This window comes from Hakea prostrata, chromosome 8, assembly GCF_041222555.1.
Source record: "Hakea prostrata isolate BN-2017 chromosome 8, UWA_Hpros_2, whole genome shotgun sequence".
NCBI classification, from domain to species: Eukaryota; Viridiplantae; Streptophyta; class Magnoliopsida; order Proteales; family Proteaceae; genus Hakea; species Hakea prostrata.
Genome location: NC_142607.1, coordinates 15369265 through 15491160, shown reverse-complemented (window position 1 = coordinate 15491160; position 121896 = coordinate 15369265). Strand labels below are relative to the sequence as shown.

At 37.8% G+C, this 121896-nt stretch overlaps 10 protein-coding genes across 14 annotated transcripts in view; 4 read left to right on the top strand and 6 right to left on the bottom strand.

Moving 5' to 3' along the window:
• Positions 1–430: 430 nt before the first annotated feature.
• On the bottom strand, positions 431–49333 carry LOC149007254 (lysine-specific demethylase REF6-like). Of its 2 annotated transcripts, XR_016174980.1 has the most exons (8): positions 48239–49333; positions 34246–34324; positions 34050–34117; positions 24475–24619; positions 21012–21709; positions 15304–16185; positions 1415–3301; positions 431–1312 (listed from the first exon to the last, which is right to left on the bottom strand). XR_016174980.1 is itself a non-coding variant. In XM_089164941.1 (7 exons), the coding sequence occupies exons 1-7, from the start codon at positions 49089–49091 to the stop codon at positions 1836–1838; spliced, it is 4191 nt and encodes a 1396-aa protein (XP_089021067.1). In that variant the 5' UTR covers positions 49092–49333; the 3' UTR covers positions 431–1835. The 2 variants fall into 2 exon arrangements, 1 of the variants encoding a protein (XP_089021067.1); XM_089164941.1 differs by having other exon boundaries at positions 431–3301.
• Positions 49334–53448: 4115 nt separating this feature from the next.
• LOC149007253 (DNAse I-like superfamily protein) lies at positions 53449–72347 on the bottom strand. Of its 2 annotated transcripts, none has more exons than XM_089166748.1 (9): positions 71999–72347; positions 70983–71075; positions 70658–70802; positions 68699–68900; positions 65094–65172; positions 64638–64699; positions 57804–57890; positions 56553–56656; positions 53449–55586 (listed from the first exon to the last, which is right to left on the bottom strand). In XM_089166748.1, the coding sequence occupies exons 1-9, from the start codon at positions 72236–72238 to the stop codon at positions 55519–55521; spliced, it is 1080 nt and encodes a 359-aa protein (XP_089022874.1). In that variant the 5' UTR covers positions 72239–72347; the 3' UTR covers positions 53449–55518. The 2 variants fall into 2 exon arrangements, with proteins under 2 accessions (XP_089022874.1, XP_089022875.1); XM_089166749.1 differs by having other exon boundaries at positions 70983–71071; positions 71999–72081.
• Positions 72348–73650: 1303 nt separating this feature from the next.
• LOC149007252 (early nodulin-like protein 6) lies at positions 73651–74255 on the bottom strand. Its single transcript, XM_089167030.1, has 2 exons — positions 74066–74255; positions 73651–73973 (listed from the first exon to the last, which is right to left on the bottom strand). Exons 1-2 carry the CDS (start codon positions 74253–74255, stop codon positions 73651–73653), a joined length of 513 nt encoding a protein of 170 aa, XP_089023156.1.
• Positions 74256–75712: 1457 nt separating this feature from the next.
• LOC149007251 (regulator of G protein signaling 1-like) lies at positions 75713–85199 on the top strand. 3 transcript variants are annotated; one of them, XM_089166631.1, is made up of 11 exons: positions 75713–76086; positions 78344–78464; positions 78563–78626; positions 78733–78817; positions 80167–80240; positions 81693–81884; positions 82721–82809; positions 83001–83239; positions 83366–83490; positions 84358–84479; positions 84801–85199. In XM_089166631.1, the coding sequence occupies exons 1-11, from the start codon at positions 76010–76012 to the stop codon at positions 84987–84989; spliced, it is 1377 nt and encodes a 458-aa protein (XP_089022757.1). In that variant the 5' UTR covers positions 75713–76009; the 3' UTR covers positions 84990–85199. The 3 variants fall into 3 exon arrangements, with proteins under 3 accessions (XP_089022757.1, XP_089022758.1, XP_089022760.1); XM_089166632.1 differs by having other exon boundaries at positions 84808–84875; XM_089166634.1 differs by lacking the exon at positions 75713–76086 and having other exon boundaries at positions 78378–78464; positions 78546–78626.
• Positions 85200–87076: 1877 nt separating this feature from the next.
• KCR1 (beta-ketoacyl reductase 1) lies at positions 87077–92075 on the top strand. Its single transcript, XM_089166222.1, has 3 exons — positions 87077–88106; positions 88402–88471; positions 91331–92075. The coding sequence occupies exons 1-3, from the start codon at positions 87466–87468 to the stop codon at positions 91586–91588; spliced, it is 969 nt and encodes a 322-aa protein (XP_089022348.1). The 5' UTR covers positions 87077–87465; the 3' UTR covers positions 91589–92075.
• A 3003-nt stretch (positions 92076–95078) lies between these two features.
• On the bottom strand, positions 95079–99910 carry LOC149007249 (putative membrane protein At3g27390). Its single transcript, XM_089166673.1, has 10 exons — positions 99421–99910; positions 98931–99039; positions 98650–98842; positions 98406–98542; positions 97672–97960; positions 97475–97581; positions 97258–97381; positions 96777–96975; positions 95922–96162; positions 95079–95828 (listed from the first exon to the last, which is right to left on the bottom strand). Exons 1-10 carry the CDS (start codon positions 99512–99514, stop codon positions 95606–95608), a joined length of 1716 nt encoding a protein of 571 aa, XP_089022799.1. The 5' UTR covers positions 99515–99910; the 3' UTR covers positions 95079–95605.
• A 2718-nt stretch (positions 99911–102628) lies between these two features.
• Positions 102629–106849, bottom strand: LOC149007248 (protein LOW PHOTOSYNTHETIC EFFICIENCY 1, chloroplastic-like). Its single transcript, XM_089166797.1, is given in 2 exon segments — positions 102629–104433; positions 104435–106849. Coding segments are annotated over 2 exon segments (2172 nt in total). The 5' UTR covers positions 106552–106849; the 3' UTR covers positions 102629–104378.
• Positions 106850–109355: 2506 nt separating this feature from the next.
• On the top strand, positions 109356–110691 carry LOC149007247 (BAG family molecular chaperone regulator 3-like). Its single transcript, XM_089166399.1, has 2 exons — positions 109356–109872; positions 109958–110691. The coding sequence occupies exons 1-2, from the start codon at positions 109623–109625 to the stop codon at positions 110209–110211; spliced, it is 504 nt and encodes a 167-aa protein (XP_089022525.1). The 5' UTR covers positions 109356–109622; the 3' UTR covers positions 110212–110691.
• Positions 110692–113860: 3169 nt separating this feature from the next.
• On the bottom strand, positions 113861–114778 carry PSBY (photosystem II BY). The gene has a single exon (XM_089167292.1). The coding sequence runs from the start codon at positions 114661–114663 to the stop codon at positions 114061–114063; it is 603 nt and encodes a 200-aa protein (XP_089023418.1). The 5' UTR covers positions 114664–114778; the 3' UTR covers positions 113861–114060.
• Positions 114779–120865: 6087 nt separating this feature from the next.
• The window catches only part of LOC149007245 (ALBINO3-like protein 1, chloroplastic), an 8805-nt gene continuing 7774 nt past the window's right edge, over positions 120866–121896 (top strand). Inside the window, exons 1-2 of the mRNA XM_089164853.1 lie at positions 120866–121526; positions 121759–121869. Of these exons, the coding sequence (XP_089020979.1) occupies positions 121182–121526; positions 121759–121869 (456 nt within the window). The 5' untranslated portion in view covers positions 120866–121181. The remainder of the gene's footprint in view (positions 121527–121758; positions 121870–121896) is intronic.

Sequence of the window (121896 nt, the reverse complement as noted above, 5' to 3'; positions counted from 1 at the left end):
GGAGATTTTTTGCATTCACAAGGTTTCGATAACGAAACCTTGCTTAAGCGGACCAAACTGCTTACCACTTGAACCAACCCCCGTTGATACTAACCTTATTATTTTACCAGTAGAGAATTACATGTTTATCATCATTATATGTCTCCTGATCTAATTTCTACAAGTTATGGAGATTTACTACCATTTTATTGTTCAAAAACATAAAAATAAAAAAGAAAAGAAGAAGAAAGAAAGAAAGCAAGAGAGAAAAAGAAATACCCCGTACATACAATGTATCACCACAAGATAAAATTTATATAATTTTTACCAAAAAAAGATAAATTTTATATACTCCTTATTTTTTTTCCCCTCTTTTTTCCGTGCTACAAATTAATGCAAAATCACTAAAAAAAAAAACCCACTTTACATCTTTGAAAAAAAAAAGAACTTTTCTAGAGAAGGATCTTAGAAAGAAGTTCATGATTAAATTAATGGTCGATCAACGTCCACGATCCCAATCATGTTCCTTTTGAAAGAAGCAATATTCCTCCTAACGACTCAAATGACACATCTGAGCCATTGAAAGCAGCAATATTGAAGGAAATAACTTTTTCAAAAGTGAAAAAATGAGTGAAGATCCCACGCCAAGCATTCACCATATGAAAGGTAAAGTAGTTCACACAAGAGGGCAAGAATCAAGAGGATGTTATTCTCATTATAGCTCATAGAACTGTGTTCACATGTAGCACAAAGACTCTTTACCAGTCACAGGAGGCTATAATTAGGCAAACAATATGACATGAATATAATTGTGTTTACTACAAAAAAAGAAAAAGAAAAAGAAAAAGAAAAGGGATATAACTGTGTTCACATTGAGCCCTCTTGACTCTTCACTCCAAGCAGTTACAGAGACTAAAATTAGGCAAACAATATGACAACTTGGATATAAAAATTTCCCATTTCTGTGTTTCAGAGGAGGTGATCCAGACTCTACACAAGAGGGCATGAATCAAGTGGATGCCATTGTAGTTAGTTTAAAGAGCTGTGTTCAAATGTACCACAAAGACACTTCCAGTCACAGGAGACTATTATGACATGGATATAATTCTGTTTACTACCCAAAAAAAGAGGATATAACTGTATTCACATTGAGCCTCTATACTGTTAGCAGTCACAGAGACTAAAATTAGGCAAACAATATGACAACCTGGATATAATAAACTCCCATTTATGCGCTTCTGCACGTCTCTGCCTTCGTGCTTTCCTCCTTCAAGCTCAGTACAACCAAATTACCAGGAACATGCACAAACTGAAGTTCACACTTTTGAGAAGACTGCATAAAGAACAGATTGGAATAACAGAAGTGAAAATTGAAAAGAGACTACAAAAATAATGAAGTTCCTCCAAAATGTATCTACGGTTATCCAGATATTACCATTGTGGTGTAGTCTACATCTCCATAACTTTTCTTTCAGTGCATAAAAATCTAATCCTGAGTGTCTTTGCGAGTAAGACTCCAAGGAATGAACCAAATGGGACTTGCAGCATCTTCTATTCACTTTACTGCCTCGACATAATACAGATCAGCCAATACTCACGATCCAATCCCAATACTTCAAATCATGGACATAAGAGATGATCCCAAATTTTGGATCTTTTGTAAGAATCCAACCAGTTAATTTAGTTAAGCTAAAATGAGGGGCCCAATGGAGACCCATAAATCAAATTCAGGTTATAATAATTCTGAAATAAATTACATGAGAATGCCTAAAACCTACCACTAGTCTTGGCCTACTTTGAATAGAATAGTTTGTTATCCGTGTTATTTTACAGCACTTCCTCAATCCACTTTTCTACTATCCCTTGCCTTTCTTCACCGAATGTCCAGTCTTCCTCTTGTGACGGCTGAAATCTGATACAAACCGGAAAGTCTGGCCACAACCTGCCTCAAGACACACATAAGGCCTAGCACCCGTGTGCACCCTGATGTGCTCCGTCCGTGCCCATGCCCACTTGAATGTCATCTTGCACCCTTTCCATGGGCACTTCAGTGGGCGGTCATCCATATGCACACGCCTATGCTGCACCAAGTACTTGTGAGAGAAGAATTTCTTCCCACATCCTTTGATGGAACATATGTTACGCTTGTGCAAAGACAGCTCTTGCTTTGAGCGGAAACCCATTGTGCAACCATCCATATCACATTGGTAATCTGCTTCCTCATCTTTTGTGGCTGCTACATCATTATTACTCCCTGGAGCTTTCTTCCCTGGAATCATCTTCATTTTCTTCTCGCCAACTGGTTGGGCATTGAATCTTGAGGACCCAGAAGGCCTTTTTCTGAGACGTGTGCTCGGTCCACCTTCAGTTTCATCTTTTGCATATGAATTGCATCTTCCAATATTCATCCCACCATCATTGCTTAGTTGTGGCCTCACATGTTTCATACTTCTGAGAACCCTCCCACGCTCAGGCATAGAACCATCCTCTGATGAATCATCTGCAACCTTAATGTGACCGTTAGTTGGAGGACACTTGAGTTTCTTGATTGCCCCCTTCTCCACCATCTTTTTCCGCTTCTGCCCTGGTTTTCTAGTTACAGTTGTGACAACTCCAGGTGAGGATTTCCATCTTAGAAGATCTGGTTGGTTACCCAGGTCCCTGTGTTGTTCCCTATCCAGCTTCTCTATGGGGGTAGCGTCTGCACATGGAATTTGCAAATGTTCTTGTTCTTCACGATCGCTTTTCCGCTTCTGCCCTGGTATTCTAGTTACCGTTGTGACAACTCCAGGTGAGGATTTCCATCTTGGAAGATCTGGTCGGATACCCAGGTCCCTGTCTTGTTCCCTATCCAGCTTCTCTACAGGGGTAGCGTCTGCACACATAATTTGCAAATGTTCTCGTTCTTCATGATATCTTTGCACTAGGAAAGAGTGAACCTGATTCGACATCCATACTTTCCCACACCATTTGCCTGCCACAGCTATTTTCTTCTGCTTTCCAGGCCTCCTCCCTGAATCGCTAGGTTTCACAAGAGAATCATCCGAAAAGCTCCGGCCAAATGCCTCATATATAACTGAATTATAGGGCATCTGTTTGCTATATAGAAGAGAGCGGCTAAGGTTGGCACTGTAATAGAGATTGATTCCCAACTTCACAGCCCAATCCTCATTACCGTGTATAGCTTCTTCATCATCCAGGGCAGCTTGGATTCTCAGTTCATCCTCTTTGGTGGCTTCCCCGAATGGAATATCCTTCCACTCATAATCAATTCCAAGCTCTTCTGCAAATGATTTTGCTTCTGCTTCTGCTTTTGGATATTCTGCCAGCAACGCCAAAAATCATGTCTAAAGGGAATATAGACATCAAATATTCTTAAAAATTCCAGCAATAAGAAACAGATAATTTTTTGTTAAGAGTTTTCTGTCCAGGAGTGTGATCCCTAAGCCAGCACAGGAGTCAACAGGAATGCATGGGGAAGCATCAACATGGACAGAATTCTGCCTTTCATTGGTGAGGGAGGTGCTAATTTGGTCCCTTCTGGTGAGTGAGCGCAGGATCCATGCTCCTGGACAGTCTGTTGTCCCTTAACTTTTTTGTGAAGAGTTCACTTCCAAATACAAGTTTTCAAATAAGAACAATCATAATACGAAAATTTGAGGTTTTACCATTCAAATCTTCTGATTTATGTCTACCGAAGTCTTTCTAGCATAATCTTTATCTAACATTTCACCTAAAAACTCAAATTTTTAGGAAAAAGAGCTTAAAGGTATACATCTACAATAATCATACGCTAACTCATTATCATTACATATGACGAAGGTTTGAAATCTTGTCTCCACTCACACTGAGATACCAAATTTCGAGCGACACCATGTTCCAGATGATGGCTTCAGTGGGATTTAGGTGTACAATCTAATTTAAGGCTAATAAACACAATGGCCATGTTTTTTTTTTCACTAAAACCTAAACAAACCGGTCTTCTTGATTCATGCATGCTCCGTCGTATGTGGACGAAACTAGATTATGTATTTTCACAAATCTAAACATGGATATACAAGAAAACATTAAAACTTTCATTAAAATGCAAGAACACATACTGAGAAGTAGTCAAATTTTTACAATTAACAAATTAAAAAATAAAATTTACAATTATAAGCCCCCTGAAATTCGAATTTCAGTGAAATTTCAAATTTTGTCCAAATTCAGTCAACAGACACAATTTCATTTCACACCAGGTTTTGTTTCGAAAAGGCTCAAGAAGATCGAAATTTAGTACAATGATTATCATATGACCATGCTGGGGCAAGCCAGTTACTGCAAATACTTGACTTACACTCATAAATGTCCAGCACGAGATGAAAAATTGTTGTTACAGACAGAATGTTGATTAACAGCTTGATGATGTATTCAACTTTATGGCAAAGGAAAAAGACAGTGAATAATAAAAAACCCGTAGCAACTTTCTGTTGGACCTTCTATTTGTTTTCTTTTTCCAGTTCTTCCTCTCTTTTTTTTTGGGGTGGGGGGTAATTGGTTGGTGGGGAAGGTTGTCAAGGCGGCAAGGAAGCCAAAGCGATTGAGGTTCCTCCTAGGCGATTAGGCGACAAAGCGGTGCCTAGGCGGAAATAAGGCGACCAAAGCGGTTGGGTCAAAAATTTTCAGTATAACTACTTTTAAACTGCTTTTTAATACAACTACTTTCTATAATAAGTTAAAAAAGCATTCAATAGTCACATTCATCCAAAAAAGAAAGCGTTCAAGAATCATAATTATGAAAAATTATCCAAAAAAAAAAACACAAACATAAGTTCATCTCATCAAGCATCATAATAATGACTATGTACTAATAGGGCGAACACGATAAATTAATAGATCTCATTATTCCGATTTCCACGTCATTGTCCATTAAATGATTCATTGATTCTCGATGTTGAGTATGGCTCATGCTTCACATTCTGTTGCCGACAGGCATGGGATCCAGGGAGGCTGCCCCGGCAGAGATGTGGGAGCAGCGCCCCCAGAGCTTGTAGAAATCCTATGTCACTTTGGGCCTTGGAATTCCTTTGCAATTTGGGAGTCGATTCTAAAATGACTAAGCTATTAAATTTATATATGGTTTTGTAGAATAAATTTTGATTTAAAAAAAATTACGAAAAAAATATTATGTACAAAATGTCAAAAAAGCCGCTGCTTTAGCGTTTAGGCGGCAATAAAGTGCACAAGGTGACAAAGGGGTAGCGCTTAGGTAAAAAAACAGCGCGTCAATTAAGCGGTTCAAAACAAAGCGGTTGAAAAACCGCTTGCTGCCTGGGTGGACGCTTTGACAACACTAGGGAGACTTTGGGTGAAGGGAGAAACCACAGATAAGGGATAAAGAGTGGTGCAGGAAGAGAGAGATTTGTTGAATGAAGAATTGAAGTAGGGGAGGAATAGAGAAATTCAAAGGGCTGGTGGGGGAACGAGATAGGCCAATACAGTAAAGCATTAGGAGGAGAGAAGCTAATATTTTAGGGTAATAGTCATTAAATATTTACATATGATTTTTTTTTTCAACTACTAAAATGACGGTATTTTTGTATGATAAGTGCTTAGACATAAGACTTTATGAAAATTGAACCTGTGACAAAGCACTCAGGAAGTTGCACCTGAAAAATGCACTAAGCTCAACCTTTGCATTATTACAATACTATAAACCATTACTGCTGTACTACCTGAAATAATGTGATCATTGCAATGATTCGTGATATTTAACATGCACAGTAACTCTTGAATCCTTATCATTCTCGAAATACAGGACGGATACTACATGAAGCCAAGACACAACTAAACTCGTGGAGACAATGTCTTTTTACTTACACTAACAACTAAGCCGTCTCTCCTCTCTAGGAATGGTTCTTGGATCCTTGATCCTCCGAGAATCAAAGCTGAGGTTGTTTCCTTCTTTTATGATCTTCTCTCTCCCCCCTCACTCTCTTCCACCGCGCCCCTCCCTCCCCTCAGATTTAATCAATAAATTTGTGAGCCCTCAATCCCTCCCCTCTCTCTCCTCCATCCCTTCCCATGACAAGATCATTCAGGCAATTCGCTCCCACAAGGCGAATCATGCTCCTGGCCTTGATGGTTTTAGTATGGGCTTCTTCTCTGGTGCCTAGGATATCATTGAGCACGATCTTATCAGAGCTGTCCGTAGTTTCTTTCTCAATCCTTCCAAGCTCTCATCAATCAACCAAACTTTTCTCTGTCTCATTCCCAAAAAGGCTGGTGCATCCTCCCTTTCTGATTTCGCCCCATCTCTCTTCTATAACCTCCTCTACAAATTCATCTCTAAAATCCTTGCGAATCGGCTCAAAAAGATCATGCCTAACCTAGTTAGTGCAAACCAATCTGCTTTCATATCGAGTCGCAGCATTGCGGATAATGTTCTCCTTTGTGCAGAGATGTTAAGGGGATTTGAGAGATCTTCTCATTCCCCTGCAGCTCTCCTCAAAGTTGATCTCCACAAAGCTTTCGATTCCATCCGCTGGGATTTTATTAGCGATGTCCTTTCTGCCATGAAATTCCCTCCCTCCTTTATCCATTGGATCGAAGTTTGCATCTCCACTCCTTTCTTTTCTATTATTACCAATGGTTCGCCGGCGGGATATTTTCCCTCTAGTGTTGGCATTCGCCAAGGTTGCCCTCTCTCCCCCTACCTTTTCTCCTTGGCTTTGGAAGTTCTTTCCTGGCTTCTCCAAGCCAAGACGGATCAGCTCTTGATTTCTCCCATCCCCAAATGTAAATCCATCAATCTCACCCATCTCGCCTTTGCTGATGATCTTATGATCTTCTCCAGAGAGACCATTCCTCCATCTCCTCTATCCTCTCTGCCCTCTCCTTCTTTGGGTCCATCTCTGGCCTCAAGGTTAACCTCGACAAATCCTCCATTTTCTTTTCTGGAGTGTCCGAGTCTCTTCAATCCAATCTCCTAAATCTTTCAGGGTTCAAGTTTGGCTCTTTCCCTGTTATCTATCTCGGTCTTCCTCTTATCCCAGGTAGACTCTCTCGCCATCATTGCTCCCCTATGTTGGATCACATCCGTAAGAGTCTTCATCTCTGGAAAAGTCGTCTCCTTTCCTTCGCTGGTAGGGTTGAACTCATCCGATCTGTACTCCAATCATCCTACCTTTATTGGAGTGGCATTTTCCCGACCCCCAAGGCCATCTCGTCTGCTATGTAATCTCTCTTCTGTGCCTTTCTTTGGAAGGGCCAGGAATCCAAGCATTTCCTTCGCCCCATCAGTTGGTCCAATGTCTGCCGGCCCAAATCTGAAGGGGGCTTAGGAATTCGCCGGATCTAAGAAGTTAAGTCCATTGCTCTACTCAAGCTCATCTGGAAAATTGTCACCAAACATGACTTTATCTGGGTTACTTGGGTGCACTCCTATCTTCTCAAGTCCAACTCGTTCTGGACTGTCTCAACCCCCTCTAATCCTTCATGGACCTAGAGGAAACTTCTGCTTCTCCATCCCAGAGCTCTCCCTGCCATTACCACCCATATCTCCACTGGTTCCACTACTTCGTTTTGGCTAGATCCATGGCATCCGATGGGAATTCTCCTCTCGCTTTTACCTCCCCGCACAACCTATGAAACTCGCATTCCCAAATCTACCCATCTCTCAGAGTTTATCTCTAGAGGTTCCTGGGTTCCATCCCCTCACCATAGTCTCACGCATGTTTGGAACTCCCTCCCCACCATTTTCCCCCATCCCTATGATATTGTTATTTGGACCCCCTCATCTACCAAATCGTTCACTCCCTCCTTTGCTTGGAACCTTTTCCGGATCCCCTCCCCTCCCCCTCCTTGGCCCACATTGGTCTGGTTTAAAGATCACATTCCCCGTCACTCCCTAACCCTCTGGAGAGCCTTGAACCTAGCCCTTCCTACCTAGACTTTCCTCCTTTCCCGCCGCATTCCTGTGAGCCAAAATTGTATCTTGTGCTGGAATGGTACTACGAACATTGATCATTTGTTCTTTTCTTGCCCTTTATCTAGCACTCTTTGGAGAAAAGCCCTTAGCTATATTTGGCCCTGGTCCCGCCGTTCATTTGGGTTTGTTCGTGACTAGTCTTGGATTTTGAGTAAATTTTCAGGTACCTCCATTTGTGATCGGATTGGTAAGCTTGTCTTTGGTGCAATAGTCCACCATTTGTGGTGGGAGCGAAATCTCAGGCGCTGGCCCTCCAAATCTCGCTTTATAGACTATTTGGAATGCTATTTATTTTGAGGTTTCTTCTAGGATCTCATTTACTCCCCACCCCCTGGTTGTTGATTCCCCAAGGAACAGGCTCATTGTTGTTGCCTGGGGCCTCAACTCCCAAATTCATACTGCTGTTTGATCCTGCTTTTGGATCCTTTGTTGTTTGCTTCTTCGTCTTTATTTAATTATTTATTCATAAATAAAAAAAAACAATCCTTTTTTCATGTTTAAGTCTCTGATGGAGCCCAAAATCTATAGATTCGATGCAAGACCAGCCCGAAATTTTGTGCTAATTCTTTCTGTGATAGTGCAAGAGACTCCTACTATTGCAAGGTCTTGCCGTCTTGGAGGTGCAAATATACCTGGGAGGGGTGAATCTATGCAACCTTGTCCCTGCTTTAGATGCGAGGGTCTCCAAGTTTTGGACCCACAATCAACAGTTTGCAATATCGCAACTTAATAAATAAATAAATATTTTAATTAGTATGGGCCATTAGAGATTAATTTAGGATTCATCTAATAAGAGTAGTTGTCATGGGGGCCTCGAGGGGAGAATTCCTAGCTGTTAGTGACTTGAAAGAGTTTTTACCCCGAGTAGTTTCAGTCAAATTCTGTCCATTCTTTGGAGTTTTATAAAGATGAGAATCCAAGTAGTATTTTCTGTTGGTTGAGTACTACTAGGAGTCCAACTTTATTAGAGTTTTTATTCATGTAATTTTCTATTTTCTTATTACCCAAGTAAGGGTATTTATGTAATAGTGTTCTTTCTATTTTATTATAAATAGAGGGCTTGAGATCACATTGATCAATACAAGCCATTCTACCAATATTGTGTTTCTCAACATGGCATAAGAGCCTAAGTTCGATTAGGGAAGAGAGGAAAAGAAAGAAGCAAAAATCTCTCTCTCGCTGACGAAGACCTACCTCCTTCTGATTTTTTTCAAACTCATCGCAGTTCTTCAAACCTATCACAATTCTCTGATTTTTTTTTTCAAAAACCCATCGCAAACCATCGCAATTCTCTGATTTTTTCAAACCCATCGCGATTCTTCAGTTCCACCTCGAGCCGATTCAGGAAGAACAAGAACAGGAAAAAGAAAAAAAAAGGAAAGCAGAAGAGAAGAAGCTGCTCCTGCCTTGTTGCACTACCGCTGTCTTTTCTAGCAGTTCTTCAGTTCCGCCTCGAGCCGATTCGGGAAGAACAAGAACAGAAAAAAAAGGAAAGCAGAAGAGAAGAAGCTGCTCCTGGCTCCTGCCTTGCTGCACTACCGCTGCTCCTGCAATACAGTGAGTTATTTCCTCCGCTTTCCTCTGTTTTTCCGCCGCTGCTCCTGCCTTTAATCAAACCATACTCTGGGTTTTATTTCCTCCACCCTACGATTTGATTAGCCCACAGAACAAACAAATACTGATGTTTTGAGGGGTTTAGTTTGTAAATTTACATTCTTTTAGGGATCTATTGGTAAATTTGCATATTTTCAGGGACCTATACATAAATGTGCATAGTTTTAGGGACTTATCTGTAAATTTGCATATTTTCAGGGACCTATTTATAATTTCAAATAGTTTTAGGGACTTATGTGTAAAGTAGCATATTTTTAGGGACCTAATTGCAAATTCAAAATTTCCAAGGGCTTACTTGTAATTTTCCATAGTTTCTAGATTACCCCTCCCCAAAAAAAAGAAGGTATTCTTTATAAGCATTTTTTGAATCCTATCATTTGTTTGGGTGGTTTGTATTTTGCGACATTTCAGTTACTTTGAAAGGGTGAAGACTGAAGAACTGCAGACAATTTTTTCAACATGGCAACAACCGATGGTACTACGGCTCCCACTGGATTCGAACATTACCCCACTCTTCATCCTCTTTTGGTAAGATTTGATGGAACAAATTATTTGATTTGGTCTTGATCTACTTACCAGACTATTGCTAGAAGAGGACTAGTTGGATATATTATGGGCACCACTATCAAACCTAATGCCACAGGTGTTTCACAGGATAAATGGATCTCAAATGACTCTCTTATTATGTCATTTGTTTTGAATTCCATGCATCCAAATATTGCCTGGGGATACTTATTACTTGATACTGCAACCCAAATCTAGAAGGTTACTATTGAAACATATGGACAGTTGGGGAATGATGCACAGGTTTATGAGCTACGAAAGAATCTTCATGAGACTACCCAAAAGAAACTGACTATGGCTCAATATTATGCAGAGTTGCGATCTCTTTGGCAGGAGTTGGATCATTATGGGGATTATCACCCCACTAACCCAGAAGATGTGACTACTTATAGGAAGCACGTTGATAAGATTCGGGTATATGACTTTTTGGTAGGTTTGAATATGAAGTACGATCAGATCAGAGTGCAAGTATTAAATCGTTCTCCCTTTCTTACACTAAGACAATCTTATGCCCATGTTCAGTGTGAGGAAAGCCGTCGATTAGCCATGTTTCATGCTCCCATTGTGGAGAAATCAGCCTTACAGTCTGTTAGCACTAAAACTGATTCGGCTAAAGAGATTATCAAGTGTGAGCACTGTCACAAACCATATTATACCAAGGCAAATTGTTGGAAGCTTCATGGGAAACCTGCTGATTTTGAGCAAAAAAGAGCACAAAGAAGGAAAAAACCGAAGGTTAATCTTTTTAAGACAGTTTCACAATACCCCCTATTGACATTGGTTTTTCACAGGAGGAATTGGTTACTCTGTGATGTATTTTGCAGTCTTTTATTGCTGGTACAACCTCTACTATTGCTTCCTCCACTACCCATACCAACTCCTACCTTGCTACTTCAGGTAAAACTCCTATTGGCTACCATGTTTCTTCAGTTTTTACTTCCTGGATCATTGATACAGGAGCCACAGATCATATGACAGGTTCATCCTCCTTTTTCTTACATTATGTTCCAACTTCCGGAAAAGATAAAGTTCACATTGCTGATGGCTCCTATTATTCCATTGCTAGAAAAGAGACCATTCAGCATTCTCCATCACTTTATTTGTCTAAAGTTTTACACGTTCCCTCTTTCTCTACTAACTTGCTCTCTATCAATAGTCATACACATAACTTGAATTGTTAAGTGATTTTTTCCCCATCTTACTGTGTCTTCCAAGATTTGGTAACGGGGAAGGAGATTAGACATGGTAAACTAGATGGATGGATTTTATCTGTTAGAGCCAATTAAAGGATCTACTTCTGCTCTGACTGCATCTCCTAATTAGGTCTATTCTATAATATCAGACTTTCAGTAGTGGCACCATAGGCTAGGTCACCCCCTCTTGGAACTCTTAAGATAATATTTCCTGATTTAGTTTCTTCTTGTAAAAAGGATGATTTTTTTTGTGAAGCTTGCATTTTTGCGAAGCAGACTCGTTTTATTTATTTACCTTCTCTTCATAATAGAAAATCTATTCCTTTTGAACTAATTCATACTGATGTGTGGAGTCCTTGCCGACATTAATCTATTGTTGGTCATAGGTACTTTGTTACTTTTATTGATTGTCACACTTGTTCTACTTGGGTTTATCTTTTAAAACAAAAAAATGAGGTTTTTCCGATGTTTTCGTGATTTCATAATATGATTAAAACTCAGTTCAATGCCATTGCAAAGATCCTTCACAGTGACAATGACACAAAGTATATTGATGGTGAATTTCAAATATATCTCTCTGACTTTGACATAATACACCAGACCAATTGTACTGATACAACTGCCCAGAATGGGGTTGCTGAAAGAAAAAATCGGCATCTTTAAGAGATAGCCCATTCACTTATGATTGCTATGAATGCCCTTGACCAATACTGGAGTGATGCTATACTCACTGCCTCTTACCTTATGAATAGGATGCCCAGTAGGATACTTGATATTAAATGTCCTAATGAGCTTCTCCAAGGAACCACTTCTTTTGTATTCCTGAAAGGTTTTTGGATGTGTATGTTATGCCAGAATCACAACCCATTAAAGCAAGCTGGCTAACCATGGCTTACACTGCATTTTTCTAGGGTATTCTACTACTCAAAAGGGTACAAATGTTATCATCCTCCTTCCAGGAAAACCATCGTCTCCATGGATGTAATTTTTAATGAGTCTTGCGCTTACTATACACCTCTCTAGGGGGAGCATCCTAGAGGAGAGATGCTTTTTCCAACTTTAGACCTTTCTATCACACCACCACAGCATTAGGAGTTCAAGAAATGTTTCCTGACTAGGGGAAAACTTCAGCCAGTATACTTGAGGACTCTAATTCTCCCCCTCCGTTTTCTGAACCATGTGAAGATCCTGGTCAGGGGGAGACCACTCCTGTGAGGCACACTATTGAGGTCTTTCAAAACAAGATTGACCAGAATAAGGAGGTGTAGACCTATCGAGGGAAGAATTACAACGGCTAGAAGCAGGTGGAGAAAGGTGACACGTTACCACTTCAGTCTCCTGCTCCAAAATCAGATTTTACTGTTCCCCTTGAGGTATCTTCTTCTGATCTTCCTATTGCTATTAGAAAAGGAGTTAGATCTTGTACTCAGCATCCCATAGCTAAATATGTTTCTTATGATTCTTTATCTGACTCTTACTGTGCTTTTATATCCTCTCTATCATCTATATCTATTCCTAAAAGTTGGCAGGAAGCCTATGCTAATAAGAAATGGAAGGCAGTTATGGTAGAGGAAATACAGGCAATGAAGAAAAATGATACTTAGGAGCTGGTTACACTTCCTCCAGGAAAAAACTAGTGGGCTCAAATGGGTGTTTGTGGTTAAACAAAATATGAATGGATCAATCAACAGGTTGAAGGCTAGACTGGTTGCAAATGGCTTTACCCAGACCTATGGGATTGATTATCAGGAGATTTTTTCCCCTCTTGCAAAATTGAACACTTGTCGAGTTTTGTTGTATATAGCTGTGAACAAAGACTGGAATTTGCACCAACTAGACATAAAGAATGCCTTCTTACATGGGGAGTTAGAGGAAGAAGTCTATATGAAAATCCCACATGGTTTCTCCGATTACCATACTGCAAGAAAAGTTTGTCGGTTGAAAAGGTCAATTTATGGGTTAAAACAATCTCCTAGATGTTGGTTTGGACGCCTCTTGAAGGCAATGACTTCTATTGGGTACAAGCAACGCAATGCTGATCATACACTATTTGTTAAGAAATCAGGTACCAACATCACACTTCGTTGTTTATATAGACGATATTGTCATCACAGGGAATGATGGTGAAGATATTCAAAGTTTAAAGAACTTTCTTGGCAGAGAGTTTGAGATTAAAAATCTAGGGAAGTTACAGTACTTCTTAGGGATTGAGGTGGCTCGATTCAAAGAAGGGAATGTTCCTATCCCAAAGAAAGTATGTCCTAGATTTATTATCAGAAGTGGGAATGTTGGGGTGTAAAGCAGTTGATACCCCTATTAAAGTCGGAGCTAAACTTAAGGAAAAAGAGGGAGAACCAGTGGACAAAGGAAGATACCAAAGGCTGGTAGGGAAGCTTATTTACTTGTCCCACATCAGGCCAAACATCACTTATGCCGTGGGAATAGTAAGCTAGTTCATGCATGATCCTTATTTAGCTCATATGAAGGTTGTTTCCAGAATACTACAATATTTGAAGGGAACTCCTGGAAAAGGAATACTTTTATCACTCAGTGATAATCTAAGAGTAGAAGCATACATTGATGCAAACTAGAAGTCAATTTCAGGTTATTGTACCTTTGTTGGAGGTAATCTAGTTACTTGGAGAAGTAAAAAACAGAATGTGATAGCTTTATCCAGTACTGAAGCTGAATATAGAGCTATGGTTTGTGGAGTTTGTGAGCTACTATGATTGAAAGGCTTGCTAAAAGATATTGGAGTCCAAGTTCCAAACCCTATGATGCTATATTGTGATAACAAGGTTGCCATTATTATTGCCAATAATCCTGTATAACATGATCAAACTAAGCACATTGAAATTGATAGGTTTTTTGTCAAAGGAAAGCTAGAATAAGGGCTCACATGCATGCCTTTTGTGAGGTATGGAAACCAAGTGGCAAATATTTTCACTAAGTGTTTGAAAGAAGGAGATTTCCTTCCTATTGTAAGCAAGTTGGGCATGACTAACATCTACGCCTCAACTTGAGGGGGAGTGTTGATTGAGTACTACTAGGAGTCCAACTCTATTAGCATTTTTATTCATGTAATTTTCTATTTTCTTGTTACCCAAGTAAGGGTATTTATGTAATAGTCTTTTTCTATTTTATTATAAATAGAGGGCTTGAGATCATAATGATCAGTACAAGCCATTTTACCAACATTGTGTTTCTCAACATTTTCAACTTGGAAGTTTTATATTAGGAACTATATAGATACAAGGACGGCTATTTTTCTTATTTTTTTCCAACAACCCCCCCCCCCCCAACGAATAAAATGAGATATTGACTTTTTATCTGAATTGTGTATCCAAAAGGGCATGTTCTTTTCTTTCCTTCACCATAACTCTTCTTTTCTCTTCTCTGTCTTCAGGCATTAGTCACCAGTACCGTTCACAATCCAAGAACATCCCTCATATCACTTATCTTTCTTGTCTTCTTCACCCTCTTCTCAACCCCTTTTCTATCAGGAAAATAGCATAAGACTCAGCTTGTCTAGAAGAAAATTGGAATTTTGGTTCCTACTTTAGGATTTGGATTGGCTGGCTGCATTATGAAATCTATCTAACCCTTACTGATCGACCTAATTTTAAGCCCTAATCTAACTTCTCCATTAAAACAATGTTTCAATAATTGTTTGAAGATTCGAGGGAGGAACAGGGAAAAAATGAAGATATAAATCCATATATGGTCGACCATATGGTAGAAAAAAACCACTAGATGTCTGGCTGGCATAAGAAACTCCCCCTCAATGCAGTGGCTAGTGGCTAGAAGGACCAAGTCATTTTTCCCTGTCATAAAAAAGGGACCACAAAAGAAATTTCCCACACTAGACAGGAAACTTTTCCACCAGAAATAGAAAAGAAAAAGAAGCTTAAAGAGGAGCACAGAATCAGTGTGAACATAGTTTATCACAGAAGTCGTTTGAACATAAACTTGATGCAAACTCACCTGGGTGTAATAAAAGCAATATGTGCACTCCTCCAATCGGATTAAGTTGCTTTTCCACCTCCACAGCATGCTCAAGACAGAATATATGCATTCTAGAACACTCATCATCAGGTTTATGTATGACTGACATGCTTTTGCTGTTGAAAGATATCTCAGCATTAGTAATCTCTGCTGATTCAGCAGAACGAACCACTGTAGAACAATTTCCAATGACAGTTGATGAATTAAGAGGTATACGCCAGAATGCAGGATCACTTTCTGACCTCTCCAATTTCTCATCACTAATATGGACTTCAGAAGATCTGGTTAGCAACCTACCAGACTGCACTCTTGCATCTGCAGATTTACCTTCAAAACTTCTTGATTCCATAGACAAAAAATTCTTTGTCTCCCTTGTCAGGGAAGAATGAGAAGGTTGTTGCAATCTTTTTCTGAAATATGTATTTGAAGGCCCAAGCATACTATCAGAGGCACTTACTCTGACAGAAACTTCATTCCCAATACCCAGTCTTGAATAAGAATAAAAACGAGCTCTATCATAATTGTTTGGCTTGACTGAAGATAATCCAGAAATATCACACAATCTACTTTTAGATGGGAAACTTCCATGTGAAAGCCTTGATCCTTTTATATTACATTGTAATGAACAGTCATCTGAGTCATTTTCATCACCACATGCCGACATTTCAGGTTCTGCCTGTTCTCCTTCAGAGTCTGATGAATTACCATAAGCAGAAGCCAATAGATCAAGAGAGGAAATGCTTTTACAGGCTTCCGTACCAGAAACCACTTTAGATGTTCTGTCTACAACCTGAACTTGGTATTCACCAGAGTGAACTGGAACATCAATCAAAGAACCCTGAATACTCCTTTCACTCCGTCCTGGTAAAAACAATATAAAAATCAATATCAGTATGAAGGATCAATAAAAGATTCATTGAAAAAGCGAATACAGTAAAAAACTGTGACACGATAGCAGATAACAAGTAGCCAGGTTATAGCTATAATTTGGCTGCTTGATAAAATGCTAATTTCTAATATATCCAGCAGACTTGAATGAAACAGGTATTTGGTAAATTGTCCGCAATGAAAATGAAGGATGTGGAAAGTGGTGACTAGATTATAGGTTGCCTACTCGCAATCTCACCAAAAGATTATAAGCAAACAGATATCCCATTAAGCACTTCACCCCTCTAGTTAGTGGTCACACCAAAATTTTATATAAATAAACTAATAGTCGGCTTTTAAAGGACTGAACTTTTGAGGTTTCAACTTTTTTCTTGGGAGGGGGCAAAAGAGGTTTTAACTCAGTTTTGCTACAAAAACAGTGCATATAGAAGCATTGTTTTGACCAACATGGGCCAAATTCATTTTGTGAGCCAAGTGGTTTCACCTTCTATTTTTAGGGGTTTTTTTCTTCCCTTCTTTTTTTTTTTTTTTGGGGGGGGGTCTCCAAAGAAGTCCAAAGGCTATGTTTTTGCCAAATCACCTACATTTCTTAGTTGAACAAACGGTTGGGGATTACCAAAATGACAATTTGCGAGGTACAACATTTCTAGCCGAAGGCTTCAAGCCTTTCCAAAGGGGTACTGAAATTGAGTTCTATTAATGATTTTGTGGGTTTTTAACCTTCTACACTTTGTGATTGACTATTTGAAACAATATGATACTGCATAGTGTAATATAAAGCAGCTTTTTCTTCATTCCTAATGCATATTTTAATTGTTTACACTGAATTTTTGTGCTTTGTAATCTAAGATTGTGCGATAAACCCACGGCAATACCTCTTTACCTTCGAGTTCCAAGTTGTAATCTTGGTAATGTATTCTATTGGTTCCAAGCCACCGCACCCCCCCCCACCCAAAAAAAATGGCATATTAATATATACAGGTGATGTAAGCAAATTCTAGGGTTAGGGTTTATTGAATTATTTCCCTAGAACTAGGGTTAGCCCAGGATCCTTCTTGTTGAACCAGCTGATGGATACCCAAACTTAGGGTTTAAAGGTTGCTAATAAACCTAAATGGATGGATAAATTTGTTAAATTTAGGGTTTATATGGTATACTTTGATATAGCTTGGGATGGATCATATGAGTAACAAATCCTCAGAGGTTGTAAGTTGTAACAAAGAAGTACTGGATGTGTTTAGAGATACCTAGGAGGCCTACAATTGGGTATGGGGGGTTTAGGGATGATTTGGGTTGATCTTGGGTAGGATTTTTTGGAATCTTGACTTTTCTCTCTTTCTTGATCTTGACTTTTTTTTTTTTTTTTTCAGACTTGCCACAAGAAAAAGGGGAAAAGGGGAGGCCGAATGGAAGAAAGAAGGGCCGCAAGGTCAAGGGGAGGTGGGGGTGAGGTCTAGGGTTGCTGTAGGGGTGGGGGAGAAGTTTAGAGAAGATTGCGGGGGTGGGAGGGCTGTAGGTGCGGTTGCAGGGTTGGGGGAGGGGAGGGGAAGCTTGCGCAAGGTAGGGCAGGAGTGAGGGAAGCTGTCGGGTGAGAGAAAAGGAAGGGATTTTATTTTGGGCAAAAAAAGGAAGCTGCTGGTTGTTGAATTGATGCTGGAGATTGGAAGAAGAAGCTGGAACTTGAAGATGAAGACTCTCAAACTCAACTGTGGCCTTCCCAAGAAGGCCACAATCCTATTCCCTCAAAATTCAGATTCTTTATTCAGTTCAACTTGAGTTTACAATGAATGGGGTGCGTTATTTATAGACATACAGGTGGAGGGAAAGACTTAGACTCTAACTGGGAATTAAAGACTGACTCAACTGGGAAATCCTTTATAGATTAGGATCCCCCTTACAACTGAGTAAATAACACACAAATAAAGAAATTAAAGTTTTCTACAAGTTGCACACTTTAGTGGTGGTTAAACTCTGGGTACCTCACTTTAGTGGCCTAAATTACAGGTTGCACACTTGCAAAATTACAAGTTGCACACTGTTAGACTTTCATCCAAGATTTTGTTGAGTCACATGGAAAATGACCATATTACCCTCAATGAATAAAATGACATAACTAACCCCATTTAATACCCTCCCATACCCAACCCTTAAGTGGATGAAGCTCCCTTCACCCATCTTCTACCTACACCTCGCCGAAAACTGCCCACCACCCCTAACCCTGCCGGCGACCACTGCCCCCCCTGGCTGGTTTATCAGTCCTTTGTTGAGACACTGGTATCCTAGGCTTTTCTTCAAAGAGTGGAGCTAATCAGCTACCTCTCTACAGCTCTCTCCACCTAAGTTTGAATTCTCAAAAATCTTACGAACCACGGAACCGGAGCCAGCGTTTTCCCATCTGCTTGCCCTATCTCATTCTTTCCATCAGTGACCTCATCAGCCTGGTCTTTACTGCTATCTGGCTCCACAATTGAACTTCTGAGGATCTCCTGAACCAAAGAAGACTCCAAAATTTCACCATCTTTCAGAGCCTCAGTCCTCACGGCTAACCCTCTACACCGACCTCAGCCTCGTAAAAGAGGCAAGATCTTTGCTTCACAGCAATCCTCCTCTGCTGCCAAATTCGATTTCTCAGGAGCAGTTTGAACTTCAGAATCATGGTCTATAGGCACCTCCTTAGGAACTTTTTTCGATGCCACAGCGGCTTTTCTTCTAACCAAACTTTCTCCATTCTCCGCACCTACCGCGTCCAATTCCGGCACCCCCGTCGGAACTAGCTTAGGAGCCGCAACTGCTTTTCACCACAGATTTCTCCTAAACTGACTCTCTCCATTCTCTGCACCTGATCATGTTCAACTAATTTAGGAGAGGGTCAAAGTGGATAGTTGCAGTGGTTAGAGTGTCGGAGATGGAGAGTTGAAGTAGTGAGAGTGGTCGGAGAGGAAGACTTGCAGTAGGGAGGGAGGTTGAAGATGAAGACTAACGGTGCTGGGGAGTTGCCGTGGAGATGGAAGACACGGTGGAGAGGGGGTAGTTACATAATTTACCCACAAAGAGCATTTGAGTAATTTAGCTTTCAAATTTTAAATGAGTGATATAGGGGTAATTAGGTCATTTTTCTTTTAGTAAAGGCAATATAGTCATTTGTCATGTCATTTAATAGAATCTAGGATGAACCCTTAACAGTGTGCAACTTGTAATTTTGCAAGTGTGCAACCTGTAATTTAGTCCATTAAAGTGAGGTACCCAAAGTATTAACCCCCACTGAAGTGTGCAACCTATAAAAAAACTCAAGAAATTAACTTGTATAAAAATACCTAGTAATTCAAAAGGAATCTTAATTTATAATATATTCCTAGTAGCACTCTAACTCTAACTACGACTCACTTGACCAAGTCAAACAAGGAAACAATCAGATTTGGACTCCTAAAAATAAAACAAAAATTTTGGAATAAAATAATTAGCTAAATGTGAGAGGAAATGACCAAATTGTCCCTAGGGGGTTTTGGTCAGCCCCTGTTTGCGCCATTGGGGTTGGGCCTTGGGGCCCAACTCACGGTTTCTGCCAGGGGGACTCCGTGCTTACATCAACAGGTCAAAGATCAAGGCCATATAACTATGTTATCTCCAAGTTTCAATCATACATTCAAGCTGATTTCCTCCTGTATAGACTTGTCACAATTATGATCAACTCTCAACTGGCTGCATGAGTCTTGAAACTTTTACTATAATATGCAGATTGCAGGAAACAGGAGAAGGCAAGATAATCTGATGTCTTGGTGTTGCTAAGATGCTTCTAGAGTCTTTATTAAAAAAAAAAAACTATAAGAATCAGCAGTAAACTCTTAATGAGAAAAGAATCAAGTGAAAGAAGTATTATGGAAACATGCAGAGATTTCAGAAGGCATTAATTTTCTTAGCCATTCAAATATTCTAGTTTACAAAAGAATATCTTGGATTTACCATTGGAGCAAACAATAGCCCATACAATGGGTTGCCCATTTAAGATAGCCTGAGCTGATATCCAATGCACTGCAAAATTGCTAACTTGACAGTTTCACTAATGTTACAGCAGTTAAGAAACCCGGAAAGAGAGGAATGTGAGGAGATGATGGGGAGGAGAATGGGGAGAGGTGGAAGGAGAGATATTGTGTATGCAAGACTCCCCCCTCTCCCACTTATAATATTTGGTCAAAGATCAGATTAGGATATCTTTCATAAACTAGTTTACAGAAAAATAGAAAGCAAATATTGTCTGCAAAAAGGAAACTTTCCGAAAAAGAAACTATCCTGCATATGACATGATCCTAGAGTAAATAAGACTGAAGTTTTATGAAGAGAGAAGAGAGAAGATGAGAGATCTGACTCTGTGTTTGCGGAGCTTCACTCTCAACCATAAAGACTCCCAATACATTTATTTATACCTTTAGATTACATCAGTTTAAGAAGTAGAATAAAACTAAAACTCAGAAAACAGAAAATAGAATAACACTAGAAGTCCAAAAACAACTCAAACTCAGGTCCAAGTCTTATCAAGTAGCCCAATTTTTCCCATACTCCCCCTGTTTCCTGACACCTAGATATATCTGATCCTAGATGTGATCTTGCTTGTCAACCAAGCAAAGGGGAAAGAAGCAAGCTAGTAAAACAATCAGCATGTGTACATGACTAAGTGTCACAGTACACATAGTCCTGTTCCCCTTTACATAGCACAATTCTAACAACTAATAAGTAAGAGCATGGGACATTATCATTGGAACACATGCTAATAATGAAAAGCGAATACAAAGGATAACAGATACCTGAACAAGAATTCATCTCAGATGTATTTGCATCTGAATTAGCAGCATTACATCTGTCACTTGCTCCTCGTGAACCAACAATCCAATCATTAAGGGAGCTGCAATCTGCTGTCATAAGGTATTGAGAAGCTTTATCTTTTGGCTGAATTACAGCTACACATGCAAAGCTCAATATCCCACAGGTGACACAAGAAAACACTCCTTGATCAAACAATCTATCACTCTGGGAAGTACTTTCTTTTTCAGTATCAGTCTTCTGCATCTCCGGAATCATAGAGTTGAGATCACTTCCAAATGATGAGGGAACTCTGTTCTGATCATAAATGGAGGCAGGTTTTTGTTTTACTGCACAGCAACCACTCAAATCCCTGAGGCGTGCTCTTCTGTCTAGTCTACCATCATTGGAAGGTAACATTTTTGTCGCTTCCATTGCTTCCTCAGGACTGCTTAAACCAAGTGACAACCTAGGTCTCAAATTCATTTCTGATACTACACATAAATTTTCAGGCACAGAGATCTTCAAAGAATTTTGTGGGATAAGCACACACGAAGATCCCTTTCCAAGAAGAATATTTAGAAGATTATTATTTTCTCTCACATTCTGTACAAAAAGTTCTTTCACCATAGTTTCTCCTCCAACCCTTTTTTTATCTTTCAGTCTAGAGCTGCGAGGTTCATTAGCAACACGTGCAGGCACTCTGTAGAGAGGAGTCACAGCAATATGTAGATTAAGGTAACAAAGGCATCATATTACAAAAAACATATAAAGATTTTATAATTTCAAACACAAACGTAGTATATGCGATGCTGAACAGTACTCTCACAAACATTATGCACAGCAGAGGGGAAGGGGAGTGCCTCTCAACATGCAAATTATGTCCAGTTACAGTCCCTGCAGTCGCCTAAATCCCAGGTATATAAACTGACTAAAGCAAAAACCTGGCTGCACCATCAAATGCCTCCAGTCAGGTGCAAAGCACAATAAAGGGACACCTCACTTGAAATAATGATGTTGTCTTCCTCTTTTCTTTTTTTCTGGCAAAAACATTTTGAGGTTGTTCTAGAATGTGGCAATTACTGATGCTGGCTAGCAATGTCAGCACTATCTGGCCCCTCTCATAAGGAACGGGTTTTATTCCCAGCTATGGACAATTAAATTAAAAGGGAAAGGCTTTCTAAGGCCTCAGATAAATGCTCAGTAAAGGACCAAAGGTTGCTGTCTATTATTTCATATTTGATTTTCTAGCATCAATTCTCTCATATTTACCAGATATTAAAAATCTCTTATAGCTTCCACTTCTATTTTTTCGGGATGAACAAATTACCTTACTAAAGCAGGGAAAGGAGGGGAAAAAAGGGGTAGGAGGCCGTACAGGGAAGGAAGATAGAGAGCCAAAATCAGAGGGGGTGGGACGGCAGCAAATCAACTGCCCAGAGGCAAAAGTTAAGAACTAAGACCCCACATAACAAAAATATATCAATTCCTTAAGGAATCCAAAATAGGGGGGGGGGGGGGTTGGGACAACAACTGAAGCCTAGAGGTAACATCATGACAAATGGCTTTCCAAAATTTAGCAGCTTCCCTCATATGCAAAATGCCCCAAGTGTTTTCTTCATAACAGTACCCACCAAAGTTGAAAGTTGTCCAATAAATATGTTAGGGAAAGACCGGAACTGGAAAGATGGAAAACCAGTTCCAGTTGTTGAAGGGCAAAAAATCACAAACAGGAGGAAAAAGACTGTTTATATTAGCAACCTACAAAGTATCACCATTCAGGAATATGAGATCAATAGGTTTGGGTGTTCACGGCCCCACCAGCCCCTGGTATCTGAAGGAGTGACACTTATGAGTTAGGTTGTAACAATGAAACCAACTAAATCGAAGCCAAACTGATAACTTGCTGTCCGTAACCTCATCTTGGACTGCCACCAACAGGCCCAGCCCCTTGTTGGGGACCATGCCAATCCATCCAGTCCAATTCAACAGCCAACTGCCTCATCTTCCAAAACCTTATTGCTTTGGTCTTATCAATTTTATCTGATTTCTCAATTTAACATGGCATTTATAACAGCTAAAATAGCATCTCATTCTACTATTCAAATTTGGCTTTTAATTCCTTGGGAATTTTTCATTCCCTATTTATGAACTCTGAGTTTTTTTAGAAGAACCAGCTAGTTATCTCTACCTTACTAGCTAAATTAAGGTTCCAGAAGCCCAAGTTCCATGTCAATTACTCTAAAACATGCTTTGAAAAATATCTTGGCGATTGATTCAAGGTCTCAGTTCGACTAAGATTTCAGTCGAGCCATAGGTCTATAAATATACTATCTCAGTCGAGACGAATGAAGATAACTTGATCTTGACAGATCTCACGCAAATGTTATTCCCCCTTGCTGGATTTGTTCATTTTGCCCCATTTTTTGCCGGAATCTTGGTTAGGACTCCACCTAACCTGCATCAAGCTAACGCGTTTAGAGCATCTACAGCAAAGAGTTGGAGTTGCATCAACAATGTGTTTAGAGCATCAGCAACAACCTTGCTAGTGCTGGTGGAGCAGAAGCTGGAGCAGCTAGTGCTTAGTGCCTCATTGATTTTACTCTTGTACTCTTGTGGTGTAACTTATAAGTACACCGATGTTGTCATGTGAAATTGTAAACAACTGAACATGTTTGATGTATTGTTTGACTTTAAACCTTTATGTATTCATTTATGTCAACAATGGTTGTACTTCATGTTTTAAGAGTCTGCATGTTCCCTCCTTTAATGTATAACTTTCCACTCCTTTAATGTATCGGTTTCAAAGTTAGGGTCAAGTTGGAACACAAAACACTTGCTTTCTCACAAATTTAAAGGCCACCAGTATGTTTAGAAGGCCTAAATAGGGTAAACACCGAATTCCAACCCAAAATGAGCCCAAAACCCACCAAGATGCACACCAAGTTGGCTCAAGTTGAGGTGGCCAAAAATACCATATCTCGGCCAAGATCTCGGTCTACTTATTCTTCTTTTCCCTCCTTCCCTTTCTTCTTCTTCTTCTTCCCCAGCTTCTTTTTTACCTGAGGTTGCTACTATGTTGGGTTCCACAGTCTGTTTTATTGTCATTTTGATTATACCAGGACCTCAATGTCAATGAACGTACATTTTATATTTTTCTTACTAAAATGTTAAGTATGAATATTCTGGAGTTTAACTAGTTATGTTGCTGTTATAATTATGCTCTAACTTGAATGTCAATGAGCGCACATTTTATGCTTTTTGCTTTTTCATTGAAATGAAAATTATGGCCAACTGGTGACTACCCTTAAGGCACAAATATTGATTGTGCCTTGGTTGTGCCTGCTAAATTAAATAGCACAGGTTGACCAAAACTTACTAGTATTGTGTGAGCTAATGAACTGAAAGACTCATAGGATAGGAAGCAAACAAATTTCAACCAGGTTCCCGAATGATGAGAGAAGAGACCTTGAACTTAAAGCGAGCGCATAAAGCAACTGAAAATGAGACACCATGGGAGGGTAATTGATTGAAGCCCTGCGGACTGCAGCTTCTTTTGCAACCCGCAACCATTCAGGAGTTGCAATATTTGCTGCCTCACCACAATTAAATCCTACAAGGCAAAGGCAAAAGAGACAAAATAAGATTCTAACAGGAATAAAAAGCCTACCATGGCAAGCTTAAGGCAAATACTGAGGAAGAAACAACAAAGCCAACCTTTTATTACAACAATACGTGAAAAGCATGAAAGACTATAGGAAGTTGAAATGATAATTATAAATGACAAGCATCACAAAGCAGTTGTTATTTTTCTCATGTGTACACGTCCTCATTTCACCAACCAAAACTTGGGTATACATGCACAGGAATTAGTTTCCAAGTCCTCAAGAGATAACTTGGAAAGGATGGATCATTTTTGTGATGATTAACATGAAGATAAATCCATTCACAATTGAAAGAAAAGAGACATATTGATGTCCCAAACAAAGGAAGCAACACAGGAAATCCATATGCAACAGCACCAAACACCATCTATGAAACAGGAAAAAAACCCAAAACCCACTACCATCTACAACAAACCTCTTACCACACCACATTCAGCCTCCAATTCCCAAAAGGGAAATTAAGTCCCCCCCCCCCCCCCCCCACCCCCAAAAGACTAAAGGTCCCTTCTGCTCAAGAAAAACACATCAATTCTACTCACTGACAGAGCTCTCCAGTGACAGTCATACCATCACTCAATTCAGTTTAGACAATAAAAAGGAAACCTCTCCCCTCTACCCAAAAAGAAAACCCATCAATTTTTAGTAACAACCTTACTGTAAGGACCAGTTTTGGTAACATTTCTGTTCCCTGTTTCTAGTGTTTTCTGTGCTGGGTGGAACAAAAGAAGGAATCTTATGTATGGGTATACCGATCTGTTTTTATGTGGCAATGAACAGACCACCCTCTTTTTTGTGCCAGAAATAAGATTTATGAAACACCAAAAACAATGTTTCACATATTTCGAAGCATTTTTTAAATATTAAAAATTAAAAAAAATTAAAAATAAAACTGACTACAACTAAAATATTTTTTCCCAAAAAATCCTATCAGAGGCTCAAACAAAGAAGAGAGAAGACAAAACACCTGCAACTCTCCATCTTCTACTTTTTTCCTTTGCCTTTGAAAAGAGCTTCGCAACAGATCACCAAACACCGTTTTATGGTTCAAAAATATCTTTTAGAACAGAAAAAAGAAAATAAAACTTTTTAGGTGAGAAATGTGTGCTTCAGAACAGAACCGTTACTAAATGGGCCTTAAAAGATGCATTTACTCAAATGCATTCATTCATGTTAAGCTCTTTCACTTCCTAGAAAGAAACCCAGCTGGAAAGGATCAAAAGTACCTTCAAGTACAACAGCTAATTGCATGTCCATCAACTGCATTTTTTTGCTCTCGTTTGTTTTCTTTGAGAAAGAGAACCACAAAACAGCTGCTCACAGACATCACAACTACTAAGGGTCCAGGATTTAAAGGAAGCTAAAATTTATGGAAAATCTTTGTGAAAGATCATTGACGAAGTCCAGTTGGTGTGCAGAAAGTAGTCAACAGTAATCTGGTATCCATCCTCAAGCTCATTCATAGGAGAGATTTAATAATCCAGAGTTATAATATCATTCAACTCTGGGGAAATGGGACTTTCCAAATTTATCGAAAGACACAAAAAGGCACTGCATCTTCAAGAGGTCCAGAACAAAGAGGAATTTTTATATGAAAATAGTGCAAGAAAGGTTGAGCCATTTTCAAGCACTGAAGTCAGAAGCTAAACTGAAAAGGTCATGGAATTAATTGCAAGAAAGATGGTGAACAGCTGCATATTTTCCAATATATGTTATAAGGATGTTGACTGGGTGTCAGAATACAACAGAGACACACTGTTGGACTTAGATCCCCAAAAAGTAGGATCTATAATTTGTGGGGATAAAACTTTTATCTTTTATATTTTTGCAAATTCATTTCATATCAAATTAGTTGCATCATTTCATTCATTTTTGTTTGTACCAAGGATAATTATTTTCTCTTTGCACATTGTGTCCAGTTCATTGTGGCAGAGAATTATTCGAAGTAACATAGAACGAGTGGATTACCTAGACTGGTAGAAAAACACGTATCCATGTTTCAGTAGCAAACCGCAACTAATAGACTATCTATTATAATTTAGTATGTTACTAGGACTGGCAAGCCCGTACTTCATGGACAGAGATTTGGAATATCACTCTGAGCAACCACTAGCTCCAGTACTTCATTGATTCTGAACAAGATAACTGAAACGAGTATAGAAAAGTCACCTACAAGGTTCTATTGGTTGAATGGGTAACATGTTTTTCTGGATTAGAAGAGAGACCACGACCAAAAAGAAACACAATATTAATTTCCATAATCAGGAAGAGCAAGGCCATAAACCTTACAATTAATGCATCAGCTGACTCCAAAACCTATAATTCAACAGTGCAAATTAGAGAATAGTTTATTATAAAAAATCAAGCCCCTTTTATCTCATGCCAGGACTCGTGTGAAGGGAAGGACAAAGCTCCTTCTCCTCTTTCTTTCAACCAAAATTCAGATTCAAGGTAAAACTCAAGGTCCTCTTTCCCAACACCCAGGCATTTAGTTACCTCTACTTCACAGTCTACTCAAGAAGTAAGATTGATAGAACCATTCAAAATTATCTTCTAGAAATTCACCTTTAACCAAAAAAATGTCTGTTAAAGCCCATTCACAGTTTGAGAAGGTTCAGGCATCCAAACCCTCTGTCTTAGAATGAAAACCACACCAATTAAAATTCATGGTCACTGCAAAAGGAAATGACTAACCAGCTTTAAGTTCACCTCACTTTAGTACAGACATTTGAATGGAAGCCTCAAACAAGCACAATTTAAGAAACAATTCACTAACAGGATGTGGCATACCCATGATGAGTACATGACAGTAATTTAGTTGCAAGTTGCAACCACATAACAAAACACTTCACTACGTAACAGGCAAGAAATGGTGATTATCATCTTCTCTGCTTAACAACTTCACCAATCAGACCCTTTCTGTAGCATCATTTTGAGTGAATATCAATGCTTTTGCATGTCAGTCCCTTTACCATCAATGAGAATGTTGTTTTCACTATATGAAAGAGACGAAATAGTGATTGTTTTCTCTTCTTAACAGGTCACGAGACCCTTTCTCTAACATCATTGTGGACTGTCACTTTCTTTAACATCATTGTAGTTTTCCCTCTTTCCTTCTTTCTTTCTTTCTTTCTTCTTTTTTTTTTTTTTGGTGGGGGCAGGGGGGTGGGTTGTAGAGAGACAGGGGATAACGGAAGTTGGAAGATCAAATAATAGAATGTAACTGTCATCAAAGAGCACTCCAGGAAATTTAAAAATTAACAAGTAGTCATGACTCAAAGATGTGGCACAGAAAAATAAATGAAACAAATACAGTAGTAAAACCAACATAATTTTTCTCAGAAAGGTGTAGCAGCAGATGATTTTATGGGGAAAATGAATTTGGGTAAATCTAGCACTTTCATCCTTTGCAGTGTATTCAAGTGCAAGCTGGGGTTTCAAAGCATTGTTTTAAATGTTTCACTGAAAGTCAGCTACAGGAAGGGGTGTCTCCTGCCATCAGTGGAGCATTAGGAATACCCACACAGTCTAGAGGATTCATGGGAACCATGTCTTCTTTCAGGAACCTCAGGGGACCATTGTGCACTTTGTCCAACTGAAAATGCAAAAATCATTGGTACAAAGACTCCTCCAAGAACTAATTCAAAAGCAGAAAACAAAATTGCAGAATGTTTACAAGAAAACTGTAAAACCCATTAACGAATGATGTTCCCCATCCAATAACATAATCCCCTCTATTGAAGTATACGCAAGTTTGGGCTATTTTACTGTTCACGTTACTGTTCACGCGAACAGCATTATGCTAGTGATGCTACTCTACTTTCTATTTCTAATGTAGGAGTCTTGTTACATAAGTTTTGGGAGTTTCTAGAAAGCAAGCATAGTTTCTATTTTCAGAACTTTCTATTTTAGGAGCTAGAAAGTTAATAAACCCGAAATATTTTTGTTTCTTTTTTTCTAGAGGACAATTATTTGTCTCTCAAGTTGTATTAGATTCATTAGAAGCTATATATAAAAGGGCTCTGTGATTCTAGACTCTAGCTAGAATCAAAGGCCTCTTCTGTTGGTTCTTCATCTCTATTCTCTTCTTCTTCTTCTTCTCTCTTTTCTCTGTTAAAGTTACTGTTGTTTTGATTATTTAAAGCTTGTTTTCTAACATGGCATCAGAGCTTTTTTTTAATCAAAACAGTGTAGTTCTCAATATTCTCTTCTGAAGTTCTCTTTTTTTTTCTTTTTTCTGTGCAGCCACCTAATGCTGTATATTATGCACCGTTATATCAGGTATTCATGTGAACTGATCTTCTCTACCTATTACCTTACTCTACAAGTTCCAGAACTTGGATTAAATACTGTTTTCTACCTACCTTTGTTACCTTTTTTTGCTGCTCTTTGCAAACCTTTTTTTTTCTTCTTCTTTTCTCCTATTCGATCCTAAGGTTGCAGATTTTTTTTTGTGATCATTCTACTTCAAGTTTTGGAAAACTGATTTGAGTAATATCTACCTTAGTTTAATGTCTTCACTTACAAGTGACTCAACCATGAGTATGGCTGAATCTAAAAGATCTCAAGGAGATCGTGTAAACATTCAAAAATTACATCTATCAAGCTCAAAGGTAGTTCTAATTACTTGTTGTGGTCACAAGCGGTTCAGGTGTACATACTTGCAAAAGGTAAGCTTAAGTTCATTGAGGATGAACCTCCTACTGAGACTGACAAATCCTATTTTAGTTGGATCCAAGATGATGCAATCATCAAAATTTGGATGTGGAATAGTATGGAACTTGATATTGCAGCAAATGTTATGTTCCATAAGACTACAAAGGGAATATGGGATGACTTGCAAGAGATCTATTCCCAAACTAAAAATATAACTCAGATTTTTAGTATTTATGAAAAGCTATTTCAATTTCAGCAAGCTGACAAGTCTCTGCGGGATTATTACAACTCCTTTAACGTCATGATGGAGGAGTTGAATGTCTTTCAACCTCTAACCACAGATATAGAGAGAAGCTTAAGGCCCAACAGAATGAATTTTTTGTATCCCAGTTTTTAGCAGGATTGAACCCTGAACTGAAATCTGTCGAAGGACATTTTCTAGCTGGTGAGCATGTCCCTATCCTTAGTGAAGCATATTATAGACTTCAACGTATTGCCTAGCCTGAAGGGAGAAAATTCAGCCTTCACTACCTCTCGTGGAAGGGGACGTGGTTGTGGTTCAAGGGGAGTCAGCAGGTCTTCTGAAGGTCGTGGTGTTCAACTATCTGATAAGACATCTCAACTTTGTACTCATTGCAGTAAAACAAGGCACTTAGTGGAAGCTTGTTGGGCCAAACATGGAAAGCCGGAGTGGGCCAAGCACCTTGCCAATCATGTCGTTTCTAATGGTGGTACTGATACTGTAGCAAACAACGATAGTGGTTCTGAATCTTCTTCAGGGGACTTATCTAAGACTCTAAGAGATTAGGTAAGCCAAATCCTTTGCCGATTACAAAATATTAAGATCGGCGCTTCCACATTCATTGGTACTACTGTTGCCACACTTTCTCATGCACGTAACACAACACTTCTCACTTCTACTCCCACCCCTTGGATCATCGATTCAGGGGCCTCTTCCCACATGACTGGTAAGTCACCACTTTTTAGCTCTTTTTTTAAATCTACCACTAAAAATTCTGTTGTCATAGCTAATGGGACTTCCACACCTATTCTAGGCTTTGGAAGTGTTTCTCCTACACCTTCTTTTACTTTGTCATTTGTACTTCATGTTGCTAACTTTCCTTTTAACTTATTATCTGTTAGTCAATTAACTAAAGCACTAAACTACTCTGTGACTTTTACTCCCACTTATTGTGTTTTCCAAGACCTTCACAAGAGGAAGACGATTGGTGGTGTGAAAGGAACAGACTCTACTATCTAGACTATGCTACCCCTATTGCGGCTCACTCTGATGATGTGTAGATGCTCTCCAGTGGCACTGTCGTTTAGGCCTTTTGTCTTTACCTAGAATAAAAAAATTATTTCCTTCTTTTCAATCAATGTCTAGATTAAATTGTTAAGTTCTTTTAAATCAATGTCTAGATTAAATTGTGAAGCGTGTGAGTTAGGAAAACATCATCGTGCCACCTATCCTCCATGCTCTATCCTCGTAGTGAGTCCTTGTTTTCTCTTGTTCATTCCAATATTTGGGGTCCTTGTAGAATTAGTAATAGGCATGGTTTTCAATATTGTCACTTTTGTGGACGATTTCTCCCGTCTTACATGGTTATATCTTTTAAAGGATCGGACAGAGTTCTTAACTACATTTAAAAGTTTTATTTATGAAATTCGGACTCAATTTTCTCTTCCTAGTAAAATATTTCAGCCTAACAATGCTTTAGAACAACATGATATATCTAACCTTTTGTGATTCTTTTGGAATGATTCATCAAACCAATTGTTCATTCACTCCACCACAAAATGGAGTGGCTGAATGCAAAAATTGTCACCTCTTGGAGGTTGCACGCACTATTTTGATTTAGATGAATGTTCCCAAGAGGTATTGGTGTGCTGCGATTTTGACTGCTAGTCATTTAACTAACTGAATGCCTATGACTTTGCTTTCTGAGAAATCTCCTTTTCAATTGTTTTTCCCAATAAAGAACCGTTTTTAGTTCCACTCAAAAATTTTGGTTGTGTGTTTTGTTCACATACCACATCCTTTGGATAAATTTTCCCCCCATTCTATTAAGTGTATTTTTCTTGGGTACTCACGTACTCAAAAAGGCTTTCACTGTTATGATCCGGTTCTTCGCAAACAATTTATAAGTGCGGATGTGACATTTTTTGAAGACACTCCTTATTATCCTAGTCAATCTGTGTCTGTTGAAAACGGTGTTTTGGATGATACTCCTCCTATTCCCTCTTTAGTTCCTTCCACTAGCATGTTCCTCTAAAGGTTTATCAGCGGAGACATAAGTTGGCAAAACATATTGTGGATAGTAGAGTTCCTCCTAACAATATTAGCAGCTCTCCTTCAATGGAGCCTGAACCTGGCCCTACGGATGTTCCTTCTTCATCCTCTCCACCGGCGGATTCATCTAGTGGAGATCCCACTCCGCCTTCAAATGACTTACCAATTGCTTTCACGAAAGGTACTCGTACTTGTACTTTACACTCTAACATTAATTATCCTGTTTCCAATTGTCTCTCTCTCATCTCCTAACTAGCTTTCGTTGCTTTGCTATGTCTATATCTGCCATTCATATTCGAACCCATCATACCGAGGCTCTTAAAATTCCTGGCTAGAAAGTCGTCATGGATGCTTTATAGTCTCGTAATACATGGTCTTTAGTAGACTTACCTCCTAGGAAAGATGTGGTCCGTTGTCGGTGTGTGTATACTGTTAAGTACCATTCTGATGGTACAGTTGAAAGGCTCAAGGTGCTTGGTGGCTAATCGATATACACAAACATATGGTGTGGATTATTTTGAGACTTTTTCTCCTATGGCAAAACTTAATTCTGTCCGTGTTTTGATATCTTTGCCTGTGAATGATTGGCCTCTTTTTCAGCTTGACATAAAAAATGCATTCTTATATGGTGATCTTCATGAAGAAGTTTACATGGGGCAACCTCCAGGGTATGTTGCTCAAAGGGAGGACAATGTTCGTGTTTGCAGGCTTCATAAAGTGATTTATGGACTCAAACAGTCTCCACGAGCTTGGTTTGAGAAATTTAGCAAGACTGTGGAGTCTTTTGGATTTGTACAGTGTTATTCTGATCACTCCATGTTTGTTAGACGGCAGGGTGATAATGTTGTCATTATGATAGTTTATGTTGATGATATTGTTGTTTCAAGCAGTGATGTTGATGCAATCCATATAGTCAAGGCACACTTACAAAAATCTTTCCAAACCAAAGACTTAGATGATCTACAATATTTCTTGGGGATTGAAGTGATCCTAGTAAACAGGGAGTAAGTTTGTCACAAAGGAAGTATGTGTTAGATCGTTTGACTGAGACTAGCATGCTTGCTTCTAAACGTAGCGACATTCCCATGGATCCTCAGTTGAAGTTAGCACGTGATGATGGTGACTTCTTGGATGGTGTCCATCGTTACAGGAGTCTTTTTGGGAAACTTATTTATCTTACTGTTACTCGTCTTGATATTTCTTATTCTGTTGGTGTGTTGAGTCAGTTTATGCAGCCTCCTAGGAAGGCCCATTGGGACGCAGCAACGAAAGTGCTTTGGTACCTCAAGAGTGTGCCTGAAAAAGGGCTCATCTATCGACCAAATCGGAGTATGGAATTGGTTGCCTTTTCTGATGCAGATTGGACTGGATCCGTCATTGATCGCCGGTCAACTACAAGTTAATGTACTTTTCTTCGTGAAAATCTTGTGACTTGGAAGAGTAAGAAACAATCCACCATTGCCCAATCTAGTGCTGAAGCTGAGTATAGGGCTATGGCCCACACCGTTGTTGAATTGATGTGGCTTTTGTTCGTTGTTAGAGGAAATGGAATTTCCAGTTTTTGCCCCTATGAAAATGTTTTGTGATTATCAGGCAGCCACTTACATTGCTAGTAATCCAGTGTTCTATGAGAGGACAAAGCATATAGATGTAGATTGTCACTTTGTGCTTGATGCAGTCCAAAAGAAGCTTATAATGACTCCTTTTGTGAACTCTATTGATCAGCTAGCTGATTTGTTCACCAAAGCTCTGTTCAAACCAAGTTTTCAGTCTATCTGTTGCAAGCTGAGCATGGGAGATTTGTATACTCCAGCTTGAGGGGGAGTGTTGAAGTATACGCAAGTTTGGGTTATTTTATTGTTCCCGTTACTATTCACGTGAACAGTATTATGCTAGTGATGGTACTCTATTTTCTATTTCTAATGTAGGAGTATTGCTACATAAGTTTTGGGAGTTTCTAGAAAGCATAGTTTCTATTTTGGTGGTAGTTTCTATTTTCAGAACTTTCTATTTTAGGAGCTAGAAAATTACTAAAGCTGTAATTTTTTTGTTTGTTCTTTTCTAGAGGACAATTACTTGTCTCTCAAGTTGTATTAGATTCATTAGAAGCTATAAATAAAAGGGCTCTGTGACTCTAGACTTTAGCTGAATCACAGGCCTCTTCTGCTGGTTCTTCATCTCTCTTTTCTTTGTTCAAGTTCAACTGTTGTTTTGATTATTTAAAGCTTGTTTTCTAACACCCTCCAACTCCCCCCCCCCCCAAAACAAAAAAAGAATAAATGAATTATACATATATAAAATACAAGCAACAACAATCTCAGCAACTTCTGTTTCATCCTAGTGAGATCATAGATCAATAGCTTTCTAGCCCAAATAACTCAGGTCCTTCTCTCTTGCAAAATCTTAAAGGAAAATCCACAAGGATACCTTACCATGACTGAACCCTGAATGATAGGCTCTAGGGAATGTGACAACAAAATCCCCTGCATTTTGCACCAATCTGGTACAAAGGAAAAGAAACAAGATGATAATAAATACATATGCATTCAAGCCACAAAAAAATATTTAATACCCATGCAAATTGCTAGAATTTGAAGCTGAGTGACAATAAAAAAGAAGTGAACTCACCTGCAGCATGGGATTCCTGCATTGATAAGTACTTCAGGTGACATCACCGTGGTTTTCTCACCAAGAATTGCAAAAGTCACTGCACAAATGTCAACAATAAAAATAGTTCATTTCGTCATAACATCAATGCAAGGCCGCTTTTCTAATCGTTCTTCATGATGAATTAAGTGAGTTTTAACTTATATTGTAACAGAATGTGAAAAGTTGCTCACCAAGTTTCTTTTAACCATCAACAAAATGTAATGATCCCAATCCAAAGCCACATGTAACAAAATAGCAAAGATAAAAATTTGGTCAAGGGAAAAAGATATTGACAGAAAGATAATGAAATGGAAAGGATATTGATGTAGGCCTCAGTTAGGCAGGAACAGCCAAGGGCCAGTTTTTCCAAGATCACAAAACTGAAAAAGTGGGGTAGGGTTTCAATTGTCTAACAGATAAAGAGGGGGGGGGGTCTCGAGTCCATAATGGTCAGAAGAAAGTCAGGTTTGAGGGGATGGATGTACAGGTTACAGGTATGGTTCAATCCAAATTTGCGAGAATTTGATTGGAGGATTCAAAATCCTAAAATCTAGGACTGTTGAGACGGTCAATGGGGTGTGAGGGGGGATTTTTGCTAGGGTTTTGCATCAAGAGAAGTGGGCGAGGTGATGTAGCTGTCGCCCATAAAAGGTTAGACTCTAGTGGACAGAGTAAAAGAAAAAGAAAGTTGCAGTTTTAGAGTTCAAGAGTATTTTCTGAGGGTTCATGAGATTCCAAGGTTTGGATGAGTAAATAAGGGTGTGAAGGGGTATCAAAGGTGGCACATTATATGTCCTAGGTCTGGATTTGTGGTTGAAACTGACGGTTAGGTCTAAGGAAATTCAGATTTGCAGATACATTGTAATTAGAAAACTCAAACTGGAGAATTGGGGGTTTTTAGAAGTTGATGGGGTGGGGATTATAGGCATGGTAGAAGATCTCGCTCTCGAGAGAGATCTCGCCACCTTGAAAAAGAGAGATCTCGACCATCTCGGTGAGATCTCGATCGAGATATACAACTTTTTTGCGTCAACTCAGTGGCCCATCTTGGTGGGTTTTAAGGTCCCAATTGGGTTGAAACTGGTATTTAGCTTATTTAAGGCCTTTTGAACACGTTGGTGGCCTTGGATTTGTTAGAAACAACCCTATGTATGATTTCTAAGTCTACCCATAGTGTGAAACCAAAATGTACTAGGATTAGGGAATGCAATGTTATACAACATGTAATATAGAACCTTTAAGGCATATAAATGAAAAACAAGTATATCAAATGCATCAACTAACTTAAATGTTATAAAATTCTATCCATATGAGTATCACAATCTCAATTTTCAAGAATAAAATAATTATACAACCATTAGAAGTTCTATATAAGTCATTAAATCATAAATTCATAAGACAAGTAGAGAATGATTGATCTTCCTTGTTGTAGATGTGCTAAGAGTAGTTGCAAGTGAAAATTCAGCCAAAATCCACAAAAAAAGGTAAAAATTGAGAATTCCAACGAGATCCATGGCGAGATATGGCGAGATATAGCAAGATATGGCGAAATATGGCGAGATATCCCAACTCGCTGCTCTCGCCCTCCATCTCGTCTCGCCAAGCTAAAAAAACGAGATATCTCGCAAGATCTCCCACCATGATTATAGGGATTTCTGGTATAGTAGATAGCAGAACTATAACCTAGAGGGGTTGAATAGGTTGGACCAGAAGATAGTAACTTCTTTTTCAGTCTTATAAAAATTCAAGTGTAGAAATAGAAGCAATCAACCACAAGCAACATAAAATTTTATAGTGGTTCGATACAACTGACTCCACTTCTATTCCTCTCTAACTTTAGAAAGAATTCCACTACTGATTCCCTTTCATACAGTAGGTGGAAAACAACACTTTCACAAATTTCTTCTTAAAAATAGGAGGAACCTCTACAAATCATTGCTTCTGCACAAGAGCATGGTTCAAGATCTCAATCTCGAGGCCCATCTCGCCTACTCAAAAAAGAGAGCTGGCTCAAGATCTTGCTGACTTGGTGGAACTTTTGCCCAACTTGAGGCTCCAACACAAGTAGGGATTTTTTGACGTTCAAACTTGCTGGCTAGCCTATTTCAGCCCTTCTGAACACACTGATGACCTTAAGTTTATGGGGAAAAAAGAGTGTAAATGTGAGTTTAACTTTGGATCCAAGTGGGAAGCATCTAGGCTGAACTGAAACCTTAAGATGGTCTATTGTACACATCATATGCTTAAATGTTAATGCTCAAAGTTCAATACTCAAACAAGTCTAGTACATTCCACATGTTCATAGCTCAAATTACAAAGTTCAAATAATGAACTAATCATCAACTCGATAGTCGAGACTTAAGCACATTGGTGATGGGCAAAAGAACCAACCCAATTTCTTAAAAAAGAGAACCTTCATACTTAATTTAAGTTAATTCTAGAAGCTAGGTACACAATCAATGAACTGGAAAGTAAAAATGAGATAGAAAAGCACCTACCAAAGGGTGTGGCACATTACCCTTTGAGTGATAGATTATGCTAGTGATATGAGTGCAAGTTTAGCGCATTAGCAGTCTCCTTCCATGGTTCTTTCCTCTAGTTAGAATTTTAGCACCTGTAATCAGCCTAGGTACTAAAAGCAAATTCAAAAAGGAAAAGAAGAATAGAAGAAGATTGAAGACGAAGAGAGAAAACTTGGATGTGTATTTTGGCTCTCCCCTAGTACTTTATTTATAATGTAAAATCAAGTCTTAGTTTAGGAAATAACTAAGTTACAGCAAAAATAAAATTACATATTGCATAGAATCTCTCAAATCTACTAAAAATTAAACTATCCTAGGGAGATTACTTATCAACCAAGCAATCAGAAAATTAAAAGTAACCAAAATAGAAAGCAGCTAAAATAAAAAGTAACTAAAATAGAAACAAAAGAAAAATAGAAAATATTCAAAAAGGAAACTCCAGGCTGCAGCTCCAAACTTGTGCACTAAGGTGGCATCTCCATGACATGCGCAAATCTCAACACTCCCCTCAAGCTGGAGTATATACAAAAAATCTCCAGCTTGGACAAATAAGAATAAACTTAAAAAGTTACACTAGTCTTGAAACAACAAGAACATATATTAAAGCTCCATCATCTTGAACACAAGTAGACGCAGATAGACACTAAGAGAACTTCACCCAAAAGATAATCAACATCCTCATAAAAAAAAAAACTTTAATTCTTCATGTCGAACAAGCCCTCCAATAATGAAAACAATCGGAGATATTTAAGACAAACAAATAAATATGGCTATATCAAAAGCACTATCCAAATAATGCCAATAGAGGATGAATCTCTACACTAACAAATAAAGATTGTATCTCCAATGTCCACACCATGGAATAAATTTCGAGCGAAATTTGTGCATTTTTCAAATCAAAACGAAATAACAAAATATTTGTCGGAATTAAATGTTTCGACCGAAACGATACGAAATTCGGTTGAAACTCGGTCGAAACGACACAAAATTTCATATCAAGTTGAAACGATACATTGCAAGTTATAAAACCTCTTTGTTTCAAGTGGAACCTGCATTATTTCACAGGTTCTGCAAGTTTTGACCTGTTCCGCCGCTCAAAACTTTGACCCTTTTTCAAGTATTCTCTAATTTCTCTTGCATTCTACCCCCATCTCACCTCACTTTAGCAACTCCTTTGCATTCCTTCCCAACTCTTGCTCCTCCATTGTTGGGTTTTTGAGAATCAAACAAAGTGTGTTAACAAAGTTCTCCATTTTTTTTTTTGTTTTGTTTATAGCTCAAATCAACTTAGATTGCTTTCAAATTAAACTATTTTTAGTCTAGAGTGTTGATCTATGACTATGTGAAGTTAAAATTAATTTTTGCATATTGGCATATTGCTACTATTTTTTTATTTTTCTATATTTAAAAATTACTTTCTAAAATATGTATATTCCTAAAATACACATCTTGAAATTAATGAATGTGAGACACCATCACTTCATCTACGTTGTGATGGTGTTGAATAAGATTTTTTGTTGCTAATTATTAGTTTTAATTGTATGAAAAATATTAATATATTTTAAAAAGTTATTTAAATATTAAAAAATACTAATTAATTTTTGTTATATATTTAAAAATAGGAGATTATTTATAGTAGCATGTATCTAATTTTTTGAGTTTATTGTGATATTTTTTAAGATATTTAATGTGTATTTTTTGCATCAGGGACTCTCTTTGAAACATGTCAGACATAGCCTAACAACACGGGAGGCCACTGACAGCCAACAGGAAGAAGAGTGAGTGCAATTATTGTAAAAAACAAATAGGAGGAGGTGGCGCCACTAGATTGAAGGTGCATCCAGCTAGGGGCAGTAGTGATGTAGTAGGATGCCAAAGGGTGCCCGTAGAGGTCAAAAAGGCAATGGCCTCTTACTTGGTTGGGGGAAAGCAAAAGAAGAAAGAGAAGAGAACACAAAGGGAGGAGTTCAGGGATGCATGCCTTGATGACCTTCCAGAGCCAAGAGAGCAAGATTTTGATCCAGAGGAGCCAGGAGAGTATGGATGTGACCCTGACCCAAAGTCCACACAGATGAGAAGGGCAATGATGATGAGTAAGGTGCAGGCTAGGATTAATGACATGAGGAGGCAGCAGAGGGCTACGGGTTATGGGTCCTCTAGAAAGCCAGCACGTATGGGAGGCACACGCAGCTGCCAAGTCCCTATGAGGAGGAGTCAGAGTGTGAGAGAGGAGATTCCTATCCCACAGGCCCCAACAATGGGTTAAGCTTCATCAGCACATTCAATAGATCCAGATCTTGAGATTCTTCATAATGATCCGACCCTATTTAGGAGACTTGAGCAAAAGCAAAGAAAGTTGAAGCACTTGTGGGGGAGTGTAAAGTTGAAAGTGGGGATGGCTTTCTCCAAATAGGCTATGTACCATAGTATTCTACCACATACAGCCCAAGGGCCCTACTATAGGGATATGATTGAGGAGATAGGCAGGACAGGGAATGGCGTATAGGGGCCCACCCCACATGAGATATATAATGTCCTAAGCATAAAGAGGACTTGAATGAATACGTCAATGGATTACAACTCATGTGAGCTTATTATGGAGTGACTGTGAAGGTTGATGGTTCGATTGGTCTCACTAGACAGTCCATCATCAATTTTATATTGAATTGTGATAAGATGACAGTGTTTCTCAACTTAGTAGATGCATCTAGTGAGAAAAAGATGCAAAATACATTTACATATTATTAAAGCAAGTGGTGAAGGAGGTTGGAGTGGAGCATGTGATCCAAATCGTGACTGATAATGGTCCAACTACAAGAAAGCTGAGTTGAAGATGAAGCAGAACTCCAAGCATCAAAACATGCTTCTACTTCTAGTACTAATTTTAATTCTAAAATACATATTACATTACACACACTTTATGACTGTATATGACTTTATATTGATGCCTTGATGGACAGATATAGGATCTTTTGGACTCCATGTATTGCTCACTGCATTGACTTAATGTTAAAGGACATAGGAAAGGCCAAGCTAGTGAAAAAGATCATGGAACAAGCCCAACAAGTTATCACCTTCATCTATAACCACACCTATGCATTAAAGATGATAAGGGACAAGTGTCAAGGTGACTTAGTGAGGCCAGGCATAACTAGATTAGCTACCAATTGGATAACACTGCAAAGCTTTGAGAGTAGGAAAACTGGCCTTAAGAGCATGTTTACATCAAAGCAGTGGTTTAACTGGGAGGGTTCTTCATCCATAGGGGGAAGGAGAGCACAATTAACCATATTCAATGACAATATCTAGCATAATGTGAGGACAGTGGTGAAGATGCTTGAGTCAGTGGTGCATGTGTTAAGGATAGTAGATCAGCAGAGAAGTCCTACTCTACCACACATATGAGCTGCAATAAATAGGATAAAGCAACAAGTTGCTCAGATTTACCCACAGGGCAACAAGAAAATCCTCAACATCATCCAAGTTAGATGGGAGTCAATGTTGCAACATCCACTATATAAGGCTACTAGGCTAGTGAATAGTTAAGTCTACAAATCAATTTAATTTTCATTATATTATCACATTATTAAGTATTGACTATTCTCTCTTATTTTTGCTTTTTCTTACACATCATACTATCTAAATCCCAAGTACCATTACAAAGACATTGGGATAAAGCAAGATTTGATAGATGCCATCCAAACTGTAGCGGAGAGGTTAAAACCTGATTCATCTAAACAGGCAAACATCCTTATGGAGGTGAGATTGTGATTTGATGATATTCACAATTCATAGTTTTATACTAAGTTATTAAGTATTAACCTAGTAAAAAAAATTTCTTCATATATTGGATGAAGACATTTAGGGATGCCATTGGGAGCTTCGGTCGTTCCGTGGCCATATTGGGACTAGAATTCACCCCTGGGGGTAAGTTAATTCATTATATATTTGATTAGTTATATTCTATCTTTAAGTTAGCTACTTAAGTATTGAAATGACTTGGAGTCTATGTTTGTTGCAGCCGAATGGTAGTTGCAATTTGGACATGACTCACCTCACTTGAGTATGATTGCATGCAAAGTGCTCTCCCAGACATGTTCTAACATTGGTTGTGAGCGAAATTGGAGCACCTTCAACCTTATTCACTCAAAGAGGCACAACTGATTGGGTGTGAAGCGTTTAGAGGACCTTGTCTATCTACACTATAATATGAGACTGAGGGAGGATCATATTAAATAGGGGTTGGATAAGAGAATAACAATATCAAGTTGGCCGACATATTTGAGATAAATGATAATGATAACCCAATAGTTGAGAGCCCTTGCTGGATGAGGAGGGAGGTCATCCCAGTAGACAAATTGCAAAGGAGATGGAGGCTAATGTGGCTGACTTCATGGCCCAGGAGGGGAGTGCACAAGCAGTGCCTACCCATCCCTTCGTGCCACACCCTAGTGCATCCACCCAAAGTGAGGATTTGATTGTCTGGTCCGACAACGAGGATGATGCAACTCAGGCATCCCTTAACGACGACGATGATGATGATGGAAGGGATGAGGGTGTTGGACCTCATGATCAGGATTCAACAGATTCTAGGGACGGAACACCATAATCACCACCAATACGTGAAAGGAAGGGGAAGGATGACCACCAAGATTCACAGGCGAGAGTCAATTCACCCATGTGACACAGGATTCAAACCATAGTAGAGCTACATCTCGAGGCAAAAATATTGCGTTCACATATTCGAGGAAGGGGAATAGGAGACATCACGGATATGGCACGGAGGACACGCCATCATATGGGTCTTACCATCCCGATGATGCGGAGAGCTTGGTGGGCTCTATGAGATCGATAAGCATAGATGATTCCAGAGACTCCACCTCTAGAGAATCTGAATGGCATAGGCCCACAGAGTACTAGTATGATACTATTATGGAAAGTGGTTGACTTATGGAGCATATGGTTATGGACCTTATGGTGTCCCTCCTAACTATCAGACTCAAAGTCAGCCACCAGTGGAGCCTTATGGTTATAAAGCTTATAGAGCTTATGGTATCCCTCCCACTGTCACCTATCAGAGTCAGCCACTGAACCTTACTATCATTATGGAGCTTATCGTGTCCCTGCCCTCGCCGAAAACCAAGGTGTTTCTTCATTTGTTCAGCAGACTTCCACTCTATACCACAGCCACCACTAGCCCTTCCGTCTATAGTTGAGCCAATTCCTTATTTGGAGATTCCCAACTTCCCACTATCAGGACATTTTAGCATGTGGATGAGGCCATATACAGAGCTGCAATTGTCAACTATGTCAACAAGAGCAAACATCATGGGATGTGTATCGTCATTTGTATGGAGTGCAAGGGGGAAGAGGGAGACATGGAATAGAGCAAACTTGTACTTGATAATGTTCTCGGTTCTTCTCATAGATACTATATACTTGAATGTTACCTTTTCAATGGTTTTTTTGGTAAACTAGTAGTTCAATTGTGTTTATTATGCTTAAAATAGGTAGTATGCAAGAATCCATATCATTTTGAGTCCATATGAGGCTCGAAACTGAAGTTCAAACTTTAGGAAAAAAATCAAATGTTTCGACCAAAATTTCGGTCGAAACCTGGAAATCTCACACTTTCCCTAGGTCGAAATCCAAGTTTTGATTGAAATTTCTTCCTTGCTTGCAAGAAGGAAAAGTAATAGGCAAAGGTATAGGCAAGTAAAGAAACAATATTGGTTACTATTAAGGGTGTCAATACGGTATCGAAACCATTTAACCATACCGAACCGCGTTGCTTAAAACCGCACCGTTTCAAACTCGGTACAGTATGTACCCGAAACCGTTTTCTGGAATTCGATAAGGTACGGTTTCGGTTTCAGATTGTGTACCTTCGGTATATATCGTATACCGTACCAAATTACCGAATACCCCTTTTGTACTGTATTGAAGTTTAGTTTTGTAATTTTATTTTAAAGTTTAAACCCTAAGTCCCCAAAATACCCATACATGGGGAAGAAAATTATTATTCTTGTTTGACAAATGACGATTGTGACTTTGTTTCTCATGAAACGTGTTACGTATTCAAAACCTTAATTTGCTGATGTAAAAGACAAAACATGCTACAGTTCTAATTTTTGTTATTGTGTAGGAATTGTATAATTCTTTACACATTAACACTTCCCATATAAATCTATGTCTCTTTTTTTCTTTTTTGGCATGGTATTGTTTTGTTTGCTGCCAACAGATTATCCAAACATACTTGTTAAGGAACTGAATTCTGCAGGGTTCAGTGATCTGTTTGTTTCATAAATTTCCATCCATTTTTTTATTTGGCTAAATGTTAACTGGTTAAACATCACAAAATGAAAAACAGGAAGCTTTCTGTTTGAATGACAAAACAAAAAATTGTTTCATTTTCAGTTGATTCAGTGTTATGTTTTCATCTTGCCTGGGTAATTTGATTTCCATTCGTCTGCTAATCAGCTTCATCAATTTTGTCTTGAGTCCATCAAATCCCCAATCAAGCCCATCATTTTCCTCTTCTTTTTTTCGTCCAAAACAAGCCCATCATTTTCTGAAATAATTATGGGTAGTTCAGATTCTTGTAATCAACTCTTAACCTTATGATAACTATGTCCTTAATTGGTAATAAAACCACTGAGCATAGAATAAAAATGCAAAATAGGAAAAGCTCTCTTCATTTTTGAAAATTTACATTAAGCAGATGGAGACAGCTGAACAGCTGGGTGTTGAGAGTGAACACAACTGAACCAAAGGTTTGCAAGCAGGATAATGGTTTATGATGGGTACACATAGGTTTTGCTTCCTTAGAGTGGTGAAATTTCCAATAAGTGATCCAGGCTATGTGACATTAGCAAGTGTTGCTTGCTTTGGTTACCTGTGAGTATGATGAACAACAATTCTCTCCAGTGGTAAACTAAGTTGGGGATTGCTTGCAGTAACTAGACTTGAGGATAGGACTTCCTAGAACCTCAATCACTCTTAATAGGAACGAAAGGTGAAGGGGAAAACCATCTATTAAACAAGCATTTCTTTGTTTAAGTAAGTACGTTCATGAAATCAATATTTTGGTTTATTGTGGCAATATTACAAATTAGAAGATTAGAAGAATGGGTGTTTTATACCGAAATCCTATCGTACCATATACTAAACCGTTCTGTTTTTGTCGTACCGATTTCATACCGAAAATCGTACCAAACCATTTTTAAAATACCATTTTCATATTGTACCGTATAAATTTGGTATGGTATGGTTTTGGTATGACGGTTTGAAATGCAGTACGATACCGGTACCGTACCGAATTACCAATATTGTACCATATTGACACCCTTAGTTACTATAGACAAAGTACGTGGGTAAAAGACAGTATAGGTTACTGCAGACTAAGTATGTAAGGTAGTATGGGTTACTACAGACCTAGATGGTAGATAAAGGTAGCATAGGTTACTAACTTACTACAAACCAAATAGGTTGGTAAAGGTAGTATAGGTTACTACAAACCAAGTAGATAGGTAAAGGGAGTATAGGTTACTACAGACCATGTAGGTAGGTAAAGATAGTATAGGTTACTACAGACCAAGTAGATAGGTAGGTGTTACTTTAGAATACCATCGTAGGAGGACAAAGATCTTCACCAATAATATTCTTCAACAAATCCTGAGTAAATATAGAAAGAGTTTCCAATCTCCCCCTCACGTGTAGGATTACACGTGGAAATTAATTACCAAAAATCAGTCAATCCTCGGTTCCACACCCATCTTGCTAACTCATGGGCTCACAAAATCTGAGCAAATTAGCCCAACTTAAGGGAACAATGGCACTATTATAATAAACCAGAATTTTTCAAGGAGTTATTTGTAAATGTAGGAAAAGAATGGCAAATCTGTAAATAAACTGACATTAAAGTAGAGATGAAAGATCTGTAATTTTCAAAAGCATGGATGCCAAAATAAACAAAGAGATGGTAATGTATGAGTGGAAGGGGTAGTTTGGTAACATAAAATAAATTAAGGTATACAGAAAATAGAATGTACCGTGAGGGAAAATAATAAAATAGAAGATAGAAATAGTAACCTAATCACAGAATTAAGGAATCAAAAAAGAGAAGAAGAGGTCCCATCTGCAGTGTGAACCAGAGGCAAAGCAGAACCTGCGAAGAAGACAAAGCAAGAGAGAAAGGAAATCCAAGAATCAGCAACAGAGTTTTTTTTTTTTTTTTTTTTGGAAGAATAAAGAGATACTGTTATAAGAGAGAATCTGGCTGCAAAGAGAAAGAATTGCAGTTTTAAAATTTTTTTTTTTTTTAAAGAAAGGAGCAGCAAATTGATTTTGAAAGTATCAACATCAGATTCTTCAACTAAAAGAACTTAGTAAATGGGTCTAAGAAATAATACACCCCAAGAAGAAGAATCAACTCAGAAAAGTAGAGAGTATAGGATTGCTAGCACATGGTCAATGAGACATCAAAAAGCAAAGCATCTGCAAGTCTGTTTTAGAGTGGCAGCAGTCACTAATCAGGCCATCTAAATTCCCCAGAACTTCAATCAAGTGTTCCATTAATTGTGCAAGAACAATCCTCAAAAGAAACAGCAACTTAAGTTGGTGGGAAGCATGTAATCAGCAGGTACCTCAGACAGCAGAAACAGAACGCAAGCAACAGCCAGTGAATATTGCAGATTTGCAGTCCAGATAAAATTTATAATTCATCAAAGGAAAAAGGACATCCCAGAAAACACGGCAGGACAATAGCAATCACAGCAGATCTCGAACTGAAGGAGATGACTTGCGCTGAATTTGGGGCTGCACTAGATAAGGGGGGAAAAGAAGAAAAACTGAGCAGTCAAGAGAAGAAGAAAAAAACAGTCTTTAGACAGATTGAACCTGCTCTGCTATTATGTTAAAATTTCAGCACTTGTAATCAGCCTTGGGACTGAAAGAAAATTTAGAAAGAAAAAGAAGAAGGGAGAGAGATTGCATGTGTATTTTGGCTTTCCCATGGTACTTTAGTTATAATGTAAAATCATGTCTTTCCTAAACTGAATTATAGCAAAATGAAAATTATATATTACATAAAATCTCCCAAATCTAATAAAAATGAAACTATCCTAGGGAGATTACTTGTCAACCAACCTATAAGAAAAATAGAAAGTAACCAAAATAGAAAGCAACTAAAATAGAAACAAAAGGAAAATAGAAAATATCCAAAAAGGAAACTCCAAGCTGCTGCTCCAAAACGTGTGCACCAAAGCAGCAGCTCCAAGACTTGCACACCAAGGCAGAATCTCCATAATGTGCGCAAATCTCAACACCTCTTATAAAAGCTTTGAAGAATAAAAGAATAAGGCTTCGAGCTCGTCACAAAAAAAGGTAATCCAGGTATAAGGCTTCTGCACAAGCAGAGTCTAGGGGGCAATTTTCCAACACAGCCATACCCAAGCAATTTTGGCTATAAGCGGTTGTTTAGAAACCTTGACCACATGCTACAACTGGGTCCACCGAATTGCACCAAGGTTCGTTACAGGATCTTCACTATGAACAATTTTACTCAAGAAGCATACTATGGACTTTCCACGGCGACAAGGCTCAGGATAGGCAAGCTCAATCACTTGGCCAATCATTATTTTAAGAAACTTTACATGCACACCCTCGAGTTTGCATTGATACTACAGAAACACCCCCAATTATGCAAACCTTACACAGTTCCACTCCTTTAGGCACCGATTAGGTTACATTTCCAATTAATGATTGGGAATCAAAATATTTTTTTAATGCCCCTAACATGTTAAAATGACCAAACTTCCCCTAAACTGAAACCCTCTTTTCAAAGTTGAACCTTACACATAGAGATGGGTGAAGAGGGAATCCATTCACTCATCTTATTCATTGATTAAGTTGAGCTGCCGGGGGGACTGAAGGGCCTTGCCGAAAATCACCCACAACCGCCGGGAAATAAAGGCCCTCTGCCACCGCTGCCTTTTTTCATAAGAACTAATTAAGCATGTTGCATCAGGCAACATAAGTCAGCCAGCTCAGCACCAGCCCAGCTTGTTTGGTATCTTCAGGAATGAGAGGCTGGCATTGAAGTGGTTCAGTAGGTTGGTTGCATCACAACACTTGCATATGCTTGTTCTACTTCTATTCCCTGCATAGTTGCTATTGAGGACAGATGCTCTATTTAGTTTCCATTGAACACAAAAGAGCTATATATCTATCTTGGTTTTGGAACTTGTGAATGGGTAGGTTGTTAAATTTTCCACAGGTTGAAGCAATTGTCTATGGAAAGGGAGGTCATTCTTTATTCATTAAATCCCCCGTTTGAATGGTTGGTTTTTTGGGTTACAAACATGACTGATGCTTGAATTTCACAAAGCCCCTATGCCACCATTTTTAATTACTTTAGAGTTTCAGACACCCTTTCCTTTCCATCGGTTACCCACTTCACCCCCACGACTCATGATTCTAATGCTGGAGACTCAGGAACAAATCACTGGTTCTATTGACCTAAATCTTCTCCATCCCTAACCTTCTCTTCCTCTCTCTCCTCCATCCTCTTTGAGTTTATCTACTCCTTTGTTCTTTCGGAATAGGGTTCTACTGAACCTTCTGCTTCAGAGAAGAACCATTGTTAAAAATCCTCTAAAACTCACAGTAATTTGATTCTTTTCAAGGTCCCCCAGCGTAGCCCTCTAGCATCACTTTCAAAATAAGTATGCAATAAAAAACTAAAATATTAGAAAGTCAAACTCAAAGACAATTTACATGAAAGGTTACAATGAGAATAACAAGCTAACATTTCATTAAGGCAAACAATAGCACTGTTAACCAAATCTTTTCTTATTTATGGTGAAAAAAATATTGAGGGTAGAAGTCTGATGAATAAGCAAAGAATAAGTACATCATTACTGTTTCACAACCTAAAAACTTTCTAGCAAACTTCACTTACAAAGAGATAAATGAGCGTAAAGGACAATAATTTAAGATCCAACACCGATGTTTGACTTAACCACTAGTTCTAGGATAGACAACCCGTGCCCTCTAGAATGATAAGCAATGAGAGCTAGCCATGTAAGGTTGCTTTGACTAGAATATCATCCAAAACATTATTGTACATCTCCAATCTTTCTTTCTTTTTTATTTTGGGCAAATATAGAGCTAGCTATTCTTTCACCTTTCACATCTCCAATCACCTGACTTAGTTTCTCCCAAAAATTAATCAATAATCCTTTTCCATGGCACTTGTTCATTTTTAACACCTCAACACCCATCCTGATAAGGCACTACAGGGGAACACTAAAACCAATGGTGCAACTTAAAAAACAATGCAATTGAACATCAAAAACATTGGCAAATACGCATAAGCAACATGAAAATGGCATAACGTTCCAATAAGAGAACAGGGGAAGCTCTGTTCCTCTACAGGATTATAAACTCACCAAGAGGATTAACCTCTCCCCCATAGCCATGCACCCTGATGACCTCCTCAAATGCAACAGCTGCATCCCTGGGAACACCATACCACGTCTTTCCCGCCCCCATATGCAAATAGTTTAAACTATGAAAATCATGATCTTCTACATGCCAAGCAAACCAGCTAAACATCATCGCTACGTAAACCATTGGTGAAGTCACACCCGGTATTTCCTCCTTCATGAACCTCAACAATGAACCTTTTGCCCTGGAAATTCCTCTCATATTCCATGCAGAACCTCCAACAGTAGCTGCTTCCCCTGCTTCTCGCAACTTCTTCCCACTAATAGGCACAAAAGCCGACCCAGGTATGTCATTTGCGTACTCTAGTGAGAAGGGTTTATCCACACTAGCTTTCCAAAAAAGGGTTTCAAGTTCCAGCGCCGTCAGTCCTTTTTTCCCAATTTTCTTCAAGTGGGTCTTCTCAAAATGCTTAGCTTTGACTTCAAATTGCTGAAGAGTATAAGTTTCACCACTCTGCCATACAGGTTTCCTAACAGGCCTCGGCTTCCGGGGGCAAAAACCGATCTGTTGCTGCCGAGTAGTGAATGTGGGTTGAAATTTAGGGTTAGAGTTAGCGTTTCGGGCAGCGAGCGAACGGTTTAGATTAGCAATAATAATTTTCTTCGGCGAGGGTGGGAGAGGAGGAACGATCTTGCAGATGCCGTACTTGGAAGCTTCCTTTTCGATCTTGAGAATGTAAGCGATTGGGTCTTGGAATTCCTCCAGAGTTGGGTAGAACTCTGGTGCCACAGGTAGATTTTTGAGCCATTGAAAGATTTCTGGAGGTGACTCCGCCCCTGTTGCTGCAGCAGCCATTATTGAAATGAAAGACAAAAAATGGAGACTATCCTTCGAAGTCTCTCATAAATTGATGGATAAAACATGAGGAAGAACAAGAAAAACAATAAAAGCAAGTATTGTGATGGATTAAACCACTACTTCCCTCTCGTTTCTGCTTTTGACCTGTTTCTTCTGCTCTGCTCTGCTTCACTCCTGAGCAGAGGATAAACGGTCAGAAGAGAAGAGGGGCCAATGTGAGAGACGAAATGTGACTAGCAGTCTTTATTCTGGTTTTGGCCTTTTCAACAAAAATGACGTCTTTTTATATGATTTTTGCCAACCCAATTAATTACATTTAAACAGAAAACAATTATTATTAATGAAAAATGAAAAATGAAAAAAAATTGTGAAGGGTCTAATATCCTGATTGGCTGGTTTCCAAACTCTCTTTTTTAATGTTTTGGCCCTTTTGGGTTCATTGCTGCTTCAGTTGTGAAAGATTTTAATACCCAATTATTACCATATCGCCAAAGTACATGTCAGCAGAATCTTTTTAGGTTCTTCACACGAATCAAAAAATGATATTACAAATTATTAATTAAGGAGAGAATTCCCATAGTTGACTTTGTAGGGATGCATTTTTACACTCTCAGGATCCGACGACGGTGATCTTGCAATTGTGATCTCTCACCGTTAATTAACCAATCTTTACGCATTTCTATCCATGTGAGGATCACTTTGTTAGGATATTCCCTCTTTCCATATGATTTATTTTATGAATTAATTTTCTCAATTTACAAAAAGAAAATAATAGAAAATTATTGAAAGGTTGCTCAATCAATAATGACGAGCACCTTCTACCTTCTATCAAAGAGGTCATGTGTTAGACTTAATTTCCTATGTTATATGTAATGCGCCTCCTAGCAAAGAGGTACAATATTGATCATGTGGATCCACGTGGCTTTGACCCGTAACCTCTAAACAACTTTTCGAGGGTAAGATGGTACATTTCATACATGATATTAAGATGAATCGGGATCTAAGATATGTGGAGAAACATAGCCAAACAATCTTATATATTGGGGATGAGGGTGTTACATCTTAGGTCAAGTTACGCCTTTGGCTTCAATGGATTTGAACTTTGATCTCTTACTTAGTTGTTGGTCTTTTATCAACTGAATCATCCATTGAAGTCAACGTGTTGTATACACTTTACTAAACTTTGTGGCGCTGAAACCTGTTTGTTAATTTTTATCAAAAATCTTATCAAAATTATAACAAACAGCCTGTCGTGCATGTTTGTACCAAGTATGACATGTACGTCTCAGGCAGTGGTCAACCTAAAGAGTATTGAACGGGGGACTAGACCAATGACAAATTATCAACACATGCTACCATATAATTTGAGCTCTTTGTGATTGACCAAGGGTTGCTGGAAGAGGAGAGCATTCATCCTAACAAGTAGTGTTTGAGTACTAACCTCGATTACTAGTTTAGCTAGCTTCCACTTGAGACGATACTTCATGCCTAAGAAGGCCTTCTTGGCCATCCCTAACAAAGGATATCCTGCTACAACTGCTCCCTCAACATCTCTCGATGCGCAACACTAGACGTATGGTTTAGGATACTTTAAACCTTGAGCACAGCTACTAAATTATCAGTCTTATAGCACAAGGTGTTGTCTTGTTTGGCCATCCTTACCATTCCCAGTGTCAGAAGTTGACACATCAAAATGGTCAAGTCTTCTCGTGATGTGTCCCTCTAACAAGATATCCGTGCCACTTAGACCATCCAACAATCACCATAAGTTAGGATCTACTATAAATGCCCTCCAACTACCACATTTAATAGTGATGTTTATTTTCTCCCACAATTTTCATTAAGCTTCTCAGCTCAAACAATTAAAAACCTTACTTTGAGATGATATTGTTCTTGAATCTTATTTAACATTTGGAACCAATTACTCCACATCACCATAGTCTTCCACACTAGCTCTCTTCTTTGGCGAGCAAGCAATCTCAAGACAACCAGAGTTGATAGCAGTTCACTCACATAAACCATGTTTGGGGGATTTTTATTAGGTCAGTTTATTATAAATTAATCGATCATCAATTTCCTTTTGGATGAAGGACACAATCCCATCAGTCACATCCAAAGATTGAGATAAGATTTAAAAAATAAAACATTTTTATGTTAATTTAATCTAAGTCTTTAGATGTAATTGATGGATATGCCACCTTCATCTAAAGGAAGATGGATGGTACATTTATGAGAACCTGATGAAAATTCATACTCTAGGGCAACAAAATTGGTTATTTTTTTATCAAACAAAGGTAAAATTCTTATTGGTATCAAATATCTTTTCTTTTTTCCCGATAAGGCCCACCAAACTCTCTCTTTTAAAAAACTTTATTACGTGTGTCTAGTTTATTTATTGAGTGAATAGATATGGAGTTCATGGATTTTATGATTGATAGGTTGCTTGGGAAAACTTCCATCCTCTTTCGCAGAAAATCCAAACGGCTCACTCTGATGATGAGTCGTTAAAAGACAAAAAAATATTGTCTTTTCTCATTTGGGGCTGAAGAAAAAGCAATAGAATTGCTCTTGTTTTGTCTTCACTTTGTTTCTAGAAAGTAATAATAAGAAAACCCTTTTGATTGAATTGACCGTTTTACTATTCTCTCTCTTCACACGGTGACACTTTTCTTTTCTTTTCTTCTTTTGGTGACCTCACACGGTGACATTTGTCTTCAAGTAAATGAAAACATTCTAATGGTTAAAAAAAAAAAAAAAAACATTATAATAAGAAAAGAGCCAGAAAACAAAATGAGGCAATTACCAACTTCCAGCATTCTGTCTTAAATGTCAAATCATCACTTTTTTTTGGGTAATAAGATTATCACATCACGCCAACAGTCACCTCTAAAGCCACTAATAAAGAGGCATGAGACAACTTATTAGGCGCCACATTTCGGGAGCGCTCGTGGCAGGGCCGGCGATGCACTTGATGTGCCCGCGTTGGGGCCAACAAACCCCAGGGCACGGGCCCCCCCGTTGCCCTTCTCCCTTTTGTTTTCTTCCACCCTCCCCCCCTCTCTTCTCCTCGTCCTTTTCTCCTTCCGCGGTCTCCGGGGCCCCTTTTGTTTTTTTGTGTTTCCATCACATCCCTTCCCTTAGGCTCCGTTTGTTTGTAAAAGTGGGGTGAAAAAAAAAGGGCAGGAAGAAAAAAATGTGGGTCCCATGTATAGTGGGGGTGAAGGAAAAGGAAAGAAAAAGATTTTGTGGAAAAGTGATAGTGGTGGGTCCCACTTTTTACTTTCCCAACTTTCCCACAAAGTCCCACAAAATACGTGGAATTTTAAAATGGCTTAGGGTGGGAAAGTTGGGCTACCACATTAAGGAAACTTGTCTCTCACTTCCCCATCTCAAGTAATCAAACAATCTACCATTTTGGGATTTAACGGAAAAAATAAGAAATTTACACTTTTTTCAAGAATTTTCCCACCCTACATTTATTCCAACAAACAAATGCAGCCTTAAAAGTGATTATCAATAAGATTTATTTTTAGAAGAATAAACTTTTTTATTTTTTATTTTTTCAGTTAGGAATATTGTGTTACTCTTTTTATTTTTAAAAGTGATAACTTATTTTATGAAACGTATGTGAGAATCACATCTTCAAAATAATGCAATGACTAATAATGGTAAACTCGAAATATCATCCCTTGCACCTCTGTTGCTTTAGTAGGCAGACCTCACATCATCATCATCTTCATTTCATGTGGATCATCATTTATGATCATAGTGATTCAAAATTTATTAATGATCCATGTTACATTTTTTTTGGTAGAACTATCTATGTTACGTAGATGTCTCATTTTTCTTTATATAGAAAAAGAAAGATGACAATCAAGAAGAGTTGGACCTTGAGATCACCTAATACATATAAATTGAAAATGTAATATGTAATAATCATTTTTTTAGTTGCCAACCCCGGTTCCAAGGCTTTGTCTTGACTAATCCAATGTTTGACCCGAGTCGAACACCTGGCTGTGGTGGGTGAGTCTCAAAGCGGAGATTTTTTGCATCCACAAGGTTTTGATATTGGAATCTTGCTTAAGCGAACCAAGCTGCTTTACCACTTGGACCAATCCCCGTTAGTTGTAATAATCATTTTTAGTTTAGTATTTTACAAAACAAAATATCTGAGGAAAAATTGACGAGGACAACCCACAATATTTGGTAAAAGGCAAGGACACCCTGAAATCATGACAAATTGGCAATGCTTCCTCAGAATATCTCTTAAATCTGCATAATAATACATTATGATAATATATTCTCATAAATCATGAGTAGATAATTTTATAATTATTTTATTACCCTTAATTTGTTGTGACTTTAAAATGTCTAACCCTAGTAAAATAGAGTCATGAATTTCATCTTCTTCTTTTTTTTCCACTTGTCATTTTATATTATAAAATATAATATAATATAACTAAAGGCATATTCGTTATTTCCTTGAACTAATTAATGATTCTAATCAAGAAAGATGTAACTGCAGTTTTGATATAACTTTGGAGTGTCTATCCTTTTTCGCCAATTATCTTAGAGTGAGCCTAAAATTTTTCCAAACATTTAAAATACATATTTGCTTTAATCAAAATCTTTCCTCCATGAAAGAATTGGAATTTAAAGGCACCACCCAACTCCCATCTCCAAACATGTTACTCACCCTGATCAGGTGCTGACACCCAGTTGTGGCAAACAGGTTCGCCTCCATTAAAGCCATCATATCAATACAACCCAAACCAGAAGGAACATGGTTGTTGACAATGTTAACTTAATTCTCCATCCCTATAAAAATTCTATAAAGAGGAGCTACCTAACACATCCACATCATTAAAAAATCTAAACCAGAACTACCTAACAACATAAGCATAAGATGTATAGAAAACAAATGAGCTGAAACCATTCCCCCTACCCACATTTTGATTAAAAAATCATTTTTTTTGAGAAAAAAGATTTGTTTTTTTGATAGTAGTCATATCCTTTCCATATAAATAATGCTTATGCAAGAAGCACAAGTAATAATAAAATCTACAAAAATCAAAGCAGTGATAGGGTAAAGGCTTCCATCAACGTTAACAAACCCTTCTGAAAGAGAACTAGCATTTGATGTTGTGAATTTTTTTCTTCCTTTTTTGGTAAAATGAAAATATAATTTTTACTTCAGCTACGTTTAGAGATCTTGGTCTCTATTAGTCTATTTCAAGTTTCAATCAAGGAATTTAAGTAGGGATGTTTTAGACCACCTTCAAAGAGGAAGAAAGCTAATGATGACACTCATGGTGGTCACTACACTAGAAGAGACAGATTCTCTTCTCATCTTAAGTGACCCAAAAAAAATTTAATGTTAGTGGAAGTATAGAAAAGTAAAGAAACAGTGATGGCAGATCTTAGAAACCCTTCACAAGTGCTCGGCAACAACCCACCACTTGCATCATGAGCACTACTAATTCACTAACACATCTTTATTTCAAAAGAAGAAAATAAAGGTCAATTAATAAGAAGAAGGGACCAGAAAAGAAACTTTCTTACCGAGAAAAATTTTAAAAATAAAAGTAGAAGAGAAAGCCAAATTGACTTGGTCCTTTAAAATCAGCCCCAGGGCTTCTAGAATCAGATTAGTCAAATTAGCCAGGCCCAATCCGTACTGGGTTCCAAGGGTTTTGGAGGATTCTGATTCATTTGGAGCAGATAGCTTAATCTGGTCTATTCTGATGCATCCCACTGAACTGAAGTGGACTAAACAAGTTGATGCATCCAGTGACAATGGGGGTATTTCAAATCCAGAATCTGATTCCATATGGTAAAAGTTGTGGAACCTAGGGTGTTGGAAAGCAACACAGACTTAGAGTGATTTAACATGTTGATTCTTGGCTGTGGTTGACAGGTCTTCAGGCATCAGACCAATTTTCATTTATAACACGCATTGGTCCTATTATAATGTAATTAACACAGCTCTGATTATCTGATATAAGGTCATGCATAGAACATACCCCTCTCTCTTGCCCACTCAACCTTTTTCTTTTGGGAGAGGGCAAGGAAGTTCATAAGATCAGGAGATACTCAGAGAACTACATTAATCCAAAACTACCCATTTACACCATCTTCTTGGGCTGTAAAGTCAGCAGGAGTTGTAGCACTACACCCATAGCTAGTGGATAAAGCTACAACTTGAAGAATGCACATATATAACTCTATAATTTACGGCTTGCCAGTGCCATGTCAACTATGGTAAACACCGACAGGAAGAGGCAAAGATCCCTCCCCAATACTCATTAAATAATCAAATAATCCAATTCCTAACAAAATAATTAAGATGACAAATATAGATACAATAGGAAAATGGCCACCTCACCTAAATCTCACGTACAACCTTACTAGGTCAAAATCAGCATTAGTTGGAATTTGTACTTGAAGGCGAAAGCTCAAGGGTCACAGGGCAATGATCACTACCAAAGAATCCTGCAGAAAGAAGGCAATTGATAAATGAGTAATACTGAAATTTTAGCCCATAATGGAAAATGAAAACCCAACATCTTTGTTCTTCATTGTGCTTCACCCACTATTTTAAATCAACACATTTGCCTGAATGCTTGTACGTTACACAAAATGATATATCATCAAAACATTCAAAGATGGAAAGCAAATGTAGCACAACAAAGGTTCTCCAATTTAAAGGTTGAAGCACCCTAGAATACATACTATGTTTGATCTAAGCAACTGAACCAACTATTTAGCCCCAAAGATCTGAACAACATAGACTGACAAAGAAATTAGTCCACATCATCTATGGTATGCAAATCAAAGAGAATAATCTACTGTATAAAAGCCTACTAACTCACTGAGAGTAGGTTAGAGGGAAAAGCTTGATAGATCTCTTAAAAAGGTTTTCTTCCCCCCACCCCTTTTTGGGGGTATGAATAGAAGTAGATATAGACAGCAAATAATTTTTTATTATTTAAAAAAAAAATTAAGGGTGTACACAGTGCACAAAGCTCCCATCAATGTGGGTTTGGGGAGGATCCCTTCTTCCCCAAAGAGGCTATCTCCAGCTTCAAACCCATGACCACCTGGTCACAATTGAACAACCTTCGCCTTCACACCAAGGCCCAGTCTCAAAATAAGGAATATTTTAGGAGAAAATTAAATTATAAAATTGTTCAAGAAAAAAATTTCTTATCTCAATTGGTTAGTATCAAGTAATTTTAATCATACTTGGGCTACTGAACCCTCCCAACCGACAGGAGGACATATTTGGCAGCCAGATAGTGCTTGCCACCATCTCTGAACAACAGGAATTTGGTGTTCTGGTTCTAAATTAACTTACCATAAGATGCAAAAAAGCCAAATCATAAATTCTACTGAGAGGCTCAACATAGGCCACGTATATCTGGCATTTGGTACATTAGAAGAAGTAATTAATTATACCTTGTAATTCAATGCCTTTTCCATGCATCTCACAAGCAACAATCCTGTCCTTGAGTTTCTCAGAAACTGTGAAATAGTCTATTCTCATTCTTTTTCCTCGGTATCTGTGGTATAACCAGTCAATCCATAACTGGAAAATATCAGTTTAAAATGCAACAAACACATACAAAAAAAAAGGGAGAGAGAAACAGGATTTGTGGCTAAGAGGGGTGGTTTGAACGCCATCATTAGGGAAAGTAAATTCATATCCAAATTTACATGACAGAAAGTAATGATCAATAGAATAATTTCAGCAAGATCCAGATGTGATTGATTTGGGTAAGAAAGTCAGTAATTTTTTTTATTTAGTTATAAAAATCAGGTCAGGCACAAGTTATGCAGAAGTAGGCATTTTAATATGTATGAAAGAACAGGTCAATTTTTTTGAATTACTTCCGTCTGATTCCAAATAACCTATATGTACTTTGTTAGAAGAAATTTAATTGCCAATTGTTAGGGCCCTGGGATTGTGAGATGGCGTCACATGGAGGAGAGAGAGGGGTTGTTGTTAGCTGAGGGGTAATAAAGAGGGGGGAATTGATGCTGAGGGCAGGGAATGTTTTATGTAAATGGTCAGGCAGCCTAATCATTTAAATAAGACATTCCCTGCCCTCAGCATTCATTCCCCAACCCCCCCCCCCCCCCCAAAAAAAAAAAAAAAAAAAATAATTAATTACCCTTCAACTAGCAAACCCTCCCTCTCTCCCCCCCTCCACGTGGCACCATCTCACAATCTCAAGGCCCTAACACCAACATTCTTCAAGCAGGAGAAAATATAAGGGCTCTGTGACAGTTATGCTAGTGCGTCTGAATGGTGTTCAACATGCACGCAATATGGAAATTAAATGTTCATTGCAACCCACCAAATAAATCTTTCTGATTTCAGTCTGATTGGAAGCTACTTATCTTGTATACATTTTCAGGACATTTTATTCACATTTTCAGATCACCCAGGAGAATGTGATGGGTAGACCACTATAACCCAATAAAGATAGATCTCCTTTGACTGTGTACTATTACGTCCCAAAGCTGTAAATAATAAATTAAGCAAGCTCCCAATTCTAAAAATGTACCTTTGCACCATTTACTACTTCCCAGTGGTAAGCCACCCAACCAATCTACAAATCTACTTTAGATTTTCCCAGTGCAAAATTAACAGTTGAAACACAACATGTAGATAATACATACAAAAGTTAAGACAATCTTCCTTACTTTCCAACAGGATTCCCAGACCATGAGAATCCACACTCCATGTCCTTTTCCTGATGTAAGAATCTGTACGCATCTATCAGCTTTCCCCTGAGACAAATGCAAAGTAATTGAATCAACTAGAACAGGGTAGAGAAGACAGCATTAAAATGTTAAAAGCACAGAGTTACATCATTTTCAGTGTCTTTATTTTTTTTGTTTGGGGGGGGGGGGGGGGGCTGAATTGGAAAAGAATCTTTGGATGAATTTCATTTCCAGGTTAAAGCTGCGTAAAAGGAAAATTCTTTGTTTTCAAGTAAAATTCCTGGAGGCCTTTTTGTATTGATTTTACCTTAGGAAAATTCATGAATATGAAATGAAGCAGATGGAAGTCAAGAACCTTGAACTTCAGAAATAGAGGAAAAGGTCTCCGAGACATGATATGGCTAACATCAACCACAAGGAGGGGCAATATGAGTCGTGGCTGAAAATTCATTGGACAATTCATCTGTAACGTACCCATCTAAATGCTATACAGCTATAACTTACTAAAAACGAGCATTATAAGCTATGGCCTTAAAATTCATTTCCTTTCTCATATGATAATGATGCAGAGCCCCCCCCCCACATGGCAGGCATCCATTGACCTGCCACCTCATCTGTCACATGGAAGAAAAGAAAGTGTCATCATCCAAACACTTTTTGAGCCTGCAAAGAAACCTGCTTCTGCCTATAGAACATGGAAAGAAAATTTTGCAGAAAACTAATGAATCTGAAAACTATGGATGGGGAGAGTGGGGCACTAGATTTCAAAGAATCAGGTATTCCCTTATATCATGGAGTTTCCTGAAAAGAAGTGTCAAAGAAACATCACAGACGCAAAACTAAGATGCCAGCACAGCTGTGGAAAACAAAAGCCAGATGGAGAATGATACAAAAAGCTGACAGGCAAATTGTGTGCAATGCCTAAGGAGTTAATATGGTGAGAGATCTCACGAGATATGTCGCTATTTTGACTTATCGAGACAAGACGGGAGCCAAAATTGGAGAGATTCCATATCTTGCCTCAAGATTTCGCCCCTAGATCTCATGAGATGGCGAGACCCCCCTTTTTTGGTTGAACCAAGTGGTTTAGGGGATTTTAATACCCCCAATCTCATACGAGAGAGGCATATCTTGCCTCTCTCTCACTGCCACCTCACCCATCTTGCCAGAAAGTAGAGTTTTGGCCGGATTTTTTGGGAATTCAGCTGGATTTCAACTTCCAAGCACCTTTAGCACATCTACAGCTTCAAATTAGCAACATTCAAGCTCATTTCCATGGTACAGTGTGTCGGCGATATATCGCAGACACAGGGCGATATATCGCCAAGTCACTGGGGGGCGGCGACACAACTCCCCCCAACAACACGGATTTTGCAAAAAATCGGCGATATATCGCCCAATTCACATATTTAATAAAGATTTATTCGGGCTTTTACCGATTTTTCGTTCAATTTTTGCCAAAGTGATGTAGGACCTCTACAGGCTCCGGGGGCGCAGCCCCCACACCCCCGCCGGGGCGGCTTTCCCCGGACCCCCGCCCGCTCACCGGGAGCGGGACCCCATGTCTATCGACAACAAAATGTGAAGCATGAACCATACTCAACATAATTATATAATGAATTGTAAACTTTAGTACATCTATTCACTAGTTGCGCATTGTGTTCTCTTTGCATTGTTTACATTAGTTTATATGAATTTTCCAAACTTCCAGTTTTGCTCGCATATAGCCAGACATGTGCCAATCAAAAACTTTAGATTAAGTGATGTTTCAGGCAAAAAATAATGTTCCCAATGTGTTTATTGGCCTCAAATTAGGCTACACGTCAAATTTCAGGTCAAAATGACATGAAATACCCTTCGAAACAGGGGTTTGATTTTTCATCAAACCCCAACCAAAAGTCGCCCGACTTTTGGCGACATGTAGCCCGAGTTGCTAGGGTCCGACACGGCGACACGGGCCGACATGTCGAACCTTGCTCATTTCCTACATCTTTAACAAAGGTAAGATTCTTGCCCAAAATTTCAAATTTCCAAATACCATATTGTACAATAGGTGTATGCATGTGATTTAAATATATGTTGATCTACTAGTGCAGATCTACAGTTTCATTGGAAAAAATAAAAATAAAAAATTCTGATATTAATTTAATTTTTGAATTTAAAAAATATAATTTCTAAAAATTTAAAATTAAAAATATAGAAATATACTTATGATATAAGTGTGATTCTAACTTATGTTGGACTACATTGAGAGGGCCACAACCCTATGCAGTCATATTTTGATTTTCATGCTTGCTGTATTTTATTTTTTAATTCCAGTTTAAATAATTAAATAAAATAATTATGAAAAATAATATTCTACTAAAAATTTATCTTTTTTTATTATTATTTTTAATGATGCTTATGTTATGTAGTTTATTTTAAAAATACAAACACCTCTGTTTGAGCATTTTATGTATTTTATGTTAGAACAAAATTATTCTAATGATTATTTGGGAACATTCATGTATGTAGTTCAGTATTTGAGTGTTGTAGCTTAAATGGAAACTAGTGGAAGTGGCACTAGCAGTGGGGCTCAGGACATTGCTAGGTAACATGGGAATCCATTGACTACCGACAAGAAAAAATCACGCTGCAAGTATTGCCTCGAGATCTTGAATTCTGGTGGTTCAACTAAATTGAAGCAACACTTGGCTAATGGCTACAAAGATGTTGCCAAGTGTCCCAAGGTTCCTTATGAAGTGCAACAAGCAATTGTAGCAATTTTAAAGGGAGGGAGACAAAGAAAGAATAAGAGGGCACAAAAGCAAAGGGAATTTGAGGATGCAGTGCTACAAAGATCTTCTATTGACGTTGATGAGGAGTCAGACAACGATGAGGAGAGGAGGAGGACTATGGGTATTGAGTCACAGTTCAAATGGAGACAGATGAATGCTGTAATGAAAGCTAGCAAACAGTCCTTACATTTTGAGAATATAAGGTAGTATGAACAAACAAGAGGAGCAGGGGGTTCGGGGTTAGGGTCATCCATGCCACCTAGACATAGTTTCCATGGAAGTGGGGGAAGGGAGAGGACTGAAAGGAGGAGGAAGACTGCACATGACAGATGCCACATTTGACCAAGACCCCACCCTCTTCAGGCATCAAGACACCTATCAAAGAAACATCCCATATATATTTGCTGAGGTAAAGAAGGTAGTAGCACTAGAGAGGACTAGAGGAGGAAGCTAGGTTGGCAATCAACAAATTCATGCTCTCAACAACATTGCAGCCAATGTAGCCAACACACCATACTACCACGGGATGATCAATGCAGTTGCTAGGGCTAGTGTAGGGATTAAAGACACAATAGGTAGGGAAGTGATGAATAAATATTTACCAAAGGTGAAAAAGGAGGTGGAGGAATACATTCGTAATTGGTTCATTGAAGGAACGATGGGCAACATATGGTGTTACTGTGATGGTTAATTGATGGACTAGTCCTACTAGACAGTTGATCATTAATTTCATAGTAAATTGCAATGGAAAGACAGTCTTAAGTCAGTGGATGCCTCAGATAAAATCAAACATGCCAACAACCTTACAAGCTTCTTAGGCAGGTGGTCCTCAAGGTAGGGCCAAGCAACGTTGTCCAAATTATAACGGTGCTAACTTCAAGAAAGCTAGTGAAATGTTTATGAAGAAGAAGAGCAACAGGATCCACCTGTTTTGGACACTATGTGCAGCACACTCAATTCATCTCATGTTGAAGGACTTAGGGAAGAGGAAATAGATCGGTGGTGTGGTTAAGAGGGCAAAAAGGGTTAGTATTTTATTTAAAACCATAGTTATATGCTGAAGATGATGAAGAACCACTGTAAGGGTGATCTAGTCACACCTGAATTGACTAGATTTGCCACCAACTATGTGGCTCTAAAAAGCTTCTAGAAAAAAGTGGCGGGTCTTCGGCACATGTTTGCAAGTGAAGAGTGGTTTAGTCGGCATGGGTCTAGCCATCCTGATGCAGTAACAGTCCAACAAACCATTGCTGATGATTCCTTCTTGAGAAGCTGAATAGGACATTGGGCATTTTAGAGCCTATTGTGTTTGTTTTAAGGATGGTGGATGCGGAGAAGAAGCCCACATATATGCTACCCTCTAGCAAATGAAGGAGTTGGTTAGAGCTCCTGCTCCTGGCTCCTACAAATCCTACTTAAGGATCATCGATGATAGATGGAAAATGCACTTGATGCATCCTTCGCACTTAGCTGGTGAGTCACTTTAAGCCTTTAAGTTTTTGTTGTATACTTTAATTTACATTGTTAAACAAGTTAACAACCAAATCACTAACCAAATTTTTTATTTCCACAATACAAGCTTACAACCTTAACCCAAAGTACCACCACAAGAATAGTCTGGGGCTTGATGTAAAGTTGATAACTGCAATGCAAGACGTAGTGGAGAAGCTCGTGCCAGATAAGGGTGTCAATTGGAATGGTTTCGATATGTACCGAATAGAAAACTGCAAACCGAAACCATATAGAATTTATACGGTTTTGGTATTTGCAAAAACAGTGTGGGCCCAGATGTTGTGGCTGACCATATGTCTTTTGATGAGGGTCAGGTTGTTGTAGCTGTAGACGCAGGACCAAGCATATCATTTGTGAAGTCACCTGGTCGACTGAATACAACCAAGGTAAGGTCTATAGTGGGAGTTTAGATGATGCCAATGATACCATCCCTCCAAATCAGCCTTCGAGTCATGGAGGTAGTCAAGCTAGTGGTGTTGCTGGTGAAAGTCAAGCTTGTTAGCAAGGGGGTCACCTCCACCAGATCTGAGTCATCCGACACATGCACCATAGGATACGAGCCGCCGTTCCCCTACCTCCCTGACTTATACTAGGAGTAGATAGACCAAATCGAACCAAAAATAGAGGAATGATGATACGAGCATGCAAGATCTTGTATCGAACACAAGGAGCATAAGCATTAATCATAGTCACAATGGTTCACAAAAGTAGACTTGAGGTCAGTTAGCAGTCACTGCAGTACCTATACAGGAATCACACCATCGGGTCAAATTACACTGGGTACTCTTCTTATGGAGGTCATGCTATTCCTCAAGACCCTGCACCTGGAGAGTACGCATATGGGAGTGAAGGTGTTGGTGACTGAATGGTTTAGAAACCCTACCTATATATTCAACAACAACACGAACAACAAGAGCATCAATGGCTCTTTCACCCACCGACAATTGATGGTTACCCCGAGTGCTATTCCTCCAAGTATTCTAACATAGAGACATATCGGAGACATATAAACTGATATAGGACATATAAAAATGACGAGTTGCATTGGGAGTCGTATGTGGCCACTATTCAAAATCACAATACCCACCAAGCGGTCATCAAGTTTCAATATTCAAACTTTAGACTTTTACATGTGAAGTTGTGTTACTTGTGTACAACTAATTTAGTATTGTAAATGATTACCATTGATTTCAATTGAATATGTGATGCGGCTTTATATTTCTATTTATAGGCATGGAGGACATTGATGTTGTGTGGCAACACAATGTCCCCACGGATCCACAAGGCCGAGGATCACATGCAATTACTGCAGAAGAGCCCTCTATGGAGGAAAACGCCAATACAAGCAACACTTGGCTGGTGGATATTGTGATACACCCATGTGTCATGTTGTCCCTACTCTTGTGAGGGAATATATGGTAGCCCACCCCATAGAGTTGGAGGGCCAATGTGTAGCTACCGGTGTATGTCATGGTCGTGGACCTTATGGTTGTGGTGCTGCTGAAGCTGATGGTCATGGTGCTCAAGTTGGTGGTGGAGCTGAGGATTGTGATATAACTTTTATTATTTGATCACATTCCATGGTTGTCTTATACTCTTGTGAACTTATGACTTATGGATTATGATTTATTTACTTACTAAAACTTTTAGTGGTTGTAAAATTTTGAAAACATTTAAGTTCTTTGATGTATTTGATAGTTGATACACTAGCTTTTCATTTATATGCCTTAAATATTCTATGTTACATGTTGTCTAACCTTGCATTCCCCAATCCTACAGCATTTTGGTTTCACACATGGGGTCGACTTAGAGGAGATATATTTAGGGTTATTTTCTCACAAATCCAAGGCCACCTAAATATGTTAAATACCAAGTTTCAGCCCAACCAAGACCCTAAAACCCATTGAGATGGGCCACCGAGTCGATGCCAAAAAAACTCCACATCTCAACAGAGATCTCGCCATCTAGGTCGAGATTTCGGCTCGAGAACAAGATCTTCTACCATGGGAGTTAGGCCTTTGCCAAATCTGGATCAAAACTCTAAAGCCTTGAGCAAAATGATAATTGAGCTGAAGTAGAGAACAATGCTACAGTGTACACACATACAATGTATCTAATAACTAAACTCCTGGGGTAACCACGTTGGAAGATTCAGTCATTCCATGATACTATGATAAATTAATAAAAAAGTTCGGATGACTTTTCAAAGTGAAGATGAATTTATTCTGAATGTATAGAATACCATTGTTCAGGGGACCTAGTATACCTTGTGAGAGTCCCCAACTAGCAACCCCACCCCCCATCCCCACAAAAAGGGGGGGGGGGAGAATTGAACTTCTCATCCTTGAAATGCACTGACGAAAGCAAAAGAACAGCACAAACAAGAGCTAAAACCAACACAACATGAAAATTCACAGACTCAGATCTGGTGCTCCATTTTCTAAAATCTAAATTACAAAGATTGTAAGAATAGCTAGAAGCCTAGAAATAATAATTCTGTAAAGTTTTCCACCAATACACTTACTCGGATAGTATGTTGCCGAAACGCTTCCTTTCAGATAAGGTAAACCCAGGCTGTCCACGGTCCTGCATCAACAATTAATTAAGGTCACGGCCCTTAGGATTTCATCCTTTTTCTTTTCTTTTTCAATTTATTTGATCTTGAATCCAAGAAGTATATATGGTCCTAAGAGTTCAAAAAAGCTGGTCTCACATGACAACTTCAGAAATATCTATAAAGAAATCAAATGAGGGACAAGAAAAGAATGCTGAAAGGATTCAACCACAAAACACATAAAAGAAACAAATAACATCCCCAGTATGTTCACAGAGCCTCTTGTTTTTTTTTATTATTATTGTTTATTTTGGGAGTGGAGGCGTGGGGGAGAGGTCAAGTAACAAGTTAATAATGATCTCACATGCATTAAGAAAACAAAGTACCAAGGAGAACCTGAAAAATGAAGATATGGAAAGCAACTACCTCTTTATTTGGAGGAAGGTATCCATTTTGCTTTGCACTACTGAAGAAATCTGGATGACTCACATCAATCTCTTGATGGCTACAAAAGATCAGAAGAACAGTTAATGAGGATATCCTGATAAGAATATTCATGCATATCTGATATTTCAAATGCCATAAACAAGCAAATGAATGAAATCAAAGATTAAGCTATCCGAAACTCTATTGTTTCATGGAAGGGCAACTAGCTAGTAATATTACGACAGCCAACACAATGTCACTCAGAAAACTCTATTAGTGTTGTAATTAGTGGGAACTTGGTCATTTGATTTAATTTATTTACTAAGTAAAGATAATCATTTTATTTAACTGGTGGTTAAAAATTAAATAATGACCATACTCCATCTGGTTTAAAAGGTTTCTTAAAGATTTACAAAACTCCAGAATGACTGTTCAGGGTAAAGAATAAGGTTTCCCAAGGGCCTTTTGGGATGATGTGTACTAGGCTACTAGCTACTAACTGGATTTTGGGTATACCCTCTGTCTACATGAGCACTTGCTTTGCATATCATTCACAACCCCTTCAAATCGATCCAAGATAACCTAAATCCTCTAAGTCATTCCATTTATCCAGGACTGTCCCCTTAACTCACTTTACAGCTTGTCACACTATTGCAAATTGCAACAATTTTTAAGCAGTCCTGCCCTTTGTCACTGCTTCACACGGCCGTGATTGTTCTTTTGAAATGACATCACTCAACCTTACACATTGAACTCTTGTCTTTCCTTTAATAATCCTTCTAATTACTTGTTGCAGAATAAGCAAATTTGCACTTCAAAAATTTTCAGTTTTCTAGACACAAATCTAGATCAAGAATGCAATATTATACTGGACAGAAGGAGCTTATGAAAAAAAATTTGAGCTTTAGTTTAGGAATCAGGTTACTGACTAGAAAGTATCCATGTGGATAAGTATGGAAGAGACTAGAGAGAGCAGAATAAAAAGAAAAAAGCTAATGACTGACAGTGAGTCAGAATTCAGTGAGTCAGAATTCAGATCTTTGAAGTTAATTCTAATTCAAGAATGTACACCTTGCCAATTCTTCAGTGTCACATTTCCACTATAAAAAGAACCTGAGTTTGCTCGGCTTCAAACAACCACATGTTTACAATCTATTTTGTTACATACTGTTATTATTTGATAGAAATTATAGCTTTTACTTCTCAAGTATAATAACTAGCATATCAATTCTTTAACTTGATGGGAAAAGCAAAGGCTCCAATTAAATCACAACATACTGTTCAAGACAATTTGAAAGTATGTACCTCTAAAAAGTCTCTAGAAGGAAATTGCAGGAGTTTAAAACTGTGAAAATCTTATATTTCAGCAGAAAATACAGTATACTGGTACGAAATTATGGATACCAATATCACTGTTTCAGATGACAAGGGTCAAGGGCTAAATGCCTGTCTGCAGCCTTACAAGTTAAATGATGCCCTGTAAAATTGCTATCCCTGTATGTAACCTTAGAAGTGTAACACAATTATCATGCTTAACAATACATTGTTAGACTTCTAAGTTCCAAGTAATCAAACTTATAAATGAACCCCACATGCCAAACTTGATCCGACTAAGATCAAAGATATTATTCCTCATATTTTCGATAGAACAGAAGTACAAAGTATACTTTTTCTTGTTCTTCATGAACTACACTTGGAAGTCTCTGTTAGAAATCCCTCTTGGTAAATCTCCCAACCCTCACAATTTACTATCAGGCTGATGGGCAGATCTAAGGGTGTAATGAACTTGGGTCACATGGAGACACCTTAAAATTTGAAATTGAGCAAATTGATGGCTAGAGCCAAGGGATGTTGGCCAGTTGATAGCTTTATGCCCCAAATAAGAGTGAGTGCAGGCTGGCCGTGATGAATGCTTCAACATAGAGCCACGGGACCAGGCCATATCATTAATACATAGTGTGCTCTCACGTTTCTCATTTAAGCACTATATAGGCCAGATTATGGATAACAACATAAGACCAGAACGGAACCATTCAGTAATAATCAGGTCAGGTTGAGCCAGACTCAGACCCTAAATATTAACAAATATTGTCGCAACTACCTACTTTAACTCAGGCTATTCAATAAAGATGGATGGGCTGTCATGCTACACATTTAAGCATCATTGCTCCAGGTTTCTGGTAGAAACAAAAGCAAAAGACCAGGGGGGCGTTGAAACCACAAATCCATTCCTGGTTGGGTCAGGTTTTACTACCAGAATATATATATGGGCAGCAATATATATCAATTGCTGCAGATCCCTTTCTGTTTTCTGGACAAGCTGGCATTGACATCTTACAACATCTCCAAAGAGTGGGTAGCGACATCATGCTATGAAAGATGGGCACTTTCACCAGTTCAGAGAGCAAACGGCTGATGTGGTCTTTTAATGGGATCTGTTGATGGTTCTTCCAGCAATTACAAATTCTTTAAAAATCTAGTTGAACGATTAAAGGTTTATAATAAACATAATGCCAGGTCTAATTTTCCCTCTTCAAATTAAAGTTGATGAAAGAACTCTTTCAAATTAAAGTTGATGAAAGAACTCTTTGACAGATTACCAAGAAAAAAAGAAAGAACTCTTGACATGTTCAGGCTATATGGGTGATAATAAGGTTTACTTCAGAAAGTAATCAATTTATAGGATAGTCCTATGACTAACTATGATGTGTGGTGCAGAATGTAGGGCAGTAAGATGCATCATATAGATAAATTTAATGTAACAAAGATGAGGATGTTAAGATAGATGAGTGACAAAACTGGAAAGTATAACATGAAAAGCAATCATGCCACGGCTGGTTTGGTAGTAGCCCCAGTGCATAATAAGCTAAAAGAAAATCATTTGAGGTGTCAAGGCCATGTTTTGTGGAGCCCTTTGGATGCTCCAGTACGTAGGGTGGTCTGATTCAGATTGAGAGGAACTAAAAGAGTGAGGAAGAAACCTACAATGAACTTAAGAGAAGTGATGAGAAAACGTGCATAGGTTGGTTTGTCAAGTATGAATTTGCAGAGTTGTTTGAAGGCCAAGGATCGATATAGTCAACCCCCTTTAGTTGGGATAAGTCTGAGTAGTTGTTGTGCCATCCTATTCATTAAATTAAACTAAAATAAATACATAAAAAGGTGAATTAGAACATATACAGAACCCATGTCAAGCAATGATATAATCTATGGATCCATCCTCTAATAATGCCACACACCCCACACCATCACATCAAACAAATTTCAGTGTGGGAAGAATATATAATAAGGGTTAAAACATGAGACCAAAAAAAGGTGCACCAGAGATTCAAGGTCAGTAGCAATTTTGTAATTTCCTACAGCTTTAGACACACTTTTACCACTAGGTAGTGTGCTCATCTTAAGTTGGAATTTGACTGAGGAAATAGGAAAACTATCAAATGTAATTCTTTGTGAACTTTAAATAGGTCATAAACCACCATGAATGTTATCATCATCAAAAAGAAAAGAAGTCCAACACACCATTTTTCAGCATATTGAAGAAAGTAATCACAAAATTAAAAGCAACAAAATATGATTGAATCAAGTCGCTAATAAAAAAATACCTAACATTCAGGTCCCCACACCAAATCAAAGGCTTGTCTGAAGACTGCACCACAAATTCCAGAATTCTTTTATCCCATTTTCTCCTCCTTTGGAATGAGTTCTCTTCCTCTTTCCAACCGTTGTTGGGTGCATATGTGTTCAATAAACGGAATGATTCAAACTCAGCCAATATTACCCGGCCATCTGGCTCATGCTTACCAGCTATCAAAAGAAAAGATCATATAAGTGCATGCAAATGGACTCAAACATTTAAGTTCCTCGATGGCTCGATCCAAGGATGTGAAGAACTTCTAAATGTTATTAAAAAAGGGGGGGGGACGGACTTATGACAGCCTTACTATCAAATGCCTGGCAAGACAGATCTCTCCCAACAAATTCTCAACCCACTTCCAACCAACAAAAACCTCCTAAGGGGATCCAGCAAAATATTATCACATGTTTATAAAAAAATAAAATAAAAGACCCTCCCTAAGGCAAAGCAATGAACCAGACCTAACATAACATTGTGGTAACTATAACAACAACATTAATAGCCTTATTTCAACCTAAAGGACAGGGATGGCTACATGGATCCTTGGAGAGACAATAAAAGAGATATAAAGAATTAAAGGGGAGAGGGGCTTAAAACATCACCACAAACTCTAGGACAAGGTAAGCATATTTGATCTAGGATCCCAGATTAGAATCTCAAAGAGGAGAAAGATTCTTTTTGGAAACATTCACTAGGACAACATCCTGGCTTCAAAGTTCAAAGTACAAGACCATAATTTCCATTAAATCTGTTTGACAATATATGACATTATATCTTCCAACATATGGTTAATCTATCATATACATTATTTCTTTCCACGTGGATTTACCTTGTAATTTCTGCAAGTTCCAATTATAGATGAAAGCCAATGTGGCTCTTATGTGCCACATCAGTACAGCAGCTACTGTACAGACCCTTCAATGATAACTGATTAACTGCCATGATGGAAGATTAACTATTGAGAGAGAGACTAATTCATTTATCTACCTCCACTTCATAGTTCTTAAAAGCACCTAGCTTTCATCTCTATGAATAGAAACTAGACTAAAGAGACTAAAATATCTCTCACTGTTTAGACATAGTGTCAGAAATGGTCAAATGTTAGTATGTATGGTTTTAGTATGACCTTCTCTGACCACCTTCACCTAGCAGTTCAACTGAGTAATTTCAGACCCATCAAATGCAACTACTAAACCCAGCTGACCTATCACCTGATCCTTTAAAGAGGAGCAATTCTCTAAGCCATTTTTTGGCAGATCATTTATAAGTTAGTGATTCAACTAACTAGTGGTTGAACCACTAAACTGGAAATTTAAACTGTTAATGACTTGCCATTTCGGTGTTTTGGTTACGTTAAAAAACATAAAAAAAAATGCTTCTGTAAAGGTTTGAATACTAAACATTACATCTTACCGTTGAGTTTAAACACTACTAGCACAACTATGTAATTTCATTTGGTAAATCTGTAAGAACATGTGAGATTTGTATCCCTTTTATTACATCTCTGGATCAACCCACTGATCTGGCACCTCAGCAGATTCATGGATGCCTGGGTTTCAGAACATTGGTTCAGGACCTCAGGTTTCCTAGATCACTACACACTGATGGCACACTGAGTCAAATTTTAAGGGACAAGTCTTACTTCTGGCTCCCACAGGGTTGCTGTGCACCGGGTTACCACCCAAGACAGGAACATCCAGCACAAGAACAGCACTGAACCAGTTGGACAGGGGTGGAAGATACTCAAAACTTGTAAACTCATAATGTTGTCTCAAAGTTAAAAAGGCTGTATTTAATACAAAGATCATTCTAAGTCATTTACAATCATATCCAAACTAGCAGCATAAGCAATCACTGGTTCATGTATGGTTGAAAACTGGAAATTTCCACTTCACTGGGTATCCATACAAGGATATTCATACAGTACCTGAACGGTCAAGAGAGAAATGGACCTTTTTTGGCTGGAAACATTTTTTTACAAACAAAGCTGTACCCGCATACTTTGAATCTGCAAGAGACCACCAAACATGATATTTTCCAAATGGTGGAGCTGAAAGTGCACGCATCAATGTCTGCATGTTGAAAAAATGAAATCACATCATTAGTTGATTCTGGGAATCCAGCACTCTAAAGAGTGCAGATTGATCAAACACGGCCATGGAAATCATCAGTAAAATAAACATGCCAAGACAGGAATCATGTCATGGTCTAACACAAACAAGATGCAACCAAATTCCAGCTATCATGTATACCTGTTTTTCCTCACGTGAAACACTTGTATCATCTTTCAACTCAGCAGGATTTTTTGGGGCACCTTTGGAGCCAGATGCAGGCATCCTTACTTCCTAACACCAATTAGCATAGATCTGTTAGAAGAAATTGAGACTGACAAGTTTATAGAATAATTTATGTTGGCTCCAAGAACACCATACAAAAGGTAAATCAGTAGCTACCAAACATAATACACCATTTAACATTACGACACCAACAATAATAAAGGGCACAAACAGGACCAAATTACTCTTAACAATAATCTAATTCATGAATCCATACTGCATAGACCCAACCGCACCCAATCTCCCCCCCTCCCCCAAAAAAATAAAAATAAATAACCATCACTTGTAAAAATAAATAAATAAACATCACGAGTAAAAGTTGATCCCTAAATGGTTTTCCAATAAATACAACATAGAGACGAAAAATAACAAAATTGACTAGCTAGTGAGTCCATCACCAAAACACTTCCTTACTTATTATTAGTCCATCACCAAAACACTTCCCATCTGGTTTATCAATAAAAAAACATGTTTCTACTTCAACAGAGATAAAGCCAACAGACCATTCATAACTCGTCAACCAGATGAAAACGCAATATTGTAATCATTACCATTACTATGACAAAAGTCATTAAACCTCGATACTCAAAGCAACCCAGACCTAAAAGCTAGAGATGATTCAAACATGCACCAGAAACAGAAAGCTAAAAACAGACAATGTACGAAATAAACCTATTTTAACAGCCTTAAAACGGCAGAAGCAGTTAAAATCTCAGTAAGCAAAATAGCGACTCCTTACGGACTAAATGTGGGCTTGCTACTCTGAGACAAGCACCCAAGAAAACTTAAATTTACATAAGAACACCCAAATCCACTGATCTGCAATGACATAAGCTCGTAATTCAAAAAATGCAAGTATGGACACCATTAGAAATCCCGTTTTAATGGCGTTTCTACCCAAACGGAAGGGAAGAGATGGTAGGTAAAGTTACCTGTACAGCAATGACATCAGGATCAAAGCTTTGGATGAATTTAGTGAACTCAGGCCAGTCGTTTTTAACACGAATAAGCAAACTATTTGCATTCCAGGTCAAAAACTTCAATGGTTCTTTCTTATCCATCGCTTCGTCACTACTCTTTCCTTCTTGTTGATCTTCTGCTGTTCCGGATGAAGATAGGGAAGGTTTCTTGGATGGTCCATCCTTCTCTATTGGCTTAAAAAACCGCTTCATCCTCTGCAACTAACTCAATTTTTCCAAAGAATTTGTGCTGAGTTCGAACTTCAGAGTGGGAGTTTGGGAACTTGAAAGCTGAAACTGCAAGCTGATTGGCGTTGGTGCCTGCGTGTGCCGTGCTTTTTATTTTCTCTTATTATTTGTAAATCGAATTTAATAGAAAATTTGAAAAATAGATAAAACCCGTCAACGGTGAAGGATGATTTCCATCTATCTTATCGAACCCTAGATATTAATTTCATTGTTCACTCTCACTATTATTTTTGGAAGTCTAAAATACCACTCTCTGATCTCTCTCCCTATTGAAATGGTGGATCATATGGTGAAAAAATATTGTGAAAATTTCACAAAAAATAAATATTAAAAAAATTACATTATTAACTATTTGCAGGATATCTTTTACAAAAGAGTTTTTTTTACGTGTGGGTCCATTTAGTGTACTATAAACTAATCTTACATGTGTATTCAAATTTCAAACGTGAAGGGACCAAAATGACCCTTAGGTTATTTAGTACATTGTGTTAATATATGATTTTAAAAAGAAATAATTGATCATTAAGCATTAAGCATTAAATATATGATTAAATATATATATATAAAAAAATAAAAATAATAATACAATGTATTAAATAACTTGAAGGGCATTCTGATCCCTATACATTTTAAATTTGAATATATTTAACAACTAACGTGTTAGTCCGTAATATATTGCAGAAATTATTGGATTCACAAAACTAATCAAAACTATAATTTTTTTTCTCCCCTTTAGATATTTTTACCCCTTACACCACATTAGGCAACCATGAAAACATAACACAAAAGTCGAGCATGTGGGGTTTTTTGGGTTGAGGTTGCATAAAGAGGATGATGATTACTAGAAATATTGGTTGGCTAAGGGTAAAAATGTCAAAAATAAGATAAAAGTCATTATTTTGATTAATTTTGTATACCCATATAGTTGATTTTAGCTAATTTTTGTTACAACATTTAGTGATTAATTTTGTAAAGAAAATTCTAAAAGGAGTTAATCATGTAATTTTCAATATTCGCATGATACCCTCTTTAGTTTTCATATATGGAATGGGAAAATTACATAATGCAACCCCGCTTAGCAACTGCATAAAATTTGAGTAACTTTAAAATGAAGATACCAGTTGCTGATTTTGCCATGGTTTCATTCAAGATACATCATAACCAAATCAAAAGGTTTTATCCCCAGAAAAAGCAGATCAAGAGAAGAACTTGACTCCATGATTTATAATAACTACTAGATCACAATACTGTTTCTGCTTTGAATGACTAAACAAAACTACTTACACCTGCCAAAACATTTTAAAGCACACTAGTTAAGTTGTTATACTAACCATTATATAATAAGTTTTAGCTCTACTAATACATTGATCTGGAAACTAGAAGAGATGGAAACCAGTGAATGACAACACAAACTGAATAAGAACAAGTGCAGAAAGCCCAGATTTGGTGATTGCATGGCCCAAAACTCCTTCAGATGACTGAGATGATTCATCCTCTTCAGGCGACATAACCCTGATGATCATCTTCTGTCCTCTCTTGCAGTGCCCTGTAACTCCACTGATGAAATAAAAGAACCCAGAACGATCAAACTGATATACTGTGTTTCCATCGTTGGAGAAGAACATAGGATGTGTGGAATCGCATTTGTTGTACTCTGAGACTCTCACCACCATCACTGAATCTTTTGCATACTTGAAACCTGCAAAAACCATGAAATACCCAGAAAGAAATTGCAGATTCAAATTCAAACTATGTAAGATCAGAAAAAGCCCACATTAAGAAATTACTTACGGATGCTATCTCCAATCCTGAACCTGTTTTTGGTGGCCCATTCGTTGTAAAGTCTGGTATGATTTGCAGGGGGAACAACCCAACCTTTGGTACCACCTACTTCAAATTCAAAGGATGAAACAGTTAAATTTTGAAGAGAAAATGACAAGCAAACGATGAGGATAACAGGAATTGCTTTAGCAGAACCCATCTTGAATAGCTTAGAGGGAAACGATTTTGTGATGCTGTTGTGTAGTATTTGGAAGCAGAGAAGCAGAAAATCTATCAACGAGGGATGAAATGTTCTGGGTTTGTAGTTGGTTGGTTTATAAATAACTGTATTAATTACTACCTGAAATCTGGATTTAAATGTAGTAGTGGAGGAGAGGTTAATTGCAGAGTTGGTTATTACCATGAAAACTGCAAAAGATAGACATGGAGGTAGTGGGAGGCAACGGTCTCTTCTGCTTCACTCGCTTGATTTGACTCGGTCCAATACGTGAGAGAAAAGTAAAAGCCCGTGAGACGCGAGACATTCATGAATTCAAATTGCTGGATTAGCCGGGTTAACTCGGAATGATTGGGCTGAAGCTGAACCAGAAGCTTCAACCGTTTTAGTTTTTCTTTTTTCGTAGCAAACACAAAAATTTCAGGACACTTTAGTCATTTTTGAGTCTAGATCATCTCCCCCTTTGCTCTCCGATGAGAATTACAGAGGGACCTACAGGGTTAAGATAATGGTTTTTTTTTTTTTTTTAATGTTTTATATTTCTTATTTGTAAGCTCCACATAATTTGTGATAGTAAAAGCATTGGAGGAGTACATAATGCTCCTGGAGATGATCTACACTCATAATTTTTTGGGGATAAACAGGACACTCTAATATATGAATATATAATCTACAAAAAGTTTACAAAGGAGAGGTATTTGATATATTACTAAGTAAGAGGGGAAGTAAGTGACATTATCCAACTAAGAGAGGATCTAAGTGTTATTTGTTCAGTTAAGAAAGGAGGTAAGTGATATTTATCTTTTTAATAATTAAAGATATTTTGTATTTAAACTATGATATTTTAGTTTTAATAATAGTTTTAATTGAAGATAATATAGTATTTGGTTTAAACTAAAAAAATGTTTTCAACCCTAAGGAAAATTTGGGGTTTTAGAAAAACATTTAATGGAAAAAATTAAATTTAACGAAAAAATTAACAAATGGAGGTGTTTGATATATTTGCTAGGTAAGAGGGAGACAAGTGACATTATCTAACTAAGAGGGGGTACAAGTGCTACTTGTTCAGCTAAGAGAGGTGGTAAGTGATATTTACCTTTATTTTTATAAATGAAATCATTTTAAACTCTCCTCAAAACATGCTTGGAAAAAAAAATATATATGAGATTTCCCGTCTCAAATAATTTGTAATTCTTATTCAGGAAAAAAAATATTTCTGTAGAAATTTGTAAAGGTAAAAATATTATTTTTTGTCTTATTCATGATTTTTTTTTCTTCTTCTTTTGCCTATTTTTATCAGTGTTTTTATAGTTTTATTTTTTGGTAACTGTTTTATTTATTATTTTTGTTAAAATTTCGGTAACCCTAAGCATGAAATCATCAACCAACAAGAGAGATGTAACAACAAATAGACAAACGGAAAGGGTGTTTTACCAAATAATACAAAGCATCGGTCAAAGATAGGTGACTTGTTGAGGTGGACTGTGGCACCAAACGATATCCCAGAAAAGAAAGAGAGGCTTGAGCAGAAACTACTATTTGAGTGTTGAACTATTGACAAAGAAGAGAGACTTGAAGTTGAACTGAAGCACAGATCTCGTGAGATGTGATGCTGTGTTGGAAGACTTGAAGTTGAGCTGAAGCTCAGATCTTGTGGGTCGTGACACTGTTGGAATTTGAGTTTAGGATTCACTTCACATGGTCACCTTGAAGATAGCCAAATTCTATCCGAAGAGATGGCCTACTGTGATGTTGATGGAGGTTGCCCCAGCGATTACATCGCCATTGTCTTTTCAATTCTCGCCATGATCATGTGGGTTTGTTTCCACTTCCTTCTTTACTCTTGCAGTCAGCGTTATATGACCAATTAGTGGGTCTCTTTCGCCTAGATGTTGAACAAAAGTAATTCTAGAAGGAACTGTATGAAAGTTTCAATTAACAAACTTGTTTGTTTACCTAATTGCGTTTGGTTTCTCATGCGTTTCATTTCCAAGTGAACTAGAACTCTAGAAGTGAGTTATCTTTCTTAATATTGATCATCAATGAGTAAAAGCAGCAGAGAAAGTACTTGAGGGCGTCTACGGTAGTAGAGCTTACCCATCGCATGTAAAGTCACTAATGCCGGTAGATGCTCTCAGCTAAGTCCGTGGAGGTGACTCGATCACTGCTAATGAATAAATGGTGTTCTGCTGTTTATTCCATTTTTATTGTTATTCTTGAGATTGATTTGTCTTTAATTGTGCTGTGCATCTAGTCAGGCTGCACAATAACTAGTTCGCTGTGTCGTCCAATTTTTAGCTTGACGTATCAAATAGAATATGCTGGGTTCTGAGTGGATATTTGTCCTCACAAATAAGTGATCCTGTCGCACTGTTGTGTGTTTATTAGAATAAGAAGCTTAAAATCCTCGATGGGTTGCTCAGTTGGCTAAAAACCAACGCTTCATAGTGTTATGTAAAGAGTTCGAATCCCCTCGGGGTATGGGTGAAGACCTACCTCCTAAGCTGGCCAGGGCGAATCTCAATTAAAAAAAAAAAATAGGCTTAAAGTGGTAAATAAATTTTTAAATGGATTTCCAGTCGCAGTTTTTGTGAAAGCACCCTGCTGCCTCACATTGTCACTCAGAGAGCAAAGCCAGGGGAGTGAATGGATTAGCTAACACAGTGTCATAGCAGTAATGATGGTTGCTAGGTGCTCTGTGTTTCTGATGGACTGGCCTCTGTAATTTAGAGATGGCATATGTAAGCTCAATTTTGAATTGAAAATTCACTGAATACTGTCATATATTTTACATCTGCTTTATCATTGTCAGCTGACAAAAATAAATGGACTTTATATGTTGTGGCTTATTATGAAGAGGTTTAGTCTTTCAGAACAGGGAGGACAAGATACTGTAAATGGATAACACTGTCAAAAGGAACTATGCCATAACATTCTGTAACAAGATGACTATGGGGGACAAAATGTAGTATGCAGGTTTGAGTAACAATGGCAAGCATTGTGGGAACAGTAGCAAAGTAGAACTCAACTGCAATAGAAGGCACTTTATTTTGTGGATCAATGGATTTGTTGAAAGCATCTTCTTTTGTTAAGTGAAAATGTCTGAACAAAATATCAAAGCATCTTGGGATGTCCTTGTTTACAATGAGACTTGAAAATTAATTGAAATGCTGAAGTTCTCCTTAGGCCTATCCTATGTTGCCGATGATGTTTCCTACTCATATGGAGATAAAGTATATGATGGGTGTCTTTCTCCCTTGATTAATCTTGTTTCGTATCTTCCAGTCCTCAGTTAATTCAGTTCTTATTTATTTCGATACTCATTAAGTAGATATAAATTCATAAATGATTATGAATATATGGAGGTGTAGTATTTCTCTGATCTTTTAAAGTTTTTTTGGCTACCTAGGTACAACAGAGGATAATGTTGCACAAAGAATTAGAATAGAGTGGATGAAGTGCTGGGGTGCGTCAAACATATTGTGTGATCTTTACATATTCCATTAAAACCACAGAGAACTTTATAGGACAGTTATACTGGCCGACATTGATGTATGGAGCTGAACACTGGGAAGTTAAAAAAACATACAAACTTAAATTTAGCTGAAATGAGGATCTGAAGATGGATGAGTGGTAAAACTGTTGAAGACAAAATAAGAATGAACAAATTATAGCTAATTAAGGAGTAGATTGAAACATTGGAAGTTGCAAGAAAGTCATTTGAGGTGGCATGAATATGTGTGATGGAGGCCTTTGAATGCTCCAGTCCAGAGGGTTGTTTTGATTGGATTTGAAAGGTGCTTAAAGTTCCATTGATTGGCTTCAAATGATTCTGAGTGGCAATGAAGAAAGATATGCAGAGTTTGGCTTCAACTAGAACTGATTGGAGAAGAAGGGTGCATGTAGTTAAATCCATTTAGATGGGATAAGGCGGAGTTGAGTTGAAATGACATTCTTTGTTGTTTCTTTCGATTTATTGGGATGCTATTTCACTCTGTCTTTTTCTTTTCCTTATACAGTTATGCTTGATTTGAAATATTTGTATGTTTACAATTTTTCTCCTGTTTCAGGCTCCTTACTCATTCAATTTTACCCTTTATAATTCACAAGGTACCTCGCACCAAAGGCAGTAGCTTCTGGCTCCCAATAATTCAGATAATTGCCAGCTTCAACCTGCTATTGTCGATAGTGGTCAGATATGTGGCATTCTGCTTTCAGTTGTGTCTTTTAGTATTGTTTAAGGACCTCATCCCATTGTTTACGAGTGAATAGTGCCACATTTTATGCAGCTTTCTGTAAAGTTCCTCCAGTTCAAGAAAAGGAATTGGTGGCAGTCCTGCTATATTTGGGCAGGTAGTTTCTTTTATTAGCAGGTCCTTTCATGCTACTCCTTTTCCTGAGGGCATGTAGTTAGTTTCTCTGTAGAAAAAAAAATTTATGTCTAGAATTTTCTTTCCAGTTTGGTTTGAAGGTCCATTGGGATTTGGTTTGCTGATGAGCTGTCGCATTGTACAAGCTTATCAACTGTATCACCTTTTTGTCAAGTAAGTCCTAAATTCTTATACTCAAGATAGTAAAATGATGATGGGCCTGAAATCATTACTAAATCCTGCTTGCATACTATCCATGTAATAATTTATCCTCACATTCAATTGATGGGCCTGTGGATTCCAGGTGGTAGAAAGTTTTGCCTCACAGAGAGGATATCTTTGATATCATCTTACTACTGATCTTTCCCAATATTAGAGGTTGCGACCCAGAATTCTGTTATTCAGTTGGCATCTGTTCCTGAGACATGTTAAATCCTGTAATATCAAATTCTCTTTCAATACCACAATCCATGTTCCTTTTGTTTGAAATAAGCAAGACCCTCACTGTTAATACAAAAATAAGTACCATGCATGGAACTGAGGTTACCGTGAAAACCGACAGGTAATTTGTAGGCCTGTTGCATGGAATCTATACAAGCATGAAAGCATATAGTCCAATACTCTAAAATATCAAATGATATTCTTTTATGAACAATAACTGTTGGAATCACATGCCCTTGGTCTTTCCTTGTACTTCTGCTGCCTACCCATCCCTGGTGTGGTTGGTCATACCTTTCAAGATTATACAATCTGGCTTTCCCTTCTCTTATCAACTATTGTGTGTTTTGCCTGCTTTTTTTTCTTCTTCCTTTTTTTTTTTTTTTTTTTTTTTTTTTTTTTTTTTTTTTTTTGTGTATTCTTTTTAAAATTTATTTATTTTCATAACATCCATTGATCTCAACATTCTCATCTTGCTTTGGAACTGCTGCAGATCTCTACTTGGTTAGTTTTTCCCCTCTCAATGGTTTAACCTGATTCATGAATCACTGAACCCCTACTTTGGATGGAGACTTTATGGATATTTAGGACTAGTAAAGTTAGAATCTAAAAAGCAACAGGCCAGAGAAAGGAGACGAAGAAGATGGGCAAAATCATGAGGTAGTAGAGAGGCTGTGTGGTAAATGAACAATCCTATTCCAACAGCCAATGGTTGTTATAATAAACTGATTTGACCGCATAGCTGAAATGAACCCTTTCGCTAGCTAAGTTACAGTCTAATAACAATAAGAACCTAAAGCCTAGTTAGTAGGAAAGGTAAGAAACAGTAAAAAACTGAACTACTTAGATGAATGTACAAACCCTTGGTACAGAGGTCCATGAACACCCATGGACCGACAACCAAGGCACACACACTACAAGAATTATGGTAGCAGGATCTTTCTTTTTATATATGTTTCCTTATGATTACTTGATTCTATTTGCTTACATCTCTTATCCTTTACTGTCCTGGTGGAGTTTGGAGGACTGGTCAACATGTGTCATATTGCTGATATTTTCTTTGCTTGTTTTCTTGTTTATATTAGGCGGCATTTACCTCCAATCAGCTCATTTATCTTACTTCCAGTGGTTCTCTTGCCATGGATTGCTGGTGGTGCATGTAAGAGTTATTATGTTGAAGTACTCCTTTAATTGTAAGGCCTTTTGATTGAGTGCAACTTATATTTTGATTCATATATACTTAATTGGTAAAATCAGATCTAAATGCCAGAACAAGCATTTACACCTTAAGCAATTCTCTTTGATATGCTATTTGAGCTAAAACAATTCTGTTGTGTTTCATTTATGAATATAATCTTAATTAGGTGCATGTAAGCATGTAAGTTTTGTGGTCTAAAGAATAAATGAAGTGTTAATGCTATATCTTATCCTTTTATGATCCATTTTGGTCTCTTTTACCATTGCTAACCAACTACTCATTATCAGTATTGCTTTTTAGTCTCCCCCCCCCCCCATTTGTCCACAAAGGAAAGATAACGTACAACAGAACCTCTAAAAACAAGCACCACTAAGACTCCCCCTATTGTGGTATGTTTCTTAACATATTATTAAATTATGCAGTATTGATCAATAAAGATTGTGGTGTTCTAATCTCTTTCTCTCTCTCTCTCTCTCTCACTCACTCTCACTTTCCTGTTGAAAACTTTGCCAATCATTTTTCCCATGAAAATTAAAATATATGTTACTGATTGCATCTTTTTTTTTTTTTTTGGGTGCCAGAGTTGGGTTAGGGCACTTTTTGTTGTTGAATGCATTTTTCTGCTAACTGATAAACTGATTTTCAGTTAAATCATAATATTTCTGATCTCCATACCTCTTCCTTTCTTAGGCTTAGATATTTTAATTTCTTTAGTAGTTTCCATAATCACCATCAAGGTATATCCTACAAGGTTTCTAAGTTTTTCTTTCCATCAGATATCCATATAATCCCTTACTGGACATTCTGAAGTCTAGCTTCAGCAGTGGGTGTTATTTATGAATTTTATTTTGTGAGAAATTTGCTTGCAAAACACACCTAGACCAGTAGATGGACATTATTTCTTTGGGATGACGGATCTTGATATTTGGATGTGAGAGTATTCAGTTATGATTTCATTAGGACCTATTAACATTTATGGGTTATCAATTTAACATCTATTTACCAGAAAATAAAAATTAGCATCTCATCTCCAGTGTCAAAACTGAAGTTTTTATTTGTTCAATAGAATCAAAATTTTAACATAAGTGCCAGCCCTAGTAAGCCTTCTCTGTGGTACTGCTTTGCAATTTCATAAGGTCCTTGAGAGTATATTCTTTCACCCTTATATCTCCTAACATTTCACAATGCTTCTGTTTACTAAATTCAAACTTTTATAATAACTAGAGGATTCCATGTGTGTTCTGTATTTTATTCTTTCTGAAGTCTGCGTTAAGGGCAAGATGACATTGCACCAATCTATTAGTAGGATCTTTTAATCACTATTCAACTCCTTTCTTTGTTCTCCTCCTTCCATATTGCAGTAACTTTTTGTATTATTATTATTATTTTTTTAACTAGTTGCCTCCTATGCAGTTATTCATACAAAGAAGCCTCTGAATCCTCGGTGCCACATGAGGAGTCAGTGGACAATCCCAGTGGTATGCCTACACATACTGTACGTTGCAGCTATGATGGTGATTGCACGGGCTCTTAAGCACATTGAGTTCAGGTTCCATGAATTCAAAGATCTTCTGAAGGGAATAGTTGTCTCTGCATTCTCTGTTGGTATTTTTTTTGCATCTTTTCTGAGGCTTTACCATTCATCTGATTCTTGTTCCACCATATGACTCTTTCTTACCCATACCCATACCCTTAGTGATCTTCCTAAAAGATTCAGGATCCATGTAAAGGTTTCTGAAAAAAGTGGGCGTTGAAGAGATATTTTCTTCATTTTCTGACAAAATGCTACTCCTCTGTCTTGGCTTCTTGTGCCAAGTGCAAGACAATAAGCTTGACCCAAGCAGAACCTTTTTGAAGGTAATGCAGAGAATACTTTGTGTGTATTGTGCATATTTTTGGGAGTCAGTTTGCTCCAAGAATATGATTTTATAGTTTGACTTTTGGGATTGATGGGTGTATGCACCTGTTTCTACCTGGGAAAACTGGGGTCTATCATCTATGATGATCTACTGCCCTGTATGCTTCATCTATGATGATATACTGCCCTATATGCTTTGTTTGGTGTGCCTGTACATATTCTACTTAAGTCTCTTTGTCAAGCCATTTAGGTCTGTTTGTTCTTTTGAATCTTCTGGCTGGAGAATATACAGGGTACTTTGCTTGATGCATTTGTATGAAAGAAACTAACCAAGCAGTCCTCCACATTCTTTGAAGTTTTGAAATCCCAATTAGGTTTTGATCCTGGGTTTCAACCGGATTGAAACTGAGGGAACTTGGAGATTTTGATCAATTTTGACAAAAATCTCCAACCATGCCATTATGTCATGTCAATAGGGTTTTATTTTAATCATCTACTTCTGTGTCTAAAGCATTAGTCAATTTTTATTTTTTTCATTCCATTTACCCCCAGATTAAATGCCATTATTTTTTCTTACTTCCAGGAGTATGGGTCGTTGCTTACATTGTGAATGAAGTCCATGAAGATATTCCATGGCTTCAAGTGGCCTCCAGATTTCTGCTACTTGTGACTGTATGCCTATTTCACTGCTTTATCTCTTATAATTTTTGACATCTAGAAGGCTCCAGTTAACTTTTGGAATGAAATCTATACAATTCTTTTAACCAACAAAAAAGAAAAAGAACTTCTGTACGATAGTTTTCCTTAGCTAATTTGCTTCTACTTGATAATACATGTTCTGATCTGGCTATTTTTTTCAACAGGCAAGTATTCTTGTACTTGCTTTCTTCTCAATGTCAATCTCTCAACCTTTGCTCTCACAAATGAGCTTGAAGAGAAACGAACCCCCGGAGTTTGAGTCAATGGGTCAGGCTTTGGGTATACCAGATAGTGGCCTACTCATACAGAGGGAACACACACCAGAAATAGATATTAATGAACCACTAGGGAAGCTTCTTCTGAACAGACGGTTTCGTCAATCATTCATGGACTTTGCTGACAGGTCCCTCATCCCATTACCTTCCTCTTTTCTTAATTTACCATTAAGACATTCGAGACCTAAATGTTTATTTTCAATGCCAGAAGAGAATGTAATATTTTACATTTTTTTCTCTCCGTATAATTGCAGTTGCTTGGCTGGGGAAATTGTACATTTCTATGATGAAGTGCATGAACTTGGTAAAATACCTCTTGTTGACTCTGTAAGAAGGGTCTACATGGCACGCCACATTATTGAGAAATACATAGACACTGGTATGTTCTCTATCCAGGCAGTTCGATTTCAGTTATGGTTCCGCTAAACCCAAGGGGGCTAGCAGAATTGGCTTGGGTGCTGGTCGAGATCAACAGGTGACCTGTGTTTGGCTCCTTTTTCCTGCTTGGGCCAACTCATCTTGAATTTATTTAGTTTTCTACATGAATCCTTGACACTGGGGCTTAAGCAAGGCCCCTTAGGCGAGCCATACCCTCAGCGATAAAAGATTTAATGTTTGGATCATCTCATGTTTGACTTTTGGCAGTGCCTTTAATCTAAGAAACTGCTTGGGTTAATGATCATGTGCCTATCGTGGTTTGAAATGTCTCCTCACCACCCCACTCCCTGAGTTGGAAAAGTGACAATTTTATTAGAGATAACTGATTTCTACTGTTGGTCCAACAAAATGGGTGGTGGGTGCCCCAACTAGACCCTAGAAATGGCAAAGTAGCTAATGCCACTGCATTTGCTAGCCTTGGGCTTCAGAGAGTAGATTCGAAGGGGATAGGAAACTGCAGTATGGTCAAATGATGTTACAGATAGTTCATGTCAGCTGTTATTTTGATTTTATTTTATTTTGGTTGTTATCCTTTTAAAGGTTCCTAATTAATTAGAGCAAAAGTTTCTATTCTTAGTCCCAATTGCTGGCAATGGATAGCAATTTCATTGGCTGTTCATTGGAGTAGCTACAGAGGATGTTCTTGAAGGTAAGGTTAAGCATTGCTGTAATAGTCATCCAGATCAACTCAGTCATGTTGGCTGCTAAATCAAATCATATTATCCTTATACTTGATTTTGGCCCCTTTTGAAGCCCTGGACTTCATGGGACCTAATCTATTGGTGACCCTGTGCAATCATTGATGCAGGTGCAGCAATGGAAGTGAACATCTCTCACCGAACCAGGCAAGAGATTTTGGGTACTTCTGATTTGGCTTGCCTGGATCTCTTTAATGGTGCAATAAATGAGCTGGTTCAGCTGATGAAAACGGTATGATTCTGACTACCTTTAACTTGGTTTTTTTTTTTTGTTGGGGTGGGGTGGGGGGGGAACTCTTTACTAGTGCAATAAATGAGCTTGTTCAGCTGATTGAACCTAGTATGATTTCCGCCCCCCCCCCCCTCCAATGGTTAAAAAGGTATGTTAACTTGGATTTTACTTCTCCCCCACCCCCCCCCCAAAAAAAAAAAAAAAAAAAAAAAAAGAAAAAGGATTTTACCAATTATGAAGACTAGCATCCATGTTTTCCTCGGAAAATTGTAATAATAGTATCTGCAAACTTGACTCTTTAGCTTTTCATGTGTTTTGAAGAACTTAGTGAGAGACTATTGGTCATCCATGTTCTTCATCAAGTTCAAAGAAGAATCTCAACCAAAATCAGAGGACCGTGAGCTCATGGAGCAAGTGACTGGGTGGGACAGCTCTCCAAGGGTTAGCTCTGTTCATGCTGCTGATGATCCTTTTCGCCAAGAACATCCCTCAAGAGGCTCTGGTTTCTAGTCTGATGTATTTATGTGAGCCACATTTAAACCACGTGCTGCACTTTGATGGAGCAAGTTGGATTAAATATCTGCAGTCTTCTGGAGGTTATTCCCAAACAACCCCCTCCCCAACCCCACAAGAAGAACAAGGAAAACCCTGTTTGCCTGGTGAGAAGCTTGATAGCAGAAGAAGGAATTGGTATGATAAATGTAGTAAGGTAAAGCAAAAGTGGAAAAAAGAAGAAATGTGTGCATAGGGAGGATGACAAGCCAATTTTGTCTCTCAATCATAGGAAGAATCTATAGGTTATACAGTGAAAACCTCATATATAATCTGCAGTGGAGGATGAAAGGCTGATTTTGACTCCTAATCATAGGAAGAATGTATAGCTTATGAAGTGAAAACCTGAAATGTAATCTGAAACTCTCATTGTTTCCTTGGTCCTAGCTGAACTTAAACGTGAAATCAGCTGGGATTTGGCTGATCATCATGGTTTTGTATCCAATCTAGCTCACTTACCCAGTCATCAATGGTTTGAATGATTGACTGAGGAATTGCATGGCACAAAGGAAAACACAGGGGTTGAAGAATGGGAGAAAGGAACCAGGGAGAGAGGCTGTGGGCGTAGGATACAACCGCAGGAGGTTAGAGGAAGGCTCCACTTGTGATTTCCTATTACATTAAAAACTGTTTTTCTCTTTGAATTTAAAATTGATGTTTTAAGAATAAAACAAGAAAGCACTGAAAATGTATTTCTCTTCTTTAACAAGTTTTCCTTCCTTCTTTTCTGGGTAATCTATTTCCCTTTTGCTTGCAATTAGACCAGAGCACCTAACCTTGATATATTCAGGTGAACCTTGGAAAGGGTTACAAGCTGGCCTGTTAGCATGAATAATGAAAACTACCAGATGTCGTAAATGAGTTGGATTTTCAAAATTGACTTTTGAGTATCCATGTTTCTTTTTCTTGTCACTTTAGCTTAAATAAGTCATTTAATTACTTTTATTATCATCTTAAAGTTGACATTTCAAAATGACATTTTCCTGTAACTAATGTGACATAAATTTCTCCTTACATGTATAATTTTTAAAAAGAAACAAAAAAAATCTCACAATAAGGTGAGATTAAAATATTTAGTTGGTGATTGAGTGAACCTTTGATGAAATTTTTTGTTGGTTGGAGACAAATTTGCAACATAATAGATCATATTGTAAGGGTGACTGGCTGAAGCCAGCGACAAAGGGACTGATTATAAACTTAAGTGTTATCTGATGAAAGAGGACATGTATGTCTTAAGTCTTAATCATAACAAAAACATTTTAGATTAAATAATAATAAAAAAAGTAACCACATAGTCAATTCTTTTTAATTAAAGAACAAGCTAGGATAGTTCAATATTAATTGACACTACAGGGTTCAGTGTTTGTCTATTTGGATTGACAATATCAACACAGATTTTTTCACTCAAATCATGGAAATCTTGTTGACATGAACAACTTTTTTTTCACTCAAATTATGGAAAGTCTTGTACACATGAGTTGCCTTGTGTTTGGATTTGGATTCCAACAATATTTGTGTGGACTGCATGACTTGAATTAGAATAAAAAATTTATGTATGACACCCCACGAAATGATAAGAATAGTTCCCATCCATGTCACTCGTTTGGACCGAAATTACAATTTTGACTAGCAAATTTCATTCTCTTTGGGACTTGAATGAGAAGGGTAAAAATGTTTTTTATTGACTTAACCCATAAATTCTCGACAATTTTGAGAAGTTGCATGAGATCAAATATCCAAAACTTGAAGTTTCAACAAGTCCAGTTGATTATAACCTGAACTGATCCATATCAACTAGAATCCCATGGATTCAACCCTAACCCTAGAAATGGCTATGGAATCCTAACTCTGTTTGAGATTCTACAATTTAAGGAATTTAGTGGCAATTATCTAAACTGTCCGAAAGTTCAAAATATCACAACAGTACCTTCTGACTATCTCTATAGCCGAAAAATAAAAAAATTCAGAACCGGGTGAAGAGGAATTGTTAGCGGGACCTAAGAAAAAAAAAGAAAAAAGACTGTATATGTATAGGGCATTTCTGGCAGGAATTTATGCTTGTATCACTCATTAATTTGCTCAACGGATCAACCACCATCCATATTCATTCATGTCATCATGAGTAATCATGTTCTACCTGGATATGAAACTCGTCAATTCAATGTTCACCTGCTCCTGCCTACTTGGAGCTACTTCGCCTACTCCTCTGTTCCCTCCAAATTAATTTCCATTTAAAAGGAAAGCTACCGATACTTAACCATAAACCACCTTCTGTGTAAGCCACCTTCTCTGTTCCTATGTGATCATTATCTGTTTCTTGTCATATCTTCCTAACCTCAACAAATCCTAACTAATTTGTACAATCCCAGATTGGGTTCTTTATATAGAGCCTTCTTTTCTTTCTGAGCAGATCCGAACACAGGAAGAAATCACCATGGAGTTCTGTTTCCTTCTGGAGCATCTCAAAGCTCAACCCATTTGGGTTCTTTGCTTATCTCTTCTGGGTTTCATGTGTTTGTCGAAATCCACCTTGATTGTTCTTCGTTGGGTTTACATTTCTTTTCTCCGACCTGGTAAGAATCTCAAGAAATACGGGTCTTGGGCGCTCGTGACGGCACCCACTGACGGCATTGGGAAGGGCTTCGCCTTCCAATTGGCAAGAAAAGGACTCAACTTGGTTCTGGTGGGTCGCAACCCTGATAAATTGAAGGACGTTTCGGATGCTATCAAGGCGAAGTTTGGGAAAACCCAGATCAAGAATGTGGTGGTTGATTTCTCCGGCGACCTTTCTGAGGGGGTTCGTCGGATTCAGGAAGCCATCGAAGGTTTGGATGTTGGCATTCTCATTAACAACGTCGGCGTTTCCTACCCCTATGCGAAATTCTTTCATGAACTGGATGATGAGCTGATGAAGAATTTGGTTCATGTTAACATTGAAGGCACTACCAAGGTAACCCAAGCAGTTCTTCCCGGTATGCTTAAGAGAAAGAAAGGCGCAATCGTCAATATCGGTTCTGGGGCTGCCATTATTATACCTTCAGATCCACTTTATGCTGTTTATGCTGCCACGAAAGCGTAAGTCTTCATTTTCCCTCATTTTATTTCTTTTTCTGATTTATGCTGTTACGGAAGTTCTTTTTCCTAGTTTTGATTGTTTTTTCTGAAAATTCTGCGTCTTTTTGCCGCGAGTTTTTTGGGACTGGTGAAGTTGTATGTAACTGTGTCCTTGACCAGCCCGCTGCTACTTTGCTTGCATCTCAAGACACTATCAATAGGCTTTTATAGTTTATTACTTCTTGGTGGTTTGTTATTGAGGAGATCTGTTCTCTTTTGCTTTCTGAATGAAGTATTTTTTTCTCTATGTTTTCAGGTATGTTGATCAGTTCTCAAGATCCCTCTATGTGGAGTACAAGAATAGTGGGATTGATGTGCAGTGCCAGGTATGCAATATGTCTTTAAAATTTGTAGATAAACTGTTCCTTTCGACCTTTTCTCTCTTTGTGTGCTGGGATGACTAGCTGATCTGATTGTTTTGGGACTTTCAACTCCTAAGGATAGAATGATGGTTTATATTTGCCTTATAGAATTTTAACATTTTAGGAAGATATCGGAAGTTGCAGTTAGTTTGATGACAGCAACAACATAGCTGCATCTCAGTTAAATGAGGTCGGCTACACGGATAGTTTGATGACAGCAACAATATAGCCGCATCTCAGTTAAATGAGATTGGCTACATGGATCTTTGTTCTCCAATTCTCCCTATTTGGAGTCATATATTGTACAAGACCTATGCTATGCATGCCTTTTCCCACTACTGTTGAGTTTATTTTAGGTCCGCCCAAACATTGGATTTAGTTTGAAATCTTTAACAATTTTTAGTCTGAGTTACTTCTTGGCCTTATTGAATTTCATATCTGATTGTATGACCAGAAAATCAGTAGTTATTGGCATGCCTTCTTGGATTTTAAGTACTTATTTTGTATGGAACTGATGGACCCATGATATCACATTGTAATGCTTATGGATCAGAATGGGCATAACCGAAAAAATTCATTTGTGGTGATAACATACCATATGTAAAGAATTTGATTGAATCACATGAGCTTAAGAAAAAATTTCCTTTTTTGGGGTTGGGGTTGGGTGTGAATGCTTGAAGAAATGAGGTTCTGAATGTCATTATCTATATGGGGAAGAGACCAGCCAGTTAGGGCATGTGAAAGCTGCCGGAGACTTACAACTTGGGTTACAGTTTGACTCCTACACCATAATCGCTGATTTCTTGTCAATCTTGTTTCACTCGTCTTCTTTCTAATTTATTCTGCCATGTGCTTATTCTTTATGTTTTTTTGTACTTTCTCTTGTCAAGGTTTCAAATATTGATTTTGAGCTTGCTTCCACCTTGGCTTTATGATTTGGATTTTTTCACCCCCTTGATCTCCACCCCCTTCTACCCAAAAAGCAAAAACTAATAAATATAGAAAAAAGAAGAAACATATCTGACTCTCAAGAAAAGAAGAGGAAGCTGATTCATCAGGTGGAAACTGGAGACTATCCAATTTTCGCATATACTACTTTGAGCACATTGTATTCTTAAGTAAAAGCCAGTGGAGCAGAAGTTTATAGGGTTTTTGTTGGGTAAAATTATTTAAGAAACAGAATTTTTTTAATTAGAATATTGACGTTTATTTGTTTTGATGGTCTGGATCCCAATGACATACTATGGTTTAGGAATTATTTGGTGAATTTGTAATTTGGTAACCTTACACTGCATTATGTATCCTCTGTTTGTGAGACGGCAAGTTTAGAAAATAAGAAGTGATATATTATGGAAAACAGTCTGTGACTTTAACTGGGGTGGGGCTTTCATCATGTTATGAAGATTCTCACTTGGATGTCTCATCTGATCTGTATATTTGTAGTTGTCTTTCATGATATTCATTAAAGTGTCCCCTTCCCCTGTCCCCACCGAGAAAAACCTTTGCTCTTCCCGACCGAGAAAAACCTTGTCACTGTGATATGTATTCTCTGCTGTGTTGAGCTGATCTTTATGTTTTTTGGGCTTCTGGGCGGGTTCTTTCATGTAATTGATACTAATGCAGTAAGGGACTACACTCCCCACCAAGAAAAACATTGCCTCTGTGACTTGGATTCTAATCTACATTGAGCTGTTCTCTACGTTGTTGTTGTTGGCTTTTTTTTTTTTTTTTTGGGGGGGGGGGGTGGTTTGGGTGGGTTATTTCACGTAATTGATAGTAATGCACATTGTTGTCTACTTCTAGTCTTTGTTTCATAGGGCTCTTCTGACAATTCTTTTTGTTCCTTTTATCTCTTATGTCTCCATGATGTTAGAACAATGGGTACTTCTAAGTGAAATGTCCATTGTCCATTTTTTGGTGTTTGCTTATGTCTTATATCTACCGGTTTGGGAATACTTTTCTCTAGTTTCTCATCCTTGTGGGTCATGCTTCTGGTCCTTGGTGGAAATCCCCTGACTTCGAGCTTCTATAACTGTGAATTCTGTTTCACCTTTAGTGTCACTTTTCGTATGTTATGAATCTTTTATTTGTGAGTTTTGTTTTAAAATTTTCTCTTTGGAATTTCAGTTATTCTTGTGATATCACTTAGGGTTTATATAATTACACTTTTGGTACATCCATTTGGGTTTTTTTTTCTTCTTTTCTTTTCTTTTTTCCCCCCATGATATTATAGTCCATAAGCTCTTCACCTAAATTGTGTCACAAGGTTGTGAAAACATGACAGTACTGAAAACCTGAGTTCTGCGAGAATATATGCACCTTTATGGAGGACTGAGGTCTTCATTTCTGTTTTTCGAATTTAGAAACTTGTCATGGCTGTACACTGGTAAGTTTTAAATTGTCTTTAAATTGAACAAAGGAGGATCTTTCGCGGTCAAGTGCTGGTAGTTCAATAAGAAATGGCAAATGATTTGAGGTGGGTGCTCTGTGGATTTGGCACCTACTCTGATATGTGTAGAAATCCCAGATGACCAGTTGGTGCAGAACTGTTGGCAGGCCTGTATCTTCAGAAGTTACTGAATGCTAATAGAAATCCTTTAACTGATTTGTCAACTTCTCTGTGTCTCTAGTATTTTGTCCTTGGCCACTCTAAAATACTGGGAAATGCACCCAGTTATTTCCTAGTCTTGTATGGTGATTCAAGCTGGCTGGTTCTAAACAAATGATACTCTAACTATAAATCAATAGTATATTGTCAACCTTGGAAAATGTTTGTGAATTTCACTGCACTCTGTTTGATCTAGTATGTTGTTGCTTATCCAGGTACCCTTATACGTGGCAACAAAGATGGCGTCAATCAGGAAATCTTCCTTCTTTGCACCATCCCCAGATGGTTATGCTCGTGCTGCCGTGCGCTCGATAGGCTATGAGCCACGTTGCACTCCTCATTGGCCACATTCTTTACTATGGGGTCTTCTCTACTTTGTTCCTGATTCCGTTTTTGATTATGGACGACTGTCATTCAACCTTAAGATCCGAAAGAGGGGACAGCTTAAGGACGCAAGGAAGAAGCAATTGTGAACTGTGTTCTGTTCTGTCATAGTTTAGCAGTGGTGGATGGTTTTGGTCATCTTTGGGTTCTCAATGCTGTAATGTCTTGCACTGCCAAGTGCATATAACATGTTCTCTTAGTTTATTTATAAGTTCCATTTAGGAGTAGGTAGGTGGTGTGAGGTTTGGCAGTGGGGAAGGTAGATAGCATGATTATCAATGGTGGATTTTGCAGATAACCTTTATTCTTTGCATTTTCAAGGTGTTTGGGGTTAGACCCATCTTTTGGTAGATCAGATGTCACTTAGTAGAGACAGCATACTTGCATTGAATTGTGCCTCCTTGGGTGATTGAATTGTTGTCTGATAATGTAGAGCTTGCTTCGGATCCATGTCAGAAGAAGTTTGATCAATCAAGGAAATTCAACAACCTTAAAAAGGATTGATTTCTTTTTTTCTTCTTTCCCTCAAATGAAATCAGAAATAAAATCCACTCGATTCCCAGTATAATTTTTAGAATATTCATCAGATCAAAATTTGGGGTGTATCCGTGTATCTTTCTTGAATCTTTCGTGGATTTGAAGTTTTTGGGCCGAGGTGAAGAGGAACGAAAGACGGACTGAAATGACAAATGCTATTAGAGGAACAAAAGACGGAGTGAAAATAATATCAGATTATACACATCCAATAGTTGAAATGACAAATACGTTTTTTGATGTTTGGAGAAGTGATCAATTGCCCAACATGTTTTAGTACATCCAAGTTCATTGAATGTAAAGTCCAACATGGTTTAGGGAGAGTAACAAATGTGCAGACGCTCTATTAGGAAGGTGCCGTCTTCTTCGAGCGAGATAGTTTGACCTAATTTCACTCATTGTATCCTCTCTCTTATAGAATTAGACTCCTCGTAACTCTCAATGTTCTTCTATGAATGAGGTTCTTTACCCATAATAATAATAATAAAAAGAAGAAGAGAAATGACCAATAGCATAAGTGATCTTTTTTTTTTTTTTGATAGAGCATAAGTGATCATTTGTTAGAAATAGAATACCAAAGGCACAATGTAAACAAACCAATATCAAATAATATTTTTTTCTTAAGGTATTTGAATGCCCTCTTAAGTTCAAGTCGGGTTTGACCTTGGCGTTCTCACCTCTAAGATACAACAACTCTTTTAGACTTGAAGGTTAGCACTCCAATAGGTTTTACTTGCAGAGAAGATACGAATATGATATACAACACATGAAGGGAATAAAGCAAAACTGAGATCCTCCACTTATCAGTGAATTTTTCTTACTTAAAAATCAGAATGTAAAAACTCTTGTTTGTTTTGATCTTATCTTCTTGACTCTTAAACTCATATGGACACCTATAGAGGAGAATAGTGTCTGTAGGTAATATCACCTCTGAAGGGAAATAATAGTCACCTCCTTACAACAAAACTAAAAAATGAATTCTCTAATCATACAACAAGTCCCATTATAGACATTTAATATTATTTAAATAATTTTATAATGTCACATAATCTTGTCAGATTAGGGCCTAGCTCGGCACATGTGCGTGATTCATATTTAATTCTTTAGTGGCATATACGTCACTTATGAGCAATCAATGTACATATAATTGATATTATAATTAATTTCATCGGATGGATGTAGGACTAAGCAAATATGGTAAATTATGTTACATTATATATGCCGAATTGCCAAAATACTTCCATTGAAATCTTTACATCTAGAAAAGTTCAAGAGAGATAAGAATCAAATAGAAGTTCCAAAACAGAGATAAAAATAAATAGAAGTTCCAAAACAAAACTAAGGAGATAATTTACCAAAAAAAATTAAAAAATTAAAGAGGTAGAATTTTAACGTTTTAGAAACTCATCTAAATAATATATTTATTATATATTTGCTTTTTAAAACCAAAAACCTACACCATTAACAACAGGGTGCTTTGAGGAGTTGAGAGTGAACTGGTTTTTTTATTTATTTTTTATTTTTAGGGTAGGAAGAGTGAACTGGTTTTCATTCAAACGACTAGTTCTTATTAATTTCTGTTCAATTGTATTTGAGGTAAGACCCTGTTTCGATTTCCGATTCTGTTCCAGTTTGACACCTATACAAAACATTCGTGAGCGAATTCCATTCGTATAGACACGCGCAGGGGCTAACAACTTCGGCTCTGTATCAGCACTCTGTACGGGTAAGACGTGAGAGAAGCTGCTGCTTCTGCTTCTGCTTCTGCTTCTTTCGTTTATTCCCCTTCCTTCCCTATCTTCCGTTTCTTCGAGAATGGCGAAAGGGAAAGGGAGTGATGATGGTTCAGAACATTCTGGTTCAAGTGGATACACAGTGTTCATGGACAGCAACTTTAATACCCACCTCGTCATGGTAACAAAAAAACAACTCACTTTTTGCATCGTTTAATCTGTTGGTGAACTTCCTACATTTGTGGCACTCATAGTTTTTTTTTTTTTTTTTTTTTTATCAAATATATTCAACAAAAATTCAATTTTGGATCTTTATTTTTTTAAACCTAAAGTAAGGGGTGAGTGCTTTAAAACTTTCATTTTGAGGTGCCAGTGAATTTATTCTATTTTTTATAGCATCTAAGTGAATTCTGTACCTTTGCTGAGAAGACATGTTCAATAGCATGTTTTAAGCAGGATCTTACTATTCAATGTATTATAAAAATTCAGTCTTGTTTATTTTTTGTCAAAAGTTTGGGAATCTAAAACTGGAACAGTGCTTTGAGTTGAAAGCCCTCCTATCGTGATTAATGGCATCATCAGTTGTCAAGAAAATGGTCTTCGACCTGCTTTTCCCGCAGAGTTTACTTGGTTGTGGTTTGTCTTTGTCCAATAACAGCCTTTGCAGCCCTGACAAGTATTCTTCTACTGCAGTAATCAATCACAAGTAGCCCTGAAAATTCTCCTTTGAAAATCAGAAAGTGATTCCAGACAGCCAAAGAGAAGAAGAAATGCTTCCCAAAGAATCTCTTTAGATAATCAGAAAGTGGTACCTCATGTAGCCACAAAAAGTTTTTGCTAGAGGATTCTCATCAATCTGAAGGAGCTATAATATGTGATTAAGGGAAAGAAAGAATCAAGGACAGGCATAGAGGGATTCAGAACCTGAGATGGTCTACAATTTGAATCTCACTACCAGAAGATGAGTTTATAAACATGCTAAAAGTGGTGGAAGGAAATCTTTATACATTAGAGAAGAAAACTAAAACCCAAACTAAAAGTTCTCCTCTTGGAAGGAAAGCTTGGTTGGGATTAGGGTTAATTTAGATTAGTTGGACTTAGATTTATCAGGAAGATGAATAAAAGAAAAGAATAAAGCTTATCTTCTCTATGAACAAAAAGAATTCCACCACTAAGATCTCATAGTAGAACCTACTATTTGGAGGTCAATAGAAAGTCCTATTGGAGGCATTAGTCCTAGTTGTTTTTTGTATTATTCAATGAATTCCACGCAACCAACCAAAGTGGTAAATGAAATGATTCTCTTTTTCTTTTTCTTTGCTTTTTGTATGGAATAAGTTGGATGGAAAAATGGAGTATATTAAGTAAGAGAATTTATTTACAGTAACTTCTAGGATACAAAAAAATATTATCAGTCAATGAGAAGGTTTCCTAAACATAGTGTGGCTCCTACATCAACTCGGGGGTTAACAAGAAAATGCATAGAAACATCAACAGAGGTGCCTTTCATGGGGTGTTATTCAACGCCTCTTCGTATCTAGGGCACAGAGTCCATACTGCTTTTCATGATTCTTTTCCCATATTGGCAAAAATGTCTACTATGAAGTAGCTCTTTTAAGCAATGGCTCTTATGAGAATAAAACTTTTGCTGCCACTTTTAGACAGTAATCTAGGTCCCAGTATAGACTTTCAAACACCAACCTTCAGCTGATTTTTTCCGAACGAATTTGTTCCTTGAATCCTTCCACTAGATAGCAACAAGAATTTTGAAAGAATCTAACAGCTTATCCACTCATGGTTCATGCAAGTTTTGAACCACTTCCAGCAACTACTTTTGCCTCAATCTATATCAATTCCTTGAGAGTTTGTTTTACTTCCAAATGAACTCTGGCTGGACAGCCAAGCCAAGCCACTTCTTGACCGAGTAGTTGATTGGCGTCCATTGGTTGATTGACTTTCACCATTCTTCACTGCAAGCTCATTAGACAGGTCTCCAACAAGATTTACAAACTTCCTCCTGAAAGTTGGATACCTTGAGATAGTCTTGGTGATCCCTTGGAGCCTTCAAAGGAAAAGAACAGAAAGAGAATGAGAACATAAGACCATAAGAAACTGATGAGTATGGTAGCTTTTGTAAAAGTCTCCACTTTAATACCTTCTGGCAAATGCTTCAAGTTCAGCTTGTTTCTGCTGTGTTACTGGTGGTGTAAGATTCAAAATTTTCAATCTGTCTGGGTGGTGGCTCAACAAAACCAATTTGCCAAGGTAGTTCTCCTCAGCTTCTGAAAGGTTCTTAGCTTTGATCTGGTTTTTCAAAATCAAGAGGGGGTTTAAGAACCAATCAAAGATACCTTCTTTTGGTCTGTTTCTTGTAGTTATCTCAGTCACATTGTTACCTGCAATAATCAAAACGTGTAAACCTTTCATGTGTGCGCATGTATGTGTGTGGTTCAAGATGCAGACTTTATTTGCTACTACTTGAAAAAGAATAAACTTGAGAACTCGCAAATCTACAACTACTACTGCTAATTAAGGATGATTTGATCATTTCAAGTAATAAAAAATGCAATAGTCAGAATGCAATGCTGGCAGACTTGAGAACCACACAATGCTGGATGCAAAAATTTTCCACCTCTAATTCTAGTGGAGAAGCGGAGAATCATTCTCCCTACCTTGTCTTCAAATATATGAATAGTTAATAGCCCATTATGGTAGGCGACCACAAAGACAGGAAATGTCCAGGGGTCTACATTAGAGTGGATTTCATGTAATCAAAACTTCCTTCAAAGAAGATACCAAAAAAGGGTATGCCATAGAAGGATGTTGTCTATACAACTGGCCACAAATCCAACCAATGCTCCAATACCTATTATATAAGGAAGGCCCTAATGCATATCAATGGATCATCACTTATTTTTGAATCACCAGCCAAGAAGTATATTTTTTTAATGATGCCATTTTTGTTCCGTAACAAAACTTTCATTATTATTCTGGTAGCAACTTCACTTACTTAGCAATATACCCTCAACATTTGCATGGGCAGAGCGCAGAAGTGCCTGAAGAATGCAATAAGCAGGTAAGCCAATGCTTAAAACTCCGGAGCCACCTGTGTTTGATTTAGATTCTTCTATGTCTTCTGCTCTAATCACTCCTTCTGCAACCAGAAGCTCCCCATTCTTTTTACACTCCATAAATAAACTTTCCAGCAGCTACAGATGCAAAATGTCAGTTAATGTACTATAACATGATTTCATTACCAAACTAATCCAAGTAAATAAGAGTGAATTGGTTACACATTACAATAAGGCAACACTAATAAATGAATAGTCGGTTAGTATCCTGATAATGAAATTGTCTAAGTTAAAGATCATGCAAGTGACTTGGATTTATATGGTAAAATCATGAAAACTTGATGAGCAAATGGCTACTGGTGGATAATTCAATGTATGGCTGAACCTATTCAGACAATTTATGTGCAAAAGAATACATACCTCAACAGACTTTAGATCAATGGCATCCTTGAAGGAGGACAAACGAGAGGGACACTTTTTAAAGGAGTTCGGTCTCGAGAAAGAAGCCATCTGAGACGGTGGCCTGTTTTTCTGGTACTGAAGCCTGATAATCTTATAAAGTAAGTAGCTTTTCATGTTAGATTTGCATGGAATGAACAAGATGCCCTAGAAACATAAAAACTGGTACAAAACATACTTAGGAAAGCAGGATCCTTCTGGCATGTCAAGAATGTCGTTACTATATTCATCAAAAATGGATAAGGAAGAGATAACATAGCAGAGCCCAAACCAGACAGAGGATTCCTGCAGTTCAAATCCTGAAATTTGTATGTAGTCAAAATTCCAAATAACAAACCAATAGACAGAAAGCTCAATTGCGAATAAGAATATGACCTGGTGTACAATGACAGCTGCATAAGCACCCAAAAAGACACTTGATACTATTGAACCCAATACGGCTCCAATAACTGCCAACGGCCAAAGTAGGATGGCAAGACCAGCAAATGGCACACAGATTGTCTCCAAGAAAGGCCCTTCCCGGCCTACAAGATCATGAAACAATCGGTGCCATCCCTTGCAAAGCATGTATGGGCTCTTGTATAGGGCAAGAATTGTAACCATAGGCATGTCAACAACAATTCCAAGAAGTCCAGCCAATAGAGCACCAGGAATATAGAGCAATCTGCATAATGTATAATAGCAAATCTGTAAGACAAGAATATGTATTGGATATACATTTCAGCATTTTATTGGATTCCATGGCCGTAGAGCCAATCGATGGCCAATATGAATCACATAGATCAAATGGGATTAATTCAATCCCGCTCCAGCATGTGCCATAATTACAACTCTCTGCTTCTTTCAAGCATCAAGTTTATAACTAGAATCAGTGATCGGGGAGGATCAACTTATCAACAACTTTGGCAAAGCAACTATTTGCCCCAGAGACTTTAAGAAGATTCCTGATAACTAAACACTTCACTATCAAGCATAATGTTTACTCATCTTGCAGGCTCAAGCCCGAAGTACCAATAAATGTAGATCTTTAGCTAAAAGTAAGAAACTTGATAAGCAGGTAAACTTTTCAAGGATTAGAGCATAGAAGTATCCGAAGTACCAAACAAAACCTGATTTCATGTCGTCTCCCATTTGGAGGTTCCTGAAGACGGAGGTCATCCATAAGTGAGAAATAGGAGTGGAAACAAACATCAGTAAAGTCCCTGACCATGGTAAAGCTTCTTTCTACAGAGCTCGAAGTTCCATCCTACATGAGCAAGGAGATAAAAGTGAGCATACAAAAATGAAACTAAAACCACTAAGCATTTAACAATCATCAGAACTGATCTGGTTCACTAATAAATAGTGGCATACAATGATACAGTTGACAAACACATCAGTCTTTCCTTCTCCAACAGCTTCGAAGGTGGCAATCAGGGGTGCAAGAAAGCCGTATACTGCACCACCTAAAATACTTGCAACTATGCCGACCAATGGCCACAAGATCAAGATAACAGGAATGCATATGCACAAAACAATCTTCAGAACTGGCCCCAGTTGTTTGGCTCTGCTCAGGAAACAATGATCATAAGAAAAAGACCACTACGATATACAAAAACTTAACAAGCAAAAGAAACAATAAAATATCAAAATACCTTGCAATGCAATAATATGTCCAAACACTGTGGACTGGCCAAAGACCCAAAATGATTGCAGAGTTTCCAATCGAAATGATAAGGCATATCAATGGGCAGAACATAACACCTATAATTGATTAAACGTTTGAAGGAGGAGTTAGAGAGACGGACTGAGGTTACTCAGTTATCATGATAAAGCATAAAATAACATTTGCAGAAAATGAATTCTTTTGAGAAAGTATATAACAATTTAATTTGATAGGAAAATTAGAGGACAAGATTCTATCCAGAAGCCTAAGTTTCTAGATTTTCTTCAGATATAAGGTGGAACAAAATAAAACACAACATTCAACTTAGAGAAGATAAGAGTGATTGTAACCAAAACTAATGTCACTCAGAAGAAAAACAGAGAACCGTAGCAGCCCCCAGAAGAAGAGGAGCAACACCTAAAAAAATATCAATTATCAAGAGATTCTAAATGGAAAACTTGAGAGAGGACAAAACCAACCTTTGACGATGCCCAGAAGTAGAAGTCCAATGAAGTACGGCAAAAATCGGAGAAAGCTCAACAAGGTAGCCAAGAAACCCGTTGGGGGTTCCATCTCTACTTACCTAAAGAATTGCAGAATCACTTCAGACCCTTGTCAGAATTAAGCAGCAGGAGTGACAGAAGACAAAGAGAGAACTGTGAAAGGAGAAACTGACACTGAAACTAATCTTTACAGACTCGCATCAAACAGAAACAACCCAGAAGATATCTCAGAAAAATTTCTCCATTCCAGTCCCCATTCTGAACAGGAACCGCCATTAGCAAAAGAGAATGGTGAAGAGGCCGAATTCAAATAACATACAAAACTCTCTATTGGGATTCAGTGCCTGGCAGTTGATAACCGTTCCAGTTGTGACAAAAGGATTAGGGAGTAACCATGGACGGAAATGGAGTTTTCAATTCCTCAAATGGCTCTAAGCTTAGATGGGTAAACGAGCCTCTCACACAGAGAGAGAGAGAGAGAGAGAGAGGAACAGAGTGTGTATTAAATTATTAATGGGTCTGATTAAAAAAGGAAGGTGTTGTCCTGCTCCAGAAGCAAAGCTGTGTGTGTGGGCGCCCTGTGTGCACTAACAGCATGGAAAAGGAAAGCATGGAATTTTGCTTTTGGGTAAAAGTTAAAACCACCATCGAATGTACCTTTTCTTATGGACAAAGTTTTAAGTATTGATATCGTATCAGTTAGTATCAGTTAGGTGATTTTAAGATATGCATCGTTTCGTAACGAGTATTATATCTCTCTAGCTATATTTTAACACAATTCAATAGAGAGACGTATTGAGATGTATCGTATCATTTGAGTCAAATATGGATAGGTATCAGCTAGTATCGTATGGTATCGTGAAATACTTTAAACCTTGCATATTGATAGCAATAAAATGTGATCTTTATACAAAAATTGGAAGAAAAAAAATCAGAGCACAGACTTTAGTATTTTTTATCTGATTATACAAAAATTATGTAATCAGAGTGTTTTGAGACACTATAAGAGCTCAATACCAAATTCAATTCATGAAATAGAATCACTCTGTTGGCAAAAGACCAACACGCCTTCATGCAAGAAGTCAAAGTTCGAATTTCTTTAGGGTCACAGAGCCTTGTCTTCTAATTAAATTATATATAAAAACTACTCATTATATGCTTAAATAATAACCAAAAAATATAATATTTATAATATAATATATGCTTTCCATATACGTCTCTTTGTAACTTTTTATGTACTTTTTTTATATTATTATAATATAATATAGATGTCACCTTGTTTAGAACAAAAATAATCCAATAAATAATTAAATATGTGAATGAAATTGATTTATTACTTGTTAAAATGATTGATGTCCCATCTTAGTTGTTGTGTTCTGTTCTCTTTAAAAGCATTCAAGATTCAACTTGTAAATCACTATTTTTTCATATTTTTTATTTTTATTTTTTGGGAACGGTAGCTGGAATTTATATCACTGATGATTTCATTTTTTTTTTATTGTCAGTTATTGTCCTATGCTCTAAGTCAATTATACGAAAGTTTTTTCTTTTTAGCTTTATCTTATATTAGATAAAAATGAAGGATTAGAGATACAATTTTTTTTTTCATTGGCATCATCACAAATTTTATGAGATAATGTTGTAGAAAACCTCCACGGTTAAGATTTATCCCTTTGGAGACTGACTGGTTAAGGCTCTTTTTGATCAATCCATGCATAGACTATAAAAATAAACCATTTTGACAAATACATTTTCTTTGCATTAATTTTCTAATTTCTATTATAATTTTTTTTGGTGGTCCGTTGGCGTGACTTCGCTGTTGTTGCTGGGTCTTGGATCTCTCGTCTTTTGGTCCTCAGCATGTGGGTGAACCCCTTGGGGTGCGGGGAGCCTTGAGGAGGCGTTTGGCGCCGTTCGGCGGTTCGGCGCCTCGTTCTGGGGGTGAGAGTTCCGGGTTTGGAGGGTTTGGGGGGGGTTTTATAATTGCTTTTCCGTTTAGCCCATCTTGATTTTAAATTTCGTTTGCCACCGCATAATGTAATGTTGTCCCCATAATCTACTGGACTTTTAGTTCATTATGAATTTTAGATTTTTCTATTATTTTAATAAAATCCAAATGATAATAGTGCCATCATTTAAAACAATGAAAATCTCATAATGACAATGGATTGATACCGGCCAAAATCTTTCTAAAAAATCCACATTCTCGTTGAACTCTCTGAAAGAATGCAAAAAATAACTTTAGATGAAGAGGTCATGGGTCTGACTCTCACTAATGATATATGTAATATCCAAAACCCGATATACAAAAGGCGCCTTTGTGCAAGTGAAATTTTTTTGTTTGCAACCGCTTTAGATGAAGCAAGTCCCTAAATATCCATTACCTTATAATGTACATACGCTCTCGAATATTGATAATCACCACATATCATTTTGATTGCAATTTTTTTGTCAAATTGTGCATGCATTCGTGGTGTCTTCATTATTCGATTATTTCTCATCCCTATCGCAATGGCCGCCAATCAGCTTCAAGGACGTTGGAAGTAATTTTTGTTTTAAATAAAATTATAAAAGAATAAATTCCTATTATGTCAAAATCACTTTCTAATGTGTTCTTTTAATTATTTTTTTTCTATATACTTGCCTGTTAAGAAAAAAATTGTACCTGAACTGGAAAATTCCTCCCAATTTGATTAAAGAAAAGTGTAATTCCTCCCAAAATTATTTTTAAAATTATTTTAAAAACAAATAGTCGAGGACCATTCGTTGCAGGTGCTGTGCAATTATGGCGCATCACCCAAACAATTTGAGCGTGTGGTGGAATGATATTCCCATTCCCACTAGATAAAGCATCCAATCAGGAGACAGATCAAAACTTATAAAGCCCAAATCAACAGGATGGATGTGACCGTTTAGGTTTACTTTTTGTTTAAAGAAATCATATTTTAAACAAAATTATGAGTAAATTGTATTTTAATTTCCCTCAGTTTACTGTGCATTGTACAGGAAAAATGTTAATAATAGTCAAAAAGAAAGGTTGAAGAGACACGTAACAAAAGGAAAGAGTTATTACACTTTGAATAAGCCTTAATAGCATGGTCCATGTAGTTAGTTAAGAGCAAAAGAGAGAGAGGCCTTGTGATTACTTGGAGAAAAAAAGAAAAAAAGTTTGATTCCTTGATGCCCACATCAGCCAATGTAAGTAAGAGCTAAAGCTGTAGCTCAACATGTGATAGAAAGTTAAATCTAGGGTTCAATCAAATGAAAATTTTTGTATAATTCGATGTCTTCACAGTCACTCTGGTTTCTAAAAGCTTGTTGGATTCTGAAGCTTGGATGAGAAACCAGAATCAAACTTCAGGCATGTAACTGCTCTGCATATACAGATTGTTCTCCACATATTTTATATCAATTTTCATTTAATATTCAAGACTAAAGCCTTCCCACCTGCAGATTACATATGGATACCACATCACTGCTACAGGCACTATACCTTACCTTCATGATACAACAATAGCCATGAATCTGAGGCCCTAAATTCAGATTGAAATACAGAGCAGGTTCAATCAAAGAAGCCTACTAGACAATTATCTAGGGACTGCTAACAATATTTAATGTAAGAAGTTCAAATATATAATTAAGACTTCATATAAAAACTCAGGAAATTTTTCATGGAACTTATTAACAGAAACCTAGGAAAACTAGACTGGAAAACTGCAGAAGCAAGTAAAAGAAAAGGAGTTACAAGATGGCTGGACAGAAACATTGCAGAAACAGTTAGGAAAGCTTTAGGCTCCATTGAATTTCTTTGAAAATGACTGCTAGAAATATGGAGTTACTGGCATTACACAATCTGCCTTCCAAGCAAATGATATATCTACTAATAAATTCAATCTCATTTTCCATGAAATTAGTAGAACAGAAAATTAATGGCTTCTCAATTATATCTTACCTATAATATTATAGGTTTTTCACTAAATTAATGCACCAGGCAGACTTCTCTTAATTTTTATCTAATTCTTTTTGTTTTTAGCTTTATGTGGCATCACAGAGCAATAAGCTGGCAAGGGCCTAAGGGCAACAGTCAGATCACTCAAACCACAGTCCCTCATCAGTCTATCATCCTTAACAAATTTAACATTGTTTTTGTCAATACCCCAGCAAAGGTCAGATGATCCTACTAGCAAGAATCCCAAAGTGAGGTTAGCAAAGGCTAAAACTAAACGAACTAGAAGTTCAGAAGAGAAGCTTACCTGCCAGGAAAAAAAGGACCAGAAGAGTCTTAATAAAGGAGAAACCAGAAAGGTTATAAACCTAAACACTGAAATAGAAAGGTTAGAACTCAAAGCATGTAAAAGTCAAAACTCAAACAATTAGGTTAGTGGAGACCATTTTCCACCTGCAACAGTCCACCGTCTGCTTTAGTTACAACTCCAATGGTGAGATAAGGTCAAATACTCAATTATGCATAGTTTTGAGCTCAAAAGGCACTTCAAAGCTCGCAGTAAGGATTAAGGAAGTTTGAACAACTCAAGCTACTGAAAGCTAAATGAATAAAATCCTACAGTAAAATATTAAATTGAAATACAAAATTTAGTTTGTCTTAGTCAAATGAAAATTGAATTGAATATTAACTCAGTTAATGTGAAACCGCAACAACAATGGCCACTTTGTTTATAAATATTAGGTTTCATCACCTGAGGACTATGATGCTGTTGGTATCTATCTGTATTGTCTTTGAAGTAAACTTGCAGAAGGAACTTGATCTTACCAGAGTGTAAAGAGAAACAAATTACTTGAATTAGGGGAGTCAACTAACAAAGTAATGAAAATCTCAGATCGATGCCCCTACTTTGCTGAAGTATACTCCTTGTAGATTACACGAGCACATTATATATCGGCTTCCTTGTGCTTGTTGAGGATGAACGAAATGGTCAACTTCTATTAGGGATATAAGCCAAGTTATGGAATTCTGATAACATCTGCCGAATTTTTTTTCTTCTCTTGGGGACGGGGTCCTAAGATGCTTTCATCAATAGTTGCAGCATGATCTTGCGAGGATTGTATAACAGCATCATAAGTCTTTGCAGAGAGCTGCAAGCCCTCATTGTAGGCCCTCAAGTACAGCTCATATGCAAGTCTTGGCTTAGCATCTTTTGCAAGAGCCTCAATCAGCATTTCATATGTTATCTCATTTGGTGAGACATTATGAACTTTCATCCTGTGGAACCATTCAAATGCAGTACTTCCCATGCTGTTCCTTGCACACCCAGTGATAATCGCATTAAAAGTAATAACAGTTGGTTCAATCCCAGATGAAGCCATCTCTCGGATGATGGAATCTACCATCTCAGACCTACCTTGTCCAGCATAAACTGATGCCATGATTGTGTATGCATACAGATTTGGTTCAATACCCACCTTAAGCATATGTTCCCACACCCGAATAGCCTCACCATAGAGTTTCCCTTTCTCAAGGGCACTAAGCAATGCCGCATATGATACAATTGTAGGCTTTTCACCTTGCTCCACCATCCTTCTAAATATCTGTACAGCTGCTGAAGTTTCTGATGCTTTGGAACAAGCTACAAGAACAGAATTCCATTCCCTACTTCCTGGTTTTAGGCCTTTATCTTCCATCTTATTAAGCAACTGAACACCCCATTTCCATATTCTTTTTCTCTTAGCTGCAGAGAGCAGAAAGTTGAAATGAGAAACAATCAATTCGTGTGATAGGTTATTTGGCTTTGGACCGTTGTCTAACAAATCTTCATAAATCTGCAAAGCAGCCCACCATTTCTTAGCTTTGCCCATCAACCATATAATATGGTTGCAGACAGATAGATTAATATCAGATTCCCTTTCTCTCATCCTATTATACAACTCCTTTGCCACAATATAATGACCTTCATGTGTACATGCCCAAGCAAGGCGCTCATATTCATCCTGCCCAGGTCTCAGACCAGCCTTATCCATTTCAACAAGAAGCTTCAATACATTACTGCTGCTCAATTGATCTCCCTTCACGATCCACCGCCACATCACTTGGCAGCAAATTCGGATGATGAAGTTCTCAAGCTTAATGAATTCAGTTTCCCAGTCTTCATCCCCATCTTTTCCTATTTGGCCCTTACGATATTTTTCTCTTAGTTCAACAAAAAACTTAAGGGCTCCACTACCATCCTCCATTCTTCTATAAACCAGTAAAGCTGTTGTATAGGACACTGGAGTTGGAGAAAAACCCTTCGCTTCAATCTCTTTGAGAACATTAAGGGCTTCAAGACACCGTCCTTGTTCTAAATAAATGGCCATTAAAGTGTTGCAAGTGACAACATTAGGAAAGACACCTTGCTCTGCCATGTCTCCCAAGATTTTCTCCACTTCTTCAAACTGCTCAGACTGTTTCACTGCACCCAATAGACTGTTATATATAAAAACATTTGGTCCAGTGAAAGCATTGGTCTCCCCCTTCTTTCTCTTAAGCCATTCGACAAGAGATATAGCAGTCTCTAATTTCTTTTCTTTGCCGAAATTTTTTATCATTGAGGAACACACAGGAGAGGGAAGTTCAGAGAAGTCCTTAAGAACATCTTCTATATCTTCCGGGGTTTTAGCAAATCTTAAGCTCCAGGCTAACGCCCTAACATCAATTCTTGCTTTCTTTCCTTCTGCTTCTCTCTCACATTCATCATTTTCTCCAGCTCCTTCTTTAGTAGGAAATACCCCACCATCACCACAGCTTTTCTCCTCATCATGGGCTCTGTTAAGCAAACTATCTCTAGGGTTTGAAGACCCTTCACCGAACCCCTCCCCAGTTGCTCGCTGTTCAAATGCCCAAGCCACAGGGAGAAAATTGAGTCTGGAGTGATTAGAGAAAATCCCATATGAAGCATCAAATTTCGGACGCCAAGGATGTTGAGATCGGGTCCAAAAATCACCTAAACTGCTTGAAACTACTAACTGATGGCAACTTCTTCTCTGATGTGAAGCCTGACCAACAACCCATTTTCTCTTTGTTCTTGAAAAGCAGTAACAACCCACTTCAAATTCCAAAAGAGGAGACACCCACAAGTCCCCTTTTGAGGACCAAACGCTGAAAGCTTCCATCTTTAATGAGGAAATGCAGATGAAATGAGCAAGCCAAAGCAAAATAATCCTTTCAGGAGTGCGGACAAAATGTGAAAATTTTGCAACTGGATAATGGAAAAGGAATTCTAAAAAATTAACACAGAGAGATGCAGAGAGTCTTGAATTAGTATGAATCCACCTGTGAGAAGTATGTCAAGAAGTTAAGAGCTTCAAGGTTGAAAGTTTTGGGTTTGTTTTACTAATTTGTATGAGCTGAACGTTCCACAACCATCTACAGCTTCCTCCTCCGTTGGGGATAAGTGACCCAGCAATCTTATCCAGAAGAAAAGAGAAAGTGAAACAGCGATAAATAGGGAACAAAAATGTTCCTGACAAGTGTCACAGAATTAGTGAACCGAGGTCCTTATCAACAAAGCCAAGTGGATTAATTTATTTTTGTAAGAAAAATAATAAATATAAGTGAGGGGAGTTGGGATCGTCCGATCCTCTATCCCCACCAGGTCGGAAATTTTGTTTTTTTTTCACATTCTTTCATTACATGTATAAGGGGAATTTTGATCTATCAAGGTAGAGGTTTGTACTCTCTTCATATTTCTCAACCATATAATAATGGTATGGTCTATTAGGGGTCCTAGCCACTAGTATTTGAATTTGAATTACAATTATTTACAATCAAACTCTAGAACTTGTTAATATTTAACTATAATTCAAACTCTTATTGATCGATTGCAGATAAGATCAATTGAAGATAGAGTTAGTTACCTACGGTAGATTAGAATTTAAATTTAAATTCAGAGACTTATCTTTTACATTCACTTTATAACACTCAGAAATGAGAATGATCACCTTTATTTTACCGTGAAAACATTTGAAAAGAACAACACAACCCTTCACTAAGGTGGATAGAAGATCCAGACTCTGAATCCCAAAGAAAACTAAGAATGCAATAATCTTACACCAAAATTCAATCCATAAGAGTGAATACTGGGCCAATAAATCAGAGCCCAACAACAGGTTTAAGTTGGGCTTTTCAGTCCATGGGCTAATCAAGCTCAAGGCTCAGACTTTCAGTACATGGGCAAGCCCAAGGAAATTCAAGGCAACGTTTTCTGAGTTTCACGGAAATAGAAAAAAAAATTGGATAAAGAGTTTTGGAGAAATGGGTCGGTTGAGAAATGAATCCAAAGAATTTTTTGATAAATTATTAATTAAAGGAGTTGTTTTTGGGACCTCATCCAAGTTAAAAGGTGGTCCATGGTGAAAGACCACGCGCATGGCATTTCCTCAGTTTGTTAGAAAGAATCCAAACTCATAACATGGTTAGTTCGCTGCATGAAAGAGGCTTTGCAAGATAAAGTAAACGTGTGAGAGAGAAACCCTAATACTTTACTCATCTCACATGGGATGATTCCTAATAACTGCATACCACCAAGATAAATGGAGGAATTTTAGTAAGGGAGGAATTCTCTCATGAAAATTCGTGAAATTGTATCAAATTTCCAAACATGTTAGTGATTGGACCAAAAATTTTTTTTCACTTTTTTTGGGAAATTAGCAATTTTTACATATTGGTGATGTGGACCGGAGGATACATAATATACCATCAGGCAGAATCGAAGCCACAAACTCTTCATTAAGAGGTGTTGGTCTTACCAACCAAGCGACCCTGCGATGGTAAACCAAGTTTTTCTTATGCGGAGAAGGAAAGTCTCTTATGTCTTGAAAATGTTATTCGATGGTTAGGCTGCTAACCTATTGTATCCTCATTAAACTCCAATTACATTTCAATAATCAAATCTTAACCCGAATCAGCTGAAAATAGTTGATCAAAATTGTTAATAGAAGTACGCAATAGAGTAAGCTTTTCCATCTCCCACTATTCGGAGTTAGTCCCACTATTCGGAGTTAGCAAAAAGCTCGTAGCTAACGGAATAGATAGAATCAAGCTCTTCAACCCATTTTGTACAAGACTATCCTAGTCACGGAGCCATACACCAAATTGACTCCAATTGGAACATAACATACTATCCGATCGACTCTCACTTTGGTGGTTAGTAGCTCTCTCCTAGGTAGTGCTCTCTAAGATTTGAACCCTTAGCTTTAATATTAAATGTTAAGTACTTGAATAAGAATTCATATCACCTCTCCCTCTCTGCCTTTTTTGGTCAAATTTAACTTCTTTTTTTTACATTTTTTTGGGCATCCGGGCCCTGCGCCCGATTACATCTTCAAATTAATGTCGCGATGCTGAGCTAACTCTTTCTAACCCATCTGGCTCTCCCTCTGTCAAAGGAGAACGATGTACTTTCTTGACAAATCTCAACCACATAATAAGAGTGAAACCCATGTGGGATCCACCTCTGATCATATTGTTAGTATTCAAAAGAAAGCCTCATCCCGATTATTTGGTTGCATGAGAAGTGTCAAGGAAACACATTGTTCTCCCCAAGCGGGTAGGTCATCCGAAATCCTTGAATGGTGCATCAAAAGTTTCAAAACTAATGAAATAAGTTGAATAACAGACTAGCCCAATTAATTAACAAAAAAAATACTAACCCAATCTAGCTCTCATACACCAAATTAGGTCTGAGGCACATGACCCCACAACCAGTGGGAAGGACCACCTTGCCCTTCTCACCCCCACCGCTCCTATTAGTTTACGCCGCCCGCTTACTTCGCAGATGGCGGCGTGTTGCGTGCCCAACCTCTACCATTTCTTTATTGGGAATTAACTAAAATCGATAGTTTCCGTATTAAGAATAACAACAACAACAACTGAGGATATGATTTTCCTATTCATTTTCGGCTCCGGCAATCAAGCAAAGCGTGTTTTCACAGTCCCATGTGTAGCAGTTCCATCAGCCGCCCAATAAACTCGGCACCGGAATCTCCTAATCCTTTCTTTACTTCTACGTGGCACTTCTACATTCGCCATTTCCTTTGGATTTACCTCCTTAATCAATAATTATTAGCACACATAGCAAGGAACTCCTATATAACCAAGCTTCATCTGAACACACTCTCTCCCCCACAACCCACAACCCAGAACCCAGAACCCAGAACCCAGTTTGGTTGATTTCAGAGAGAGAATGATGAAGTTGAAGAGGTTTTGCAGGCGCAACTCATCCAAGGTCAATTGTAATGGAGGAGGTAGCAGAGGAGACTCATCAGGCAAAAGCTGTGGAGGGCTTGAGGAGATCAAGTGGGAGGTTCGACCAGGAGGTCTTCTTGTCCAAAAGAGAAACAATGGAAACAGTTCAGGGGAAGAGATGATCACAATCAGAGTCTCTACAGTAACACAGCTTCATGATATCTCCATTGAACCCACTTCAACTATTGGTATTTCTTAATTTCTTCTTCTCCCATGGTCATCTATCATTTCTGGATTTGTTAATTAATGGTTTCTTCTTATTGTATATTTTAGGGGAATTGAAGATGATGTTGGAGGTGGTGACTGGTTTAAAGGCAAGAGAACAGAGGATTTTATACAGGGGAAAGGAAAGAGAAAATGAAGAGTTCCTACATATGGTTGGGGTGAGACACATGGAGAAGGTCTTGTTGTTGGAAGATCCAGCCATCAAGGAGAGGAAACTACATGCATCAATCTCCAGGAAAAAACAAACTCTAACTCTTCCTTTGACATTGAGAGCTCACCTTCCCTTATCATCAGTAATATAATAGACTCTGCAGTCTACATTTATACTACTGTTTAATCATGTCATTTCATCTTAAACTAACCAATGTATTAACCCATCAATAGATTAATTTAATCATTTGTATGGATGAAGACTACTTTGTAGCTTTATCTTTTCCTCAACTTTTTGAGCTCTACTCGACAGTGCTGCATACAGTATAGATCGGAAGGAGGAATTTCAGCCGTTTGGCAAAGTAACTTTTTTTTTTCTTTCTGGTTAAACAGGCGTTTTATATTAATAATTTGTTAAAGTTATTATATTACATCTAGGAACGAAAGTAATTGTAACCATTCCGGTCTTGGTCGACAATATTCGAGAGCCGGTATGGTATATGATCAGCTTGAAGCTCTATTTTAGCGTCGTTTGAAACTAAACCAGCCAGATAATTGGCAGCTTAATTAACTTCCCTGAGATGATGTATAAAAACACAATGGCAAAATAGTGATCGCATTCCCCAAATATCCTCTAGAATATCACGAGTTGACCATAATGCTTCAGCTGGACGAGCAATTTGTTGGATTGTTTGAGTGAAGTCGCTGCGAATTTCGACACAAGAGTAGCCTCGATGACTAGCGTATCACATACCTAGTTGGATTGCGGTCAGTTCCATACGTATAACACTAGGTGAAGCACAACCACCTTGCAACAACAAAAAGTACCTCGACAGTAGAGTTTCTTCCCATAGCACCATCACCCCCGTGACAAGAACCAGTGGTGGGCAAGCGAACTGAACCATCACAATTAATTGCAACCCAATGAGATGGAGGTTTAGTCCAAGAGAGTCGCAATTCTGCCAAAAAAGCATAGTTAACAGAAATTTGCCAATTTGAGAAGAAGATACGATGGTTAGGGAAGTCTTCCACACGTCGTAAAAGCTGCAAAAATCAATTCTAAGTATCGCCCATTATGAGATTCAGCACAACACACACCCGCCTCCTCTCATTCTAATAGACGATGAAGTTACGAGTTTCCCATATCCGATAAACTGTGGTTGTAAAACTAAATTTACGAAGCTGCATCATAATTATTATTATTTTTTTCTTTTCTTTTCTCTCTCTCTCTCCTCTAAGCATATAAGTCTGAAATGAATGAAGTCTTTATAAGATTAATTTGGATATGGCTTTTTTTTCCAGTAATCATCAAACTAGTCACAACTCACAAGAACTGAAGGTGCATAGACCTAAGGAAAAAAAATTTCAAGGGCCGAGGGGGTGTGGAAGGGAAGGTATGGGGATGGATGAATGCTCGAACTCAAAATTTGCTTGGATTTACTGCCTTTACATAAAAAACTAGTCCCAATGTGCCAAAAGTATATCCACAATTAGATTTCAATTGGTTGTTCATCGAAAAACAATAAAACCATAATCAAGTTTAGATTTTCAGATCTGAATTCTAAACCAGGTATCTTGTGTGCACTCGGGTTGGATATATGGGTTAATGGTAGGGGCCCATTATGTAACAAGATGGATTCTAGGTTTCAAATGGGCAAAAATAAGAAAATAATGGAGAATCAAATTTAAGAATACACCCTAAACCCTAAACTTTTGCTCTAAGAAGAAAAGGAGCAGAAAAATATCATCTGCCATACACATCTCTCTGCTGTGCACAGCACTGCACTTATATGCCAAACGAATGGCTGAGAAAACTTAAAAATTAAAAGAGTATCGAGGATTTTTTTAAATCCAAAATTAAACTTTTAATCACAGTGTTCTACTTAGGATAAAAGTACATGCTGTGCACAAAAGAGGATTTTTTTTTTTCCCCGAAAAGAGCTGGAATGGTTAAAAAGGCAATACCTATGTAAAGTGTGGTTAAAAGACAGAAAAGTAATGGGTGATTTATTTGATAGATTCAACTTGTGGGTTCACCATCGATTATTATGCTCTCCTGGATTCATCTGCCAGCCCTTTTTTTGCCCTTTTCTTTGTGTTCATTGGAGTTTGAGAGAGACAAAAAAAGGTGCAAAGTTACTGACCTGGAGAGAGAGATCAAGATGGAGAAGAAAGATGGTTGGTGAAGAGAAAAACATACAAACTCAAGGGGGTGGATTTGCGTTGGCAGGAGAAGAGAGAGCACATAACTGCACAAACACAACTCTCTTTGTGTGTGTTCAGTTGTGCTCTCTATCTTCTGTCAACTTACACCATACTTCTCCTCAAGCTTAATTTCTTCAAAACTTGCTGCAAGAAAACCTAGCCAACACAGAAAGAGAAAATATATGAACTAAAGTCAGGGAACAGAAAAACAGAAATGAAGGGAGATGTTGAAGAAGAGTTTATGAACCTCTCGAGCATGAAGCTTTCATATATCCTCTGGTGTGCAATCCTTAAAACACAAAAAGCTCGAGATTAATTCCCCAGTTGTGATCATTTGTCGAAGAATTTATAGACAAATGATCATAATCAGTCTCAATCGATCAACCCATATCAGAGCAGAACTAGTTAAACTATTGGGATCTCTCATTACAATAAAAGATAAAGCTTTTCCCTTAAGCATGCCTGACTTTTCCTCCATTTGTTGTCTTTATAGCATTCGTTACTTTCTTCTCTTTTCAAACCATCCTTGTCAACTCGGGCTGCTTCTTCGGTTCTTGTTCATCCACCATAATCTTTATTTTTACAGAATATCTTTTTCTGTGTTAGCCTGTTAGGTAATCCACCGTCGGGCAGAATTAATACCTGATGGATCTTCCTAACGATATCAGTACTGATTTGTCCCTTTCAGTTTTTTTCTTTTGATGCAGAGGATTCACATCCTCATCCTCTACTGTCGCAGATCACAAGGATATCAATTAACCATCAGCTTCTTAGGAAGAGTTCTTTCATGTGGTATTAACAAATCCAATGGTGGAGAAGATTTCCTCAAAACGAGGAAATGATAAAAAGGAATAATAACTGTATATGTGCACGGCACACGTAATATGGATTTGCATCCTCCATAATCCCTGTCTCCTGCAATTCTTATATAAGATTGTGACACGTGACAGTTAATTATCTAATGTCAAAATTATAACTTATTTAGGAACTAAATCTAATAAATTCTTCATTATTTTACCACTCAGCCTTAATTTTAAATATTTATTAAATTCAATTCTTAATTTGGGTTCTAATTTTGACAGATGAATAATTAAATGCCACATATCACAACCTTAAATATGAATTATAAGAAATTGCAGAGGTTGAAAATTGTAATGGATGTGAATCCCATGTCCTTGAGTTCTCATAGAATGTAGATTTAATTACAGAAGCAACACATAGTTGTTTTAATGGTAAAACCAACACCTCTTAGTGAAAAGGTCGTAGGTTCAGTGCTGTGTGCTGCGAACGGTCAAAGTCGACCGAGATTTTGATCTCAACCGTCCGTTTCTCAAAAGTGTGAAAACATAATTTTCAAAAATGAACGATTGAAATCTCGACCATTCACTGCAGGTGTTGCGCACAAGCAATTTCACCCAAAGATGAGGACCTATTTACTCTGCGTCTGGCAGGGTGTGTGTCAGCTAGATGTGATATCCATGGCACCAAACAATCAACCCAGTACCACAAGTAGGTCATCAGGGACCAAATGCACACCCTGCCTGAACACAAAGGATTTGCGTGCCGGATATGATGAACGATCCAAGGAAACAAAACTTTGGCGAACAAACATAATTGGATTATACATAGCAGATCCTCCAACGCTTTTCCAAGTACAGAGGTCATCTTAAAATCATCTACTATAAACTTAACAAACATGAGAAAGTATTCATGGCAGATACAAGAATGTTACATATGGCCACTCTGGGACAAAAGAAACTTGGAAAAAAAATGAACCACCCACCCAGAAGAGGCTTTTACTGCGACCTCATCCGGTTGATCTGGTTCAACGCCGGCTGAAGAATGTTGAAAAGCACCCAAGCGATAGCCGGTCCGACCACTAACAGGAGGAGTGTTCCTCTGTTATCATTTGAAGCATCAGCAGCTATCATGGCTATTTCACTTGCAGATGCACTTGGAGTGGAAAGGAAGCTTGATAAAGCCAAGCCACCACCAAGCCCAAGTCCTATGATGATTCCTTTGGAACTTCTCATCCTGTTAATTTGGTTCAGAGCAGGTTGTAATATATTGAAGAGAACCCAAGCAATTGCAGGAATAATGGGTAGTAAAAGAGCAAGACCACGGTTGTCTCCTTCTGCAATCTCTGCAATTTGTTGTGCTGCAAGAGCTGGATCACAAGAACTCAAGGTGGTAAAGATTGCACCAGCAATGGCAGTTCCAGTTAATGATGGCGATGAGAAGAGGTTTGAATTGGAACTTGTAGATTTGGAGGTTGTGAGTCCTTTGGGGAGGTTCTGGAAAGAAAGAAGGGAGATGGGTTTGAAAGATGAGGGTTTGGAAGGGTTGAGGAGCAAGCACTTGGCATTGAGCATGGCCATTGAAGCTGTTGTTGCTGCCATGGATGCTAGCTTGTAGCTACTGTTACTTGACAAAGATCAGAAAATTGCTTAGAAGATGAATGAATGAAATTGCAGGGTTACTTGGGAGTATAGATCTCTCTCTGAAATGAATGGAAGGAGATATCCAATGGGAATATTTCTTCTGGATTTTCTCTTATCCAGAGAGTGTGAATGGGTTAATATGGGCCTCATATTCCTCACCCAGCACCACCTCCTCTTATCACTTTGCTTCCACAAGATAGATTACATGGTCTTTTCTTTATTTCTTTCCCCCTTTTTTTTTTCTTCTTTTGACAACCATTTGAGGGATTTAACCCCTTAATCGTAACTTTTTCATTCTCATTGGTTGGGAGGGTGGTCCTACATTGGATACCATGTCATTGAGACTTTATGTTCCTTCATACACTTGCAAGTGTACTTAGGATTCAACATTGGGCGGCCGCAACGGCCTTTCTATCTCGTCTTTATTTTGTAATGATATTTCATATAGAAAATGGGACAAATGACCAAAAAATTTAAAAAAAAATAAAAAGCGCAAAATGAATTTCTAGAAATAAATTTTTTTTTTTTTAAATCGAATCCTATGGGTGATTCTATATGATTTTCTTCTTGAAGGTCATCTATCCATTTGCTGCAGCCGGTAGCTAATGGTCATGATCTCGCCACGTTTACAAAAATGGATCCAAAAGCCATAAATCAAAAAGTAGGGACTTGAATGTAAATTAAAAAAATTTATATTACATTTTTAGAATTATATATTATGTATTTACAAGAATAGATCCTATATTGAGTTCAACCCAGAGAGAGAAACCCCAAGAGTTTGGCGATGCAAGGTTGTTGATGGTGGTTCACCGATTAAGATTACTCATCCTTCGGTTTCTGTTGTTGTAAACCATAGAGAAAAAACAAACCATAATCTTCATATTTATTCGGTGTCAAGCAAACCATAAAGAAAAAACAATTGTCTATTAAGGACTCTTGCTGGATTAATCTTTGGAACCCGGTTGTGGAGCTATCACTGCATTGATCGTCATGATTTTTTGGACAATCTCTGTGAACAGGTTCCAGTGGAGTATCTTGTGCATTTGTGGAATTTCCAGGGTTTTTCGCACAGAGAGGGTAGAACAGTAGAACCCAGTCCAGGGTCCAATAATGTAAAATTTGAAATACATAATTATAGAAAAAAGTAAAATAGATTTTTTTTTTTTTAATCTGAGGTTCATCGGCTTGCGCACACAACGATTTACATCATCAGGGGAGCTTTTATATAAATAATATGGAAAGTGGTTTTGCCTCTGGCCCAGGAGATTCAAACTCTAACCTCTTCTGTGGAAGCTAATTTACATTTAAGTCCCTGAGTTTTTATTTATGGCCATTGGATCCATTTTTCGTAAAAGTAGTGAGATCATGACTATTGGTTGTAGAGCTACATGTCTTCTACTAGACCATCAAAAAAATATGTATTAGAGTTTTTTACTTATGGCCACATCTAATTGGGGTCTTACCCCTTAAATAGAAAAAATTACTCATGACCCACTTCTAAGAAAAATTAATCGTTACCCTTGATTCTTTTCTTCTATTCAAATTTTGTAATTTAAATGACGTTTCTGCCCTTAAAGAGGATTTTATGACCATAATACCCCCATCCCTCTCACTTACACTTTTTCTCTCCTATCCAACTCTTACGTCTCCCTTCACCCATCTTCTTCCTACACTAAACTGCTACAAATCACCCCAACATTTTTGAATCCAAGGTTCTAAACAATGAGATCTGTCTCCAATTAGAGATTAAAAACTGCTAAAGAAATTCTTTAAATCAGAAATAGAGATAAAATGGCAAAAGATTAAAATTAGTAGCCATATCCAAAATTGAGAATTTTCTAGGGTTTATGGTTGTGAATAACAACATAATATTAGGGAGAAACCAGTCAACAATCTCTCACAAAACCACAAATTAGTCCTCCCATTTCCCTGAAAAGACAATAAAATCGGTATCGGTTTTGAAGCCTCTACAAAACCCTAACTTGCAAGTCCTTTAACCTGATGTGTATATAGATATCTATATGTATAAGTCTAAGCTTTCATCTTTTTTCACTAAATTTTCCTTCCATCAGAAGATCCAGCAATAGGAAGGAAAAGTGAGTTCTGGGACAAAAATAAGGTGAAAAACATTCAATAATAATATCGAGATTCGATTTCAATGTTGCCTTAGAACTTGTTTCATTATACAGTCCAAAAGCAAGGTTTAAAGTATCGCTTAGGTGATTTTAAAAGACTTATCGTCCTGTATCGAGTATTGTATCGCTCTGGCTAATACATTTTAGTGTAATTCAATGGAGAGACGTATCGATATGTATCATATCGGTTGGGTCAAATATGGATACGTATTCGCTAATATCGTATGGTATCGTGGGATATTTTAAACCTTGTCCTCAAGGGCATTTTCTTATTTTTGTTGTTATTTTGATTTAGAAACGAAAAACAGCTAGTGGGTTCAATCTAAAAAGAAGATTCAGCCGTGTCTGTGATTGCAAATAATGGATAATATTAATGGAAGTTAAAGAACGAAGGAGGTGGTCATTCAGGAAATTCTTCAAAAAGCATCAGTGTAACTTTAACACCTTGGGAAACATAATCAAACACTTGCTTTAAATCATATAAACTGAAAAAAAAACTTTTTAAGAAAACGCAGTTTTTACGCAAATCCCTTAACTTTCAGCCACAAATAAAAAGAAAAATCAAGAGAAACAAACAACATAATGTTGAAAAGATCACTTCTAACGATCAAGTACTTCATCCATAGGTGCTGCAAATTCAGATTAGATAAATTGCAACTTGATGTAAATTTTCTCCTTTGTTGATTTCAGGTTTATTAGTAGATCTTCAAACTCTGCTGCAGATACTATTGCTCGTGGAGCAAATCTATTTACTCTTTCTAAGTTTTTGTGGTTGGTCCCACCTCGCTTTATTTGTGTAAATAATATTTCATCCAAGTTTATTACCTGAGATATGTTAATATAATATTTGTAGTTATTGGGGAAAAAAAAAGGTACTTCATCCATACGCATCAAACAGAAGTCTAGAGCAAACAGTTAATGCCTGTAAGAATGCACCTCTTGTAGCCAGCATTTTAGTAAAAAAAAATGATCCACTACTGCAAAACGAGAAAAGGGTAAAACAACACATGACTTGACGGATTTTTTGGATGAAACTAAATAAGAAAAAAAAGATACCAAACGAGAGTTCTCCAAATGGCATATATCGATCCAACTAGCTCCATATAGGATCCTAATCTTCGGAAAAGATGATCCAAGATCCAAAACCCTAACAGAATAAATTGGGTTGATTTATTTCATTTGTAACATGGTTTTAGAAACCGCAGAGAGGAGCGATCTTAGGGCTTGGGTTTCTTCTCTCTCCTCTCTTAGTGTTGGATGATTCTAGTGGAATTTTTGATAAGATTTTTTGGGGCTTTTGAGGTATAGGGCTTAGATCTATGTTCAATCATTTTCTTGAGCAAGTACTATAATCGTAATCATACCTATCATAGTGGAATCGAGCTTTACTTGAGCTCCAAAGGCATCGGCCATCTTGGTCGAACTCCGTGGTCAAAGTCTTCATATCTTCTTCTATAAGTGTAGATCACTTCTCTATCGAATGAGCAACATGTGTTCTCCTGATGTTTCTTTACCATCCAATTGAGTAGGGCCTACATCTAAATAATAGGGGAAAAAATTAAAAATTTGACCACCAGTGGGTCTTACATTGGCCCCACTCGATTTTGTGGTGAAAGAAGCATTGGTCCGACCGAAAGGTAATCCAAACTTTTTCTCTTTTGATTTATTATTGTTCAGTCGTACACCAGATTAATGACCGAGTCACTTCATGAAGCATCTTTCTTGGTTTCAAGCCTTCAACCCCTAATACCAGCCCTAGCAATCACTTCGATCTTCAAATTTGACCTAGAAATAGAATGGGTAGAGTAGAACATGACTCATCGAAACCCTAAGTGGAAGTTGGAGTAATTAATTATCCACTTCTCCACTACCTCATTTGTCAATTATAAATTCAAAAGACTTTAGCATATGCTAAAATAAAAAATTACACATGGTTGGATTTTTTTTTGGAGAGGGTCGCACAGAGAAATCATGATTGGATGATTTTGAACCATTGAATAAATAAAATTTAATTTATATTAAAAAACATCGATGATTTTGGGAAAAAAAAGTTTGGTGATTAGTAATCATCCAAATCTAGTTGACATTGGGGTTTATTAATAAAATATTTAATCTTGTCTAATTTATTTTTTTTATTGAATTATCTAATTGATTTAGGGCCTACTGAGATAGTGGAAAATAATTTTCTAGGAGAATGTAGGTCTTTGCATATGGTCGGCTGAAAAAAAATTATAAATGCATCAATAGTTAGTTTTTTTTTTTTTTTTTTAACTTCTAACATAAAAGTTTAATAGACCACTTGACCAGATGGTTGGAATACAGTATAATTGTTGAGCCAATTGAGATAGTTAATCCTAACCATGAACCACATTTTAAGTTTATTTATTTATTTTTAGAACGTTTAAGTAGTTTTGATAATCTAAGTATCTTAATCTTTTTGTTGATTAAAATATTTTTTATTAAATATTATTAGATCACTGAAGCACCTACTAAAGGGACAAAAGGATTTTTTTTTTTGGAGGGTAGAAAAAGGATTTAAAAAAAAAATAAAAAAAATAGCGATTATTTACATAGTGGACTTACCTAGAAATGTGACAAAAAGAGTAAGAAATAGAATACCCTCTCAAGTGTTGAATATCCCTCACAATAGATGCAACACTTATTAGGGATTTGGTGCTTGGTGTTAGGGGAGATGCGCACATATGAGAGGTAGGCGGGTAATTAGTCGGATCTTTGCCCAAACAAGCACTCGGTCGAACACCCAATTTGTTGGTCATGACTCATCTCGACCACACCAAACAAATACGATATGTTCCATTTGTGCAAAGGCAAAGAAGGTAAGGGCAACATAAGCGGCAAGTCTAACCCGAGGCAATTGGGCGTGCCTGTAATCAAGCCCATAGACGAGCTCCTGTCGATCTTAAACAAGGTAACTTATGCACTATTTAACGAGGACTCGCTCATTGTGTAAGACACAAACATTTTCTGGTTAGTCCCTGAGCAGCACTCGCTTAGGACCTTAATCTGATTCTCGATTGACTTAACCATCGGAGGCGGTTGCCCGGCATCCTAGTCGGCCCGCGTCTAACCTCTTTTGCAAGTTTCACCATCTTCTTACTCGGGATATCGCTCGAAAGTCAATCCAACTAGGTCGGGACCAAGATCAAATCTGAGACGCAACAGTCTTAGCATCCATGTTAAGTATTGAGATGAGATCCTTACAATCAGACTCAGTTATAACCGAGTCGCAAGCTCGCGGCACTCCTCAAGGGTGTATAACACGACTATCCTGATTGCTAGTGCTTCACCCACCAAAGGACTACCGAAGTTAGCCGTCTCTAGCACAACAAAAGAGATCTCGCCCCTCCAATTTCTAGCTAGAAAGTCTATCATTCTTTTGGCCCAAAGCTGCATGAGTGTTAACACCAGGGTGGACTTTTCCATAACAGGGTATGCTCATCGAAAGTATTAGGAGTGGTAGATGTTCAAGCCTATGCTTGCTCAAAATCACCAGGTTTCAGCTTCATTTTCTTCTCACAAAGACAACTTCATTTCTCACTAGCCAAAGATGCTACACAAATAAAAACATAGCCATAAAAGCTACAATCCTCCTTTATAACCTACAAGACTCGTAAACTAAGTTGCCTTAACAAATTCACAACTAAGCAAAATATGGTCAATTGTTTCTTCTTGGTATCTACATCGACACGACAACTAAGATCGAATGACATTCTCTTTTGAAGCAAAACTAAGTGTCTTAATGTGTCAATCACGTCTTATTGCCTCCACATAGAAGACTACCATTACAGTGCTTGAGAACACACCTACACCAGCAGATTATTAACTCTTCGCTCCAAAGGCCTGTGACCCACCGCGCCACCAACACCAAGTCGAAGCAGCGGCGAGTGAGCCAGCCAGCTCCATGGTCAAACCGTCAAATCACCCCCTATTCCGTTGGTTAGGGTCTCGTTTGGATCGTTTTCAGATCTGTTGACATAGACGCAAATTTCAGACCCCATTGACGGAACGGAAGCAAAGGCGGACATGATCACTACAAACCCCAAAGCTTTGGAACGAGGGCACCGCACCATGACGGTTTAGTTGCTCACAAAATGCCACGTATTACAAATATCAAAGACAGCTCGAAAGGGCAGTGAAGGTAGTACAAAGACCGAAATAGGTCTACGAAAAGTTTTCACTTCCCATTTCATAGGCCATAATCCAGGCCCATTGCCCACCAGATGAATGAAGAAATGCTCGCTCGTCTCGCTTTCTCTGCCTTCTTTGAAGCTCTGAACTGAAGCTAGGGCATTTAGGTTCAAGAAGCTTAACGATCCATTAATGGCGACTTTCTTTTGCTTACGACCTCACTCGCTTATCCTATCTCCTACAATCGACAGAAGCAGGCATGTCAATCGTGTTCTTCGTAGAACCTCTCATGGTTTCTCCAATAAAAAATCTCTCCTTCCATGTACGGCTGGTGTTGTTAGGTCTTCTTTGAATCAAGATTCGTTTCCCGATCCGGAAAGTGCAGAATATCTTGTTCGAGAACTGTTCGGAAGAGCTGAAGGCTTTTTCTACACTATTGCGGATGCTGCGGTTTCGACTTCGGATTCTTTGAGTACTACTAAACAGAACGGTGACTGGCTTTCTGGAATTACCGGTTATTTGGAGAGTGTTCTAAAGGTACTTGCCTCCCATCCCTCTTCTATTGTTTTTGTTCATTAGTTACCAGCATTAGCTGGAAACTAACTTGTAGGATCCTTTTGCGGCTTCAACCTCTGTTTGTGTCATCTGTTTAATTTAGATTGAGATGATTGTCAATGGCAGTGATTAGCTTATGAGTGATCTACTTCACTTCCCTATTCTTTTTTAATTAGTTTGGGGCTTGGCATTGACTAGTATCTCTTGATTTCAGATTCTGAAAGACGGATTTTCAGCTTTACATGTCCCTTACTCTTATGGATTTGCGATTATCCTTCTTACTGTCATTGTTAAAGCTGCAACATTTCCTTTGACGAAGAAGCAGGTTTGTTAGTTGCAGTTCTTAATAACT

Bases quoted from the DNA above. Each gene is read 5' to 3' on its own strand.
- LOC149007254 (XM_089164941.1), bottom strand. From the start codon at position 49,091: ATGGCTGCTGCAGCAACAGGGGCGGAGTCACCTCCAGAAATCTTTCAA. The intron at 24,620-34,049 runs GTAAGGTATCCT...TTTGCCTTGTAG, and splicing joins TCATTCAGGGTTCAGTCATG to GATTTAATTGTGGTGAGGCA. The intron at 16,186-21,011 runs GTATCTGTTATC...TGTTTTTACCAG, and splicing joins TGAGATGAATTCTTGTTCAG to GACGGAGTGAAAGGAGTATT.
- LOC149007253 (XM_089166748.1), bottom strand. From the start codon at position 72,238: ATGAAGCGGTTTTTTAAGCCAATAGAGAAGGATGGACCATCCAAGAAA. The intron at 71,076-71,998 runs GTAACTTTACCT...AATTGGTGTTAG, and splicing joins CTGATGTCATTGCTGTACAG to GAAGTAAGGATGCCTGCATC. The intron at 64,700-65,093 runs GTAGTTGCTTTC...TTGTTGATGCAG, and splicing joins ACCTTCCTCCAAATAAAGAG to GACCGTGGACAGCCTGGGTT.
- LOC149007252 (XM_089167030.1), bottom strand. From the start codon at position 74,255: ATGGGTTCTGCTAAAGCAATTCCTGTTATCCTCATCGTTTGCTTGTCA. The intron at 73,974-74,065 runs GTAAGTAATTTC...TGGTTTTTGCAG, and splicing joins CAGGATTGGAGATAGCATCC to GTTTCAAGTATGCAAAAGAT.
- LOC149007251 (XM_089166631.1), top strand. From the start codon at position 76,010: ATGGCCTACTGTGATGTTGATGGAGGTTGCCCCAGCGATTACATCGCC. The intron at 78,465-78,562 runs GTCAGATATGTG...CATTTTATGCAG, and splicing joins ACCTGCTATTGTCGATAGTG to CTTTCTGTAAAGTTCCTCCA. The intron at 83,491-84,357 runs GTATGTTCTCTA...TCATTGATGCAG, and splicing joins TGAGAAATACATAGACACTG to GTGCAGCAATGGAAGTGAAC.
- KCR1 (XM_089166222.1), top strand. From the start codon at position 87,466: ATGGAGTTCTGTTTCCTTCTGGAGCATCTCAAAGCTCAACCCATTTGG. The intron at 88,107-88,401 runs GTAAGTCTTCAT...CTATGTTTTCAG, and splicing joins GTTTATGCTGCCACGAAAGC to GTATGTTGATCAGTTCTCAA. The intron at 88,472-91,330 runs GTATGCAATATG...TTGCTTATCCAG, and splicing joins GGATTGATGTGCAGTGCCAG to GTACCCTTATACGTGGCAAC.
- LOC149007249 (XM_089166673.1), bottom strand. From the start codon at position 99,514: ATGGAACCCCCAACGGGTTTCTTGGCTACCTTGTTGAGCTTTCTCCGA. The intron at 98,843-98,930 runs GTATTTTGATAT...TTTCCTGAGCAG, and splicing joins ACATATTATTGCATTGCAAG to AGCCAAACAACTGGGGCCAG. The intron at 97,582-97,671 runs GTCATATTCTTA...TTTGAACTGCAG, and splicing joins CAGCTGTCATTGTACACCAG to GAATCCTCTGTCTGGTTTGG.
- LOC149007247 (XM_089166399.1), top strand. From the start codon at position 109,623: ATGATGAAGTTGAAGAGGTTTTGCAGGCGCAACTCATCCAAGGTCAAT. The intron at 109,873-109,957 runs GTATTTCTTAAT...TGTATATTTTAG, and splicing joins TGAACCCACTTCAACTATTG to GGGAATTGAAGATGATGTTG.
- PSBY (XM_089167292.1), bottom strand. From the start codon at position 114,663: ATGGCAGCAACAACAGCTTCAATGGCCATGCTCAATGCCAAGTGCTTG.